The sequence below is a fragment of the Delphinus delphis genome, chromosome 3 (assembly GCF_949987515.2).
Source record: "Delphinus delphis chromosome 3, mDelDel1.2, whole genome shotgun sequence".
Lineage (NCBI taxonomy): Eukaryota > Metazoa > Chordata > Mammalia > Artiodactyla > Delphinidae > Delphinus > Delphinus delphis.
In genome coordinates this window covers 93,391,399-93,535,577 of record NC_082685.1, presented here as the reverse complement: position 1 = coordinate 93,535,577, position 144,179 = coordinate 93,391,399, and the positions used below count along the sequence as shown (strand labels likewise).

Genomic DNA, 144,179 nt, shown 5'->3' with positions numbered 1-144,179 from the left:
ATCTAATAGCTGTTGGTCGTTTATTATGTCTCAGACACCATGCAGGCACCTTGTAAACTCCATGAGATCTGAGAAGACTGAGGGGAGAGGTTGAGTTGTTAGACCGTGATCACCAAGCAGTGGGGGGTGGAGCTTTCATTAGCATCCACACTCACTGGAACCAGAAAGCCCACACTTGCCAGTGAGATGATGCTCGAGCCCAATAATGTTTTACTGTTGCTGTATGGTTTACATTAAATTATAGTACTTGCTTGAAAGGAAATGCTAAAAAAGTCTGATTAAATAGCCTATTAAACAAACCTTCTTTTATGAATAGTAAATACTACAAATTACCATTTTAATTGTTTGCTAACAAGACATCTAAAATATTTGAGAATATTGTCATAAGAAAGTAAATAGTACATCTGTAATCTTACTTAAACACTTTGCTTAATTATTAATTAAGCAATAATTAATTAATTATTACAAAAAGGAAGTTTATCATCCTTGTTTGAATCAGTGGGGTCAAAAATTAAAGAATGTTTAGTCTGTTTTATGTGTAAATACCTATATAAATACATATGCATGTGTATAACATTGATAAAACCTTACATAAGTTTCAACATTACTAATAATCACCTGACAAAAAGGTGCCAAAACTTGTCAACTCATCAGAACCACATTCTCTGGCAATCATGGGGTAGGATTATGAATTCAATTTATAAAATAACTTACTGACATTGAAGAGGAATCTTAATGAGTAGGAAAATTGGACTGAGTGTAGTATAAAAGGGAAGAGTTATTCATTTAACAAACATATACTGAGTATCTACTAAGTTCAAAACATTGTTGAATGCTAGAGATTCAAGTCCGAATAGTCATATTTCCTTACCTAGAGGAACTTACAGTTTAGCAAAAAGGAATATTATGTTCAACCCTCAGTGCTCAACTTTGTTTGTATAATTCCATTTATATGAAATGGCTAGAACAGACAAATTTATAGAGACAGAAAGTAGGTTAGTGGTAGCCTAGGGCTGAGGGAATAGAAGAAAGGTGGGTGACAGCTAAAAAATATGGGCTTTATTTCGGGAGTAGTGAAAATATTACAAAATTGATTGTGGTGATGGTTTCACAATGCTGTGAAGAGAAAAAAAAACCTTTCAATTGTATACTTTAAATGGACGAGTTGTATTACATGTGAATAAGATTGTTAACAAAAAACCTACATAACCCAACATTTATTATCTCATATTGTCTGTGGACCAGGAGTCTAGGCATGGCTTAATTGGGTACTTTGCTTAGGACCTCACAAAGCTGCAATGAAGGTGTTGGACAGGGCTGTGATCATATCACTCAGGGCTCAACTTTAAATGAAATGTTTTTAAATGGACTAATATGTATTTCATATATCAAGTGTAACTTATTTCTATAATATCAATCCACAATTTCAATACAGTAAAGTACTTTCTCTCATGGTTCTACAGATTGGCTGGGCTCAGCTGGGTGGTTCTTCCCTGGGATCTCCCATGCAGTGGTGGTTAGCAGTCTTCAAGGATGCAGTGATCCGAAAGTTCAGTTGGCCTGGACATCCAAGATGGCGCGCTCAACTGGCTGACAGTCAGAGGTGACTGTTCGCTGGGAGGTAAGCTGGGCTAGACACTAGAATCCCTGCACGTGGCTTTCCATGTGACTTTGACTTGGGCTTTTCATACATAGCATGGCAGCTCTAAGAGGGAGCACATGGAGAGTAAGCATGATGCAAAAGCAGTTAAGATAAATCAAACACTTTTAAGGGCTACACCAGGAACTAGCACAGCGTCACTTCCACTGTATTTCATAAGTCAAAGCAGTCACAGGGCTTATCCAAACTTAGGAACATAGAGAAATAAACTCTATCTCTTGATGAGGGAGTATCAAGACCACATTGTAGAATAATGTGGGATTAGAGTTATCATTAGATATCTTTGGAAAACATCATCTGCCACAGATAGAAAAGTCATTGTTTTGAGCAATGTTTCATTTCAATTTTTTTTTTTTTAATTTTTATTTGGCTGCACCACATGGCACGTGCGATCTTAGTTCCCTGACCAAGGATCGAACCTGTGTCCTCTGCATTGGGAGCACAGAGTCTTAACCACTGGACTACCAGGGAAGTCCTAAATTATGTTAACCTAGCATTAAAACTTTCAAATGCAGTAAATCATTATCTGTCTGACAAGCAAGGTTGTTCCCATCTACACGTACCTAAGGGAAAGAAGGAAATGCCACACATGGGGAAAGAACTTCCCTCCAATGGTGAGACAAGTACTAGTGCAGGTCTAACATGCACACCCACACCCCAAGTAGCACAGAAACAAGTCTTTAATATCCAGGGCAAGATAATACATCCAGACAGTCTTCGGTGATAATAAATCTAAATGCTTATCTATGAGTGTCATGTCCTTTCAGCTCTTCATCAATTCAAACAGAAATTAATCTATTGAAATCAACTATATGATACTGTTAAGTGTTTTAGACTGTATAAAAGCTTATAATCCAGAAACCGTGTCTTCTTGTCATTTACAACTTATGCCAAAGGGCAGAAAAATATTGTCTCTTCTTCATGATTGGTCTCAGCAGTGGTTGATGTGTCCCTTATTTTTGAGTGTTATTGGGTTTTGGCCTTTTTCCCCCAAATGGCTACCAGAATAAGTTGCACAAAATTCAGAATTAATTTTGCGTAGGCTGCCTTTTAACCTGCATTAATTTAGAAACATGTTCAAGCATTTCTTGTTTACCATCAGTAGAGATAAGATTGTGATAAGTCTCAACATTTTTCCATAGTGCTGCATATAAAAGAGAAATATGAACAATTTTCACAGTAACTGACATAAATTAATTTTTTTAAACTATTAACTCTTCATGTTTGAATATGGTCATTAGATAGGCTTGGAAAACCCCAAAATGTTCTCCCAATGCTTAAAAATTTCTATGTCCCTGCATCTTTTAGTCTTCTTAAAAAGAAAATGTGGGCTTCCCTGGTGGCGCAGTGGTTGAGAGTCCGCCTGCCGATGCAGGGGACGCAGGTTCGTGCCCCCGTCCGGGAGGATCCCACATGCCGCGGAGCGGCTGGGCCCGTGAGCCATGGCCGCTGAGCCTGCGCGTCCGGAGCCTGTGCCCTGCAACGGGAGAGGCCACAGCAGTGAGAAGCCCGCATACCGCAAAAAAAAAAAAAAAAAGAAAGAAAATGTACCTAAGTGGGGACCTAGAAAATCCCAGATGGTTGATACACAGGTTCTGTCATGGCAGGAAGAGAGATAAAGGTATTAGAAAGTTGCGTTTTTTCCTGACAAGATATTCCTCCTGTCTCACTTTTTGGTACGATGGAGAGCAAAGATTCAGTCCTTTACTAGGTCCCATTCCCAGCATGAGCCTTGCCGCCGTTTATCAGTAGGGACAGTCCTGATAGCCCCCAAGCTCTCTGATGAGGTTACAAAGAAAGTAGCAAGAGGCTGGTTCACTGGAGGGCACTTTTAATCGATTGTGAACGTGTGTTGTGTATGTAGGTCAATGAATTTCTGGAAGTGTGCCCAGGTGGCTCAATGAAGGTTACTTCCTTGGGCTACCTTTGACCTCAATTTAAGCAATTTATTTATAGTTGGGACAATGTTGTTTTAACATGACCTTAAAGTAAATTGAACAAGCCAATCCCCAGTGCAATGATCGGCCACTATGAAGCCCTTTTTTTACAGGAAAGAGATGCATTTAGATCTTTGGGAAGAACTGGATAGGGACCAAGGTGGTGGAAGTGTGGGAAGAAACTTCAGAAACAAAGATAAATGGTTTGTTTTTTAGAGGAATAAATGGGTCAGTGTTCCAAACACTCCATTTCATTAATCAAGTTGGCAACAGTATCAACAAACTCAATTGCTAGCAAATGATTATCTGATTAAAATGGCAAGAAGAATATGTCCAAATAGGTAGAGAGTGTGGACTAAATTTTATAAGATTTAAAATACCCTTAGTGCATTCGTTTCGACTGTATCAGTAGTACACGGGGTACCATTTCGTCCGAAAAAAATCTCAAGGATTTGCTTATTCTTTACAGACTATGCATCCCTTGTTCTCTTGAGAATCTTACTCCACTTCTCAAGTTTACTGAACTACACTGATCCACTTAAAAAACTAAACTGACCTCAGTTATCTTTGTTCATGCTGCTAAAATTGAACTCCTTAAGGTCATGTTGTGTTATGTGGTCCATGCATTTTGTTGTACCATTCCCAAATATTTCTAGGTACCTAAAAATGTTTAGGGTAGACAATAAAGTCACTAAATGAAAATTGGATACAACTTGCCCAAATTTCAAAAAAGAGAGGAATGTTCTTTTCACTCCACCTATGGAGTATGAAAATGACAGAAAGAGGCATTGACTAACCCCCAAACTCTTGCCCCAAGGGCAGGCCAACAATGTTGCAGATAGGTGCAGACGGGTATCTAGGACATTCAAGCTCCAAGCCCTGGGCCTTCAATGCCTCTGTCTCCTTCATTTGGATGATTCAGTGCTACAGCCTGGTTTTTCTGGTCCCCATTCACCTGCAGCTCTTGCTTAACCAATCTATTGTGTATAAGAAGGTGACTTTCCCACCAACACTTCTGCAATCTCTTTCTCATGAAATGCTTTGCAAGACAGCGCTCCCTTTGACACCTTATACTTATACTGTATCCTGTGTAGATTAATAATGTTTTTGTCCCAAGATCAGTTATCTAGAAAACTCAGCTATCCAGAACACAGCCAAGAGTAAAGAGGAAGATAAAAAGTCATCTGAGCCACTAAAGGAAACTTAGAGAATATGTACACAAAATCTTGCTCATTTTACTCAGAGAAGAATCTCAAGCCATCGCTCAGGGCTTATTTACTTCTATTTTACGTGCAATTCGTACATGATAATCAACCAACTTGTTATTCAACATCACAAGAAAACCAACAAATATTCAGAAGGAAGAAAGAAGGCTGGTAGAAGCAGGCACACTAGCAATAACCAAAATAAACCTGACAACTGCTTTGGATGAGAAAGAGAACTTCAAAATGTACATCAGAATAAAAGATACATCATTCTAAATCAGTGCGTGGGAGTATCGCAACATCGCCTGAGGCCATCACTGATGTTCAGTACAGTGGAACTGAGTCATCAAGAAAAGGTTAAATTATATTTTGAATTCCAGTAAGAAGGCAGAATGTGTATTGCCCATTACATAAAGTTTTTCAATAAAAATGGCTGAAATAAAGGATTTCAGGTCATTCATTTATTAAATAGACATCGAGTGCTTACTATGTGCTGAGCTCGACTTCCATTCCCTGCCTTTTGTTTTTAATTTTAGATAACTGAGGCCTGGAAGATAAGCTATCTGCTCATTCCTAACAATTTTCTCAAAATTGCTGAGACTAAGTCGGGCCATAAAGATAGCAGCACATCACTGCCCTGGTGCTCTCCCTTCTGCAGGTTTGCTGCAGCCTCAGACTGCTGTCAGTGGATTGCTTGATGTGTCTGAATGGAGTGATGAGACACAGCTCAGTTAAAACCTATTGCTTTATTAACTGTGAGAAACTTAGTGCAAATAATAGATATTAGGACCTGGGGATGCAGTCTCTCTGTTCTTAATATAAGGAATAAGGCTATCTCTTGTTAAGTTATGGGCTCTATTAGGCAGATAACTGACTGCCTTGCCTTGGTACCAGAAAGCGCAAGCTAAGACAGTGACCCACTTCTCACTATTGAAGGGATTTCATGGGTGTTATGTTGTGCACTGCGTTTTGTTTCCATACCTTTTGTTTTCCATTTGCCTCATCCTTTTCACTTATTTTGAATGTATATCTTTTTGCTCTATAGTTTGTTTATTGAAAACTTGTATGGAAGTTGTCATGCGCTAGATGCCGTTCTAAGCCCTTTACAAATATTAACTCATTTATTTCTCATAATTATGCTATGTGATATCCATTTATAGATCATTAAAAACTGACACTGAGAGATTCGTTATCATATGTATCTTTTAATCTACACAAAGTCTTTTTGGAAAATAAGAGAATATATTGCAATTCATAAACAATTAGCTAATAAAATTAACTGGAAAATTTACTTAAATGTATCCTTATTTCCCAGCAGTGTCAAATATACCAGAGGTGTATGATATAGATAGAGGTGTATGCTTACATTCAAGTGATGTTAAAGTGTTTATTGTATTCTTGAGATCCTTAAGACACACCGTGATCTAATCAGGCAGCTAACAGCTAATCAGACACCTGGGTGGGGAAACGCTGCAGTGATTTGATGCTCCCTGGCACACTTCCTCCTGGCCTTCTGAGGGATGTGTTTCCCACCTCTTTATAGGACATGCAAGCCCTTAGTGAATGGCCTCAGTCGTTCATCTTATCTTACGGTTAATAGTGCTGTTAGCTGCCTGAGAATAAGTAACCCAAGTCTCCAGAAATCCTGAGAGTGGAGGAACAGATTTTCCATGATTGTTTCAAGGATTCTTTTGGAGATTTTTAGTGCAGCAGGCTGTAAATTGTTTCTTGAATTATTGAAAATCACGGACATCTGGGTTGATTAGCTGAGTAAACTTGAATGAGTTCTTTACTCCCAAGTGCTGTGCTCCTCTCCTCCTGGGTTGATATTACACCCTTGTGTCTGGGTCTGGACAATTCAGAGGCTGAAAGAGGCATTATCATATCAGACAAGACTAATCTCATTACCAGGTACAAAATGGCAAAAAAAAAAAAAATCTTTTTGCCTGTTATCCACTTTAAAATCAGCCCAAAAATGAGAACAGAAAAGAAACAGAAACTCAGTTTTTGATGATACTAAAATAAATCCATATTTCCTAAACCCGGTGTAAGTCAGAAGTGAATAGGGGAACGGTCACTCATCTACCAGAGTGAAGAAACACCCAATGCAGATAAAGGTAAAGGTAGATACCAGTGGGAAGCAAGTCAGTTTGCCCGGCAGCTCTTCTAAAAGGCTCAGGAATGGGAGAAACCAGGTACCAAGAAAGGCCTGGGTGATTCCAAGTTGTTCCTCTGAGCCAGTTTTTGAGTGGAGACCTGGGGTCTTATTGGTTCATATGTAATTATCTGAGTTCATTATCTTCAGATTGTTAAAGTTCTACTTCTCTGAAACACAGTACAGCTGTTAGCATATATTTTATAAATTTGAAATGTAATATTAATCATAATTTTTGCTAAAATCTCATTATGTTTTAATGATTTCTAAACGTTTAGAGGCTGTACATGTGCTATTTGGACTATTTGATCAAGAAACTCTTGCTTGATATTCAACTAAACTGAAATATTATCTCAATGCTCATGGTGCTTTCAAGTCAATTAAGTATCATCACTTAAATCTGTTAAACTTTCATTCTTCATTGCTATCATTCTAATTCAAAGGAAGTATATCCATAGCTTAAAAATAGTTCTTTAAAGATTAAAAGGAGTGATAGTGGAGTGGTAGGAGTGGTAGTATAAATACTGCAACTAAGAATAAAAGTGGAGGGCTTCCCTGGTGGCACAGTTGTTGAGAGTCCGCCTGCTGATGCAGGGGACACGGGTTCGTGCCCTGGTCCGGGAAGATCCCACATGCCGCGGAGCTGCTGGGCCCGTGAGCCATGGCCGCTGAGCCTGCGTGTCTGGAGCCTGTGCTCCGCAACAGGAGAGGCCACAGCAGTGAGAGGCCCGCATACTGCAAAAAAACAAAACAACAACAACAACAAAAAAGAATAAAAGTGGAAATATAGATAGGGAGCAGAACTCCAGGGTGAATATAGAATGTGAATCTTCATAAGCTAGAGCAAGGAAAATTAAACTTGTAATGATTTTGCACAAGCAGCCAATAAGAAAAGTGTGATTACGTACGATGGTGAATATAAGATAAATGAACTTTATTGGAAAATTGATCCACTGCCACCAGTCCCAGTGCATTATCTGTTAAAACACTTGTCTGTAGTGGCATATAGCTGTAGGGGATTTCTTGCATAGTGACTAGTCTTGTAAAATCAATCACAGTTTTACAAAACTATGCAAAATAATGCTATTCATTACATAACTGCTGAAATTTTTTCTGAAGGCAGGCAAATGACCAATATCACAGACTGATATTTATTCATATTTATATACCTCCTACTCTTTATTGCTGTGAAGACTAAAACCAAAAAAGGTCAATACTGTATGCTTTATTAGAGAGAAAGCAGAATAATTCGGAAGAAAAACATGTCCAAACAGCATGATTACCAGCTATCTATAACTATATAACACCATAACAATTAAAACAGTGTGAAACTACCTCAGAATGAGAAAAACAAGCTAGGAAAACAGAATAGAGGTCAGAAGTTGACCCGAGCATAAATAGGAACTTGATATATAATGGAATTGATCATTCAAATCAGTGAGAAAAGAATGAAGTATTTAATAAAGTGTGCTTGAACTGTTGCTTATTCACATGCAAAAATTGGCATTGCATCCTTACCTCACTCTAGATGAAAATAAATTCCAGATGATTTAAAGACATAAATGTTAAAAGAAAAACCTTTTTAAATTTGAGAAGAAAATATAGATTGATTGATTGATTCATGACCTTAAATTAAGTAAGAATTTCTTAAACCATATACTAAAAGCACAAGAAGCAAACTACATGAAAAAAGATTGATACATCTGCAATATTTAACTTTGACACAAAATTTTAGGACATATTATTTCGTTATGTGAACAAAAATATTAAAAAGTGAATCATTGTCAACTTGGGAGAGGCATGAAGGGAAAGATTCTGGGAAGGTATCCAGGAGATTTCAATTATATCTATAATTTATCTCTCAACAATATGTATAACAAGCATATATGGCAAAATGCTATGGTCTGACGAAGTTGACTTACTGGTGTGGGTTGTATTGTCTTCTGTAACTTCTCTATTTTATGCTTAAAATAGTTTATAGTAAAAAAAAATTAAAGAATGCTTAAGAGGCATGCTGATAGAATGTGAGGTCCGTCATATGTAAAACACAGGTTCCAGAGGGAATGTTAGAGCGAATGGAAGAGTGGTATATTCAAAGAGATAATGCCTGAATATTTTCTAAAATTGATGAAAGACATGAATCAAGATATAAATATACACACACCCTCTCATGAATTCTTATGAATACACACTTTTTTTAAAGAGAAATTGAGTTTGAGCTGAGATCTTTTCGGCTACAATTTGTACCAAGAGAATAAAAGTGTCTGGGATGGGACGTAACAAATGTATTATGAAACTTGAATACCAACAATTAAATATTCTCATGTGCCTGCCAATGAACGGCTACTGGTAAAATTCCTTATTCAAATGACACTGTTAGTTGTTATATAAAATGAATGGCACATAATGTGGATGAGCAATCATTTTCCTCTGGGTGCTAGCAGATCATTTACTTCATTGTTAATCACCAGTGGTCAAAGTATGGTTCAGATTTCAGCATCTATGCGAAACTTATAAGGTAGAAGTATGTGATGATTTACTGTTTATTTGCTTTTTACTGAAAACCCAGGCTACGTAAGAACAGACTTTTCATTTTGTTAACCGGTTTCTTTTTGAGCCATGATATGGGCCAGGGGTTAGCAAACTATAGCCCACAGGCCAAATCTGACTCACCACCTATTAGCCTACCAGCTAGCAGTAGCTTTTATATTATTAAATGGGAAAAAAAAATTTAAGAGTAAATTTCCTGATATGTGAAAATTATGTGAAATTAAAATTTCAGTGTTCATAAGTACAGTTTTTTTTTTAACACAAGCGCTTTCATCTTTATATTGTCTATGCTACTTTGATGCTACATTTAGGCCTGCAAAACCTAAAATATTAACTCTCTGGACATTTACAGAGGGTTTGCTGACCCTCTGATATAGAATATAAATGCAGCTCAAAACACTCCAGCTGATATGCAGGAAGGAAGAGACGTAAATTGCAAATAATTTATACATTAATGCGAATTTACACACTGCTTTATTTACAGAGAACAGTTATGTAGAATATATGACATTCAATCATGATTTGCCACTAAATGAAGTTGTGAAAATTATTAATATAATTAAATTGTTGTGATGACTGTAGCTGCTTTTCCTCATGTTATGTGAAGAAATAATACGTAAATGATTCTGCTTTTACATATCACAGTAAACTGGCTTTTGAAGGGAAAGTTGCTCTCATGAGTTTGTAAAAGGAAAGATGAAATAAGACAGTTCATCATGACAATGAAAATGCCAGTGAAGACAGTATTTTTACTTTCATATTGTTATTATTCTAGTGATTAGCCAGAATCTAATAATTCAAGACCAAAATTCCACAAGGCTTATGTTTGAAAATAAGAATTTGACTGAAAATAATGTTGAAGATAAATTCTCCTAAGAAGACAAAATTTGGGTTCAAATCACTGCATTGCTGAGTTTGACTGTTTACAAGCACTTGATGTTTTTTCATCCTTCAGAGAATGAAATCAATGATATATTACAGTACAAACCTTGTCTCTACTTAAATGCTAAAACAGAGCATGAAGAAATGTTCCACAGCTAAACGAAACCTATAAGTTCAACTTTATATGTTGAAGCAATCAACTTTATAGGTTTTTATTGTTGCTGGTGTTGTTTTCAGTGTAATAACTCATCTACACAGTGTCCAGCAAATTGATGAAAGTTATTTTCAGTGAGCAATCTAACTTCAATGTTATGTACAATACAAACATGGAAAACTGATTATCAAAATATTTCTCCCATTCTTAATGATACACAAATGTGATTTTCTGATCCAGTTAAAATAGAGATCAAAATAAGAAATACCCCAGATGTGGAACCTCATTACGCTACCTTCATGAAGACTGCACACACTGTCATTCTTCTCCATGGTTTGAAACAAAGATCATTCATATTTTAAGTATTGTTCCCCTTTTGTAAATTGTGATGAATTCTTGTTTTTTGATCTGCCTAAAAATTAGCGGCTAAACTTTGGCTATAAAGTGGCCCACAGCCACTGTTAGTTTACATAAAATGTTCAAAATGTAATAAGTATCTTTTTTTTTTAAGAAGTAAATGGTGAAAATGCCACAAAGAAAATAGGAAATAAAGTGGGAATTGAAGGACAAGTAAGACTTTGCTAATAGATATATTTCAGGACCCAGAAATGTACATGCAAAGGTACAGAAGCGTGAAAACTGAGGTAAGTTTGGGGGTGGTGAGTAGACCAGTGCCTGAGGGTGAAGAAGTAGTATATAGGAGATGGAAAACAACTGCAAAGGTTATTCAAAGGGCAATTCTTTGTTTCCTCAGTGATGACTTATAAAACTTCCATTTACTTTATTTTTGAAACTTTTGAGCTCTTTTTTTTTTTTTCCAAAGCTTGTTCAAAGGTGGAAGCATATATGATCTTAAAGAATTTGCAGATCAGATTGTGAGTGTCTGGCACAATGAATGATTCAAGAGGAGGAGAAGAAGATGTTACAATATGGACAAGGATTGGAAAGCAACATGTTCTCCTAAACCACTGGTTTGAAAAAAGAAAAAATGATTTCCAACCTAGATTTTTAAAGGCTTCTCTATTATCAATTAAGTTGCAGATCTGAAAAAAAAAAAAAAGATATTTTTAGAAATACACTTTCAAAAACCTAATTCCTATTCATCCTTTCTCAGAATGCTACTGGAGAATATGTTCCACCAGGATAAGGGGATAAACCCAGGAGGAACTAGAGGATCCAGGAACCAGGGGATCCATCGCAGGAAGGAAGCCGACGGAATTCCTAAATAAGGCCATGGTCATGCAGCAGGCTAGAGGCAGCCCCATCCCAAATAGGAAAGGTTGGAAGACTTTGGAAGAGACTTCTTCAAGAAGATGAAATTGAAACCTAACATGTCTGAACATATTAACTGAAGACATACAATTCAGGGGGAGTTTGGAACTGAGTTGAGTACACAGAAAACTATTAAAAATTCCAAGGAAAATGAAATGTTGTGCAGGCAAGACAGAGTAATCACAGTGCACTGAGTATGTGGCTCAGGTGCAGATAGTGTTTAACATGACCCTCATAATGTGGAAACTGAATGGGTTTCCTGCTAAAGTTGCATCTATACAGGGAAGACTGGAGCATGGGAACTCTATGGGGTGCAGATGGAGGTGAAATTGAACTCAATCCTCATCTTTCATAATGGAAAGTTATAATAGTTAATGCCTAAAACTGTAAGACAGAAAAGCAGCAATACCCACATTGTATTTTGGTATATGTCAGTTACAATCATAAGACGGGGCAAGAGCGTTAAAAAGGGAGGTAAACAATGCTGTGGTGAGGTGATTAAGACCCAGGACTGTTCTTTTTCATAAAAGCTTTGTGGAGGTATCTCTATCTTTATATCATGAGTATTTTTAATTTCAATAAAAAGTATATTTCAAACAGTTAAAATGCAGAATACAAAAGCATATCTATGATGATAAGAACAAGAATTAGAAGAAGGTATAGACTAATAAGCACATTGATTTGGAGAAAGAAATTTCTTCATTGGACCTTAAAATAATATGTTACTTAGATTAAAATCAGATTTTGGGGCATGCGTACTTCTCAGTTTTCATCACATGTTCTCAACTCAATTGATTTCAAAAGTCCGGAAGTGAGAGAAGTTCTGTGTTTTTATTTTGTTTTAAGTTAGTTAGGACAATAATCTTCCAACTGAAGCACATGAAGACTTTCTAAGGCATATGTGCATGTGATTTCCAGATCCTCTTGTTTCATAGGTAATATTTCTTAGAACTGTTCTGCCTGAAGCCATCCCTGAAGTTGAAGATCATGCTGTTTTCCTTGCCTGGTCCCTCTTCATAACCAGCCTTCTCCCAATTAACACCTGAAATGCATATCCCTCAACCATCCCTAGTCTTCCCATGGAACAATGCTTTGATTTGAAAAACCTCTGGAGCATCAAGCCAGGGGACAATTCAAAATATTGCTTAAGCAAGTGAATGACTCTAATGAATGGGTAACAATCATTATGCAAATCAAATAGTTTTCAATTATTTCTTAGCACAAAATAGGAAGATCTAATCCAGTCGTCAACTATTAGATCATTAAAACATTTCTGATGATCAATCACTATGTGACTTTCAGCATGTAACCTGGGAGGGGTTCAAATAACTTTGTGACATTGCCTGAACAAAACTCCTTCCATTTCCTTCTACTTATTGATATGATCGAGTTTGTCAGCATAATAAAAATAAAACTGATGCTGAATCCTGTCTTATTCTAAAATAAATATATCCTCATTCACCTCATTAATATCTACATTTAAAATACAATTTTACTTTTTAGGTTTAATAATTCTATATCAATGTTTATAATACATGTATGCTATTGTGATTAATTGTATATTAGTAATATCTGTAATAATTATGGTCACTTGAAGTTTTTAAAAACTATATTTCGATTTATGTATGTATTTTTGTTGCAGGAAAGTGTGAGGGTGATCCACAAAAACCCTACAAGTATATGTGATGTAATGAAAGTGGAATTTATATACAAGTTAAGAAGAAAATAGAAAAATGCAAATTTTCCAATTGCTTAAGAAAGCTTTTTCCATGTATATTTTTTAGGGGTTAAAAAACAAGAGATTGTTTAATTAGTAAAATACAAGGATGAGGCCAGGTAGGGCAGGGGTAGGGGGGAACCACCTGGGGTCCTCCCTCCACTACATCCACCATTTTATTTTTGAACGGATGGTGATGGGTATCAAGTTGGCCATAGTATTTAGTTTCCTTTGGATATATGGAAAAGGTGATATAAATATTTCAAAATATACCAGAAATGATATCCTTTATTATAACATACAAAAATTATGTCCTTATTTTGAAATTTTTTAGATATGACTTAAACTTTTTGGAGGGATTCATAATTTTAAAAATTATTTTTAAGAATCTCAGAGCAAAAATTTTGCGGAACACCTGTCTTTTCTATGGTTCCTTTTAATGGGTGGATTCATACTGCCCTCTGGTGGTTACAGAGGTTGGAACACATGAAGTACAGATTTGGACCTGTGGCATTTTGGAAACAGAATTCCATTTCCTTTTTGCTGCATTGAAAAAATAGCAATTTGTTGTAGAGATGACTACATTTCACACATAATCACAGTTTTTATGAAATGTAGATATAGTGACAGGATTTTGAAATTTAGGATTTGACATCCAATGGATCAAAAAAATCAGCTTGTCCACCTTTAATAACTGTAATTTGGCATTGACCAAGCAAGCAGATTTTTGCTTTCCAGAGATATCCAGACAGTACTCAAGAGTCCCCAGACATGGGGACTTCCCTGGTGACACAGTGGTTAAGAATCCGCCTGCCAATGCAGGGGACACGGGTTCGAGCCCTGGTCCAGGAAGTTTCCCACATGCCACGGAACAACTAAGCCCGTGTGCCACAGCTACCGAGCCTGAGCTCTAGAGCCTACGAGCCACAACTACTGAAGCCCGCGCGCCTAGAGCCCGTGCTCCGCAACAAGAGAAGCCACCGCAAAGAGAAGCCTGTGCACCGCAACGAAGAGTAGCCCCCGCTCGCCGCAACTAGAGAAAGCCCGCGCACAGCAACGAAGACCCAACGCAGCCAAAAATAAATAGATAGATAGATAAATTTATTATTTAAAAAAAAGGGAAAAAAAGAGTCTCTAGACATGATACAGACACTCCATCAGCTGAGTGTAAAATCGGCGTTTAGATTCGGGTTTTTCTCCGTGCAATCGTGGAGCTTTACCTTCGTTTAGCTCTCCCTGTAGCATCCTCCCTCCTTGCCCTTCTCTGCCCCCAGGGACTCCATGCCTTGAGGATGTCAGTAACTGGGATGAACATAATGGAGAAAGTGTGGCATAGTGGAAAGAGTGGGGCATAATGAAATTTGAAAGAACTATATCTGAATTTTATCCCCAGCCATCACTAGCTGTGATCTTGGGAGAATTAACTTCTCTTGATCAGTTTCCACAACAGGAAAACAGTGAAACTACCGGCCTCGTAGGTGCCATGGAAAACTAAAAACACATAGGTAAGGTGCTCAATAAGAGCAACCAACTGAACTTATTCCTATTTTATACATTTGAAAGATAAGCAGGTTTGACCATTTGAGGGATAAGAAATATAGTCACAGGGAGTCACTTGTTGGGGTATCTTGGTCATTTTTATTTAATTAGTTACAGCAGTGCCATTATATGTATCTTGCTTAAATGTTTCTTTCCCTTTAAGAGAAATAATTCACCATTTTTCATCTTTATTAAACTTCCTCTCCCTTCTCCATTTCTCAGATGATTAAACTTGGTTTATACTGAGAAAATAGATAGAACCTCTAAAATTACCAGCCTGTGAGCAATCACACCCATGTGCCACTCACAGTTCTTTTACTATGGACAGTAACTCCTTCCCCTGTGCTCTGAAACTCTCTCTTCATAAACTCCCACCTTTATAAAGGCTTGATCCTTGCAATTATCCCCTCTCCTCTGCATCATGTTTTTTTCTTTCTACTGGGTCATTTCCACAAATGAAAAATATCCTCAAGTATCTCCTTCTCTTTCAAACAACCTCCGCCCCTAAAAAATCTTCCTCGATTCCACATAACCCTGTAGATAATGACCTATTTCTCTGTTCCCCTTCACCACTGAACTTCTTGAAAATGTCTGTGCGTCAGTTTCTATTTCCCCACCTCACATGCTTTCTTCAATCTACTTCACTTGCAGTAATATCCTTCCACTTAGCTGAGACTTGTCAAGGTCAGAAATTTAATTCTCTGTTACCAAATCCAGTTAAAAAAAAAAACCTCTCTGTTCTTATCTTAAGTGACTCAACAACTTTTGACCGTTGACCACATGAATGAGAAAAAATATGGTATGTGAAAATGGCATTGTAGGGATGACTTTGTGGTAAAGAATATAAACTCAGTCAAAGTAACTTAAATAGAAAAAAATTTTTTTGGAAAAAATCTAATATTATCTCACACAATAAGAGGAGGAAGTACAGCCAAGCCCCATAAGATAATTCACTAGGCTGCTCTGAATGTGCATGGTCTCTTGTTTTTGCTTCTCTCTGCATGTCTGCTTCGTGCTTATGCTCCTTTAAAGATGACTGATATATACACCTTTCTAGGTCAAGGGATCAACAAAGACCCACAAGAGTCCCTAAGTCCCTCATAATAAATTCCAATGAGAGAAGCTTGACTAGTCCTGCTTAAAGTGTGCATCTTTTCCCAATTAGCCATGGCCAAGGAGTGGCAGGGTCATGGTGATGGTTAATTTTATGCATCAACTTTGCTAGGCTACAGTACACAGTTGTTTGCTCAAACATCAGTCTAGACGTTGCTGTGAAGGTATTTTTTAGATGTTACTAACATTTAAATCAGTAGCCTTTGAGTAAAGCCGATGACCCTCCCTCCCCACCCCCATTATGTGGGTGGGCTCATTCAATCTGCTGTAGGCCTTAAGAGCAAAGCCTGAGGTTTTGAAAAAAAAAAAAAAAAAACGGCTTTTGCCTCCAGACTCTGCAACATAGAAACGCTGACTCACTTTCCAGGCTGTGGGCTTGCCATAAGAATTTTAGACTCACCATGCCCTGCATTCACATGAGCCAATGCCTTAAACTAAATCGATCTCTGAGAGAGAGAGAAAAATCTATCGTGTTTCTCTGGAAAACCCTGACTGACACAGTCACAAAGAACAAGCTTGGCCATAAGGGTCTCCCCTATGGCTGGCGAGCAGGTTTAGAGCACAAGGTATGGGCAGAAGTGACCCAGATGTATTATATTTAGGATTACCAGAGAATCTCAAACTTATAAGCAGTTATGCATGCTCAAGTAGAGATTGGCCAACAATAATATTAAAATATTAGCATGTGTTCATTACTATTTATTGTGTCATCAATTCAAATAAATACAATTAATATTATTAGTTACATAATTTAATTTCAATCTCTTCTATCATTATTGACATTTTATAGCTAGAATTAAAGTAGGAAAGATACTTTGGAACCCTCTGCATTCTTGGAGTAAGAGAAGAGGTGACAGTTTCAAAAGATACCCTATGTATAAGAAAGGTTCGTTGTAACGGAGCAAAGAGATGAGAAGCCCAAGGAAAAGAGTAGGAAGGAATCTGACCTCACTTTCTGACAGCAACTAGTCACTAGTAAACCTTTCTCTTGCCCCCTTCTTTCCAGGATAGCAAAAGACTATCTTGAATTCCATTCTAAATATAAAATACTTATCCAAATGCTACAATGACTGAAGAAATATAGATGAGGTGGTGTTTTGTTTTTGTCTGTGTGTCTTATTTTCACATCATTTATAGTTAGAGTAGATCCATAATTTAACTAGAATTCTACTGACTAGAAAGTAAGTTATGCAGGAACTGAGGTGTGGAGACACAGTGTGAGGAAGGAAAATGTGATGCTAAATTAAACAGTTCAGGGTGCTAGAAGACACCTGTTATGACCCTCCCAAGTCAGCTCCCTACAAGGGGTCTTTCTGCCCATTGTTGCTCCTGTCAACAGAACGAGATCCAGTTCAGTTCAGAAGTAAAGGAAAGCTTTCTGCTTTGGTCAAAGAACAAGCAATCTCTCTAGCACACGTGCTCTCCAAAGCCCGTGGGCGGGGCTGCTCTGTAGGGTTCTGGTCCACAGCAAAAGGGGCACAGCTGTGAAGGAGCTGCTTCACTGGGATCTCCTCAGCGGGGATGGGCGGAGTTCTCGAGGGCTGGGGGCAGCAGAGCTGCTCTGGCTCCTGGTGGCAGAGGCCTGTGCCCGCGCTCCGCTGAGCTGAGGTGTCAGGCACAGCCATTTCGCACTAGGAGCTCCAGTCTGAAGCTGCGGGTAGGAGGCTCTGCAAACGCCATCCTTTGAGCAAGTGAAATTATATGACGCACGAAGGAAAAAGAAGAAAAAAAGGTTAGACTTTATTTTATTACCCAGACTCCATGTTTATTTCCTGGGAATTGTTAACGGGCTTTGCTGATGACAAATCCGTCCTCTGTCTTTTGTCCTGCTCCTCTTTCTTGAGGGGCGCTGAGGGGTGCAGCTCCATCTTCTGAAACTGCTTCTTGCTGAGTCTGTGTGTTGTCATAACCCTGGGTGGAGGAGAAGAGCTTCTCCCCGGTGCCTTTAGATGCGTTTGATGGTCACCAGACCCTAGCCCTGACTGTTTGCATTCCTGAGTGACCAGGATTTGGAGTTTTATAGATTCTGTTACTGAACCAAACTTGGGTCTACCGCTCGCCCTTGTGAAGTAAAGCTAGACTACCCACCTCGAGTTGTGGTGAAGAAAAGCGCAGTGTTTATTGCAAGGCCAAGCAAGTACTGGTGGCTCATGGTAAAAAGACCTGAACTCCCTGATGGCTTTCAGGTGTCCTTAGTTTTTAAAGACAGGGTGAGGGAGAAGGTTGCACGGTGCACGATCAGCTCATAGATGTTCTTCTGATTGGTTGGTGGTGAGGTAACAGGATGTTATTTTGGGAATCAACATCATCAACCTGCTGGTTCCAACTGGTCTGGGGCCTACGTGCTTGTGGGCGGTATGCAGTTAACATCTTCCACCTGATCGGGCTTTTACTATCTGTGAAACGGCTCAAGGAATTGGCTCAGAATGTTACCTATGGCCCTTGAGGAGGAACTAAGTGTCCTTGACTTTGTTTAATGGCTAAAATGTTATTATTTTGTCTTGCTTGACTCTTTTCCTTTGTTTCTGTATTTTCTCACTTCTCTGATTAAATTTATTCTTTGGAACTCAGGGAAGGCCTAGGAGGCTAAAGATTTTCTACAAACAAGAGGCAGGTGAAGGACATGGGGCAGAGGGGGTGTCTGTCCCAGAAAGTCCCCATAGGCTTCTGCTCCCTTTCATAAAACTTTTGAAGATGAAGGACACCAGACAATTTAGGATGCATGGCCCAAGTATTAGCAAGAGAATCATGGTCATTAGGGGCCCAGGAAAAGTAAAAACCAAATGATGCCAGGGAGGACCTGTTTTACGTTGCTCCACATTTGTTTGGCCAAATTCAGCTGACTCGTTTCTGCTAGTCAAGCTGCTTTTTCCAGTAGTCTGAAATACCTGACAGTAAAATCAATCTGCCAGTCTTCCCCAGGGTATGCCACTCTGGCTGAAAGGGCCGTATCTGGGAGCCTCCTCGGGGGGGAAGGGGGAAGGCGGTCTGGTATTTGTGTTGTTTACTGTGCATATGGGACATGTCTCGACTATTCGACTGATTATACTTTTCATGCCAGGAGTTACCATGAGCTCCACTAATCAATTATATAGGGCTTCCCTCCCATAGTCAGTTCTTTGATGAGCCTCCCTGATGGCTTGACAAGCTGCCGTTTGGAAGAAGTATTGCTCGTGATCATTAACTAGCCACACATGGCTTCCTAGATGTCTGTTGAAGCCCCATTAACGGGCTTTGTCTAATTCTTCCTTTGTGTAGATTGGGGAGTAATTGGATGGATCTGGCCTTCGAGGTATAAAAGGTAGTTGCCAAGTTAGTGGTTCTAGGGCCACCCTTTTGGCAGTTGCGTCCACTTTTTTGTTTCCCTTTCTTGTCTCTGCATCTCCTTTTGGTGACCCCTACAATGAATCACTGCCACCTTTTTTGGAAGCTGTACTGCATCTAGGAGTCTCAATATGTTTAACCCATGTTTCACCTGCTTATTCTATGCAGTAAGCACACCCCCCTTTTTAAAAAAAATAGCTCTGTGTGCATGTAGGATGGCATATGTCTTCCGGGAATCTGTAAACATTTAAGATCTTCCCTGTCCCGAGCTCTACGGCCCAGGTGAGGGCTATCAGCTCAGCCTTTGGGCAGAAGTCCCTGGGGGTGGGCTTCTTGCCTCTATGACTTGAGCCTGGGAGGTCACTGTGTATCCCACCAACCTTTCTCTCTCTCTCATAAAATCACTCCTGTCTGTGAACCATTCCTCTTCAGTGTTTAGGAGAGGCTCACTTCCTAACATTCTAGGTTGGGGTGACTACAATAGATTGTGTCTATGGTTTCTATACAGTCATGCTCCAGGGACCCCGTTTCTGTGGGTAGCAGGCTGGCAGATTTTAGCGTGTGACAAGTTTCTATGCTAGCCACTGGGTTGTCTAAAAGCATAGCCTGAACTTGAATTGACCTTACAGGGCATAGCCCCTCTGTTCCCTTAGAATTTACTAAAGCCTGAATGTGGTGTGGGGTCCATAGAGTGACTGGCTGGCCAAACGTTAACTTTTCAGCCTCCTTTAGCCGGGTTGTAGGAGCTGCTACTGCCCCTAGGCAAGGAGGCCATCCCTCAGCAGTTTGATCTAACTGTTTAGAGGAATAAGCAATCACCTGAGCAAGGGGTCCCAGTTTTTGAGCTGATGCCCAAAGGGCGATTCCCCATCTCTCATGAAGGGTTTAGTTAAGGTCAAAGGGTTTAGTTAAATCTGGGAGGGCCAGGGCAGGGGTCTCTAGTAATTGCTTTTTCTTTTTCTTATTGTTTTTTTCCTCTGACATCTTGCACTTTGTTTTTTAATTTTTTTATTTTATATTGGAATATAGTTGATTTACAGTGTTGTGTTGGTTTCAAATATACAGCAAAGTGATTCAGTTATACATATATATATATATTCTTTTTCAGATTTTTTTCCTATAAATATTATTACAGAATATTGAGTAGAGTTTTCTGTGCTATACAGTAAATCCTTGTTGATCATCTATTTTATATATAGTAGTGGGTATATGTTAATCCTAAACTCCTAATTTATCCTTCCCCTCTATGTTTCCCTTTTGGTAACCATAAGTTTGTTTTCTATATCTGTGAGTCTGTTTCTGTTTGGTAAATAAGTTCATTTGTATCATTTTTTTTAGATTCCACAGATAAGTGATGTCATATGATATTTGACTTTCTCTGATTTACTTCACTTAGTATGATAATCTCTAGGTCCATCCATGTTGCTGCCAATGGCATTATTTCATTTTTTATGGCTGAGTAATATTCTGTTGTATATACATACCACATCTGCTTTATCCATTCGTCTGTCAGTGGGTACTTATGTTGCTTCCATGTCTGGGCTATTGTAAACAGTACTGCAATGAACACTGGGGTACAGCTATCTTTTCAAATTATGGTTTTCTCCAGATATATGCCCAGGAGTGAGATTGCTGGATCATATGGTAGCTCTATTTTTAGGGTTTTTTTTTTCTTTTCTAATTATTTTTGGCTGTGCTGGGTCTTCATTGCTGCACATGGGCTTTCTCCAGTTGCGGTGACCGGGGCTACTCTTTGTCGCGGTGAACAGGCTTCTCATTGTGGTGGCTTCTCTTGTGGAGCAGGGCTCTAGGCACGCAGGCTTCAGTAGTTGGGGCTTGCAGGCTCAGTAGTTGTGGCGCCCAGGCTTAGTTGCTCTGCAGCATGAGGGATCCTCCTGGACCAGGGATCGAACCCATATCCTCTGCATTGGCAGGCAGATTCTTAACCACTGCGCCACCAGGGAAATCCAATATTTTTAGATTTTTAAGGAACCTCCAAAGTGTTCTCCATAGTGGTTGTACCAATTTACATTCCCACCAACAGTGTAGGAGGGTTCCCTTTTCTCCACACCTTCTCCAGTATTTATTGTTTGTAGACTTTTTTTGATGATGGTCATTCTGACTGGCATGAGGGGATACATCATTGTAGTTTTGAGTTGCATTTCTCTAATAATTAGTGGTGGTGAGCATATTTTCATGTGCTTTTTGGCTATCTGTATGTCTTCTTTGGAGAAACATCTATTTAGATCTTCTGCCTGTTTGATGGGTTCTGTTTTTTTTTGAGATTGAGCTACATGAGCTGTTTGTATACTTTGGAGATTAATCCCTTGTCAGTAGCATCCTTTGCAAATATTTTCTCCCATTCTCTGTGTTGTCTTTTCATTTTGTTTATGTTTTCCTTGGCTGTGCAAAGATTTTAAGTTTAATTAGTCCCAATTTATTTTTGTTTTTATTTTCATTACTCTAGGTGGATCTAAAAAGATATTGCTGCAATTTATGTCAAAGAGCGTTCTGCCCATGTTTTCCTTTAAGAGTTTTATAGTATCCAGTCTTACATTTAGGTCTTTAATCCATTTTGAGTTTATTTTTGTGTATGGTGTTAGAGAATATTCTAATTTCATTCTATTACATGTAGCTGTTCAGTTTTCCCAGCATCACTTTTTGAAGAGACTGTCTTTTCTCCATTGTATACTCTTGACTTTTTTGTCATAGATTAATTGACCATAGGTGTGTGGGTTTATTTCTGGGCTTTCTTTCCTGTTTCATCGATGTACAAGTCTGTCTTTGTGCCAGTATCATACTGTTTTGATTACTGTAGCTTTATACTATAGTTTGAAGTCAGGGAGTCTGATTCCTCCAGCTCCGTTTTTCTTTCTCAAGACTGATTTGGCTATTTGGGGTCTTTTATGTTCCATAAAAATTACAAAATGTGTTGTTCTAGTCTGTGAAAAATGTCATTAGTAATTTGATAGTGATTGAATTGAATCTGTAGATTGCCTTGGGTAGTATAGTCATTTTGACAATATTGATTCTTCCAATCCAAGAATATGGTATATCTTTCTATCTGTTTGTGTCACCTTCAGTTTCTTTCATCAGCATCATATAGCTTTCAGGTCTTTTGTTTCCTTAGGTAGGTTTATTCCTAGGTATTTTGTTCTTTTTGATGCGATGGTAAATGGGATTGTTTAATTTCTCTTTCTGATCTTTTGTTGTTAGTGTATTTGAATGGAAGAGATTTCTGTGTATTAATGTTTTTATCCTGCAATTTTACCAAATTCATTAACTAGCTCCAGTAGTTTTCTGGTGGAATCTTTAGGATTTTCTATGTATAGTATCATGTCATCTGTGAACAGTAACAGTTTTACTTCTTCTTTTCCAATTTATATTTCTTTTATTTCTTTTTCTTCTCTGATTGCCATGTCTAGGACTTCCAAAACTATGTTGAATAGAAGTGGAGAGAGTGGACATCCTTGTCTTGTTCCTGATCTTAGAGGAAATGGTTTCAGCTTTTTCACCATTGAGTATGATGTCAGCTGTGGTTTATCATATATGGCCTTTGTTACATTGAGGTAGTTTCCCTCTATGCCCACTTTCTGGAGAGGTTTTATCATAAATTGGTGTTGAATTTTGTCAGAAGCTTTTTCTGCATCTATTGAGATGATCATATGTTTTCTATTCTTCAACTTGTTAATGTGGTGCATCACACTGATTTGCGGATATTGAAAAATCCTTGCATCCCTGGGATAAATCTTACTTGACCATGGTGTATGACCCTTTTAATGTATTGTTGGATTCGGTTTGCTAGTGTTTTGTTGAGGATTTTTGCATCTATTTTCATCAGTGATATTGGCCTGTAATTTTCTTTTTCTGTGGTATCTTTGTCAGGCACAGGTGTGCTGCTCCCAGCACTCCAGATCAAAATGCCAGGTTCTTCACACAGTAAGCTGCTGCCATCTTGAAGTGTCCTGTGCAGTGCTTGTGCACATGGCCCACTGAGCTGAAATGCATGTAACCATTTTGCACTAGAAACTCCAGTCTGAAGCACTGAGTGCAAAGCTTCTACATACAGCACCCTATGAGCAAGTGAAACTAGACTAAGTGCAGATTCTATTTTCATTTCCCAGGAACTGTTAATGGGCTTTGTTGGTGACATAGCTAGATGAAAATATCCCATGGGCTTCTAAAAACAGCACTCTAGAGTTTGGGAGAGGTCACCATTACAATGCTGTGGAAACCATGCTCTGAAACATAGTACTTAAAGATAGAAAAGTCGATGGGATTGCCAAGGGAGAATGTGTCAAGAGAAAAAGGAGAGCTTTGTACATTTTTATGGATTTCAAACAAGGAAAGAGGTCTGAGATAAGGGAGATAAACATGCACTATGTAGCAGGCACTATTGTTTGCCTCTCAGGCACATTTTTCCTCTTTCATTTTTGCTGTCCAAGTCCCAGTTTATTCCATGTTGCCGTACTTCACTCAGGGAATGGTGAGCTACTGCCAGCTCCAGGGCTAAATTCTAAGTGATCTATGCTGATCATCATGCTCCATTCCTCTTGCCATAGATTGATTTAGGCACATACACATACATATATACACATACACATACATGTATACATACACACAAGCCTGGCCAATGCATTATGAGGGGAAACCTGCTGTGGAGACTGCCAGGAAAGATATATTTGCTACCAATAAAAAACAGATGTGAAGAGGAGGTCCTCTTCTCCTGTGGTTGTTGTGCCTCTTGAACTGCTGCAACAACCTTGTAGCAATGAAGGAAACTAGCTCAAGGATGGCAGAGTAGAAAGTGGAAGGAATCTTGGCTCTTGATCACGTCACTGAATTGTTGTTTACCCTAGAGACAAAATATTTCAGAACTATGGGAGGTAACTTCTCCCCAGCGTTTTTAAATCAGTTGAGTAAGATTTTCTGTTATTGTATTTGCAGCCAAAAGCGCAAATTAATACATGAATTAAAGTCAGAGACTTCGAGTCAAGGTGAGTAAGGATCAACTGTGTCAAATGTTTCTGATAATTCAAGAATAAGGGAAAAAAGTCATTGGTCTAGTTTCAAACCCAAAACGAAAATCTAATTTTGTAAAATATACATGTGCTGTATTAAATGAATGCAGGTTAGAAGTACATTTTAATCATACTTGTGTGAATAAATGAAAAATATATGTCAGAGTTTAATTAGAAAAGAAGAATGACTAGGAGGTAGATGATGGATGGATGCATGCATGATGAATAGGTAGGTAGATAGATAAAATAAGGGGATTTGGGGCTTCCCTGGTGGTGCAGTGGTTGAGAGTCCGCCTGCCGATGCAGGGGACACGGGTTCGTGCCCCGGTCCGGGAGGATCCCACATGCCGCGGAGCGGCTGGGCCCGTGAGCCATGGCCGCTGAGCCTGCGCGTCCGGAGCCTGTGCTCCGCAACGGGAGAGGCCACAACAGTGAGAGGCCCGCGTACCGCAAAAAAAAAAAAAAAAAAAGGGGGGGGGGGATTTGGTACAAGGATTTGACCTTATTGATTGTGAGAGCTGGTTAAGTAGTCTCTATAAGGTTGTTGACTTTGCATCTGATGCTGTAGCTTGAAGTCCACATAGCAGACAGTTGGGAAGGGAAAATGAATATAAAATGAGGAAGAGCAAAAACAATCTCAAACTCACAAGCATGAGCTAGAGCCCATGAGAACAGTCTGACAAATGTGTCCGTTCTTGTTGCCTCTCACCTTAATGGAATGAGTGTCCTGTGGGAACCAGGGCCCTTCATCAAGTCAAGGAGACAGAGACACTAACTCCAGGGGTGGCAGACTCCAGGGGTGCAGTCCTGGCCACTTCCTCACCCTAGGTGAGCCAGCAGATAAGCAACAAGATGTCTAACACACATATGGCTGCTTCTTCACCTCTGCTCTCCAAATCCCCCACAGAAATATCCCTTGTGGCCCACCCTAACTGGCAACAAACAGGTAAAGGAATTTAGGGGAATGTAATGTAGCCTAGCCAAGGTGACACATTACAAAGTCATCAAAACTTGCCTGTCTCTTATGAAAGAAAGAGTCAATAATATCATTGTGTTACTTTTTGTAATCTAATAAGATGGCCTTTGGAAAGAACATTTAAATATTAATATGCATCCTTACCAGAGCCGTTTAGTAGCATCTGTTTTGAAAAATACTTGCACCTGCTCAGGCATCCTACTATTTCAATTAGAAGTTATAAATAAGAGAGCATATCACCACTAAACTTGGTGAATATGCAGATAGTAAGAATATATATTCTGAAAGCACTTGCTTTTACAGACATAAATTCCTTGTTCTGATGGCAAGAAACTTCTACCAAACTTCCATCCTCTAGTTTTAATTTTGCCCAAATTTATCAAAAGTACTGTTGTCCCCACACAGAAGATTTAACCCCATAATGAAGGTCATGTGGGAACAAAGTAAATGTAAAAAAGATATTATTTAATATCTGAAAAACCTATTTTGCCAAACATGTTTTTCTATGTTATAGTCAAACTAAAGTCTCAGTGGCAAATAAATCATAGATATGTTCAGAACTATATAAAAGGCAAAGTCAAGAAGTATGTGTTTACTACTGATTTCACAATTAATTAGCCTGTATCCACTTGGGCAGGTCAGTTGACCTCTTTGCGTCTCTCTTATTTATTAATTGAAACACATGAAGCAAATTCTAAGATTAATCTCTGATTCTATATAAATAAAAACCTTTAGATGTATCCATATATTTCATTCCAAAATATTTAGGGAGTATAGAATAAAACAATTTAAAACATAAAAATACTTCTACTAACTCCTCTCACACTGGCATAAATATAGTGTAAGCATATCATTAAAAGAGGTATTAACTATTGTTTTATTTGCATAGACCAAAAAACATAAATCCAGCCAGAGGAATTTTGCATCAATTGTATCACACATCTTTCCTTACACATTTTTATTTGTACAAATTAATTAGAAACATTTAGTCCCAAATAAACAGACAATATGCAAAGAAAATATATATTGCTTAAAGATACATGTGACCACATCCGCTTTGAGAACAGCAAAGAGGGTAGATTTGCCCTACTACATAATAACACTTCTGTGATATAATAATAAAGTGGTCAGACAAGTGGATGATGCAAAAAAAATAGGAAGCACAAACTTAGACTCATGCCATGTATATGTAGGAACTTGGTATATCGCAAAGTTTACACCACGGATCAATGGGAATAGGAAGGACTGTTACCTAATAGTGTTAGAGGAACTGGTTCACAATAATGGAGAAAAGTAAACCTATATTCTCACCTAAAACTATGAACAAAGTAGCTTCTAAATGAATTAAAACTTAAATGTGAAATCTAAAACTATAAAAAGTGAATAGATGATAATGTAGGAAAACATTTTGTGACCAATGTGCAGATAAAGGACTTTTGTACCAAAAGTATAAACCATAAGGCAAGGAAAAGATAATGGACTTGATTATCATTAAGAATTTTTATTCAATAAAAAATACCATGAAAAAGTTAATGATAATAAACTGGGAGGTGATATTTACAATATTTTAAACCAATAAGGGACTAATTTTCTGGCATCCCAAAGGAATTAAGAATCAACAAGAGAAAAGAAAAGCAATAGAAAAAATGGTTAAAATATATGATCAGGCAATTCACAGAAGAAACATAAATGAATATGAGATATATGAAGATATGTTAAGAGGATGCTCAAATTCACTGCTAATCCAGAGAAATGCAAAACAAAAATGAGAATTAAAAAAATAACATATGGAAAGACGTTCATCATCATGTATCATTAAGGAATTGCAAATGAAAATAATGATGAGATATTACTACACACTTATTAGCGTGACCAAAATCCAAAACACTGACACCGCCAAATGCTGGAAAGGATGTAAAGCAGCAGGAACTCTCATTCATTGCTGCTGAGAATACAAAATGGTAGCCACTTTGGAAGACCGTCTGGTAGTTTCTTACAAAGCTAAACATACTCTTCCTATACAATCTCTTTGGTATTCACTCAAATGAGTTGAAACTTAGGTCCACACCAAAACCTGCACATGAATGTTTATGTGAATGCTTCATTCATAATTGCCCAAACTTGGAAGCAATCAAGATGTCCTTCGATCTATCAAGGGATAAGTAAACTGTTACATCTAGAAAATGGATTATACTTCAGTACTAAAAACAAACAAACAAACAAAAAATTATCAAGTCATGAAAAGATGGAGGAAACTTAAATGTATATTACAAAGTGAAAGAAGCCAATGTGAAAAGTCTACATCCATAAGATTCCACCTGTATAATACTCTAGAGATGGCGAAATTAAGGAGAGAGTAAAAGGATCTGTGGTTGCCAGGGGCTGCGGGGAGGAAGGGATGAGTAGGCAGAGCATAGGGTATTTTTAGGGCAGTGAAACTATTCTGTATATTATAATGGTGGATACATTTTATTATACATTTGTCAAAACCCATAGAATGTAAACAACCAAGAGTGAACCCTAATGTGAACTATGGACCTTGGGTGATAACAGATGTGTCAATATAAGTTCATTGAGTATAACAAATTTACCACTCTGGTGAGGGATTTTGGTAGTAGGGGAGACTGCATATGTAGGGGTAGGGAGTATATGGGAAATCTCTATACCCTCCAATCAGTTTTGCTGTGAAACTAAAATGGCTCTATAAAACAAAATCTATTTTTTTAAAGACAGAAGCAATAAAATAAAAAAATCAATAAAACCAAAAGCTGATTTTTGTTTTTTAAAGAGCAACAAAAATGGTAAACCTCTAGCTAGACTGAAGAAGAAAAGAAGCTACAATGTTCCTGATTAATATCAGGAACAAAAGAAAAGGAAAACATTACTGCAGATCCTACAGACATTTAAAAGATAATAACTATAGGCCAAAAAATTTACAACTTAGAGAAAATGTACAAATTCCTTGAAAGACACAAATTGTCAAAACTGAAAAAGCAGAAAATCTGAATAGTCCTATATCTACTAAAACCAGTCCATATGGCTTCACTGGTAAAGTTCTATCAAACATTTAAAGAAGAAATAATATGCCTACACAAACTGTTTTAGAAAACAGAGAAAAGGCACAGCAAAAGAAACCATCAACAAAATGAAAATACAACCTACTGAATGGGAGAAAATATTTGCAAATGATATGACTGGTAAGGGATTAATATCCAGCATATATCAACAGCTCATACAACTCGACATCAAAAAAACAAACAACCCAATTAAAAATTGGGCAGAAGAATTGAATAGACATTTTTCTAAAGAGGAAATGCAGATGGCCAACAGGCACATGAAAAGTTGCTCAACGTTGCTAATCATCAGGGAAATGCAAATCAAAATCACACTGAGATACCACCTCACATCTGTCAGAATGGCTATCATCAAAAAGAACACAAACAGCAAATGTTGGTGAGAACGTGGAGAAAAGGGAACCCTTGTACACTATAGATGGGAATGTAAATTGGTGCAGCCACTGTGGAAAACAGTATGAAGATTTCTCAAAAAACTAAAGATAGAACTACTATATAACCCAGCAATTCCACTCCTGGGTATAGATCTGAAAAAAAACAAAGACATTAATTTGAAAAGATATGTATACCCCAATGCTCATAGCGACAATATTTGTAAACTGTAATTGCCAAGATATAGATGCAACCTAAGTGTCCATCAACAGATGAATGGATAAAGAGGTTGTGGTGTATATATATGGTTGGACTTGGGGTGCATTATGCTAAGTGAAATAAGTCAGAGAAAGACAAATACTGTATGATATCACTTATATGTGGAATCTAAAAAATACAACAAACTAGTGAATAAAACAAAAAAGAAGCAGATTCACAGATACAGGGAACAAACTAGTGGTTACCAGTGGGAAGAGGGAGGGGCAATACAGGGGTAAAGGATTAAGAGGTACAAACTATTAGATGTGAAATAAGCTACAAGGATACATTGTATAACACAAGGAATATAACCCATATTAACTATAAACGGTGTATAACCTTTAAAATTTTAAATCACTATATTGTACACCTGTAACTTATACAATATTGTACAGCAACTATAATTCAATTTTGAAAAAACTAAAAATTACACAACACCATAAACAAAATGACAAACGGTTAATACCCCTAATATGTAAGATCCTTTATAAACCTGTAAGAAAATGACAAAATATTCAAAATCAAAATGGACAATTAAAAAATTAGCCAACATATTTTTAAAAATTTTCACCTCCACTATTTTCAGTCATCAAAAAAGGAAACAGGGATCTGCTGGTGGGATTGGAAAATGATCTCTCAGAAAGGCAATTTGGAAATATTTGCCCCAAATCTTAAGACCCACAAATTCCACTTCTAAAAAGTTATAGTAAGGAAATAGTGATGTGCCAGGTATATTTCTTAAAGTTTTATTTATAATAAGGAAAAATAGAGTCTATATGCCCAACAGTGGGGATTGGTTAAACAAATTTGTGTTATGCAGTTATTAAAAAATATATAAAACCCATTTTATATCATATTGCTGTTATATCACATTGTAATATCACATTATTAAGTGAAAAGCAGGCTATAAATTAATACACATACACACATCAAACATATAAATACACATACATGTGTGACCACAATATTTTAAACATTATATTTAAAATATTTTAAAAAATATTAACAGTGTGGGCTTCCCTGGTGGTGCAGTGGTTGAGAGTCCGCCTGCCGATTCAGGGGACGCGGGTCCGTGCCCTGGTCCGAGGGGATCCTACATGCCGCGGAGCTGCTGGGCCCGTGAGCCATGGCCGCTGGGCCTGCGCGTCCGGAGCCTGTGCTCCGCAACGGGAGAGGCCACAACAGTGAGAGGCCCGCGTACTGCAAAAAAAAAAAAAATTAACAGTGGTTACCTACAGACACTGGGGACAGTGCTGGAATTTTTTTTACTCTTCTTTGTATTTTCCACATTTTCCAGATTTTCTACCATGGGAAAAGATACTTTTTTTCTGGGAGTCTGAACTTTGTCATTTTCACTATGTCTTATTTTCACAATTTTTGCCCTTTATTTTTGATACCAAATAAACATTAATAGCTCAAAAAAAAAAAAAAGAGAGAAAAGGAATATACTTGTCACCTCAACCTACAAGATCAGCGTTATCCTACTCAAACTAGAAAAAAAAAGTTATAAAATAATACAACAAAACTACTGACAAATAGCACCATGAATATAGATGTAAAATTTTAAACAAAATATTAGCAAGTTGAATCCAACAGTATATGGAGAAGGGAAATACACCTTGATAAAATAAGGCTTATCTGAGGAATGCCAGGTTGGTCTGACATTTAAAAACCAATGTACTTCATATTAATAAGAAAGAACAAAGAACACATCTCAACAGACATTTATGATAAAATGTCTCCACAAACCAAGAAGAGGTTAACTTACTAAGCCTGATAAAAGGCATCTATGAAAAACTTACAGCTATGATCATACTTAACAGAGCAAGACAAATGCTGAGATAAGGGATAAGCCAAGGATGTCCACTCCCAACCCCTCTCCCATATCAACACTGTACTGGTGGTAAGGAAAGGAAAAAAGTATACAGTTAGGAATGAAGGAATTAAAGCTCTTTTTATTTGCAAACAGGATCATGTACATAGAAAGACCTAAGGAAATTATCCTCCCCCTCCCTTGCAATCTACTGGAATTAATAGTTTAGCACATTGGCAGGATGCAAGGTCAACACAAAAATCAACAGTATAACTATACACTAGAATCAAAAAATTGGTAATTGAAATAAAGTACTTACAATAGCATCCAAAATACTAAATTTGGGACTTCCCTGCTGGTCCAATGGTAAAGAATCTGCCTTACAATGCAGGGGATGTGGGTTCCATCCCTGGTCAGGGAACTAAGAACCCACATGCTGCGGGGCAACTAAGCCCGCGCACGGCAACTACTGAGCTCAGGCGCACCTCAACTAGAGCCCGCATGCCGCAAACTACAGAGCCCACGTGCCCTGGAGCCTGTGCGCCGCAACTAGAGAAGAGAAAACCCACACGCCACAACTAGAGAGAAGCCTGCACACCTCAACGAAGATACCGCGTGCTGCAAGTAAGATCTGACGCAGCCAAAAAAAAAAAAAAAAAAAACTATCAAAAGTCATCTAAAAAAAATACTAAATTTGTAGAGATAACTTTAACAAAGTAAGTGTAAATCCAATTCACTGACAACTGAAAAAACACTGCTGACAGAAATTAAATACATAAATAATTGGAGAGATAAAGCATGTTTGTAAACTAGAAGATTCAGTGTTTTATTAAGATGCCAAGTCTCTCCAAATTTATCTGTAGATTCAACACAATTTCAATAAAATCCTAAGAAGATTTTTTTGGTAGAAATTTACAAGCTGACTAAATGTATAAAGAAATACAAAGGACCTAGAGTAGCCAAAACAATTTGGAAAATGTACAAAGTTGGAGTACTACTCTTAGTACCTGACTTCAAGAATTATTTATAAAGCTACAGTAATCAAGATCATTTTATTTTGGCCCAGGGATATTAGATATAGATAATAGAAAAGAAGAGAATGTCCAGAAATAGACACACATGTGGTCAATTTTTTTTTTTTTTAATAAAGGAGTCAAAAAATTCAATGAGGAAAGGTTACTCTTTTCAATAAATGATGCTACAGAAACTGGACATCCATATGGAGGGAAAAAAATGAATCTCAACTCTTCACATTGCACAGAAAAAATTAACTTGAACTGAAACAATGATCTAATAGAACAGCGAAAACTCTTCTAGAAAAAAAAAAGCTTTGAGATTTTAGGTTAGACAAAGATTTCTTACATGGGATACAAAATGTATAAAATATTAAGGAAAAAAATTAGAAAATGGACTTCGTAAAGATTTAAAACTTCTTTGCAAATTACTGTTAGGGAAAAAAAAGGCAGACCATAGATTTGGAGGAAATATTTACAATATACATATCTGATAAAGAACTGGTGTTCATAATATATATTAAAAGTGCTTATGGAGGATGTTGATAATGGGAGACACTATACATGTGTGGGAGCAGAAGGTATATGGGAAATCTCTATAGCTTCTGCTCCATTTTGTTAACACTGCTCTAAAAAATAAAATGTCTTTAAAACTACAACAGATAAAAAAGCTTACAGTTCACTAGCAAGAAAACAAACAACAAAATAGGCAAAAGATTTGGCAGGTACTTTACATAAGACATACAAATGGCCAAAAAGCACATGAAAAGAGATCAATATCATCAGTTATCAATAAAATGCAAATTAAAACCATAATATGACTGCATTACACAACTATTACAATAGCTTAAAAAAACTTGACAGTAGCTCATGCTGACAAGGATGCAAAACAACTGGAACTTTCATACATTGCAAAGTGACACAGCTGTTTTATGTAACAGTTTGGTAGTTTCTCTAAAAGCTAATTAAGTACTTACCATATGACTTACCAACTCTTTTCCAAGGTATTTACCCAAGAAATAAAAACATGCAAAAAACAACTTGTAAAGGAATGTTCAAAGAAGTTTTATTCATATTAGCTAAACACTGGAAACCCATTTGTGAGGTGAGCAGTATATCCATACAATGGAATTTTACAAAGTCATAAAAAGGAACGAACCACGGATATATGCAACAACATGAACTAATCTCAAAAACACTATGTGGAGGAAAAGACAAAGTGCATACACTGTATGATTTTTATTAATTTACGTATTAAACTTGTTAGACAAATCTAATATGTAGTATTTTAAAGCAGACCAGTAAGTAGTTTCCTGGGCTACCGTTTAAGTATGGAGATTGACTGGAAAGGGGCAATGAAAACTTTTGGAGTGACGAAAATATTCTATGTCATGAGTATGTTATATATTTCTCAAACCTCACCGAACTGTGCACTTACAGAGCAACAGAGCACTTACAGAACTGTGCACTTACAGAGCAACTTATTGTACATATATTACACCCCAGTAAAGTTGACTTAAAAAAACCTCTCATTTGAGAGTTTCTCTTCTCAGGATGTAAATAGCTCCAAGAGAACATTCCTCCTGTTCTAACAAGAAAAAAGATGGTTAATCTAAAAAAAAAAAAAAAACAACAGTTTTTCTTGAACCCATTAGAGAGCAGAGGTCACCAGGCAACCAAGTGAGCCGAATCATAAAGAATGGCAAGACTCTCCAAGAGGAGCTAATATACATTAACTGTATACTATATTTGACATATTATGACAGGAAGAGAGTGTTTTATAAAGCAGGTAGGAAGAAATCAGTTCAGTTTGAATGAATTCTTAAAGACTGTGTGTGGGCTACTGCTGTGGTTTGCAAATGCAGCAAAAACACAGGGACGCTTCAGGAAATTTTAAATTTTCAAGGGAAACACAGTGACAAATATCTATTGGCCCAAAACAACATTAACTACCAGCTTGAGATGGTTCAGTTTCATCATTATATCCCATTACATTGCAAAGCTGTTTTTTGATGGTTTCTTTGATAAACAAGTACTGGGAGAAAATCAGTATGAAACAGGTGATAAGGGTGGCTGTCTCCAATCTGATTCCATGATCTGAGAAGTTGTACAACAGGTGCACATATCCCATGAAAAAGTACATAAGGTTATTTTAAGAATAAAAAACAAATATTTTTCTTTTAATACTCCAAAAACTAAGATTAGAAGGGAACTTCCTTAACATGACAAAGGTCATATACAAAAAAACCTATGGCTCATACCATACTCAGCGGTGAAAGACTGAATTCTTACCTTTTCCAACCCAGATGGGAATAAGGTAAAGATGCCCATTTTTACCAACATTATACTAGAGGTCATTGAAAGGACATTAAGGGAAGAAGAAAAGGCATCAAGATTGTGAAGATACAATTTTTGTCTTTTCACAGAAGATGTGTTTTTCTACGTAGAAAATCTCAAAGAATCTGGAATTAGAACTAATTAGTGAGTATAGCAAGGTCACAAAATAAAGGTCAAATCCAAAAAACAATGAACACCTAAAAATTGAAATTTAAAAAAACATAATAGTAGAAAAATATGAACTACTAAGGGGTAAATTTAACAATATATGTGTAACATTCGTACACTGAAAAACCACAGCATGTGATGAAATTAAAGACCTAACAATGGACATATATACTGGGTTCATAAGTCAGAAGTCTCAATATTGTTAAATTGTCAATATTCTCCAAATTGATTATAGATTTAATATAATCTCAATAAAGATCCCAGCAGGCTTTTTGGTAGAAATTGAGAAGTTAATCCTAAAATATATGTGAAAAAGCAAAGGAATTTAGAATGCCAAAACAATCTTGAAAAGGAACAAAATTTAGAAATCATACCACTTGATTTCATGATTTACTATAAAGTACAGTAATCAAGATAGTGTGGTGTTAGCATAAGGGCAGAAATATAAATAGGCCAGAATAGGGAGCCCAGAAACAGACCCAAACGTATATGGACATCTGATTTTCAACAAGGTGAAATAAAAATTCAGTGGAAGAGGACAGTCTTTTCAATAAATGGTGCTGGAAAAATGGGATATACATATTCCAAAAACAAAATATGAAAACCCCACTCCAACATGCAGTTTTGATCCATATCTCATACTACATACAAAAATCAACTTGAAATGAATCACAGACTTAAAAGCAGTTCCTAAAAGTATAATCCTTCTAGAAGAAATCATAGGAGAAAAAAATCTTTGTGACCTCACGTTAGGCAAAGATTTCTACACACAAAGAATGAATCGTAAGAGAAAAAAATGGATAAACTGGACTTTATCAAAAATTTTTAAATTCTGCATTTCAAAAGACTGTTAAGAAAATGAAAACACAAGCCATAGAGTAGGAGAAAATCTTTGCAGCTTATCTGATAGATGACTTGTATCAACAATCCTGTTTTATAAAGTTGGAAAAAATGTGAACAGATACTTTACCAAAGAGATAAGGATGGCAAATAAATACACTAAAAGATGTTATCACTGGTCACTAGGGAAACGCAAATTAAGTTACCACTGCACGCTTATCAGAATGGCTAAAATGCTAAATGCTCACATGAGTAGAGTAATAAGAACTCTCATCTATATCTGGTGGGAACATAAAATGGTACATCCACTTTGGAAAATGGTTTGGCAGTTTTTTATAAAGTAAAACATGATTTACCATACCACCCAGCAATCCCACTCCAAGGTATTTACCAGAGAAAAATGAGAATATGTCTATCCAGAGACCCTTACATGAAATGTTTGTGGCATCTTTATTCATAACTCAAAGACTGGAAACCCAGTTGGTGAATGGTTAGAAACAAACTGTAGTACATCCAATACGAGAAATGCTACTCAGTAATAAAAAGGAGGGGATTTTTGCTATTTCACTTGAGAAATATTGCAAATGCAACCTATTTCTCTTGCATTATAGTGTCTTCACAAGTCATGTTCTTTACTTGTGAGGAGGAAAAGATAGTGGCATGCCATCTAAAAACATATTTCCTCTCAAAAGATAAAATAGACAAATCAAAATGTTTTATATTTTCCTACTACATACCACATCTCTGAATATCTTTTCACAAAGTATCATTAAATTTCTTAAGTAGCCATAAATAACAGAAACCAATTTTTCATTTATATGTAAGCACATGCATATTATTTATAACAGTGGAGTTAACCTCTATTATTCAAGTCAATAAATATTAAAATCCCTAAAAATATTACTTGGGCCCTTCTCTGCCAAGTTTAATTTATGGAAATGACACTTAGTTGTTTCTCTATTTCTCAAGTGTCTCAGGTGATTTGTCAGGTTTAAAAACTGGAAGATAGTAAACAGACTCTAGTAATAGAGATGCTGATAAGGCATACAAAAGTTTCCAATAATACTAACAGATCACGTAACAATGACAAGAAAGAAAAGTTTGGTAATACTAGCCATTTATGGAACATAGCATTTCTGGGAGACATCAAAATAATGAAAAAAACAGATATGTGAGGCACTGTTTTAGGTGCTGGGGATACATCAATGAACAAAATAAAGGCCCTGCCCTACTGGAACTACATTCTAGTGAAGAGACAATGACAAATGAAAATAATAATAATAAAGTCAAGTAATGGTTAAGCATTAGAAGAGAAAGCAAGATAAGGAATGTAAAAATAAGAGCAGAATACTAATTTGGAGACCTGAGATGACATTTGAGCTGAGATCTGAATTAGGTGAGGAACAAGTTTTCTGCAAATCAGGGATAAAAATATTCTTAATAGAGGAAACAACAATCCAAAGACCCAGGAGTATTCTCGGGTGTATTCTAAAAACAATGGAAGTAACGTGAGTGAGGCAAAACAAACAAATAGCTAGGGGGAAAGTGTCAAAGATTACTGAGCTGTGAATGCCGGTCCATTTATCAAAAATTATGGAACATTTGGAAGTTGGTTTTTTTCTTTTTTTTTTTTTTAACTGTCAGTGATGGAGAAGAGTTGAATCAAGTTTTATTTAAAAAAAATTTTTTTTTACGGTATGAGGGCCTCTCACTGTTGTGGCCTCTCCCGTTGCAGAGCACAGGCTCCAGACGCGCAGGCTCAGCAGTCATGGCTCACAGGCCCAGCCGCTCCGCGGCATGTGGGATCTTCCCGGACCGGGACATGAACCTGTGTCCCCTGCATCGGCAGGCGGACTCTCAACCACTGCGCCACCAGGGAAGCCCAAGTTTTATTATTTTAAAATTAGGTATCTATTAGATATCTAAGTGGAGATGACTTCATGGGGAGTGGTTGAAGCTGAAGATACTCAGCACAGAAATGGAAGGAGAAGGAAAAACAGTAAAGCTGTTGAGACAGAGAAAAGAAATTCAAAGGTCGTACGCTAGCAATACCATAGGAATTCCAAAAAGTAAAAAGAACTGGGCAAGAGGCAAGACGTGAGCAAATAAATAATAAAACCACACCTAGACTTAGCACAGTGAAACTGCACAACACCAGAGACAAAGCAAAGGTTTTGAAAGTAAAAAGAGAATAAAGCAATAAGTGCCAATTCAATTCCATAGCTCATTCTATAGACTGGAAACCTAATGGCAGCCTACAATAATGAAATTACAATGCAACCCACATTTGTGCATGTGAAGTATGTATGTCATCAATACAATCGATTATCCTTAGCTCATTTAATAGAATCATTATAAGCTAGGGAGCTTCTTGAAACTGTTTATACCTCTTCAATTTAATATTTAGATCAAAACGCAAATGTAGAATAGAATTTGGAATTAAATTAGGCATCTCCTTCATTTGGGAGTTTGAACTACCAATCCCATTTCAAGTAAAGGTTGGGTTTTCTGGGTTTTTTTTTAACTGAAGGACAAGATGGCTAATGGCCTTTTACAATAGAAAATCTGGCACATGAAGCCCCACTGGAGAACTTGTATAGATACTTGAAAAAAATCTGAAAAGTATTTTTTAAATTCTACTTTACCAAGTAATCTCATCTTTCATTATTTAACATAGGTACTATTTCCTAAATGTAGGTCTTTCTTTGTAAAGAATCCAAAGATTTTCTGTAATAAAATCTACCTATTAGGTAGGTGCTAAAAAAAAGAAAAAAGAAACAAAATTAGCGTAAAGCATTCTGCAAAATCACTATAAATATATAGTCATTTCCAGGAGAAAATGTAATTTCAGTTGAATTATTTTCTTTTAAATGTCTAAAGTAAATGCCTTAAGAATTTAACACAGAAGTTTTGACACTGTCTCGATATTTTTGTTGTGGCACTACTGCCTAGTTGCTTCCTTTTAAACATGTTCCATCCATCAATCTTGCATAAAGTGCTGCAATAATATGTAATAGGTTTTGTTTGTATTTTTGAATTGAGTCTTGAATGTAAATAATCTTGTTTGATACAGGTATCTATGTTAATATGCTTGAATGTATCAATTCAGAAACATTTAAAAATTTTTTTTTGCATTATTTGCTAAGTAATGAACTACTCAAAATTTTAACAGTTAAGCCCCATTAAGCAGTTTACATTTAACTTTCAGATGAAGCTGGGAAATTCTAGGGAAAAAATCCTATGTTTTAATGATTAGTTGCTTTTTCAAATTCCCCCACCTTAAAAACCCTCATAGAGTTATCTATAGTCCAATGATCATTTTCTAGTCAGAAACAGTAATGTGGTGCAAAGACAGAATTATGCCATTTACCCTTTGTGCATACTCTTGATAAATTTCAAGGAAATGAAATCTGTGTAAACCAGCCTATAATCTACACAAAACTTTCATTACTTAACCTCAAAAACAGATCACAAAAGGGAAATTACATATGTAATCTATGTTTTACGCAACTTTAAGGTTCTAATTTTATTAAGCCCACTCACTGTGAAGTTAATGAATGAATCATTCACCCTCATTTTCCACAGCTTTCCAGTCTGAAAATTATCTTCTAACATACCCTAAGCAAAGAATATTTTCTTTATACGCAAACAAGCCATTGCTTTTAGTAAGAATCATTTATTGTATATTATTAAGGTGGAGGGTTAATTGGTACAGTACTATGCATAATCTCTCATTCTCGAAAAATTAAACACAAATGGATAAAAATGGCAGATCAGAATGAGCATGTAAAAAGACAAAAATTAAGCATATTTTATAGAGAATTTTTCCTGTTATATCTATGTACTAATGTTCTTCTTCATGTGTCTTAAAAAATTTATGCCTTGTTCCTTTTCTACATAATTGCTGATTCTTAAAAATAATGAACATATTTTTCATCAATTAATAAATGTTACATACAGTTTTAGATTTTTCATTCAACTCAGCTATTAGTTGACTGAAATATTCAACTAAACGTAGCATTATTAAGAAAGTTAGAGCCCATTCCATTGTCTCAAAAATGTAATACTGTTTTATGAAATTTTCACAATAGGATATAATGCAAATGTCCCAGCTACAAAGTGATGAATTAAAAATGCCAACCCTGATCTGTTTGCTATGTTAATATTATGATTTTATTAAGCATTATAATTTTTTATTAATGCGATCTTATAGAATAAAGTAATCATTTATACTAATAGTGGAAAAAAGTGAAAAAGCTTAAAAAATGTGTACCAGCACTAAACTGTTTTATCACTTTTATATTTAATTATAATCAGATGTTTTAAAATTTGAGTTATTTCTCTTGTTACCTGACATACCAGGAAAAGACATTCAGGGTAACTCTGGGGCGGGGGGGATAAAGAAGCTCTGTTTTGTACACGTAGTGTAAATTTTAGACCTAATTGCATAAAAGGAAAATATTAAAAAATATATCTATGGACAAATTTCTGTACATCACTCCCACAGCTAATCAATAGATACATTTAAGAATATTATAGGAATATATCAATACACTTATATTTGTCAGTTAAGGTTCAAATTTGTTAGATCACAGCACACATCCAAGAATGTACGCCACATGATTAAAAAATTCCCACTGAATATAACAAAATAAAAAAATCTGTAAATAAATATAAGGCATTCTAAAATAATATCTGCAGAAAATCGAGTCCAACAGATTTCTATGATCTAAATTTTACTTCATAGATTCATATATTCTTCAAAATAGATTTAATTATAGTGCTACACATTAACAATATTCAACTGCTTATCAAAATATCCTTTTCTATAAGCTAAATGTTACTACTTAAAAAAAAAAGTTAAGTGCTTGAGGGAATAAGAATGCAGCAGAAAATTACAGGAGCCCACATATCCTTTTTCTTAAATTTAATTTGTCATATATAAGGTTTTTATATACAATCAGTGTGCATTGTAACAGTTTTTATTAAAAGTCAATCAAGTTTATCTAAAATGTTACCTGGCTGCATAGCACATTTGACATTATTGCCCACATGAAAAGGAAAACAAATGGATTTACAATAACTTTTGGCCATTTGGATTCTGAAAGTGTTCATACACCTACCCTTTTAAACCAAATGCATCTGAAAAAACTGTTTCCAGAGCATGCAGTTTAGATTTTACATTATCATCTCACCATTTTGTTACACAATATTGACTAAAAAAGGGAAAGGAAAGAAATAACATGTATCTAATAAAATAGTCAATATAAAAAGGACTAATGGAATTAAGTGGCCCCTTTCCCCATTTTTTTACATTCTAAACAATGATTCCATCAAGACAAATCATTAAAAAGTGTTATTACACTGATATATATATTTTTAAATGATAAGAAGGCCTGAGTTGGTAGGGAAAGGAACAGTCAAAAAAAGCCTGAGAAGGGGAAGGAAGTAAGGAAAGCTCATTTAATACATTTACAGTAATTTACAGCCATTGTTTGTGTGTGTAAAAAGGCATAATAATAGATCACAAACAGGAAATTCCTGGCTATTTTACAGATATAAGTACAGAATTTAAATATTCAAGCTTGTGATGAAAAGCGGCAAGGTGGTCGCAGTGTACATGTAAACAAGTAGCTTTGGAAAGTGAATAAAGTCCTTGAGTGTGTTTTCTTTATTAAGAAAAGAACTCTCTTTCATTCCTTCCTGAAACAAGATCACAGGTCAGAGTAAAGTTCATATACAAACATAATTTAAATGGATGTCAGTCTAAAACCACTGACTTAAAAACAGTTTTATCCAGCCTATATGGAAGGGCAGTGTTGAGGTCCCTGTAATAGTAAACATTTTCCATTTCTTTAAAAAAGAAAAGAAAAAGTACTACAATATTTGTAGTACAGTGCAGCATAATCCTTAAATATAAAAATAGTTTCTCTTCTGTTGGGATAATAGACCTTGCATCCTGGAAAGAAGTAACAATACTGCTACTGATAGAAGATCTGTTTATATCTTTCAAGTCATGTAAGGCAATTACTGTGTTGGTTTATGATATATGGCTAAAAGAAAAGTCCAGAAAGACACTATCAGTTTTTGTTATGTTTTCCGACTACTCCAGGTATGCTCAGGTGTACTTCTGTGTTCAATTGAGTGTTCAAATGGAGATCTGGAGCCATAAGGAGACCTCTGATCTAGTGGTGATCTAGAGCCACTACTGGAAGCTCTATGGTCCAACTGCCAATCTGAGTGATACCTATAATCCCTGGAAGATTTATGGTGTGTATATTCAGAACTTGACCGATGGTCTGAATGCAACCGATGATCTGAATGAGAACGATGATCAGAATGAGTTCTGTCTTTTAAACTTCCTTCCAAATTTGACCTGTGGTCTCTACTCCTGTGATCATCCAGTTTTCTGTGTTTCTCTCTATCACTATAGTATCTAACAAAAGAGAAATTAGGAATTTTAGTTAAATTAATAATGCTAATTAAATGTTTCCAAATAAAATCTTATTAAAAATGAAACAAAATTGCTTTAAAGCATACTTTTAATTGTATACAAATTCAGTGTTTCATCACAAAACTTTGTAAGTGAGCTTAAAAATCACTGGAAATATCTCTGCCTGCCTTTGGAAAAACTATTCCATTCATTAAACTAAAGTGAAACCATACAAAGCACTTCAGGTAGCATCTAATTTCTCATGCTCATTTTAGATTGGTTGCTACTTTTTATTCTATGCATCATTTGTCTTAATACATCTTAACTATCTGAAAGTTGGAATTAAGGTAACTACATGAATCTAAAATACCCCTGAAATCAGAGCCTTTTATGAACCTGTAAGCAGGAAAAAAAGTAAAAACCTCTAAAACAGTCTATGAAATAAATTTGTAAAAGAGAACTTTTATTGGTTGGTGATGCCTATTAAAAGCTTCCTTAATTTGATTACTTATATAGTAAGACTTGATATATGTCATTGTGAAATTTACTCCATACATAAATGCAGCAGTTGGCTAAAAAAAATTATGGCAGTTTAATGAAAAGTAATCTCTAAAATGTTTGCCTTTTCAAATAAAATACACCAAACATAATTTAATGGTTTTTGGTTCACAAAAGGTCCTTATTATAAACAATATAAATTGTTATATAAGTCTGTGAAATTACAAACATTTACCACAACAAATATGGCTTTTCCTTTTCATTGTGTGCCTTTTTCCAATTTTAAGAGCCATTATACAATTGACATGTTTATAATGTGGCTGTGTGTCTCAGAAATTACTGCAGTGAGCACAACTAAAATACAAAAAAACCTACTCATTTCCTTATTTCTGATCTTTACTTTTACTCTTCTCAGTATTTTTGTTTGGCTTACAGTAATGATCACTATAATGAAAATATTCCCTTACCAACAAAGGAGTAAAATATATTGTTATTATATTCCAGTTATTTACTACTTAAAGGCTTCAAAAATATAATAATATATGGAGAAAACTTCCTGATTTCAGGACTATCTCAGATTGCTTTAAGTTTAACCTCAATGAATTGTTTTCACATAAATTAATTATTCACATAAATATTAGTTTTTTTTAATGGAATAGAATGTAGAATTCACTACCACCTCACTTCAGCCACAGTCCATCAATCTTTTATTTTACCTTACTTACTACATTTTGAAGAGTATTTGAGCCAATATTCTCCCAAACCAGAATAATGAATCCCATGACTTACAGAACTCCCTACACTAAACTTTTTCTTATTGTATACTTTGATCTTAAATTTATAATTAAAAATCCATTTTTATAGAGAAATTCAGCTCTTAACCAAAAGAACTATATTTCAGTTTTTCTTATTTACAAACAAAACCTTTACCTTACATAAGACTTATTTTGATTACCTGAAGACTGAATTGGCTGATAAAGTCAAATACAACAAATAAAATAAAGAAGACATCAATAAGCAAAATTTTAAAACTGTTAAGTTTACCTGCTGTCTTGCTTGTAGTGATCCCAATCACGATGATCTTTACCATTACTAAAAGAAGAATAGGGTCTTTTCCTAGAGTCACTCTTTTTATAAGAATCTCCCTGATGTCGGTCTTTATGATGATCATGATATTGAGATAAGTGCCTATCAGATGAGTAACTGTCCCTGCTGCTATCATCATGATTTGTATTCTCTTTTAATCTTTCCACATCTGTTAGATAGAAGTGTCCAACTTTTGTTAATGACTTAAAAAAATACATGGTAAACAAAAGTAACTTCACTGCTAGATTATAAGAACTTTTCAACTCCAACTAACAAAACCAGTTCTCAAATACAGGCAGTTACAGCATTTAGAAATGGCTTTACAAAAGCCACACTAAGGCTTACAAATAGGTTACTTTAATCTGAAATGTGAACAATCACAACCGAAAAGTATAAGGCCCTTTTCCTTCTCAGACTATACTTTTGTGACTCTTACACAGAAAGAATACTATTATTCCAAATAATGTTTTTTTAAAAATATGTTCATTTCAACAATTATTCTATAATTTTCTAGAAACTGGTAATAGGTTGATTTATGGGAAAGTTAATAATAAGCTAAAAAGGATTATTAAGATACTAGATACAATATAATAACATGGGTATATATCATCTAAAACACCCCCCGCCAAAAAAAAACCCCCCAATTTTAAAATTTACTTTCCAAAACAATTAGCAAGACTTACTTACCTGGATTTCTAATCACTTGAGTATTCAAGTTGCTGTTCTGGTCATTATTTTGCTAAAATAAATGCACATAGGTAAGAATCTTTTAAGTGGCTTCAAACACCCTTATAAAAATCAGGATACAGAAAACCCTTATGCTAAAAGAAGTTCTCACTTAAGATATTAGAATGTATAAATGTAATATTTGCAGATATTTTTTAAAAGTATAAACTATTTGTCCCATGACTTTTTAAAAAGTTTGACTTTGAAATAATTTTAGACTTACAGAAAAGATGCAGAAATAGTACTGAGGGTCCCCATATGCTTTTTATCAGATTCTCCTACTGTTAATATCTTATATAACCATGGTATAATGATCAAAACTAAATAATTAATACTGGCACAATACTATTAACTGAACTACAGACTATTCAGATTTCACATTTTTCCACTGAGATCCTTTTCCTCCAGAATCCAATCTGGTACTCCATTACACTCAGTTTTCATGTCTTCTTAGTTTCCTCCAAACTGGGACAGCTCTTTAGGTTTTTCTTGTCTTCCATGACCTTGACACTTTTGAAGAATACTAGATAGCTATTTTATAGAGTATTTCTCAATTGGGGTTTATCTGATATTTTCTCATGATTGGATTGAAGTGATGTTTTTTTGCCAGGAATTCCACAGAAGTGATGTACCTTTTTCAGTACACAGTGCAGGGGGTTCATGATGTCAGTATGTCTTATTACTGGTGACATTAACTTTGATTGCTTGTTTAAGGTGGTGTGAGGCAGGTTTCTCCTCTACAGAGCTATTATTTTTCTCTTTGTAATCAATAAACATCTTGGAGGAGATACTTTTAGACTATGCCAATATCTTGTTTTCTTGCCCACTCATTTTAGCTTCCCTTGGAGGATCTTACCTGCAACAAATTTTATTGTGAGATTTTCTATTTCCTTTATTCCTTCTACATTTATTAACTGAATTCTTCTGTAAGGAAAAATGTTTCAGTAACATAAAGAAAAAATAATGCATTCATTTACCTGAGATTCCTGCCGTTTTTTAATAGCATGCTTATATAATTTATGTAATTTTCTTGCATCAAACTCAGTAAACTTAGATACAAAAATCCACAGGTTTCTAGAAGAAGAAAAGGCAAGTTAGTCTGGTGGAAAATATTTAGCTTTTTAATGAAATCCCTTCCCTCTACACAGAAATACACACATCTTAGCCCTCTATGGAACAAGGTTTCAGGAGATTATTTCTAGCACTTTTTTAAAAACTTCATATATGGATAAGATTCCAAATAAAAGTGGACATTGTTAACTTTTACTTCTTTTTCAAATTCCTTCATTTTACAATCTTTGGATTTGAAAAGTAGTAATCAATCCTAATTTGAAACCAAAGGGAAGTAAACTTACTTACAAATCAGGAAGGGACTCATACTGTGGTTCAGATTAGATACAAAAGGAATAAACTATGTTAATAGTTTGAGTAAAGATACCATCAGATAATATGGATTAAGCCTGTGAATTAAAGGTCCTGAATAATGCATTAAAAAGCAACTGTCATTTTATAATTGTGATGTAATCGTCATGAGAGTAACATGATCAGACACTGTAAACCAAGGACAGTATTGTATCTTTAGGTCTCTCTTCCCATCCCAAGGCTGGGATCAGTAATTGATCATGGTACTCCTTCATGATAAATTCAGATGCAGTCTCTGAATCCTTAACACAGCTTCTTCAGAGGCACTAATAATCAGTGACACTAGAATTGAAGTTTATCTGCCATCACTGAAAAAGTAACAGCTTCATATATTTACAATTTTTTCTTGAACCACTAGCTTTACAGTAGGTATGTTAAAGATTTTGAATCTTGCTTATATAAACAGAGGAAAGAAATTACTAATTAGCCAGTGATGGAGGTTTAGTGGACTACCCAGTATCAACATCTTTGCTGAGTCAAGCAATAGATTTTTTTTTTTTGCGATACACAGGCCTCTCACTGCTGTGGCCTCTCCCGTTGCGGAGCACAGGCTCCGGACGTGCAGGCTCAGCAGCCATGGCTCACGGGCCCAGCTGCTCTGTGGCATGTGGGATCTTCCCAGGCCGGGGCACGAACTGGTGTCCCCTGCATCGGCAGGTGGACTCTCAACCACTGCGCCACCAGGGGAGCCCCAAGCAATCAATTTTAAGTGATTTTTAAAAAATAATAAACTCTGTGTTGTGTGAATAATGACTTCCCAAAAGAAAGCCATCTCTCAGGATATTAATGGAAGGAAGAAGGCCTAAGGAAGCAAAAATTCTTAGCTAGAAAATAACTATTCTCATCCTTTTTTATGGGAGAAATAAAGTTATACAGAAGCACTTAATTGGGGGATTTTTTTTTTTAAGATTTATTTGTTTATGGTTGCGTCAGGTCTTAGTTGCGGCATGTGGGATCTTTCGTTGCGGCGTGTGAGTTTTCTCTTCTCTAGTTGTGGTGTGCAGGCTCCAGGGTGCATGGGCTCTGTAGTTGCAGTGCACGGGTTCCAGAGAGCGTGGGCTCTGTAGTTTGCGGCATGCAGGCTGTCTAGTTGAGGTGCGCGAGCTCAGTAGTTGTGGTGTGCGGGCTTAGTTGCCCCACAGCATATGGGATCTTAGTTCCCTGACCAGGGATCGAACCTGCATCCCCTGCATTGTAAGGCGGATTCTTTACCACTGGACCACCAGGGAAGTACCAATTTGGGGATTTCTAAACAGCTGAGACATATTTCTCTCAAATACCAAGCATCAATTGCCTATGACTACAAAACATACATTGTTACAAAGGCTTGAATGAGATAACTGTATAAAGTATCTAACCTGTGTCTGGCTAGGTACTTTATACAGTTTTTATATTTTCAAAGCTCTTTTCTATTACTTAATTCCACAAATAACCAGGCTTTAGGTAGGCACAGTCAATGTAGCAGACAATTTTTCAAATAAATGAACAAATGGGGTAATGAGGCTAAGTGACTTGCCTAAACTCATATAGCTAGGTAAGGCTAGAAGGCAGGGCTCTGGCTCCTAATTCTCTTTCCACTAAGATGAGTAATTCCCAGCCTTTTGATTTTGGACATTGATATGTGTTAAGAGCTGCTTGCTAGTAAACTCCTAAGTGTTAGTAAATTTTGAAAATCAGAAATCTGTGAGTCATACAAAAATTGCAAAATTATCCCAGCATGTGTGCATACAGAGATGGATATCTGGTGATTTTCTAAAAGAATTCTTACCAGTGTTGTTAAGACAGTTGTGGCTTTCTCAAGTGTTTTCTTTCCTTTTTGTTTTATTAATTATAAATTACCATTTATAATTTAGTTTGTGACAGCTCTTTGCTTAACTGTGTATATGATGATACCTATTCCTCATCAATATTTTGATCTATAATTTTACAAAAACTAGACTATAAAATTGTACTGCAGTTTAAAGAGCAGTCACCCAAACCCTTATATTTAATGTGCATATGTGTGTGTAATACTCTCAAAATTTGCTTCTATAGTGATACTTCATATAGCCTGTAACACTGGGCTATTTAAATAAATTATGGCATATTAACAGGCATATCAAGTTATAAAGACTAATATTAGCAGGCTATTTTAAACTAATGGGACATTTTCACAATACATATGCACAGACTATTTTGTTTCTTAATTTTCAACATCATGAAAATTTTCATACAGCAAAGATAAAAGAACTTTACAATGATCAACCATATACCTAATACCTAGATTCTCTTATTAGCATTTTACTGTGCTTGCTTTATCACATATGATTCCATTATGTCCATCCCTCTGTCAATCCCTCTAGTTTTTGTTTGATACATTTCAAAGAAAAACAGGTATTAGTATATCTCCTCCCTAAATACTTCAGCATGCATATCATTAACTGGAGTCAATATTATTTAGTTTTTTCTTTTGAAACACTCTTTAGATTATACTACTCTCGGTAATCAATTATCAGTGAAATCAAAGAATGAAGAAATAGCTAATACTGAGTCATGAAAGCTAATTCTTTCAACAAATTTGATAAAAGTTTATCAGATAGCAGTTGGGAAAATTAAATAATTCCTAAATATAGTAAAATCCTTGTAATTTACATCTAACTTAATTAGCCAAATCCTATTATTATCCATTGTTTGACATTAAATTAGAATAGCTTATTTAAAAAAGTATCAAAACGCTGATTAAAAATGGGCAGAGGACCTGAGTAGGTATTTTTCTAAAGAAGACACACAGATGGCTGACAGGCACATGGAAAGATGCTCAACATCAGGGAAATGCAAATCAGAACCAAAATGAGATATATCACTTCACACCTGTCAGAATGGCTATCATAAAAAAGGAAAAACAAGTGTTGACCAGGATGTGGAGGACATGGAGCCCTCATGCACTGTTGCTGGAAATGTAAATTGGTGCAGCCACTATGGAAAACAGCATGGAGGTTCCTCAAAAAATTAAAAATAGAGCTACCATATGATCCAGCAATTCCACTCCTCCGTACTTTTCTGAAGGAAATAAAAACACTAATTCGGAAAGATATATGCACCCCCATGTTCACTGTAGCATTATTTTTACAATAGCCAAGACATGGAAGCAACCTAAGTGTCCAACCATAGATGAATGGATAAAGAAGTCGATCTCTCTCATTCTCTCTCCCTCTCTCTCTCTCTCTCTCTCTCACACACACACACAAATATTACACTGCCATAAAAAAGAATAAAATCTCGCCATTTGCAACAACATGGATGGACCCAGAGGGTATTATGCTAAATGAAATATGCCAGACAAATACTATATATTTCACTTATAGGTGGAATCTAAAAAAACAAAACAAATGAACACATAACAAACAGAAATAGACTCACGGATACAGAGAACAAACTAGTGCTTGCCAGAGGGAAGGTGCATAGGTGCATGGGCAAAATAGGTAAAGGGGATTAAGAGGTATAAAATACCAGTAAGAAAATAAATAAGTCACAGTGATGTAACGTACATCACAGGGAATATAGTCAATAAATACAACAACTCTGTATATTTACAAATCACTAGGTCATACACCTGAAATTAATAGTGTAAGTCAACTATATTTTAATAACAATAAAGTAAAATGCAAATTTGGTCCCGTTTAAAAATAAATGAAGTTAAAATTATGACTAATGTTCATGAGGTTCTATTAATTTATAAAATACTTGAGTTATTTATTAAAGATAAATGAGTGTAATCTGGTTTTCATTTTGTTACTACAACAAAAGGCTAAAAAAATCAGTATGTCTTTAAATTGTTAAGAATACTGTGTTAGGGCAGTGGTCACCAGATGATATTAAAACTTTCACTATTGGTATGACATTAACCTTGAAATAAAATTTATAAGCAAACTTAGAGAAAATTAATTAAATGATACCTGAGTGAAGTGAAATCCACAGCAGCTGAGAAAATTCATCGCCTTTAAATGAATTTATAGACTATCTCTAGACTATCTACATTCTACAGTTAACTCAAAAGAGTAAAGAGGTAGGAATTAATAAACTGTGTTTTTATTAGTAATTAAATTTCTTTTTAAGAATACTTTTTTCCCTAGAAAAAACCTAGTTGAAATTAGATTCTGGTCCTAATTATATCACCTGCTGAATTGTGTGATCTTGGGCAAAACTCCAGACCTGGAACTAGCGTAAGAGTGAGCGCCTTGTTGTTAAAGTTCATGCCCTATGCGCCTCCTTGGCCATTACCCCAGTCCCAGCCCTACAAAGCTGTTCACCTGAGTCCATTTTTTTCTTCTGTAAAAATGGAAGTATTAACTATTAAGATTTCCTAAATACAGCATTTTTAAAAGGATCAATTAGAATGACGCATATGAAAGTACTTTGATATACAAACGAAACACAAATATACATTATTATGGTTATCACTTGATTGTAAGTAATTTTTAAATAAAAACTAGTGTTGCATTTCTTCACCATTTGGCCAAAATATTTATATATAAACATCTATAAGCAAGAAATAAAGCAGATAATTATGGTTACTGTAAAAATTTGCTTAACGTCAACTGCTGTATAATTATGGGTGAAGTCCCTATCTTTAAAATTACAGGTAAGGTCTTGATCTTCCTTCCTTTTGTAGAATCAGTAATTGTAGCTGTGTTCTGTGGGTTGGAGTGGAATAGAGCAGGGTGGTCGGAAGTTCAACCTTAACACAAGGGACTCTCCCTTCTACATTTTTCCCCAATCTTTCTCTAAAGACAGCACTCAGATCAGAGCAAAAACTAATTTGCTTTTGAAATATTTTTCAATTGGGGTCTTTCTGTTCTTTCCCATTTAAAGGAATCTGGTATAACCAGAGACAGTGGCAGCAGGAATAAGTACCAAGGAATATGAAATCAAGGTAGATTGGGAGAAAAACAAAAGCTAATTTGCCCAGCTGGGTAAAAAGAGGAATAAAACCTTGGGAGAGGGCTTCCCTGGTGGCGCAGTGGTTGAGAGTCTGCCTGCCGATGCAGGGGACACGGGTTCGTGCCCCGGTCCGGGAAGATGGCACATGCCGTGGAGTGGCTAGGCCCGTGAGCCATGGCCGCTGAGCCTGTGCGTCCGGAGCCTGTGCTCCACAACGGGAGAGGCCCGCGTACCGCAAAAAAAAAAAAAAAAAAAAAAAACCTTGGGAGGTAAGGGCGAACACAAAGAAAAATGTCTCCTGGCTATTTGGTCTCTCTTCTTTTAAAGGTTTTTTTACCCCCCTCCCCCATTTCCTAATAACAACCTAAACCTGAAATAACATCCACTTGTATTAGTCGACATGTAATTTCAACGAGATGCTGCTTATTTCTAATCTAGAAAGCAGGTAAAATAGATATTCTGCCTTCTTCACAACATCAAAAATCTAAACTCTAACTATATTAAGGTTTAAAAACTGGTATGTAGTACACAAGTTTTGTCAGAGAGAAAATAAGCTCCTTTACACTAAAAAGTAGAAAATAACTTTAATATAATCCTTTAAATTAACTAAATTTAGCTTTAAAAATAACTCACTGCATTTCCTTTTTCCCTAATTTTATCACAGACAAGCAACAATCAAGAATATGTCTGGGAGCCACTGACAGAGAACATTTATTTAACTTTGGATCTTGAATATAAAAAGATAGAGGAATTCCGCTATCTTCTCATTTAATCCTAGTATATATAATTAAACTCTACTGTATTCATGTCCATGTCCTGTGATTCTGTACTTTAGGGGTCCCTGTATGAGTTGATAAGAGCTTGAGAAGGATGGAGTAATTCTATTTTATGGTATTTAAGGAAAGCATTAAGCTCCGGTGTATATATATTCCAACCATAAATAAAAGATTCAACTAGACACTATGAATAGTACTTGAGAATTATTGCCTCTCATTCTGCATAATATATCTTATCATTATCCTTCAATAACTGAAAAATATGCAGTGCCTTATCATTTTACAGATGATAATACTGGGGGGCTCATAGATATTGGTAACTGTTTAAGGTCACAAAGCCAAAAATTAGCCAGGATGGAACTAAGCATGCATGTCTTGTGATGCCAACTCCAGTGATCATTCCATGTCATTATAGGCACATGACTTTAGGCTCTTCTTCATGTCTGTGAATGGTTTCAGTTTCTTTAGACATGAGCTCAGTTTCACTTGTTTTCAAAAGCCTAGTGATCACGATCAACTTCTATCTCCTCTTTCTAAAATGGGGGTCCTGGTTGAATTTAAGAAGAAAAGGGACAAGGATAGAAATTTTTTTTTTACCTTTTGTGTAATCATCATGCCTCCTCCAGAAATGTGTCATTAAATTTTTTGTTTTGATGTATAGCTGCACTACATGTAGCAAAGTAATCAGAAGGCTAATAAACAGATATCAATGACTGGTTTATGCTCATTTTATTTTTTTCCTATCCTGTCCAGTAGTCTGGCTTAACAGTGTCCTGGATTTGGTAATCATTAAGTGATTAGTATCATATCATAGCAGTTCAGATTTATAATTTTAAAACCAACTGTAACTTTAAAATCAATCAAATTGCTGCCACTTCTAAGATGAAGAGGAAACAGAAGTCTGCATTTTACATTGCTTGAGGACATTGAGTTTTACAAGGCTTTAGTCATACTTAGAAGATGAATTGCTAAATTTATGTAACAAATTGGTATACCAACCTCTGAAGATATTACTGAGAATAATTTGGTAAATTGTGGAGATTTTTAAAAATAAAATGCAATTTGAATTTTAATGAAATGCCTTTCACTATTTATTTAAAGGCAGAGATGCTACCTGTGGTTTATCATGATGCACAATTAAGTAATCACTTATTTATAAAAAGCTTTAAAGTTAAAGGAAAAAGTGAAAGCAATCATCCTCAGGTTACCTTTTTAAACTTTTTGTTACCTAAACTTCAGAAGTAGAAAAAAAATTGAAATACAAGAGACAAATAGATGGTTACAAAATTACAAATTTAACACTTCCTGAAAAATACATCACTTACTTTCTCCACTGCTTGATTTGTTCAGGATTTGTATACTCTTTCAGACATTCCGTGATATGGTCTCCAATTTTTATTAAGCACTGTCTAGTATGTTCCAGTTGTTCTCTTTCTGAAAGGCCTTTCTCGGGCCTATCAAGTTGCTTCAAAGCTGCTTTGACAGGCCTCATTCTTTCTTTACACTTTAAAACAGGAAAATAAGAACACAAATACATGTATTAAAACCATGAATTCAACAAAGATCTACTTCTTTCAATCATACTTACCTGAGTAAATATAGCATTGTCTAATGCTAAAACGAGCATTAAATCTCACCTCACAGCTCTTAAACATCAAGCATTTCTCCTTCAGACTTTATTCAGAAAGCAAGGCTTTCCATTATCATTTAAAATCAGTCTTTGCCTAAGTAAAAGCCTTGGATTTTACTTACTTTTTATAAAAATGGTTACTTTTTACACTGTAGAACACCATTCTAAACAGACTTAACGTTAAAAGATAACAAAATATTTCAGAGTATAACAATATTATGTATTGACTATAATATAGAATAAAATGTAAAAAAAGATCTTTATATATTGGCAAAGCTATTTTTATATATAAATACATAAATAATAATCTTTATATAATATATTGGCAAAGCTATTAACATCAATATAGCTAAAAGTATAAACTGTCTATTCTTGGGGCCGAAGTAGCTAATGATGAATTTTGCTTCTATCGTATTTGGGCAGTCAGGGACGTGGGGGTAGTTGATGGAAACCAACCTCTTCCTTGGCCTACAGAGCACTAGCATGCTAGTAAAAGGACAACACACCCAAACTGTACCATTCAGTAAAGTCCAATTTGTGTAATAAAAACTGTTAACCTTATACCAAAACCAGAATTAAAATATTACTAAAAAAGCAAACTGCAGATAAATTTTATTGTATACAAATGCAAAAACTACTTTATAGTAATTATATCCATGAGTAGCAAGTTGAGTTAGTTTGGGGAATGTAAGGATGGATCAACTACAGACAATATATTTAGTTGACCCAATGCCACCATTTATTTACATCACTGCTGTGAAGGGCCTTTCTTATTATCAATTAAGTGTCTATATTATATGTGCAAATTTGTTTATGAGTACTTTATTCTGTTTTATTGACCTATTTCTCCAAATCAGTTGGGAAACTTTCCATTTTGTCAGGAATAGTTTAACACTGGAATCATTTATTCTTTAGTTAAAATTAGAACTCAGCCAAGCCTAATGTCTTCTTTAAAAAAGGGAAAATTTAAATTTCCTTTCTAATTTTTAGTGTTACTCATATTTGTTCTCTACATTTTCTGTTTCTTGTTCAATTTTCTAGTTTATATTCTGCTAGAAAATTATTTATTCAACGTATGTAGGCTGGATACATACTATATTCTAGGCGTTGTTCTAGACCCAGAAAACAGAGTGGTAAATAAAACAGAGACCCTGCTTTTATGGAACCTGTAGTCTAGTAGGAGAATAGAGCCAATAAGTAAACAAGACATAGTGTTTAAGATGGTGACAACCATGATAAAAAAATAAATAAAGCAAGAAAGAACAGGGAGCTTTCTACCTTACTTAAGCTTTCAGAGAAGGGTGATGCTTGAGCAGGTATCTAAAGAAAATGAAGGAGTAAGCCATTTCAAGCAGAGGGAAGAGCAAGTAAAAATGTCCTATAACTTGTCTGACATGTTCAAGGGAACAGTATGAATTCCAGTGTCGCTGGAACCAAGTGAGTCAGGCAAACAGCAGGAGATGATGGGAGTAAACCATATGCTGTATCTTTTAGACTATTGTTATGAATCTTTTATCCTGAACGAGAGGGAAAGCCATTCAAGGGTTTTAAACAGAAAAGTAACAAGGGGTGACTTTATTATCCCTTTAACAGTTATTGTCAGTCTGGGCTGCTGTGTGGAGTACAAACTGGGGTATGAAAAGGGTATAGGGTGAGATGCGAAGGGTGAAAGCAGTGAGAACAGCTATGAAGCTATTGAAATAATCTAGGAAAGAGATGGCTGTGGCTTGAACCAGTGTGTGAGAGCCAATATGATTTACTCATTGAATGTGAGTGGAGGAAAAAGAGAGGAATTGATGACTAAAATCTATGCTAAGGTCAAGGCCTAAAGATGGGAACTGGAGCAATGATAACTAATGTTTATAAAGCACTTATTAGGTACCAGAGGCTGTGTGTTCATTGCTTTAAATTTGATTCTGACAATAGACCTTTACAATACCATTCACTCTATTTTATAGAAAAAGAAATTGAAGCTTAGAATGAAATGACATCTGTGAAACCCAGTTTTGACCTCAAACACTTTCTTGACTGCTAAATTATACTGCTATCTAGGAAGACAGATCAATAAGACACAAGAAAATCAAGAGATGCTAAATGAGGCAAAGATGTCAAGGAAAATGAAGACTGGGAAAAGACCAGTGAATTTCTTAATAATCAGAGCTATTCCCGAATACAATAAAATGTATATACCAAGAAATTTTTTTTTTTTTGCCGTACGCAGGCATCTCACTGCCGTGGCCTCTCCCGCTGCAGAGCACAGGCTCTGGACGTGCAGGCTCAGCGGCCATGGCCCACGGGCCCAGCTGCTCCGCGGCATGTGGGATCCTCCCAGGCCGGGGCACGAACCCGCGTCCCCTGCATTGGCAGGCGGAATCTCAACCACTATGCCACCAGGGAAGCCCCCAAGAAAATCTTAATCATACAAGCTCAGAAAATCTGGAGTCCATGTTTAAAACTATTCCATTATTCCTTTACATAATACAAGAGATTTTAAATCATTTATGAAGGTTAATGAAGAAGAAATTCATGCACTGGGCACAAAAGAAAACTTTCCATTTCATCGGTTACATGAACAAGTCAGATGGCTAAGGAGGAAATGTGGGCAAAGAAGAGGCAAGAGGTGCAATTTCACTTACCTCAGTAATGGAGCACATAGTGTAGGGGAAGCAGTTCAGAAGAGTTCAGTGTTTTCACCTCAGAAAAGCAAAAGCACACCATCACCCATTCCCACCCAATACAGAGGGGGTAAAAAACAAAAACAATAGAAAATGGATAGAGAGGCTAGATTAAGATCTAGGCCATAAATAGAAAGGTTAGCCTTAAAAGTTGCTAACGAATCACAACATGTGAACCTGGAGAAAAGATAAAAATGAAAGTCAAGAGATAAGATATATGTTCATTCAAGTAAGTAAGATGGAAGACAGGAGCTGCAACAGCTTACTTGGGAATGTCCCCAATATTCTCAGAGATTAGAGGGATGTAAACAGCCAAAAGTGAGGAGGACAAGAAAACTGTGGCAGGAACTATGTTATTTAAAGAGCATATCTGGAACTATATTAGGGCATGTAATGGAATCAGTAAGAAATGAATAAATGCGTTCTCAGTCTTAATATCATCTAGTCAGAGTACACAATAGGAGAAAATGGGACATGAAGATGAGCTGGGGATCTAAAAGGACGTAGTAGGTCGAACACAAATATAATTTTAGAAGGTGAAAATTTCCATCTTTCAAGTATAGCATTTGATTAGTATCAGTGATAAAACTGACTTAAGATTACACCCATAAGATTATTTGCGTTCCTGAATATATACAGCAAATAAACCCTTTGGAGAAAGGCCAAGATAGATTCTCCCTGACTCTGATGAATATAAAAGCATGGTAGCATGTAAAACCAGTAATATTTTAGACCAATGTTCCTCAAAGTGTGGTCTATGAACCTGTGTTAGTCCAAAGCAGGATAGGTACAGAAATTTTAGAAACCTTTGTATCAGTTTGACAGTGCAAATTTATACCTACTGAATCTAGTAATACAACACCAGGGCTTATATTTTATATTCTTTTCTTCCTAATTTCATTTTTATTTTATTTTCTAAAAACACTGGTCTGTAGAAGATTAGAAAAGAAGGGTCCTTCACTGTAGATAAAAAGCACTGTTATATGGATAATAGGCTCAGGAATTGAAAAGTTTAAAATTCTAAAGTTGGAGGAAAAAAAGTTTATTCCCTAAATACCTCTTCTTAAAATCTTTAATTTATGAAGAAGTTTTTCTAGGTTGATTCTAAATTTAGGATACCTTTCAAAATTTAAACCTATTGCTTTTGTCAGCTTGAACTGCAATGCTATCAAATTCAAACACATTTCTAAAGTTAAAGTTTTAAAAGATGAATATAAATTAAATAAAATGCTATATGAATTATTCCTAATAACCAGAAACTTTACTACTTACTATGCTGAATGTCTTCTGATCTAGCTCTTCAGATTCTTCAGATATGGGAACTGGTTCACCACTTGCAGTGATATGAACTGGAGCATCCGACACTGAAGATTTCTTAGATCTTTCCTTGCTATCAGACTTGGATTCACTCAACTGATGAAAAAAAAACACAACAACAAAGGCAAAAATGATTAACACTTCCAGAAGAATTACGGTCCCATTTTATTCTATAAAGTTTACTCACATTTAACATTCTTATCTATTTGATCTTTCCCCCATTTTATTTGGGGAAACCAAAAATAAAGCTATTCTGTAACATTATTTATTAGGTAAGGCATCAAAAAGGATTCAAACCTGTTCTTCTCCTCTACTAGATACCCATATGCATTTTTAAAGAACTCAGTTATTGAGACTAATTGGGCTGACAGACAATTTATTCTCCTAAACTGTAAATATGCTGTTGTGTCACTTTCTAAGTTTTATATTATGATTTGCATACCTTTTCTTCCTTTATGTCTTTTTCTTTCTGTATAGCTTCTTTTACTTTGTTTTCTCTTTTCTCTTTAAAATCTTTTTCCTTTATATCTTTCTTATCCTCTTTTTCTTTTATCTCCCTTTTAAGTTCTCTTTTATTTTCCTTTTCTTTCGCTTCCCTCTTTTCTTCTGGTTCCTTCTTTATACAAACATCTGGCTCAGGTTTTTCTTCACTGTCTCTTTCTGTTTTAACTTTTTTATTTGGATGTTTCACAGAAGTGATCTCATCCTGAAAAGTGCAAGTATGGCCAATGTATTACTAACCAAATCTTGACAAAGACTAATTTCTTTTCTTTGCATGACTACGTATTGCGTGTATGTGGATTCTGAGAGAAGTAACTCAGAATCCCATTAGTAATGATACATGCAATATTTACCTTCCTATAAAAATTAAGGTAAGCCAATCCCATTCAAAATTCATAACAAAATTAAAGGAGACAGAATGTCTTCAAATGGCAAATGTTTGAAAAGGAAGGACCTTTGCTCTATCCCTGTAGTGAAATATAATATTCTATTGGATGGGTAGAAATTCTGTTCTGTAAATGAGACTACATAGCAAACTATAAAAAAGAACTTCAGTATCTAAAAGTAAAATTTCAAGCCTTACTTCAAACTTCAAATGTAAAGCATACTAAAAATATGCCATGTTCCCTTTCTATATAACAGGTTGCTTTTCTAAAACACATTCTTACCTTATCATCATCTTCATCAGACTTTTCTGAGGGCAGGGGAGAAGAATCGCTCTTTACTTCCTCTTTCATTTTTATAGACTTCATTGCTTTATTCTTCTTAGCTCTTACTTTCCTCCTTTTTGAACCTCCCTAAAAATAATTATTTTTATTCTAACCAACCCCACAGATTCCATTAAAAAAAAATCTTAAATACCACATCTATAAAGCTAAAGAACACACACTCCAACTCAATCCTTAATCTGCTGGCACTAAGCTACACCAATCTTAGAAAGTTATTATCAACAAAAGTGATATAACTTAATGAATCAAGTACAAATTAATGTGAATAAATGCTAACCAACTGTAATTATTTCTTAAAAAAAAAAAGAGAGAAATAGGAGGGTTGTTCACCTTCCTAAATTATTATTATCTTCAACTAAATCCAATGTCACCAGAGATAGCCTTAGAAATTTTTTGTTTGTTTGTTTGTTTTGCGGTACGCGGGCCTCTCACTGTTGTGGCCTCTCCCGTTGCGGAGCACAGGCTCCAGACGCACAGGCTCAGCGGCCATGGCTCATGGGCCTAGCCACTCCGCGGCATGTGGGATCTTCCCGGACGGGGACACAAACCCGTGTCCCCTGAATCAGCAGGCGGACTCTCAACCACTGCACCACCAGGGAAGCCCAGAAATTATTTTTAATAATACACAGGTAGTTATTGACACTGTGGTCACAGGTAAACTTTCAAGGGTTGCTTTAGTTTCCAATCACCTCTGTTTTAGTGTCTTTTTCCTTCTTTTGTGAAACGCCCTCATAAATAAGCTTGGTGATCTTTAATGCTATTCCTTAAGCTGCCCAATGTCTCCAAATGAAACAATAATGGAAGCCTGTCCTCTCAAAAAGCACTCCACTCTACTCCAAAAGTTGCTCCCACTCTCTTTCTAAATACTAGGAAAATACAGATCCCATTCTGAAAGATAGGACTCACTAGAGGTTTAACATGAATGCTGAGATCATTTAAGGCAAAATATTACCATATTCAAATAAAGCTAAATTACAGATAAACATACTGATGAGCCCATGCTAACCACGGGTGTCTAGGGTGATCAGAAAACTAGATTTATCTTATTCAAAAGTAAATGCTCTTAAGCATATGTTAACTTACTGCACCAGAAAGCCTCTGAGCTTCTTTTCTTGCAAGATCTTTACTAAGTAATTTGATGAGGTAGTCCGCACGTGTCTGTAACTGTTTTGCTTGTGGTTTTTTATCAGGATCATCTGGAAGAATCTGAAAAGCAATTAATTTTTTCATCTTGTCTTTAATAAATAACATGAGAAATAATAATCATTGTTTAAAAAAGGGTTACTCATTTAAAAACTATGTATAATTCACTAACAAGTTACAACTCTTAAAATCTGTAGGAATAAACAGCTTAAAATGCAAAATACATTTTTTATAGCTATGCCACAAAGATTCAATTTATCTGGGAATGAATTCTAAATACATGAGAAAAATATCCCTCTATTCAAAATGAGACTACACAGTATGAGGTTAGAAATTTCTTTCAAATATATAATGGTGTATTGGCATTCAGTGTTATTAAACATCATAGTATTCTTAGATTTCCTTCCTTCTCAACAGTATATTTTAAGTATAAAGTATACAAAAATTCCTAGAATATAAAGTATCATCTATCAGAACTTCTAGGGTAGCGCAGTGGTTAAAAATCCGCCTGCCAGTGCAGGGGACATAGGTTTTCATCCCTGGTCCAGGAAGATCCCACATGCTGCGGAGCAACTAAGCTCGTGCACCGCAACTATTGAGCCTGTGTACCACAACTACTGAAGCCTGTGTGCCTAGAACCCGTGCTCCGCAACAAGAGAAGCCACCACAATGAGAAGCCCGCGCACCACAATGAAGAGTAGCCCCCGCTCGCTGCAACTAGAGAAAACCCGTGCGCAGCAACGAAGACCCAACACAGCCAAAAATAAAAAATTAATTAAAAAAAAAAGTATCATTCATGTAGAAGATGACCCAAAGCATGTACTGTGAGGAAACTCTTACAATGAAAACATAAACTAATTTTGTTTTACAGTAGCAAATGACAAATATCTGAAGGTTCCCACTTGTCCATGAAGTAAAATATAAAAAGATAAATGATAAGCATAGGGCAATGCTTCCAATGTTTTCCATTCTAGGCAAAGAAATGATTATAATAACTAGTGTGGTGGCATCAAATCACCAAAACACCTAAACACTGTTTGTTATTTTAAAAAAATATATAAACACACACACATAAAAAACAATCCTCTTTTGCTTTTGAATAACATAACTGAATGACAGGTTTACTTTTAACCTGATACTATGAAGAAAAATATACCTATGCCTTAATAACAAAAATGTAATTTCAGAGGTAAAGCAGAATCTAGAGATCATTTAAATTCAATCCCTTCATGAAAACCAGATTCCAAAGAAGCGAAGGTCACACAGCTAACTAGAGCCATGGTTTCCTGACTCCCAGTTGAGCTTATTTCTAACATAATTTGAAAGCAAAAAATTCAATTTAACATCAGCGGTCAACAGAATCAAGAAATATTTAAGTACCTTGTGTGTCAGACTGAGGTCAGGATCCATTTTAATCATTTCCCAGCTTCCATATCCATATTCGTAGATACCAATTAACAAATTGGAATCATCTTCTTTGCCCCAGTCTATATCAAAATGAGCTGCCTTCGTGTGGCATGGGATGATATACCTATCATTAAAGTTAACAGCCACTGTCAAGTTATAATTGCCTTATTAAAAATTAATTTTGAAAAACATACATGAGTCATTACAACTTCTAAATACTATGCTTTATTTTAGTTTTAAAAACATTTTATTCAAATTGGCCAATGGCATAAAAAACATTTTTAACATACATTCATATCCAAATTATTGAATAACAACAAATATTTTACAATGGTAAAGTAAAAAACTCACTGCTTTCTTTCTTCTGGGTCTGAAGGAATGGATTTGTGCAACGGTATTAATTCTTCTTCATGGGAGATGACTAGCTTGGCATTCACTTGTACTCCTGATATTCGGAATGTTGGACCCTTTACTTTTCCAAGTCTACCACCTTATTTGGAAAAGAATATTAAAAAGTATAAAATATATACTACGAAACGCAAAGCAAAATATGTTATTACTTATATAAATAAGTACTATTTACCTATATTTTATTTTATTTATTTATTTTTTGCAGTATGCGGGCCTCTCACTGTTGTGGCCTCTCCCGTTGCGGAGCACAGGCTCCGGACGCGCAGGCTCAGTGGCCATGGCTCATGGGCCTAGCCGCTCCGCAGCATGTGGGATCTTCCCGGACCGGGGCACGAATCCGTGTGCCCTGCATCAGCAGGCGGACTCTCAACCACTGTGCCACCAGGGAAGCCCCTACCTATATTTTAAAGTATTACTTATTCGTGTTAAGGGGAGGCTTGCTGGCAAACCCTAAATTTCACTCGAGATTTTTCAGTACATACTACTGATTATAATATAGCACATGAAGATTCACAAAAAGCATTTCATGTACTTTAGCAAATGCATAAGATATATCAATCTATTAATATGTCAGCCTTTCTAAATAAGAGTTCCAGAATGATTTTTTTCAGTACATATAATTACTGAATCTTATCTATTTTTATTTAGATAGATGAATTACAAAATAAGTATAAAGTAACTGGGCTAAAACCATTATCACATGTGTATACTTATAATATCTCATCTATACTAAAAATATAGTACAACTAACAATAATTCCTGATGTTACCTCCCAGCCAGAAAATATACCAGGCAGATGGATTCTACTGCCTTCAATGATATAATTCTGCTGCCCATTTTCTCTTACCCAGAAATGGCCTTGCTTTGTTTTATAAAGCATCTTTTAAGACTAATGAATAGGTAACTTAAGATATAATACCTAACTAACTCAATAAAAGCATATTTTGAAACTTCCATTTACCTCTCTTTAAATCACTTTCATTTTAGTATTACCTGTTCGTTCTGTTCCTGAAGAATTGTCCTTTAAAGCTTTAATGCAACCATTATGTACCAATTCTCCTAGTCGTCTTAGGTCTGTCTCTGACTTATCAACTAATTCAGCATCTCGAGCAATTGCATCTAATCTATAATAAAATAATACAATTTTCAGGTAAATATGCAGAATAAAATGGAGCCATTTAAGACAGATATTATAAGAGTAAAGTTCTATAATTTTTTAATTTCTATACACTGAGAAAATATGAATAATAAATGTTCAAAACATCTTTTTCATCATCTAAAATAATTATGTAAGTATTTCATTGTAACTTCATGCAAGTCATCTCAAAATAAAACAGAAAATATCTCTATTTTAAGATGGAGTTTTGGGGAGAAAAATAGAATTAAACCAATCTGAGTCTCTGCCACTCTATAATTAAGATAGTGGTTATAGCGGTTATTGAGAATAACCGTTAAACAAAATTGGTCTTTAAGTCAGAGGCTAGGTTAGCAACTTAGCTTCTCTACAGATGAATCTGCTATTTTATAAGCTTGTGATGAAAAGGTAAGAAAAAGCATTTGAAAAGTAGCTTACAATTATAAAAATGCAAATGTTTTACAGGCCATGTATTTTATAGAAAACTTCATTTGTAGATAAAACTTTAGACACTAGAAAGGATTAAGGATAGTACAAAAAGCTTCCAAAAATCTATCTGAAATTTGCTTTCTACAGGTTAACTTTATAAAAACCTTTTACAGCAAATTTAACAATAGTATAAATAAAGCTGACAGCATGTGATACATTCTATAATTCTACTGAGAATGACAGATGTATTTACCTTTCCAGAGGGCCACCAAATTTCTTGTAACTCTTGATAAACCTAACAGAAAATAATTGTTTGATTTAAATGTGGGCTTCACTATTCGTTAAAAAATAGATATAAATATATAGAAATAATACTTGTTAGTGTAGAAATTCAAGGCACTGTTACTAACAAAAATGAATAAACTATGCTAGAATCAAAACATTAAGATAAACCAAGTAAGACAAGATATATTTTTTAACACCCAGGATGATGTTTAGAAACTAATATAAATAAAACAGAAGCTAAATTTTATTTTAGAAATTATTTTTTCCACAAGACAAAAAAGGTTCAAGGCTACCAGAGGAAGTGTCTCCAGAATTATCAATTACATTACACCTCCTCACATTTCAAGTGTAGATAAAAGTTTACTGAATATAGCTTTAATTCAGATGTATGGTATTATACCAACAATGGAAAAATAAATATTACTTAAGCACAAAGCTACCCAAGTGGTTGATGGATGAGGGAAAATATCCAGGAGAAGTAGAAGTTGAAATGCCTCTTCAACTAGAGACAGAAAGTCCAACAAATCAGGTGGTCATAAAAGTACCCTAAACAAAATCTAACAATATATTTAGTTTTCTGGTAGAAAAAAATGAGGAAGAACTTTATTAGTCAGGTCTATGATTTAAAAGAAAAGAGTTACAGTGGCTTGAAAGAAACAACAAACTCTCAAAATACAACAACGAACAACCTTTCACAAATTTCATATGCAAAAATATTACATAAACAAAGTAAGCTGCTATCCCATTCCCCTTAAATAAATTTGTATATATGAACAAACATATTTTGAAAGAAAACTACAATTTATCCTGCCTGGCCAATCTTACCTCAACTCCTATTTGGACATATCAGAAACACTTTTAACATGGTGAGTTTCAAAAAACCAATCACCTCTGTGTAAAAAACTAGAAAAATATGGAACTAAATTACTCCCATGTAAAGAGTAATGTTGGGAGTCATAAATACAGTCAGAATTTTTAATAAATAATCTAATGTACTGAAATATACATTCATTATTCAAAAGGGCCACTATTCTGAACCACATTAATAAAACCAAAATAATTTAGCAGTCTAAATAGAGTACCAATAAATAACACAGCAAAGATTAATGCCAAACTCATTTTTTACCCATAGTTATAAAGAACAACCAAAAGCAGAACCACCCAATCCCTACACAATTATCATATATTTGCCTCCTCTAAAACTTTCATCTTAATCTTTAAAATTTATGGAATTTGTTTTAATTTCACCCCCTACTAAAAGCAAGTTGAAGTAAAAATGGTCTTATGTCATCTTACCGCCGAATTTCTGCATCACTAAATCCTTTAATATTTTCCCGAGGGATAGTTCGTGGTCTTCCACGTTTCTTTGGCCTTTTCCGTTCTGAGACTGAATCACTATCAGATCCAGAGTATCTCCTACTTCTACTGCGCCTCCCTTCACTTCCATTGAAACTAATCTGGAATTTGAAAATAAAATTTTGCCCAAGTTTCGGTAAAGCAGGCTTCTATGTTAAGGGCAAAGAAAACATTATAAAAGATTGACAAAATTAACAAATATGTATCAAAAATATTCTATAAACAAAATTAAAAAGCAAACAAAACAGACAAAATAGCACATTAATGACAAAGAGTTATTAAGAGCCTTAACACTTAAAACATTCTCATAAATCAGGAAAATATCCATTGTCCTTTTGTAAAAATATATGAAAGGTTATTAAAAAGCAATCAAATAACATAAACACAGAATTATACAACCTCACTGGTATATTTCTTAAAATGTGAATTAAAGTTACAATGAAATGTAATTCTTTCTTTAATCCATCAACTTGACCAATACTAACTAAGCAATAATAGCCAATACTGGTACTGGTATAGAATAACAGTCAAACATCTCTGGTGTGTATTTAAACTGGGACAGAGGGCAGTTTGGCAATATTGTATCAAACGTCTTAAAATTTATCATTCTGCTGACCCAGCAACATCCCTATTAGGCATTTTTCTTGATATCAGAAATGTAAGCGAACACTGGCCAAGTCATTTTTATCATATAAAAAAAATTGCAATCTAAATGTTCATCAAAAAAATATCAGACAAATAATCTATACAATAGAAAGCTGAGAAGCCATTAAAAATTTTGTAGAATGACTAACATTCATTATATACTGTCAAAAGGAAGAAAGCAGGTCCCAAATTAATGACTCCAATTAAACCTGGCAAATCATATGTATGAAAAAAATACTAGAATTATGTATACTATATACTATAATAATATTATTACTATGATATCTCTGAGTGGACAGACACTCTTCCTGCAAGTCTTTGGAGTTCCTCCAAAGCCTCAGTACATATTCTGAATCCCTAATATGCTGAAAACTAATTGAAAGTCAATGATGGTATTTAGTTCTTATTTGTTCTAACCTTCTCCCATCCTTTCACTAGATCTAATATAATGCTGTGCTTCCCTTGCACTATAAAAAGAAACCACTAAGGGGTTTGCAGAAATAAACACAAACAAGAAACTACACAAACAATTACTCTCAGGCCAAACACAAATTACTGGGCTCCATTTCTGCCTGGGATGTAAAAGTTGGTATGCTGCTCCTGCCCTAACAACAAATCTAATCTACAAAATCATAACTTTTTTTTTTTTTTTTTTTTTTTGCTGTTCGCGGGCCTCTCACTGTTGGGGCCTCTCCCGTTGCGGAGCACAGGCTCAGCGGCCATGGCTCACGGGCCCAGCCGCTCCGCAGCATGTGGGATCTTCCCGAACCGGGGCACGAACCCGTGTCCCCTGTATCGGCAGGCGGACTCTCAACCACTGCGCCACCAGGGAAGCCCCAAAATCATAACTTTTATTACACGCATCAAAATCACAAGGCAATCTAGTAGTCTAAAATATAAGGAAATAAAGCAGATTATAAGAAGAGATGGAACTTGGACACTGGCTCACTTGTGAAGAGCATGAATGGCAGACATCAAGTACCATTCAAGCAGGAAAGAGGAAAGTCAGCTAACATTTGCTAAAGACTGAGTGTGAGCTACCATGAGAGCAGAAGATCCCTGGGAACCAAAGACACAGGGAGAACCTGTACCCACTCTCAGGCGCTTCTCCACAAACCTCCACCAGCTGCTCATGAGACAAACTGGAAACAGGGCTGGAGATTACAGAAACTTTCCTTCACGGTGAAGGCCTAGAGAAAGAGAGTAGTCACCTTTGAGGGGACAGGCAGAAAGCCTGGCCAGACCCTTCTCACCTACTGAACCAAGGACACAGAAGAAGACCTAATATGGTTGTAGGAAAAGAAAACGAAAACAAAAAACTAGCAGGGCAAGGATTAGGGTAGGGTGGGTTCCTCATTTCCCTCAGACTCAAAATTTAAGGAGATACCAAAAAATTCAGTAATCAGGACAAACCATCTTGTAGTGCAACAGTAGTCTAAAAACAGAAGTTAACGCAAAGAGCTCTAACATTAAAGTTTTTCCTTTTGCCACAGGACCCAATATAGCTTGGCATGGCGCTGCTACCATTATTTAAAAATCTACCATTTTGTTCATTTAGGCCATAAAATAAACACCAACAAATTTCTAAAAATTCAAATCACACAAGGTATGCTCTCTGACCATAAAAGAATTAAACTAGAAATCAATAGCAAAGATACTTGACAAATCTCCCAAATATTTGAAAATTAAACAACACACTTCTAAAAAAAACCCTGTGGGTCACAGAGGAAGTCACAGAAGATATCGGAAAATATTTTGAAATAAATGAAAATGAGAATACAACAAAAATCAGAATTTAGGAGATTCAGAAAAGGCAGTGCTTAGTGGGAAACTTGCAGCATTAAATGCTAATATTAGAAAAGGAAAGTCTTGATTTAATGATCCAAGCTTACACCTTTAGACACTTAAAGGCCTAGATGGCTTCCCTAACGCTGCCTAACATTTAACGAGAAAATAATAACCTATCCTACACAAACTCTTCCCAAAAATAGAAGAGGAGGGAACACTTTCCAACTCACTTTATGAGACAGGCATTATTAAATCAGATGAAATCATTACTAGGAAAAAAAAAAAAGCTAAGAATCAATATTTCTCTAAACAAAAAAGACAGTCCAGATGTAAATACTCTTACAATACAGAAATATCTTTTAAATTAAAAAGTCACCTGTTTTGCACAGTTTCTCATTCTGGGGAGCATATAAATTTCTTCAAGTTCCTTTTGTCTTTCTTCCTCTTCTAATCGTCTTCTTTGATCTTCAGGAATGATTTCTTCCCAATTCTTTGAATTTCTTTCAGGTTCCAACTCAATGTCATCCTCATCCATATTTGAAAAGTTGGCAACCTGATAAATTCCAGAATTTTAGCAGAATAAGATTAAAGAAGAACTCATCCTTAAATTATATTTTTCTTTTTTAGCGGGAAGGAAGAGGTACACCAGAATAAGATAATATAACTTAAATAGCCTCAGGATAATGAATATGACTATGGGTTAAACCAAATATGACTGCTAAGTTTATTTCTTCATGAGGTCAAAGTAGATCAAACCAAATGACTTCTAAGATTTCTCTTCCAGGAATGATTCTCTTTTGCCTTGCTTATCAACAAAACTATTACCAATAACAGAACTAGAGGAAGTTAACAGAGTAACAACAAAGTAATTTATAGAGTAATATGCTAAATCACCTTCTGCAGAAATTACCACACCAGTCCATTAACTACAAAGTGCTATAGAACAACCCGAAATTCTTATTTTTATTGATCATAAACGAAGTACCTAAAGAGCTAATGACAAGACACAAGGAGCTCTGAGACCATAGATAAATTTATTTAGGTTCCCTAAGCCCTAGTTTATTCAACTCTGAAAACAGAGGGCTAGTAAGAGCTCACTAACTTTTGTGAGGATTAAGTAAGATAATGCATTTAAAGAACTGTGCAGAGTCTGGTACACAGAAAGCACTCATTAAAGCTAACTGCCAATACTAGTACATTAAAGCTTACAGATAACGGAAAAGACAAGAAAACTATGCTCATGCTATACAAGGAATGGGGCTGAAAATATAGTGCTTATTCTCTCATGTATGCTATCTAAATGTTAATGACAGCCTTAAAGCCAGCTGTGTATGAGTGGCAACTCACTGGTATAAACATAATCTGTATTTATTCAAGTTAACGTATCAGTGACTTTTTCAAATTGCCAATTAGTCAAATTAAAAGCAAATAGTATAACAATGTTTAAAAAAACAAAAGTTCATTAGACAATACCCAGAGTGAGTGCCGGTTCCAGAAAACTTTACCTCTCACCAGGATTACTGAAATAGTCTTCTAACTTTTCTTCCTGCTTAAATTCTTGCCCACTACAGTAAATCCTCTGCACTGCAGCCAGAATGATCCTCTGCACTGCAGGCAGGGTGATCCATTAAAATTGCAAAAGTTTCTATTCACTGCTGTGTCTGTGTGTGGCACATTGCAGGTGCACAATAAATATGTGTGAAATGAATGAATGACATTAATTGACCCTTAAAAACCTCAGGTTGTAGGAAATGGCTAGGATATAGAGGAAGCTGCTTCTTTATGCTAAACAACTGGCACACACTTTATGAAGCTGGTTGACTTTAGGACTCCTTGCAACCTTTTAGCCCTCACCTAACCAGGGGTATTTGTCAGTGTTACTGCTTACTTTGCTTACTTTGCCTGACTGATTTGAGTCAAACTTGAAAACTTGAGTTTTCTTAGTTGTGATAATGCTTAAACTAATCTGATGTCAAAAACTGCTCCAATAAAGATTAGCTAAAGTCTTCAGTCATGAAAACGTAACTGTTCATAAATGATTTGGTCCCTTTCAAATCAGGTCACTACTGGTTTGTCAGAATAAGAAAGAAAAATTTTTATACACCATAGCAAATTTTAAGACAAAGATGTTTTTAACATTTTTTAGATTATCATGCTGATCCTGCTTAAAGAAAGAAAAGATGAATAAAACACTAAATGACAAAAAAAAACATCCCTTATCAATTTATATAATTATAAAGAAAAATTAAAAAAGAAAACTACCTTGAACTGAGAAAGTAATTCATCTCCTACAGTTAAAGGTCCTGGTTCATTTTCATGAGTTTCAGCCCTCTTCAAGATTTCATCTATATCCATTTCCTAAAATAAGAAAGAAATCTTTATTTTAAATATGCTTTATGTTTTAAAATAAATATACTTTACATTTATAGCTTAAAAAATGACACATTTTGAGACAAGTTTGTTTTACCTGGGGCTCTTGTTCTTCTCCCTCGGGCTCCTTAAAAAGTTCCTCAGCACCAAACTTTAAAATGGCTGATAACTCTTCTTTATTGAAAGGAGTAGAACTAAAATCAGGACAAACAAAAATACTTAACACTAACAGTCACAAATTTAACATTTACATAGCACTTCTATGAGTTATTGACATAGTCACCTTTACAACAGTTAATATGACATAGATAAGTGAAGCATTACTAGTATACTTATTTTAAAACTAAAGAACTTGAAGCTTAGGGTTTTCCCCCAAGATTACAAAACTAGAGTGGTGAAACCATGTACTGAATGTATGCCATTGACTAGAAATTAGCTCAGTGCTTTAAAAAATAACACTAAATATAGTACTTCAATGACCTGTTTACACTATGTAACATTTCAGAAAAATGAGTATAGTATGATTCTAAAAGGACTTTTTTTTTTAAGTAAAGTAACTACCTTGAGGGAGCAGAACCCGTGTGTAATACTGTCTTCCCAGTTGTGTCCATTCGTTGAATCACAAGATGATCTAAAACCATCTTCTTTTTGGCCCTTTCAAGAATATCCTCTTCAACTGATCCCTTTGTAACTAGACGATAAATGTTCACCTGTAAAGATACACACGATGAAACTTAAAGTGCAGTAAAAAGGATTCGTTTTGCTAATGTTAAATGCCCAAATATCGGTACACAGACTGATGTTCATCTGACGTAGAATTTTCACTGGTCAAAAGCAATATGAAAATTAAAAAATATAAAACTAAGTTTCTTCAGTTTAAAGACTGAGAGTATGTCCTTCCTTCTTACATTTTGGTTAATAGACTTTATTTGCTTCATTTTCTTTTTATAAAGGAATGACAGTAATTTTTAAATTATCTTTTAGCTGGGAAGGAGGGGGAATGGTAATAAACTTATGACAACCTTATACCAGTTCCCTTAATTCTGATTAATGTTTCATCATTCCAATAATCCAAAATTCCACAAATCACCTGCCAAGTTAATGATGAAGCCCTGCCATTGAAAAAAAAGAAAAAGTTTTCCAAAATAGACAAAAATTGATGTGTAGTAATTCTGCCCTACTTCTCAAAGTCAGTGGTTCTATATCAAACAATACCACCATATAGGGATATTATGAAAATTTATGGAAACATTTTTAGTTTTCAGTGATTAGGTGGGCTTACCAGCATTTAGAGCATAGGGACCTGGGATACCAGGCATTCTTCATTAAACTGGACATTTTGGCTCAATGAAAAATTATACTGTGCCTTTTGAGTCTTCCAAATGATTTTTAAAAACTGTTCTAAATTATCATGAGTCTAAATTATAACTGTTTTAATATAAACATGAAGCGTTTTTACAAAGTTACGATACACACTAATTTTTTCAGGATTGGAACTACTGTATAAATCAGTAGATAACTGGATATTGTATTATTTGCATCTTTATCAAAAGTTATTTCTAAACATTTATAGTATTGGGTCACCAATAAAACTCATCTGTATTAGTAACCTACAAGTACTCAGTTTGTAGTTGCTGCATGCAAATATTTAAAAGGAGGTCTTAGACTCCTTTGATCAGATTTAGAACCAACTACTACTAAAATAGCAAGTACATGAAGCACAGGAATCTTATATGTCACCAATAATGAAATAGTAAAGAATTTATCTCTTTAATAATAAAAATATATTTCATATGTATACCTATGTTTAAAAATTTTTGTTAACACAATGGTAAGAAATCTGTATTGCATTATTTTGTGATCTTATTTAGGTATTCATCCCAGAGTTCTACCACACAGCTTTCTATAGTATCTTGTCTTACTGGTTCTTTTCCTAATATGTATCCTCTATTTTCTATCCTGTATTAGAAAACGTGGTAGCCAAGGTCTTTAAGTAGTATAAGTGGAATGTTTAGTCTAGCCATGTGTTGAGGATTTCAATATAGGAGGTATCTTGTTCAGTGCAATTAATCACTTTTCTCCATCTCATTCATAATACAGGAATATGCTGTCTTTTCACATATACATTAGGCCCAGCTCACCTGTGAGAATATCCTATTTCCTCACTTTCTCATCTTTGACAGTCTATAATTTGTCTTGGCATGTTGTTATCCCTACTTCAAGTTTCCCTCTCTTTTATAAGAATTATATGAGTAAAACATTTTTTTCCTTTTATATTATGGATTTATTTTTCAGTAGAAAATATGAATGTTTAAAAGTAAATAAAACGTGCCTTTTTGTGCTACTTGCTCATATCTCCTACTTTGAAGAAGTCTGAGAACACTACTGTAGATGGAGGTAAATGAATTAAAAGTACAAGGACCAAGACATCAAAAGGATGACAGATGGTTTTTCTCAAGGGCTATTACAACTGTGCAAGACAGTTGTACAAAACTTATGAGAATGGCTTTTTTGCATGGAGAATCTTGTGAGCACATGGATAAAACACAGCCTAACAAAAAGGAAGCAATGTACTAAGCAAAACTCTTTCAATAGTTAAAATAAGTATATGAAGACATTTTAAAGTTTATATACTGAATGAAGAACATTGTATTCTATAGCTGTAAACTGAATTATGATCAAAAGAGAGTGCACGATCTTATTTAGGCATAGTTTTCTCAGTTCTGTCAGAATTTCCAGGTGATTCTGGTAAATCTGAGTTCCTCAGTACGCTATCTGTTCAATAGCAATATGACTGTTCCAACAATCTTACCAGAAGGATAAACCAAAATCACTTCTAAACACTGATCATAAAAAAGATTCTAAAAGAGTAAAATAGGGCTTCCCTGATGGTGCTAGAATCCACCTGCCACCGCAGGGGAAATGGGTTCAATCGCTGGTCCGGGAAGATCCCACATGCCACGGAGCAACTAAGACCATGCATCACAACTACCGAGCCTGTGCTCTAGAGCCTGCGAGCCACAACTACTGAAGCCCGTGTGCCTAGAGCCTGTGCTCTGCAGCAAGAGAAGCCACCGCAATGAGAAGCCTGCGCACCGCAATGAAGTGTAGCCCCCACTTGCCACAACTAGAGAAAGCCTGTGTGCAGCAACGAAGACCCAACACAGCCAAAAGTAAATAAATAAAATAAATTTATTTTTTAAAAACTTTAAAAAAATAAAAATAAAAGAGTAAAATAAGGAGAATAAAAAAATACCTGTTTCTTTTGCCCAATTCGATGAGCTCTAGCCTGTGCCTGAAGATCATTTTGTGGATTCCAATCAGAATCAAATATAACAACAGTGTCAGCTGAGGCTAAGTTAATTCCTAAACCTCCAGCTCTTGTGGAAAGCAAAAAGCAGAAATCCTGTAAGGAATTACAAATAGGCACAATTTTAAATTTTTCTAAACTGGGACTGTGAATAATCAATGTGAGACTTTTACAATTGAATTTCTGAATTTAAAAAGTATTTTACCAATAAAACTGAAAGGTAGTTTTAAAAATTACTAATAAAATATATAAACATCTAGCAAAACCAATCAACAAGACTCCAAAATACAAATATATATATATGGGAATAATAAACAATTCATAAAGAATTCTAAATCAAAGTGGGCTAATTTATTTGGAAGCAAATCTAACTGTCCTATATTGTAATAGTATTGATACAAAAGGGTAAAATTTCTCAGATTTAACACAGAATACTGATTTAAAAAGCTCACTTGCAAATCGAAACTGGCTACCACCAATAAAAAACTACAAGTTATGTATGACTAAAATAATGACTAAAACAATTTATTTACAATTTTGAAAGCATTCATACCTCTGATCCTTCAGCATTAAAATGATCTAGAGCTTGTTTCCTCAGCTCTCCTTTTATTGATCCATCTAATCTCTGGAATAAAACATTAAAATACTGCATTGTAACAGAATCAAAACTTTAAAAAGGAATTAAAATCAATTATGAAATTAAGTATGAAAATGCAGCATCGCTTTTGCTAACACTAGAAGGTACTTATAGGTAGGAAAGCAATGCCCAGGAATTCTATCTCCAGAATCTGTGCTCTTAACCACTGGAACTACTTTCGCTAAGAGTAAATAATAGCACTGGCTGTCATTTTACCTGAGACCCACCATAAGAATACATTTTACATGTGAATGAAGTATACAGCTATATGCCCAAAGCAAGTTTCATGACACAATGTACTGTGATATACCCTCATTATTTTATGATTAAAAAAAAAAAAGTTGGTACAACCCATTAAACTGATTCCCAGATCCATTAATGGGTTACAGCCCACAGTTTAAAAAACAGTCCAGTGTGGTTATGGACCAACACATTGACGTCGCCTGAGAACTTAGAAATGCAAATTACTGAGACCCATTTCAGACCTACTGAATCAAAAACTGTGAGAGAGGGATCCAACAAAAGCCCTCTGTTTTAAAGTATGAGAATCACTGATTTGGGGCACCATGGCTCTAGATGAATAGCCCACATTTGAGTATACTGAGTATTCATGGGTGCCTTGGGCAAGTAATTTGCCTTTTTCTCCTTGTAAGTTTCCTTCTCACTAAATGGACATAGGAAGTAGTGTACTTCCTTCATACAGAGGATTCAGTTAGAGAACATAGTAAAACACTTAGCACAGTGTCTGACATATTGAGTGTTTACTAAATATTACCTAAACAAGAATGTCCAAAATCAAAAAAGTTTTTAAAGTATTATGTTTCTTTTTCACTAAAAATTACAATTAGTAAAACCTTTCACTCTTTCTACTTTTTCCCCTAAATGACTACATGTATCTCAATCAAGTTTATATCACCCAACACCTGCTCTTCATAGCACTTACCAGAGTTGTAACATTACATTTGTAATTACCTACTTAATGGCTATCTCCCACACCAGATTGTAAGCTCCAACAGAGCAGGGATTATGTGTATTGAGGTTCATCATTATAATTCTACTTCTATTTTACTGCCTGTACTAAATATACATCATTTATTAGCTGTATATGCTATGTGTTCGCTATGTTCCAGGTACTGTTCATAAAATTGCTCTAAGGACTAAAGTAAAGTGCTAAGACTGACTCTAATATTAAACACTCATTCATATTAGCTGTAATTATATTGAATGAATTTCAAAATAAATATTGAATAGACGAAATATAAGCCCATTTTGGTCTTTGGTATATTTTCTAAAGTCATGTAAGTTTTACTCAGCAAACTATGCATTAGAATAACTATGAGCTCATAATCTTCAGAATCTGCAACAGTCCTGGCAACATTCACAAGAACTGCTCTCTCTTATCCTTCCTAAGACTAAAGCCTAATACATAAGGCTGCCCCTTAGGATTTGAACACAGGAGAGGAATACAAACTTAAAAGAAAGACTGCTTTGCTATAAGGTCAAGAAGAAAAAAAAAAAGAATGACAAAAATTTTTTTAACAGATCTATTTTCTTAAACAGAGTATGATTTATATAAAATCTATTCTTCATTTACAAAAGAATTTCAAAGGTAATTTTGTAGAACACGCCCAGGAATTAGATGAAATTTAAATCAACCAAAAAGACAAAATGAAATGCTTACTTGAAAGGGGAATTGACGATACTTCAAATATTCTGCAAGTATATCTAACATCCGCACCATTTGAGAAAAAATAAGAACTCTATTGCCTCGCTCTCTTAGGCGAATTAACAGTTTGTCAAGAAGAATTAATTTTCCGCTACTACGGATTAAGTGCTATAAGGAAACAATAAATTACAACTGTTATGACGCGTTAAAAGAACTATATCAAATGAAATAAATGCCCAACAACACCTGTTTCTTTAATTATTTTAAATTGAGATTTTAAATTTTCATAATGTTGGAAAGTTTATTTCAGTTTTTGAAATTTTCTAGAAGCTTTATCAATTTGCTCTATGTCTTAAGCTAAATTTTCCTTGCCATTTAGCACCTAGGTTTTTGCTGTATTTTCTGGAGACAAAAAAACAAAAGCACTGTTTCACTCTATTTGCCAGTTATTACACCATTTCTCCAAAAATCTTAGCTGAAAAACAATACACTGAAAGAAGCAACAACTAAGTAATCAAAGGTCTTGAAAGAGTGCGAAAATGTATTCTAATTTATATGTATAAGTCACTGATAGCACTTCAAAGCACTACTATGGCTGGATGACAATTGTGCCTTCTTCACACTCTTCATTTGTCTTCCAGAAGTGATAGGAAATGTAAGATCTAAGGTCCAGATGCCCTTCTTAAGACTACCATTTGCCATGTCACGAATTCAGCACAATCACTATTAGTGAATTTTTTCCACAATGAAAAATACACTAAGGGGTTTTTGCTGGATAAAGTGCGACAGTCCATGGTTAGAGAGATTTGTTTTTAGAAAAATGATCAAAATGATTAAATGGATAAATTATAATTTTAAAATCTTTTTATAAAGACTAAAAAATAAGCAGCACCATTATTTAAATATACCATTAACCAAAGAGAACTTCTAGCCAATATATTAAAGCACTGTGCCATTTTCAGTTAAAACTGAAATAAACCTTTCTAGAATTTTGCTTTACCACAAAGTTATAAAATTTTTAAATTCTTACTTGTAAGGCCTCCTGTTTATTATAGAATTCATTATTATCTGGTGGTTTAATGAGGTAGCAATGGTTACAACATTTCTTTAGCTCCATCATAATATTCAAAAAGCCTGAGGTACTGCCCTTGGAACCTTTGCTGAGGGCTTTGTAATTCCTAGTTAATATCCATCTGTTTAGAAAAATGATTATGAAAATGATGTAGCAGAACAATTATCAGGATGAATTCTAAAACCATAAAAAATCAATTAAGTACCAAAGCAAAACTGCACCATTAAGAAGTTCAACTGCATATACAATGGACCAAACTCTGTTCACAAGACTACTGAACCTCATTCATAAGACTCATGAGAACACATAACTTCTTATCCGAACCATTAACTATACAAAGTAAAGGCTTAACATAACATAGTGAATATAGTATATTAATCCCTTACCCCAAAAATTTATTTTTAAAATGGTCAACTGTATTATCTATCTTAACCTTCCTACAAATTTCACTATCCTGGGTACCTAATACGTCATGAGGATATCTGGTTTAGCCCCACTGCCTTCTCTAAATTACAGTTACACAATACACATGCGACTTAGAGAAAAATTGTGATTACTTTATTACTGCAAATTATACATAACATTTCCTCTCACCATGATCTAACTTGACTAATATCTTTTATTTTCTTCCTTTTTACAAAGTTAGTCTTCGAAGGGACTTGAAACAATTATATCTGATTTGCCTCAAAATGACAGGAAATAGGGGAAGTGGGGGTGGCTAGAGATAAAATAAGACTGGCTATGAGCTGAAAACCAAGCTGAGTGATGGAGTTTAATATATTACCCTATTCTGCATATGTTTGAAATTTTCCATAATAAAAATGTGAAATTTATATAATAAGTGTATTTTTTAAGTGGATGACACAGATTTGTCATAAAATATGTTTCTGAGAATTCAAATGCATGTAGCAGTGCATTTTATGCAATTAAATGTTTAAACAGATATTAGGACACATATTTCTTTTTGATTCTTTGAAGTGTTACTATATAGATCCAACATACATAATTTATACAAAATATGATTATTAACATTCTTCAAAAAGCAGGGGAAGCCTAAAATTTTGTTCTAAGTTTGTTTTTCTGGCTTCTACTTCTATCTGTCAATTATATAATCATCATAATTACATAATAATGCCTTGGTATCATGGCAATCCTAACACTTAAAAAGAAACCCTCCATAATGTAACAGTATGAAATAGAGAAAAACAATTAATGATGTGTTATAAGATGCATTATTTAGTCTTATGTCACCCATGATCTTGGACATGCCATTAAATCTCTCTGCCTCAATCAATATTCCAATGAATAAACCCATTCTAAAATTCAAGAATTGTTACTGCTCTAAGACCCAAATGGGGCTGGGGGGCACCTGGATGAGAAAAGGACAGGGATTATATACAATTAAATGTTCAGAACATGTGCTCTGTTTACAGCTTACTTGTAATATTGTTTCTGTAAAGCACTCATTTCCATTCTTAAAATCTGTTCAACCTTGGCAGGAAGAGATTTTTCCACATCTTTCTTAACCCTGCGTAACAGAAATGGCTCAAGCTCCTTGTGGAGGCTTGCATAACCATATTCTCTGCCTTTGCCATGTTCTTCTTCAAAATCTTCCCAGGAAGAAAACCTTAAAAATTTAAGCAAATGGAAGAATCACTAAAAGAAGTCAAATTGCATTTGAGATTTTTCAGGATAGTCAGATGTAAACAAAGTACAGATTTTTAGGAAAAAAAAAATTAGCTAAAATGAATCACTTCTAATAACTATCTTTCCAAGAAATCTATTGTATATCTATATAGAGGTAAAATATAAGTTGTTTTATAAATAATTTTTGACTTTCCTTGAGTTAAATAAAGGTGAAATATTTTCAAATACGGGAGTAATTATCAGTAAAATATTTCTCAAAGAAAGTTCTGAATCTATTCAAAGAAAATATGTATGTGAACTTGGACGAGTTGTTTACCCTTACTTATTCTGGTCTCCCTCATTTAGAAAATGGAATTTTCTAAGAGCACCTTGTTACTGTTGTTACTGCTACTGTTAAGTACTAAGAATGATACTATTTCCATTTTTTAAGCAAGGTATATTTTGAACCCAGGCAAAATCAACTGTTGTAATTTATGTGGCTCAAGCTTATTTACAAAATTGGAAAATTAAAGTATTATTTCAAACATGAAATATTCCATCCCATTTCCATTTCTTTTCTTCTTAATAATCCCTGGTCCAATGTTTGGGACAATAAAACCTCCTTCTGACCTTATTACCTACACTAATTATTTTCCTGCTAAACTTAGCATACAAAACTAACAGTAACATTGTATATCTCAATTTATCTTACTTTTCTGGCATAATGAAATGTAGCAAAGACCAGAGCTCTTTGAGGGAGTTTTGCAGAGGAGTTCCAGTGATAAGGAGACGGTGATTGGACTTAAAATCTATTAAAGTTTTATACAGAAGAGAATCATCATTCTTTAATCGATGTGCTTCATCTACACCTATAAATGCCCAATTTAGGCCTCCAAGGAATGCCTTAAAATGAACAGAAAAACATAGTTAATATTTCGAGAGAAACATTAAAATGGGGCAAATTTAAAAACAAACCTATATCTAATATTCAGATAAAAATTATGTATTATTCTAAGATTTATTGGAATCCTCAAATCAAGTAACTCAACATGCAAAATAAAGTTCCTTCCATGACTAACTGAGCCATTAGAAAAACAAAGTATAATATAATAAAATGAAAGTTTTTTTTACCAGCTTACATATTGAAAATAAAACTATAGTATCATTTAAAAATTTTACAGAAGATTTTTAAGCCTAAGCCCAGTAGAAACCTCTATTAATGTTAATTTGGAGAAAATATATTTGGAACAGTGTCTTACTCCAAGTGTAGTTATAATTTACTGTATAATTTTTATGAATTGTATATCTCCAATAATATAAACGTGGGTCTCTGACTTAAAACAGAGACAAACCTGATTCTGCTACTTAATAGTTGCATGACCTTAGGCAAGTTCATTAACTTCCTTGAGAATTGACTTTTCTTCACAATAGGGACAGCAATATATTATAAAATAATTATGAAGAATTAAATAATAGGTATAAAGCATTTACCCAGTGGTAGCATAATCCTGTTAAGTATCTTCCTCCTCTTTAAAGACTTCACAAATCAACAGACACTACACCAAACTAGTTTCATATTCTTTGGCTTGTTTTTACAACACTTTAAAAATGTAAAAATCATTCTTACTTCAAGGATCATAAAAAAAATAAACAGATAAGCAGATTTGACTCACAGGCTTTAATTTGCTGACCCTTGATTTAAGTTATCTTCTCATCCTATCCACAACATATGGTAAAGGAAAAACTGATGTATACCAAACAGAGAAACACAGATAATACACACCTTATCCTTCAATAAGATTTCATAAGTTGTTAACAGTATATTAAACTTTAACCGTTTGGTCTGGGGATGCATCCATTCATGAGTTCTTATCTATCAAGAAATTTCAAAGACAATTTTAAGACAAACGGTAAAAAAAAAGTATACTGTTACTTGAATATCTAAAATAAAATCCATTCAAAATACACAAAAAACTATGTCTATATGTTTAGGTAATAAAATAATTTTAACCATTCTTTATATAGTCCAACAAGCTACATTGATCTTATCATAAATAAAATATAAATACTCCAGCATATCAAAACCTTCTATAAAAAAAGACACATTTTTAATATACACTTTTTACTGAAGGAAGTTCTCATTTGACGAAACACAAATGATTTTTTTTTTTTGAGGATGAAATATTATGTCTGGGGTTTGCTTCACAATAACTGGGGGGAAAGTACCATGTAGAGGTACAGATGAAACAAAACTGGCAGGAGTTAAAATTGTGAAGTTGGACCTATGCACATGGTAATTTATTATACTCTTCTGTAGGCTTTCATGTATATTTGAAACTTTCAATAAGGCAGGAAAAAATAAATATAAAGTAACACTAAACCAAAAATTAATTTTTATTAAGCCAGTCAAACACGTATTGAATCTTACTGTGTGGCAAGCTTAATGCTAGAAACTAAGACTTTATAAAGACAAATCAAGATGTGTCCTAAAGACACGTTTGTCTAAATTTCTAAATTTGTGACGAACAACTTACCATGTTTCTGCTGTTGATGTCACCTAAATAAACCACAGCATTCATTTGAGAAGCCCATGTTTGAATCTCCCTTTGCCAGGAAGTGAGAGTGGAGAGTGGTACTACTAATAGAAAAGGTCCATATAATTGGTGTTCATGAAACAAATAGTTCAGAAATGAGATCGTCTGTATTGTTTTTCCAAGGCCCATTTCATCAGCGAGTATGCAACTATTTCCTCTACAAAGTTAAAAACAAAAATCATGTATGCAATAGATTCAAATTTACAAGAAACCTTTTTACATAATCCATGTACAAGTTTATATGAAGTTAAATAAGATGAATCTGATAGTATTATGTATAATATGCCACTTATATTAACTATAAATAATAAATGTCAAGGCCATTATAATAGTGTAAGAGAAGAGTTTATCATTTTAGACCAGAAGCAGCTAAAAGATTAACAGCATTACCTATAATCAGATATGTAGACAAGAACACAACCCATCACAAGTGGTAGAGCCCAGATAAACTACAGCTATGGTAGTTTTTTTAAAAAATTGCACCTCAGTCACCTCTATTGCCAAGAACAGAGTAGGGGACATAGGAGAGAGGAAAGAAAAATAGAGGCCTAAATGGATATTAGAAATAACTGGAAGAGAAATAGTCCAGAACTACTGTGAAACAGAATGTATACATATTCTGATTTCAATTTCAATAAAAATTTATTTAAATACTGCAACGATCAAAAGGTTCTTTCTTCTTAATATGTAATAAGTACTGTTTATATAATTGGAAATTCAAAGACCTGCATATAAACACCAAAGGGTCTTATTCTTTACATTGGTAGAAATCTTTTCCAAACCCTGTATTTGTAAAACTTTTACCCTCTATAATAGACAATTCAAAATATACTTACTTGACCCAAGAGTGAGCAAGCCAATTTAAACCATTCAGTTGATAATCTCTTAATTCTAATCCCTCATGTCCTCCAATATAGGATGGCTGCTTCTTCAGGGCTACAAATCTTGGCCTTTGTTTTAAAACCTTTAGTAGAAATAAATGTTAATATGAAGAATTCTTAAACATAAGAAATCATATTAAAAGATGAAGATCTTTTATCTTTTACCATAAATTTTAAAATTTCATTTCAAATCATCAAGCCCAGAAATTCCATGACTCAAAATATATCTGAGGATTCAGTCAAAGAAGACTGTTTTCTATTACTGTAACAATGTAAAGTAAAATATTTTGCTCTCTTTTGTGAATAAAATGATAGATAAGTTCTTACTGAAATACTTGGGTCTCACATGTTTCACAAGCAAAAGCTATGTTAAACTCATTCATTTAACCATTGCTCCAGCACTGACCTAGAAATAAACCATAAAACTGGTTTAACTTCCCATTTGATTTCTGATTTCTAAATTACCATTATGAATTTAATTCCATCTTGTAATAAGAAAACAAATTCTAGTAGTACAGACCCCAAACTATTACTAATAGTAATTTTAAGTACAAAGATATTATATTAGGCAAGGTAGTCCTGGATACTTTCTTATGGGGACATCCCTCTTTTCCTACCATCACGGAAAATATTCACTACTTTTTAATAAATAAATAAATAAACAAACAAATAAATTTATTTATTTATTTATTTATGGCTGCATTGGGCCTTCATTGCTGTGTGTGGGCTTTCTCTACTTGTGGCAAGCGGGGGCTACTCTTCATTGCGGTGCACGGGCTTCTCATTGTGGTGGCTTCTCTTGTTGTGGAGCGCGGGCTCTAGGCACACAGACTTCAGTAGTTGTGGCAGGTGGGCTCAGTAGTTGTGGCTCACGGGCTCTAGAGCACAGGCTCAGTAGTTGTGGCGCATGGGCTTAGCTGCTCCGTGGCCTGTGGGATCTTCCTGGTCCAGGGCTCGAACCTGTGTCCCCTGCATTGGCAGGCGGATTCTTAACCACTGCGCCACCAGGGAAGTCCTTCACTACCTTTTAAATCAAGCATATACATCTAGTTTCCAAGGAATTTTCCCTTTTTGATCTCCCTAACCCACTCCCCACAACTACCACCACCAATTTATTATCTTTCTGATACAGATTCACTCAACAAGGCTAAAAGTGCCACATGTAAGATGGAATAGCAATTACAGGAACATCATTTCCTGTAAGACCTACCATCCAAGCAGTTCTCTCCTTTAGCCTATGTGAAATCAGGATCCAACTCTCTATGTAGGCTTGTAATATTTATGATGCATAAATATATTTTCAATAATTAAAAATGGCAAACAATACTTACTTTGCAGTCTTTAAAAGGAGTAGTTTTTGACTGATTCCTGCTGAAATACTCATCTATGCACGCCTGAAACTTTTTGGAAATGAGAGCTCCATCTTCCCAGCTGCACTCTGAGTACGGAAGGCCCTGCCATTTGCAATAATAATCAGGATAGCCAGCAGCTGACTTTTGATTTGAATGAGCTGTGAGATAAATCAGGTATTTATTTTACTTTTTACACTGAATCTTATCCAAGGAATAATTCTTGGTTAAAAGCTATACAAGTAAAAATTAGCCAGCTGATTTACAATGCTCTATTATTATTATTTTTATTTTTTTTGTGGTATGCGGGCCTCTCACTGTTGTGGCCCCTCCCGTTGCGCAGGCTCAGCGGCCATGGCTCACGGGCCCAGCCACTCCGCGGCATGTGGGATCTTCCCGGACCGGGGCACGAACCCGTGTCCCCTGCATTGGCAGGCGGACTCTCAACCACTGCACCACCAGGGAAGCCCCTATTATTACAGTAAGAGCAAGCTACTGTATTTGATGTGTAAGCAGTAAATTTAAGATTTTTTTCAGATGACTTCAAGCATGGAAAGATAAATGTTTAATTAGAATCATTTATTACTAACCAATTATTCGCTCCACTATTTGATACTGCTTATGGAGATCATCTGTAAGTTCTTGCTGGCAATTATAATATTCCACATCTTCTGGAGAAGCATTTTTCAACCTGAAAGATTATTAATCCAAGAACAGACTTAAAAATCTCCCCCAATAACCCATCCCCCAAACACCATCTGTAGCACAAAATCTCCCATTTTGCCACTCATCATGTGAATCAGTTTGAATAATGAAGAAACTGAAAAAGAAATAAAGTTAAGCATCATTAATTTTTAACTCTAATATAAAACATACCATCTTTTTGTTTCCTGATCTTTTTTCTTATAATTATCTAATTTTTTCATTCCTCTAACATTCTGCTGCTTAAGGGTTTCTTCTGTCTCCCAAGTATTGTGGATATGTGACCATCCTTTCCATTTAATTAAATACTGGATCTCTCCTGGTTCCTTGTTTTTTTCAAATCCTGCATTTGGGTCACCATCTGCTTCAACTGCATAGATGGTTGTAGTAGCACCAGTAGCTGAAAAAAAAAGCACAAATACATTCCATATAATTCTGTTATAGAAGCATTTCAACTCAAAAATTCAAGAATATAAATAGAAAAATATATGCTCTTTTAAATAAAAAACAGGGTGTAAGAATTTATGGGAAATTATATTACACATTTATAAAAGAAACTCTGAATTCTAGAACAGAAAGATTATCTAATTTAATTCCCTCGGTTTTAAAATTAGAAAAAAAAGGTCAGAAGGACAGCAGCTCACATGAGATCATACAGCAATATATGATAACTGACGACTGAAACATTAATAATTGGAAATTAAAATAACTAAAAATCATCTTTGAAAACTACATTTCCAAAATCACTATGTGGAAAAGATATCTGCACCCCCATGTTCACTGTAGCATTACTTATAATAGCTAAGACACTTTGGAAAGAGCGTAAGTGTCCCTTGACAAATAACTGGATTTAAAAAAACGTGATACATACATATACATATACATGTACATATACATATATTATTATATACATATATTACATATATACATATACATATAATACATATATTACATATACATATATTAAGACATATTTTATATATACATATATTAAGACATATTTTAATATATGTCTTAATATATTAAGACATATATTTTATGTCTTAAAAAAACTGAAAGGAAAAAAATGTACGTCAAGGTAATTAAAAAGTAACTTACATATTTGAGATAGAAGAAAGAAGTTTTAAACCAAACCATATGTCAAATTGAAAATACTTTAAAAACAACCATTTATTTAGGCATGGTAACAGAAAAACTCAAACGCACAGGTTAAAAATTCCCTAATATCCGCAACGTATGATGAGATCAAATGGATACTTCCTGGGAAGAAAATATTCAGGCTAAGCAAAGTATATTTTATAGCAAATAAGAAAAAAATCCACCCTCTTGGCTTTCAAAGTTGAAAAACCTTCAAGAAATACTTTACTCTAATAAATATTACTGAAACAACCAAAAAATAAATGTTTTTTAAAAAACTACCTCCTTTTCTCCCAATCCGACAATCCATAAACCGTTCTATTGTTTCAAATTCCTCTTCCTCGGGTTGAGGAACATCCTCTCCACAGACTTCAAGTAGGTCATCAGAATCTGTTTTCATTTCTTCGTCTTCCTTATAGCTAATATTGACAGTTGCTTGTCGACGAGAGCTTCTTTTATCATTATCATAGTCTTCTTCATCCTCCTCCTCCTCCTCAGATGAATCAATCTGTCTCTTTTTTTGTCCAATAATCTTTTTTCCATTTTTTGACTTAGATCTAGTGAAGACCAGGGGAGAGAGGTGTTTTACAGAAATACTGGCATAAAAACAAGATTTGAGAAACTGTGAGAAAAAGAACGAATACCTTCTATAACCAACAATTTTCAGAATCAAACCAAGAACATACTATGCTTACCTATTTTGAGGTTTTCTACTTCTAACTTTGTTTTTTGGCTCATAATCAGATTCTGTTTCATCACAACTACTTTTATCTCTTTCTTCTTCAGATTCTGAATCTGAACCAGACTGAGATGGAGATCCTGACCCAGACATCTGCCAATCTTCACTGTATGTAAAATATATAAAGGATGTTATTCATACTTATCATATTGCAAATTATGTCTGATAAGATATAAAAATAATCAGGCTAAATTACATTCCAGCTGATATCAAAAATATTGCTTTCACCATTATAAAAATATTCAAATGTCTATAGAATAAGAAAAATGTTAGAAAATATTCTTCATAGGTTTCTCCAACTCCATAGTTTTCTGTTAATTATTTAGTTATACCTCAATGAAAGGCAAATTAAGTGGATCTATTTTGATTATTAGTATAGATGAAAACACAGTATGCTAATTTGAAGAGTCACAGTGTTTAATTTTGAAAACCTTGTATAATTATTATACTTGCCATTTCAAAAAGAGATTCTAATCCCTTTAATTTTCTGGAGATTGTGACTTTTAAAAACATACTCTTCAAAAATGGTTTTTAAAATACAACACATTCATCAAGAAGCTTAAAATAAGGTATCAGAAAATGCAAAAACAAACAAAAAATTCCATCTTAACCAACATTCAATTATTACCTTAACTTTATTACTATTTTTAGTCTATTTAATTCCAATTTACATGTAAAGAAAAAAATATTGGATGCACTATTAATATTCTGCTATAATATAAACTTCAAATGAAAGATACACATTAAGTTCTTACATATACACTACATCCTGTCTCACAGCTGCTGTGCTACTCCATTGCTCTGCATGGCTTGCATCAATTATGACTGTGTTAGGGGTTACAAAAGCAAGCACACATGATAAAATTTGGTTTATGATAAAAAACATAATAGAGAAGCTAATTTTTTTATCTTGAGATTTTTTTTCAGAGTTTGCACATTAGACAATAGCAACAGCCAGCATATATGAAAGTCTCCGTTTTACATTTTTATAATAAATATTATGATTTTTATATCCAACCAAATCTATCCATCATCCCAAATTACTTTTGTTTTAAAATATTCTTGCTTGCACCCATGCTAAGTTCAGAAATTACTAACTCAGTGGAAGAGTTACAGTTGATGAGACACAGTAGTTGAAAATACACTTAGTAAAACAGAAGACAGATATGAAGAAATCAGCCAGAATGTAGCATAGCAATAAAAGGATAAAAAACATGATACAGTAAGATTCATGGATAGGATGGATGATCCAACAAATATATACAATAGATATGATCCAGTAAGACAGATACAATATATATCTATTAACTGTAGTAACAGAGAAGATTTACAGAATGGGAAAGAGAAAATGCCTAGAGATACAATGACTGAATTTTCAGAAACTAGTAAAACTCATGAATCTTCACATTAAAGAAGCATAAAATAAAGTGCATAAAGTGGGATAAATAACAAATCCAAAGCTGGATGCACCAAAGTGAAAGTGCAGAATACCCAAGACAAAGAGAAAAATAAGAGACAAGACAATGGAACAATGAGAAACAAGAGGAAAAAAAACTCAGACCATCTAAAATATCGGAACTGAGATCTGAGGTACTCTTAACACTTCCTGGGTCAAGATCTTTAAGAAATTACAGTGAGTTTCTAAATGAGTTCTACAGAAGAAGTAAATTTCATGTGCAGATAAATAGTAAGGATAGCTATTAACATCAGAATCACCTAAAATCTATCATCTGTTGGTCCCTACACTCCTATATAGGTTTCTCAAGTTATCAAGATTTTCTGATATTGTGACTAAGAAGATCTTTGAAGTTTAAAAATATATAGAGGAGAGGGGTTATAGGAGATAAACAAATGGTACAAAAAACTCAGGTTGTCACAGAAAGATAAAAGTTAAAAATTAATGGTTTAAATTAACCTAATAAAATGCCATGAACCAAGAAGTTCACTTTTGGCAACAATTGTTCATAAAGGAAGAAATACAAAATCATTAGGATTTTCTTGATATAAAAGTAATCAGTTGAACAAAACGGCATACTCTTTATGCTTTTTCCTTTTGACCTCACTCGATGAGTCATCAGAATCTTCACTGCTAGAAGAATCCTGTAGAGAAAAATATATAAAGTTAATGTTATTAATGATTAGAATTTAACCATAATACATTTTTATTACTTTTATTAACTTTTTATTACTTTACTACTTTTTATTAACATTCACTTTAATAATAAAGGCTCTTTTTTCATGTTATGTTTATACCATTAATTAGCACATAAAGTAATTAATAACATTTTTATTGCAAATATGTAACAGCCAGTGAAATTAGGTAAACATCACAATGCCAGCATTTTGTATAAAATCTTATAATCTATTGGCTCTGAAGACTATTACTGTTGCCTAGTATGGCCTCAAAAAGGAATCCTAATTGTTGGTATGTCAAATTTTCATTTAATATTTTTCTTCCTCATCAGGCAGTTTTTGATATACAAATATTCCCCACTCTTTGAAAGTTCAATTTCTACCACTTCACTTTTACAAAAAACCTTCATTGGTACCTGTTTTCACTAACTGAAAAAAATCCAAAGAGAATTTTTACTTTTACAAAAACCGGCAAAAAGCAAAAACAGCATTCAGCATTTGTTTTGCAGAGAGCTGTTATAGAGGCATCAAGGATGTGGAGCAGCAAGAACAGCACCTCCAAGCTCCTTCCCTGGGAACTACACTCTGCATCTCAGCACTAGCTGCCATAATTCTGAACTGTGTCTGTGAGCATCTGTGCTTTATCTCCGTTTATTCTGCACAACAGTTAGCAAGATGTGTCCTAAGGAAACAGCTTCTTTGCTTTATACCATTTGGATTAGGAAAGGAACACTCTACTTTCGGATAGTTGGGGAAACCTACAGTTCTTCCTGAATGTCTTTGTGCAAACATACCTGCATGTGTGCTCATGTGCACACAGGAACTACATTGTTTACAGTTGCAGCCTATTCTTTTAAAAACATGTTGAGAATTCTCTTATTAATGTTCTGTACAAATATGATCTAACAGTATGGTATTTCTTCATATATGTGAGTGCATACATGTGTGTGTTTGCGTATGTGTATTTTCCTAGTATTCATATTTAGTTTATTCTAGTTTTGCTGTGATAAGCAAATGCACACAAATTTCTGTTGTTTGTTTTAGAAACAAGAGGAAATTTGGATAAAAATATGTCTACATTTCAAGGCTATTGATACACATATTTAAATTTAGTTATTTTCCTATCCTTTTAAAACCCTTACTGTTTCTAGTAATTTCATAAATAGCTACCTAAATGATTACATATCATGTCTACTTTTCAGATAAGAGTTTTCACAATGAAAACTCACCTCTTCTGATCCACTATTAGATGAAGCTTGATGTTGCTGCTGCTGCTGCTTCTTGAGCATTGCAGATCTCTGAACAGCCAGAATACTAGGGCTAGATTTCCAAAACTATAATAGAAATATAAACAAGTGAAGAACAAAGTTTTGAGAAAACTGGAAAAAGGTTAATTTATTGAAAAGTAGTACCAACATTTTCACTGCCTCCAAATAATAAATTAAGACTATTTTTCTTACATTATACATAATACAATATTACTGCAATATAATTAAAATAAAATGCTGAGCTTTAGTTGTATATGAATAATTTATGGTGTTTTGAGTTTCACAGACAATCAATCAATATGTTCTTTGGTATTAAGATTATTATTTTCAAAAAAGATGTGATAATATACGACACCAGTGCTACTCAAAGTGCGGCTGCTATTTTTTTTAATTGGTGTGAGGTGAAGATGAAGAGCTTGAGTCAGAATGCAAATCAACTAAGCACAGTTTTAGTTCAACTGACTTTTTGTTTTTGTTTGTTTTTGGTAGCAAGACTTCCTGAATGCAGGAAGATGTATGTATATTCTGGCCCAAGCATCTTATCATGACTGGTATTTTACGTAACACTACTGTACACTATTCTGAGGTATAGACAAGTTTTAGTAAATCTTGTAATAGCCTTTTTTAAACAGAATGGCCCTTAGCCGATTCTACCATGTATCTTCAAGGAAGCAGAGTTCTATTAAAGTCTCCTATTTGCAATAAAGTATCTCCTCTGAAGATCTTGAAAGTAGAGATCACACTGTAAGATTAACAAAAAGACCTCACAAAGCCTTACATTTTTATCCATGAGACAATGAATGTTTATGCAACAATTTCTGCCTCAAAAAGAGAAAGTTTTGTATGTGTTCATTTTTATATGTGTTACAAAGTTTTGTATAGTTACAAAGTTTTGTATGTGTTCATATAGTTACAGACTGCTTCTCTTCCAAGCCAATCAGTCCACAGATACTGAACCACAAGCCTGAGAATCACTTAAAGTGTATTTTAATATGTGAAATCAACATTTTCTAAAAGCTAGATTAAGAATGCTCTAAACTAAAGCTATAAATTTTCCCAAAGTAATACAAGAAATCTACCTTTCATTGGATAGTTTATTTATTACCTCAGCTCCATCAACTTTCGGTGGTTTTGCTTGAACTTTATTTTCTCGGGAATTGTCTGACTCAGACTCTGACTGACTGCCCGATTCAGATCCAGAGTCAGAGTCACTGCTACCTGACTGGCTACTGCTTCCATCACTACTGCTTCCAGAACTTGAACCAGATCCAGAGCCTGACGCTGACCCAGAATCATCATCCGACTGGCTACAATTAGAAAATAAACAGATTTCAAACAAAATTCATTAAAAAATTTAGTTTTTCTTAACTCAGCAAAAAGCCCCAAATCATTAAACCTTGTTTAGTTCATATGTCAACTGTCTATAACCAAACAAATAGAAAAGGAATTAATGTTAATCTCTGGTAATAACTGACATACTAGATAGATCTAGTACAGTTTGGGATAAAATACAAGCAATCAGATCACAATCTTCCTCCAAGATAATGAACAAAACCTACCAAGTACAGAATCCTGGGCTAGAAAGTTGGGAAAACAAAAAGTTTAAGCCGCAGTCCCTATCTTTAAAAGGCTATTTGATGTAGTAAACATAAAGAAATGAATTCTGTGAAGAAAAGGTTAAATGTGTTAAAAATTCTCATAGCAAAAGGTAGAAAACAAATTAATTTACAGTTTCAACTTGTTTTCAGGTTTACACTTTATGTTCTATCATCTCAGGGGAATGTAAATTATTACCACTAACCTATGATAAAATACAATTTACTAAAAAGTAAGATCAGTAATTGCTTCTCTGAGAAAATTATTGAATCTTTTATGGTTCCTTAGTAATAAATCTGAAATAGAAAATTCTCAAATCTTTCCTAGCCTCTATACACACACATGTGAAAGCAATTAATAGTTCAATGAGAATATCTCATTCTCCAGTACTTATTTTCAGTCCAAAGTAGTCTAGAGATGGTCTGTACTAAATAAATGATTGTATAAATTACTATTATCCAAAAGGCCATTTGTTCACTTGGTGTTTCCATTTGAATTGTTGAAAACCAGGGCATTAAATTTTTGAAATACATGGTAGACTCAGCTTTTGATGTAATTTCATCTGGCTTCATGAGAAACAACCGGTAATATAATATACACCAACACACAGCAAAACTCAAGCTTCATGTTCTCTTGCTGTAATTTTCAGAAATACCACCAGATGGAGGTATTACTCTAAGAAAATCCTGCAATATCAAAAAGTAATCCCTTCCTAAAAGTAATTTCTCCTTTTCGAGAGCGAGAAGTTTCTACATGGAAACACAGACATAAAAGTTTTCAAGAAGACTTTTGATTCCAAAAGTTAGATATAAATTAAAATGCTTAAGGTGTGAACAAACATATGCCTATTTTTAAAATCTGGGAATCTAGTGGAATATATGTTTTTCTACACTTCTGCCACAATTTCTACCCTCTAGACACCTGGTTCAAGAACAGCATAGTGTCTTAATTAAAAAACAAAAACAAAATTTACCATACTGTATTTTACTTGGATCCCTTGAAATTTCAACAAGAATATCAGAGAAGATATTTTTCCTGACACAATTTTATTTTTCCTTTAACCCACTAGGCAAGAGACATTTTTCATTTATTCAATAAACCTTACTGAGAACTTTCATTCGTTAGGCACTGGGAAGACTGAGATGAGACAAAGTCCTTACCATTAAAAGAACTTCTAACCTGTTATGGAGAGACAGTCATGTCAACCAATAAATACCACACTGGGCATATTTAAGATAACTGAACTAGGAGTATGCACAACACTGAAGATACAAACAAGTCAGGTACAGTAATCGGGGAACATTTAAAGAAAGTGAAGATGAACTAATCCCTTAGGAAAGAAGAATTAAGCAGAGGGGTATCATTTTAACTGCTTACAAGCTTCTTGAGGGTACTGTTTATTTTTCCCAGCATACCTTACACAGGTGGGCGCTCAGTAAATACCTGAAAAGTAAATGGACGGATGATTGAATTTGGGAACTATCATGAGCCTATATTATTAATTATATCTTGATTAGTCATGAAGTAGCTAGTCAAAATTCCCTGTTAATAAATCAAAATTCTTAAGTGAATGTAGGAATCTTCCTTTCATACTCTCTAGGCAAAAGTTGGCTGGAGATAAGCTAACAGCCTGAGCCTAGACTACTCTAAAGGCATATGTTTATTATTAGAATGTCTTCACCTTAGGTATTAAAAGTATAAAGTATTTATTTTATTTAGTTGTTTATAGCAGGATTAAGAATAGACAAAGAATTAGTAAGGAATGTTTTACATACTTCCATAGAATGAACTACAGGATATATAGTTAGGTAAAAAGAGCAAGATACAAAAGTGTTTATAGTATGCTTCCTTTGTATATGAAGGGGGAAATGTTTACACATAGTTGCTTATGCTTCTGAAAAAAGCAATAATGACAGCATAAAACAATTAAATTAAAAATGGTTACCTACAAAGGGAGGGGAAGAAGAAAGCAGAGGGAACAAGGATTGAAATGAGTTGTCAGTTTCTGAACCATGTAAATGCTTTACATAATTTATTTTAAAAGGAAATCCTAACAATTGAGAGAAAATATATATAGGTTCGGGGGCGGGGGGAGAATCTATATTCAGACATAAAATTCTGAGCGAAAATAGGTGAAAAGCCTCTCCCTAATGAAGTAATTCTATTTCAGCCCACTGCTGCATATGCTCTTTCTAGACAGCCACTGCTCATAATGCTCTTTCTAGAATAAAAATTAAACATGGCCTAACTTGAGAAGTTTTCAGTGTTTCTGTAACAAAGGTCAAACACCTATGAGGTGCAGGAATTTGTCTCTGCCAACCTATCTCCAGCCACTTTCCCACATAAACCCTTAGTTTTAGTGATAGCAAACTACTTGTAATTCTCTGAGAGCGAGTTTCTCTTCCCACTTCCTGCTTTTGCATAATTACTTCCCTTTTTTTTTCCCCACTATATCATTTCTACTTGAGCCTCATTTCATGGGTACTTCTCCAACAAATCTCTCTTGACTCCAACATTAAATCACCTGAACATTAAATCAGGCTTACCTCAGCATTCCCACAGCATCCTGTACCTATTACTATCTTGCCACACAGCATATAATAATCACTGTAGTTTTCTTTTGTTTTTTGGTATCCTACCTTTGGTATTCTACCATATGTTCCTGGAATTCTTACTTGTTCTTTGTATGCTGAGCACTAAATGAAGGGCTCAATATATGTTTGGTGGGTGGATAAATGTATACATAAGCAAACAAATCAAAGATATATATGGATACAACGTCTTACATAAAATTCACAAATTGAGTTTGACTATAAAAAATATTTCTAAGCTCCAATTAACATTTTATTTATTTAGGTAGTAATCAATAGCACTGATTTTTTAATACAACATAAGTATCTGTATACCATTTAAGAGTTATTACTTATATTAAATCTCACTAGCCCAACAGTAATAAGGTGGTAGATTATTAAAAAAATAAAAACACTGAATTCTTTTCCTCATCTTTCTCAATTTACCAAAAAAAAAAAAAACCCACCATCATGTTTATGGGTACTTTGATAAAATTATAGTTTTCTTAGGGTAAATTAAGTAGAAATACAACATTTAAACATAAAATAGCAATTCAAATTAAAGTTTCTTTTCAAGCTTGTTTCTATGCTCAATTTCAAATATAAACAAGAGTAATATAATGAATTACCATTTATCTAACAACCAGCTTCACAATTAACAACTCATACCAATCTTGTTTCAAATAATCCAGCTTCCCACAAACACACAATCTCAAACATGTTAAAATTTCATCCATAAATACTTTAGTACTCATATGTAAAAACAAACAACAAAAAAACTCCTATTTTTAAACACCCACAAAATGAGTATCATTTTTAAAACAAAATCACTTATTCCTTAATGTTAAATATGATATTATTATTAAATAGTATTAAATATCCAGTTTAGTTTATCTCTTTAGTTGATTTTGTTTCTTCATGGACTGGAAATCCAAACACAGTTCATATACTGCAACTGAATCACATATTTCTTAAGTCTCTTTCATTAACCTGACAGTTCCCTCTCCTTTTTTTTTCCCCTTGCAATTTATTTTGTAGAATAAGTTAGGCAGTTTTTCCTGCAGACATTTCCTGCTTTCCAGATTTTACTGACTGCATCTCTGTGGTATTATTTCACAGATTTTTCTGTCCCTTGTATTTCTTGTAAACTGTTCGATCTAGAGGCTCAGATTTAAATTCAGTTCTTCTTGACAAGAATGTATTTTAAGAGTTGTTGTGGACTTCTATTAGAAAAAACAATGTTTGGTTGTCTCTTTTTGTATGAGGTTGTTTGATCTGTGTGTGCAGGTTATTTTCAGCCTTATCCTTCCATTATACAGTTCCTCATAACCCCTACAGGGAATTCATCCACTATTTATTTAGAGGCAGTAAAATGGTGATATTATATCATTCTTTATTTACCCATTACATCATTTCTTCACTAGTAGGTGGAATACTTCTTCTATAAGGAGAAAATTTCCCTCACCATATTTGTTAACTTTGAGGTACAGTTCATATAGGAAATGCACTTACATTTCTTTTCCTTCTTTTCCAGCTTTCAAAATGAGTTAAATTGCTAGCATCCTTTCAAAGTAAGTAGACCAGTAATTTTCTAAGTCTCATTATGAACTCATGGATTTGAAGTTATTTGATGAGTTTTAACAATCCATTATCATTGTTAATGCCCAAATTGTCCCCTCTTTAGCGAACAGGAAACCCTTTACTACTTCCTGAATCCTTTTCACAAGACCTCAAGTCGTCTTTGATAGCTTCCTCACTTTCTGGTCTGATGAGATGAACCACGCTCATCTTATATATTTCTTGCCTCAGACTGTAACTCAGGCATTTCATCAAAAAGCCCTGCTTCTGTTTAAGCTGGAAATTAAATTGCAATCTGAGTACTAGGTGAGCCTATTACTACTGGATTGGTCATTGTTTTTAAGATATTTTTTTTAATAAGATGAGCTAGGATACGTGTATTTTTAGAGACAATGAATTAAGAATTTACACTGTAATTCCAAGTCAAATTTGTAGGTTTTTTACTTCTCTGATTTTATATTTATACCATCACTTGGGTTGAGTTTCTTGGTTCCAAATGACACTAATAAAATTATTTATTTGCTTTATCTTAGAATATACATAACAGTTTCAAAATAGCAATAACATTGATTAACAATGTTAATTAAAAGTTAAGATGTCTTAATTAAAAGTTAAGATTTCTTCACAATTCTCCTTGGCCTTCAGGGAATACTCACCCCTACTATCAAATTACTGCTTTGAAGCCAACTAAAATAGTGATATTTTATTAGTGATATTAGTTTTGATCACCAAACTTCTGTATGGTCACTAATTTTGTTTAATTAGGGTCATCTGCTTTTTTTTCATTTTTAGGAACTGCTTTTTATTCACTTTGACCTAATGTTGCTTTATTATTTACTTGGATCCAACCTGAGCTACCAAAGTTATCATCAAAATCCAGCTTCCATCCTTGTCTCCTCTACACCATGACCTCTCTCCCCCTTCAGAAATTATTTTTTTAAGTTTTTCACTTATTTTCCCTTTTTCAATATAAGCAAATTATGAGTAAGAGTATATGTATATTCCCTTTTCACAAATGATCATTAACATATTTAGAATCTTATATAAATGTCATATTATACACACATTGTATCCTGGAGGTCATTCCATAGCAGTGTAGGGATACAGTCCCCTTTCCTTCATGCAACTGCATATACTCCATTTTGTAGATACACCATAGTTTCAACCTGTCCCTCAAAGATGAACCAGTCTTTTGATACCACAAACAATGATACAAAAAAATGACCCTCTGCGTATCTTTTTTGTATTTATGGCAGTGTATCTTCTTATTTGCTATTTATCAACCAGTGTAAATATATCCCCTTTGAAATTTTAAATTTACAATCACCTAGCACCCAGGTCTTGATTCCTAAATACAAATCCACACTTAAGTAAACTAGAAGTCCTTTGAGAAATGGCAGATTCTAAGGCTGGGACAGGGAAGGCACCAGATGAACCTAAACAAGCTTGCTGTGCCAAAAAGCAAAATACTAAAGAGAAAAGAAGAAAAAACAGGATATGGGAGCCAACTTGAAGGAGCTTCCATCAGCTCAATCTGATTTGAGCATCAAAACAGACAGTAAAGGATTATTACCTAGTAAATAAAACAGGAATCCTCAAGTCCATGCTTATGATAGGTAGGTAGGTAGAAAGACAGACAGACAGATGGCAGATGACAGGCTGAAAGAATTCTGAATGCCAACTGGTAAATGTGGACAGAGTGGCAGTGTTAGAAAATTACCATTTTGCAATCATCATAGAAAACACTGGTTCAGGCAAAAATCATCAAAAGATGCTAAATCTAGGGGGAGAGTTTGATGAGTAAGATATTTACACAGTCTCAAAGTATCTTCTCACAAATTGCTTATTAGCTGTATTAATGGATAAATTAGAAACTACAGTGGAAAAACCAGATATCACCCTGTCCTGGTGATCAAAACTAATATCACCAATAGGGACAGACAGACATTATGAGCCTCCAGATTTGATACCTTTGTGAAAGACATATCATCACTCACACCGTCCTCCAGCCAGGGGATGCAGAGTGCAGGGGATATATAAATTGCATCAAATCATAAGTAAACATAAGACAAACCTAAATTGAGAAATATATTCTATAAAATAACTAGCCTATAGCCTTCAAAATGCTAATGTCATGAAAGACAAAGAAAGAGGAATTGTTTCAGATTAAAGGAGATTAAAGAGACATGACAGCCAAATCCAATTTTAGACTGAACCCTGTACTGAAAGATGACTGGGATGATTGACCAAACTGGAATACAGAATAAAGATTAAAGTATTATATTAACGTAAATTTTCCTGAATATAATAACTATACAGGGCTTATATAAGGGAATTCCTTGGTTCTTAAAAATATATATACTGAAGTTTTAAAAGCATAAATGGATATGATTTTTGCAACCTACTCTCAAATTATTCAGGAAAAATAAATACATATTACATAAATATCATGTATATAAACATATATGTATAAAAAGAAAGAATAAAAGGGAAATGTGGCAAAAAGCTAAAAATCAGTGCATCCAGGCAGAAGCATATTACAGGAACTATTCTTGCAACTTTTCTGTAATTTGAAATTCTTACAACTTTTCTGTAATTTGAAATTAATTCAAAATTGAAATGTTAATAAACAAATATAACTTTTTCCAATACCACAAGATTGTGTCACTAATATTCAATATTGTGGTATCTCATATTCAAGTAGTAAAAGGTACAAAGATGAGGAAATTTTAAAGCTGCAGAAGTCAAATGCATATGAAACAGGCAAGTAAGTAAACATTCAGTGGCATGAAAAATAAAATATCTAATATTCAGCCAATAAAATGGCCAAGCTGAATAGGTAAAAATATAAGAACTGCATAAAGCTTTTCCTTAAGAGATATGGAAAGATAAAAACACTAAGGAAGGGAAATTAAAGACCAGCTGTATGTAACAGCTGCCTCAGAAACTGCTGGTCACCCAACTCAGTATGTCTTCTTTTCCTTAGTAACAGAAATCCCAATGTTATGGTCTACAAAGTATAAAAAAGTGTACAGCAAAAACTCCTTGCAGCTAAAGTATGGCTATTAGCTAAAAGTTCTGACAAATGAAACATAAGCAGAAATGTTGGGTTGTACTTCCCAGAAGGCTACTCAACCAGGCTGACTCAGCCAGGAGATGCTCCCTTTTTTGGCCCTTCTGATTTGCCTTCAAAATTTCCAGCTGTCTGACAGTAGGAAAAGTACTCAAAATTCACATTTGCAAGGTTCTTTTAGTATAAAAGCCAATATTCTTTTCCAGTATTCCCAAGGTTATGGTAAGTGAATGTTCTTAATAACCTGAGTGACCATGAAAAATTAATATTCTGTTCAGTAAGACATTAAATCCATTTTTAAATTATTTTATTCAAGTTAAGTTTTTAGGAGCTTTAGTGCAGCTATCATCAATGGTTTACTTCCTCATGAGTTCCACATAACTAAAATGTTATGATTCTCTGTATGTATGGATTGGCTCTGAGAAATGCTTTTCAAATTCTAACAAACATCAAGATGACCATCCCTCTCCAAGTTTTCAATTACATATGCCTTGGGCCCATCTCATAGCCTCTGGTGAAGCTAGTACCTTGAGGAGTTTTAATGACTCACTTTTGTTCTTGGGATAAAATGACTAAAATCTGATCTCTGCCTACCTCTCCAATTTATCTTAAATGTCTCTATTCTGCACCCTAGTCTCACTAACCTCCTTTAGCCCTTGAATTTGCCATGCTTTCTCACCTCATAGCCTTGGTATGAAGCAATTCTCCCTACCTGGAAAACTTGTTAATCTTCATCCCACCTTCTTCCCTAGTTCTAGACCTCTTCCCCCAGACTACATTAGACATCTAGCATGGTATCTGGCACTTAGTGTATGCTTAACATAAACTAGTATGAGCACAGGGGTGTTTTACTTAACAACTGTATCCCTACTTTCTAGCACTCTACCTGACATATTCTGAAAATATATTTGTGAATTAATAAATGGCTAATACTACCTCCTCATTACTTTTATTCAAAAACACCATAAGCCTAAATCTTCCACAGAAATTTTCTTGTTCTTACTCCTGGTTTCTCTGCCTCTACTTTTCTCTTTTGGGTTTTTTCTTCCTCCAAGTCATCTAACTTAAAACTCTTTTGGAGAAAATAATTTTAAGAAGAAATTTTTTCTTCCTTTTTTTTTATTTTGAAGAATCAGACGATCTGAAAACACCAGGTCCACTTCCCACATGGTCACAATTGTCTATATCTAAGTAGCACTGGTTCCTTTTGATGAAGGATATGACCTCCAATTCACCAGTCGCCTCCCCTAAACAAATGTCTTATACCTGGACAGCTTCATTCATTTATGTTATCCGTTTGGCCCTTATGGCTCCTTTTCTCATTTATACTCCAATTAAGACAAAATTTTTAATATCTCTTTATAGCTTTCAAAATATTTTGGTAAAACGAATTCCATTTTATCCTCACCACCAAAAAATGTCCTTGAAGGCACATATAGGGAGACTTCATAAACTGTCTTCAGAGAAGACAACCCTTCTAAGGTCCCAGCTTTAAGGAGACTTAATTCTGTAGTCAAATACTAAGTTCCAGTCCCAATCCCAGCACCCTGTCCAGAGGGCCCCTTCCAAATATCCTACGTTGCCCTGTCTGCTCAGAGCTTACTGCTCTGACTTTGAGTTCTGTTCTGTTCCTGGCACATCAAAGTTTTCTCTAAAGTTCAGCTGCACATCTACTTTTTTTTCCTTTGCTCTATATTATTTAGCATTTTCACGTGTTTGTGGGTAGGAAGTGCTTCAGAGTGAGAGTCTATGTTAGCTCAGCCCAGCCTATAACAGAATTGCAAGACCTCCTTTCTCTATACTCAACTTTCCACTCTTATCAGTCCTTTGAACTAAAGAAAACACTACTATCTATACTGAGTACTTGAAAATGATGTACTCTCAAGTGAATAAACAAAGATTCTTCTACGTTACAGGAAAAACATGCTTTTTTTAATCACAGGAATTGGAAACTAGCCTGCAATGGAACATAAAGAAAGAATGAATAAAATAATGACCTTCTAAGAAAGTGGTAGCAACGGACAGCTGCTTTCCTTACCACCAGATCGCCAACAGAAGAAACTGGCCCTGATAAATCTTGGAATAGATTGAAAAGTCAAAAGAAAGTAATACTGAAGTGGGTGTAGAAGTACTGAGGAGGAATGAAAGGAACATCTCAAAACAGTAGCACTAACGAAGAAGAAAAAAACACTGTGTATTTAAACATCATATGTAAGTTAGACTACCTTTATCAAAGGCTTAAATCAACGATTTCATTTTAAAAACATATCCATTTGTTTACTTCTTTACTTCCTAATATGTAAAGATTTTCTTTCTAATATATCACATTTCCGTAATTTTTCTTTCCTTTTTTTAAACTGGTAGAATTTAGATGAATTAGACTCTGGAGAGGAGGAGGGGAAGAGAAGTTATAGAGTACATTGATAAAAGGTAAGCTGATTTTATTATAATAGAGGCTTGTGTGCCTGATAATTACAGTAATAATTTATTTATTATATTACAATAAATAGAACTGTATTTGCAATCAAAGAACTGTATTTACTGTTCTAAAGAACAAGCATATTGCACTAAATTCTCACTTTACGCCTTGCTCCCTTCCTCCTTAACTACTGCTTAATTGTCAATGCCATTCAAAAGGACTTCTTTGAGGGAGTTTTTGAAAGAATTTTTTGACAGACATTTGTGGGGAAATTCGGGACTAACTTGATGGTGTTCTGAAATTCAACTGACTTATTTTCTCCTCGCCTCCTAGCCCTTTTGTCTCATTATATGTATATATTTACACCCATTAGATAAGCCTCAGGTTTCTACCACATGGAAATAATAAACATACTTAAGGATTACTGTGAAGATTTAAAAAAATGTAAAGCATATTATCTGACATATACTAGGAGCTCAATATTAATAGCTATTAGAATTTTAAAAACTGATTTTTTTCTCCTGAGTTCAAGATCAGAATCATTACTTCAAAATTTGTGTTAGGTGTTCTTTGGACTGTCATAAGTATAAATATATAAAATGTCTCTGAATAAAACCTGTAGAAATACTAACATTTTCAAAACAAACTAATAAAAAAAAGGAAGACATGGTGATTACTAACAGGTGCTATGTGCCAAACACTGGGTTCTCATCTAATCCTTTCATTTTCATATAATAAATAAACAAACTGAGGTTCAGAGAAGGCTAAGTGAAGAAAACAAACACTAATATTATGAAGAATTGAAAGAAAATTCAGAAAAATGAAAGCCACTAATTTCTTAGGATGATAGGAGTGATTTATTTTTAATTTCCCTTGATGTTGTGCCATATGAATGTTGTCTACTTGCCCCTCCCCACTCACCCAGTATCCACTGTGCTTGCCCTTTGGTATTACATAAGTGGCACTCCAGTTTTAAATGGCACATGCCAACCCAGCTAAAGATTAGATTTCCCAGCATCTCTTTCAGCTAGGTGTGGCCATGTGAACAGGTTTTGGCCAATGGATTATGGCTAGAAGTGATGTGAAATTTCTACATCTTCGTCTTAAACATTAACTGGCTTGCCTTAAATCCTCCCCATTTCCATTTTCTTCCTGTTGACTGAAGATGGCAACCACTGGAGCAATAGAAGCCACATGTTACAGATAACAAAGCTGTCCTACTAGCCAGAGTACCTGGATAACCTCAAGAGGTAGAGCTCACTTACCTGATAATGAAATGAAGTAATTATTTTTGAGACCCTGTGTTTTGAGGACTCTAGTATATATGGCACCTTAATTGGTTCTCTAACTGATATGCTATAATAATGTTTTTGCAATAAACACTTTTGAAATAACAAGTTTTATACATATGTAATTTGAATTTGTTTGCTCATCTCTTCAACTAACAAGTATTGAACAAGAGTTTCTAGCAGGGACAAAATGCCATGGGAAAAGTAAAACTTGTGAGAATCAAAGATATAAGGATGATGATTAAAAAAAAGGAAAAAAAGACATAAGGATGGATCTGCTGTTGATTGAGGAACCGGAGGTAGGGCAAATGAAATTAGGCACAAGGCTTCATGGAGGGAGTAATTTTAGAGCTGGGTATTGGTGTATTCCCCACACTTTCCCTCTAGAAAACACTTCTTCTCTGAGGCAACTGATAAAACTTCTCACTCTTTAAGATTACTCAAAAATATCCTATCCTTCATGTAACTTTCCCCAGTTTCTCTAGGGACAGGTCATTGTTCCAGCCCATGTGTTCACAATATTTTGCTCATATGTTACTAATAATTCCTTCACAATATTACAAATTATGCTTATACATGTATCTCTCTTCTAACTACATCCTGGAATTCATTAACTTGGGGCCTTTAGTTATTTTTATAGACCATTATCCACTTCAACAGGGCTAGAGAAACAATATGGAAATTAGCAGGTACTGAGTACTTACAATTAAAAAAAAATACAAATTAGTGGTCAAAGGCAATGGCTTTTAAACTTTTTGGATGACTTAAATAATAAATACATTTTATATCATGATGTAGTATACACATGCACACATGTAACAAAAGTTTGATGAAGTAATACTCTACAAAAGGAACACTATTAGTTTACATTATTCTCTTTCATTAAAAAAAATTCAGTTATGGTCCTCTAAGGTGTTGCAACTCACTATTTAAAATATATTAGCATAGAAGCAGTCACTTAGAAAATGAGAAGGGTTCAGCTAGATGATAACTAAGATCAGATCACCTTCAAATTCTATAAAATTACACTGTATTAAAATTTGTTATCCTTATCTTTCACTACAGGCTATAAAATAACTATCAAAGGTTTGAGAAAATCTGGAAAGTATTCATCCTCATGGGTCTGAAAACCAGTTACTGCCTTTGTTAGGAACTAAAGAACACACACAGCAGCTCCTTCTAGCATTCTAAATTACCAATCCAATGCAAAATTCTATCATAAACTCTTCTTAAAGTACAGTATTATTCTTAAAGTCTCTAACTGAATAAATGAGAATAAAACTGCTAGAAATAGATGCTAAGAAAGGTAACATTTAGCAAGACTAATTTCAAAGATGACTGGGTTTAGTCATGCTGAATCTGAGGCAAAGGCAGTAAACTCAAAAGTTTCTCTAATAAGCATTCAGGGAATCAGATGAGAAATAAGGACTATGTATACATACACTTCAAAGTCACTTAACAAGTTTCATAAAACATGTATGAAATTTGTTATAATATCTATGATATGATAAAACCCTCTAATTCTATTATTTATAATTATAACAAGTAGGCAAAACTTAACGTTTATATTTTTTCCCCATTAGTGTTACCTATCATGCGAAGTCTAACACATGTAGAAATTATATAATGTTTCAAAACAATCCACAAAGTAATTGAGGGGAGGAGTAGTAGGTAGGATTTACAGATTAAACTAGATTGACCATGAGATGAAATATGTTGAAACTAGATGACATATACACGAGGGTTCACTTTATTATCGTCACTACTTTTGCATATGTTTGAAATTATCCACAATTTTAAAATTAGCACAAAGAATAAAATAAATGTCTACATTTAAAAGTTCAATCTTTAAAAGATTAATCATTTGATTAATTTGCTTTTTTAAAAAGGTTTTAAAAATACTTATATACTTTTAAATTACTTTAATGAATACTCTAACAAGAAAACAAAGTTCCCAGCGCTATATATTTTACTTTCTAACAAAATTATTTGTAATTTGGTATTCATCACAGTCTGCAGATACCCATGAGAGTGTGCTGCACATAAGAACCTGCATCTACCGTGTCATTTAGTGAAAAAAAAAGTGAAATGATCAATGTAGTACAGTATGACTGAGATAAACTACTGCACACTAGGTCAAACCTTTGGTATAAAATACATGCTAAAACTGGAATAAGGAGATTATTTACATTTTCAGCTCTCATGTACCCCTAATTGTAATTCTTTTCTTATAAAATTTCCTTTCAGATCAAACTGCTTCCTTTTATTAATGTAATTCAGGATTTAGTAATTTAGAACTGGAAATACTATAGTATTTGCATCAGATGGCAATCATCATATTATAATCTACCTCAAGCACAAAAACAAGAACAGCCTTCTTTGAGGGAATTTAGACTAACTCCACTCTTCCAATGGCCCCAATCCTTTACATATAAACTCTTCAGCATAATGTATTGCCTTCTAACCTCATTTTTCCTCAGTATAAAAAATTATTCTTTGCTTTTTGCCTAAGCCTGTCAAAACACCTCACCACCATAAAAGCCACATTACAAGGACTTTTAACATGCATAAAATTTAAGGCTACCAGAGGTTTTAAATGATCTTGCAAAAACAAACAAAAAAAGCACAAAATTTCATTCTGATATTGGGTTTGATACAGAAATTAACCATCTGTCTTATGATCAAACTTCCTTGTCTCCTACCTTTGAACTGCTGCAGACTGTATCTCTCTGTATTTACCATACCCACCTGATACTCAGACATTAAAGGTTTAGGTCTCTTTCTTGATTTTAAGTTTTAGAGAATAATCTCAAATTTTAGCATCTTATGATATTCATTACATAGTAGTTGCTCAATCATCTAAATAACTATCTGAGAACAGAGAAATGTATTTCTAAAAGCAGTGAGATGTGAAACAGCTAATGAAAATGGTTTTCATTGAGAAAAGTGCTCCCCACTATTTTTGTGCCTTATGCCACAGCTCTGATAGATACTGTAGACAGTGGATCCCATAAGCCAGTACTGTTTAGCCAGAACTTTGTGGGTCTCTGTATTTTAACCTCAATAACTGAAATCTCAATCTATCCACACCAAAGCAACTTTCAAATTCAGTTTAACATTTATTTAAAGTTGACTTCTTAGCAGTCACCTCATATCACAGTGACAGATAATATACTAATTATAAACAGCAATTTTCTCAGTCATTAATACACAAGAACTTGATTCTGGTACAAGAGATTCCTAGAGTCTCTCTCTGAAACCAGTGGGTCTGACCAGTCCATTCACATGGGTAATATACTCTCCCATTAGTATCTCTTAATACACGTAGTGTTTATTCAGCTATGCTTCCTTTTTTCCTCCTTCCTCCACCTGGGACTAAACCATCCAAAATTTCAGTATGACACTAAACAAACCTCAGGGTAAAGAACTGCAAAACTAAGATGTCCAACACATTCTCTGCACTAGGGAACTTGTACTTCTTTTACTGGGGGACTATGAATCCTGTGAAAACCTTCCTCTCCATCATGTTTCTCAATATACACCATTTGTTCTTCTTTTCTTTCCAAACCACATCATTTCTGATCAATAAGATTACAAAGTTCAAAAACTCCATGAAGACTTCCCATATAGCCCATTACCTCACTCCAGTAATTTGCCCAATTCCATTTTCTTTCACCTCACCTGAATGCCTATATGGCCCCATGAGTTTGAGCATAGTCACTTGATTGTGTACTTAAACTTGGCTATTCCATTATCACCTCTAGATCAAAATAATCTTTCTGCAACTTAATTTATAATTTCAAAACATGGCAAGATACCGAATGACTCCAGGTAAATAGTTTCATATATATTCATATAAATTTAATATGCCTATACATTTCCGTGGGAATTTTGTTAAAATGAAAATTCTGATTCAGTAGATCTGGGACACAGAGGGCAACTTTTAGGGTAAAGGAATCATTCTGTACAGTACTGGGGTGGAGGATAAATGATTCTATGCATTTGTCAAAACCCATGAAACTGTATATCACAGAGTAAATGTAATATATGCAAGTTTAAAACATAAACCCATGTGACTGAGGATCCCAGGATAGAATGCAAACTGATATATGAATCTAACTATTACAAACTTATGACATAACCACACTGAAGGGGATGAGGGGAAGAAAGCTACCTCAAGTAACTTTGGAAATCAGTGTTCTGACTAGAAAATATAAGGCTAAATATAATAGGAACTGTACACTGTACATAAACACTGTATTTTAGTTGGTAAATCTGTTTCTTCTGGGAGTATAGTCTAAAAATTCTGAAACTACTTTACTTGTATACTGAGGTTGGAGTGCATGCATGGTGGATGGCAGATGGTGGGAGCCAAGTTTCTCTCTACTAGAGATGGAAGTTATGAAGGTACAAGAAAGGAAGATTAGGATGAATCCTGTAGTATAGGATTAGAATTGGAGACAACAGTACTAATTCATGTTTACCCTAATATGCACACAGATGGGGGCTTCCCTGGTGGCACAGTGGTTAAGAATCCGCCTGCCAATGCGGGGGACATGGGTTCGAGCCCTGGTCCGGGAAGATCCCACATGCCACGGAGCAACTAAGCCCGTGAGCCATAACTACTGAGCCTGTGCTGTAGAGCCCACGAGCCACAACTACTGAGCCTATGCGCCGCAACTACTGAAGCCCACGTGCCTAGAGCCCGTACACCACAATGAGAAGCCCGCGCACCACAACGAAGAGTAGCCCCTGCTCACCGCAGCTAAAGAGAACCCACGCACAGCAACGAGGACCCAACGCAGCCAAAAATAAACAAATAAATAAATAAAATTTTTAAAAATGCACACAGATGGACAGACACAGAAACAACTATAGATACACATGGTTTAGTATATATAAACATCTATAGATTGATATAACTCTGTCTGCTCTGTCTACTGAGAGGACTTGAAGCAGTGACACCTGAGTAGCAACCCAGCACCCAAATCTTGGTTTCTAATTACCCTTTTCTCCAATAAAAGAAACCAGCCAGGGCTCTTTGGAGAAATGGTTGATTCTAGGGCAAAAGAATGGGACACAGAAGCCAACTTGAAGGCGTTCCCAATGGGCAAGGCTAAAACAATTTGAACAATAAAATTAACCTACTGGATTATAACCCAAAGAATAAAATATACATAATAAGTCCGTGCTTATATAAGTGAATGACAGAATTAATGAGGGAGAAATTATTTCTTTATAGAAGAATTCCATTTAATATTATGTAGTTACTCCCTCCCAGCAGGAGACAGAACTTAATTCCCACCCATGCCACCACTCACATCCCTTGAGAGTGGGCTAGACATAGTGACTTACTTCCAAAGAATACACTATGGAAAGAGAAAAACAGTAACTTTATAGTGGAGAAACCTGGCAAATACTACCTTGGTCAAATGATAAAGGTTAACATCATCAGTAATGTCAAGTGGATATTCTGCTCCCCATATGATGTGACCAGTAGAGCACTTCATCTCTGTGATACTCTTTCTAAAAACTGGTAACTGATAACCCTAGTTTATCCTAGCAAAAAAAATCAGACAAATCCAAATTGGGTGATGTTTTATAGGATACCTGGCCAGTACTTCTCAAGACTGTTAAAGAAATTAAGGAAAGACTTAGAAACTCTCACAGATCAGAGGACACTGGGGAGAGTTAACAACTGAATGCAACATGGTACCCTGGACTGAATCCTGGAATAGAAAGAGGGCATTAATGGAAAAACAATAAAATCCAAGTAAAATCTGAAGTTTGGTTAATAGTTGTTTGGTATTTTTTAAGACGTTTAAAAAGGCTATAAATCTGGTTTCCCCTTCTGGAGAATGGTAAACATAGTACTAAATACATCACAGGAATTTTGGAAGGAATAGCTACAATAAATTAATGTAATGCACCATGTACACCATGGCTCAGTCAGAGTAAGAGCTCAATAATTACTGGTTGCCATTATTACTGAGAAATGAAATGTACCCAACTTCTTCCTTGCATGGCCTATGACACAGTTCTCTGAGGGGTTCCCAGAAAATAAAAAGCATGTATAATGATATCAATAACAACAAGTAGCAAGGTGGTGAATGACTCCATGCAAACAGCTTCATATATAATGCATATGAACTTATTATGAATACATATCACTTGGGAATCTTGTTAGAAAGAAGATTCTGAGTCAGGGGGTCTGGGGTGAGGTCCAAGGTTGAACATTACAAACAAGCTCCCAGGTGATGCCAATGCTGCTACACCAAGTACCACAACTGGAGCTATAACTTTTCTATTTCTGTAATGTTTTAAAATTTTTCATAAAAAATACAAAAAAAAGTTTTCGCCACCAAACTTTATGTCTTCGCCACAAATACTTGTATTTTTAAACACAGAACTGTACCAGCTATAACCCGCAAGTCATCAATATCTTAAATAAGCAATGACTTAACCAGTATAAAAAAGGGGCAACTACACATTAATATTTGCCCCATTATCTCACGCCTGTGAAGATAAAAATAATGTCTTTGAAAGTCAAATCACATACAATTCTCTTATCTTTACCAATTAAAAATTAGTCTAAATACATTGCAGTAATCTAGATTAACCACAATTTTCAGAAGTCCCGGGAAAATTTTAATTCCGTGAATTCGGTTTGGAGAGAGTAACCTATTACCAAAGCTCCTGATTAACAGTTTATTGAGTTTTCAAAGCATAAAAAATGATCTTAATAAATGATCTGAGATTCAGCAGCATGTACAAGATATTTGAGGAAAGAGAAAACTAGTAGGAAAAGATGAAGAAAGTACATACTGAATCAAAAAATAGGGATTAACAAAAAAATGAGATGTAAAACAGTCATACTTTCCTACAATTAATGACATCACAGTTAATTTTAAAAACCAGTTTCTTTAACTCAATGATTTCTAGCCATTCTGGCTTTGTGATTTCACATTTTCCTGTCTTCCTTAAAATGCTTCTTCGCAAAAACTTTTGAAATTTAAGAATTGAACCTTTTAAAAAACACTCTGAGGACTTCCCTGGTGGCGCAGTGGTTAAGAATCCGCCTGCCAATGCACAGGACATGGGTTCGATCCCTGGTCTGGGAAGATCCCACGTGCCACAGAGCAACTAAGCCCGTGCACCACAACTGTTGAGTCTGCACTCTAGAGCCCGCGCACCACAACTACTGAGCCCATGCGCCACAACTACTGAGCCCATGCGCCACAACTACTGAGCCCATGCGCCACAACTACTGAAGCCCGCACACCTATAGCCTGTGCTCCGCAACAAGAGAAGACACCGCAATGAGAAGCCCGCGCACCACAATGAAGAGTAGCCCCCCGCTCACCACAACTAGAGAAAGCCCGTGCGCAGCAACGAAGACCCAATGCAGCCAAAAATAAAAATTAATTAATTAATTTAAAAAACTCTGAGATAACATCAAAGTAAGCTCAGGAAATACCATTCTATTGCCTTTAAAAAATGTTCAAATTCATTTATTGAAAGAAACTGATTTTGATGGCAAGAAATCTTGCTGGTATGTGTATACATAAAAGCAATGTTTCCAAAAACGGTATACCATAGAAGTCTTTGATAGGATACTAACAGATACATGGTGAAATACGCAGCCCTGTCTTCAAATTAACTTTGACTTGGTGTTCCTTAAATTTAACAGGTCATTTCGACTATCTGGCTTTTTTCTCAAAGCCTTTAAAAAGTGTTTAAGTGACTCTGAATTTCTAAAAATGAGATTTTCATTTAGAACATTTCCATTGATATTTCCTACTCACTGCCTACTCAAAACACTTCCAAAGTTGAGACCCAAAGATTCTTGAAGCTTAAAACAATTAAAATATTTTCAGTAAGCCAAGGAAATTTAATTTCAACAGAGTTCCTCTAAGTAAATATAAAATTTACACACATATATATTTAAAACATATTTATAAGTATGTTAGGTCAAGCACTGTTAATGCTATAAAAAGCTATAATATATCAAGGAAAAGAATTCTTTTAGGGACTTCCCTGGTGGTCCAGTGGTTAACAGTCCACCTTCCAGTGCAGGGGACATGGGTTCGATATGTGTCAGGGAATTAGGGTCCCACATGCTGCAGGGCAACTAAGCCTGTGTGCCACAACTACTGAGCCCGTGCACCACAACTAGAGAGCCTGTGTCAGAACTACTGAGTCCATGCACTCTAGAGCCCACATGTCACAACCAGAGAAGCCCTCGCGCCGCAATGAAGATCCCGCGTACCGCAACTGAGACCCAATGCAGCCAAATAAATAAATAAATAATTTTAAAAAAAAATTCTTTTAGAATCAGGTCAACATAGCTCAGTTGCCAGCTCTAGATCAATTCTAAGTAGGTAAGACTGTTATAACACATCACCAAAGTTTCCTTCACTCTGTGATAATTTTTCATAAGCATACTATATAGACTAAACAATTAAAATAAATTCTCAAATTTACGTGGGCAAATTTACATTATTGAAAATTTAATCTACAGGCAAGCAGAGAAATTACTTCTGAGTATTAAGCATTTATCAATTGTCCAAAAATTAGTAAAATGTAACCATGTATTTATGGTCTTTACCCACAAATCTATTTCTGGAGCAAATCATCATTCAAGTTAACTTTAAAATAAAAAATGTCTAACCAGGCTTTGAAAAACTTCATTACAATTAACAACAGAAATCTAGAGAGTTGGGAACTGATGCTTTGAAATCTTCCAATAGTATCTTCAGAAAGCTTAACTTCAGTTATATAATAAACTTTGTGCTAACTTGAAACTGAGGTACAGGTGCATCCTGACACACGTTTCTTAGTAAATAAGTTTCAAAATTGTCAGTTATAACATAGCCAAAGAAACGTTCTCCTGTGTATTCTTCTTCCTTTCTGTCAATGGTTATGGAAAGGTTTTCACATCAAAAGAAGCAAAACAGACACTTTTGAGTAGAAAGCTAATCATACCAACTAAAAATGCCAAATGACTTCTTGCTTAATTCTACTTCGTTTCATAAATTTCCATGAAGGAAAAAAAGGAAATCTGAAGCAAAAATACATGTAAAAATTCTAGCCAATAACAATCAAATTCTACAGCATATATCAATTTTAAAAACAAGCATAGGGCTTCCCTAGGGGCCCAGTGGTTAAGAATCCACCTGCCAATGCAGGGGACACGGGTTCAATCCCTGGCCCAAGAAGATCCCATATGCCACGGAGCAACTAAGCCTGTGCACCGCAACTACTGAGCCCGCGCTCTAGAGAACGCTAGCCACAACTACTGAGCCCACGTGCCACAACTACTGAAGCCCTGGCGCCTGGAGCCTGTGCTCTGCAACAAGAGAAGTCACCACTGTGAGAAGCCTGCGCACTGCAAGGAAGAATAGCCCCCGCTTGCTGCAACTAGAGAAAGCCAACAAAGACTCAACACAGCCAAAAAAAAAAAAAAATTAATCAATTAAAAAAAAGATGTGTGCTTTATTTTTTAAAAAAAGCATATTTCTCCCCTCATCACTCTATATTAATATTCATAGTTATGGTGACTTTTGGTTTTTGCAAGAAAATCCCTGTATCTATAAAGTTCACCTCACTCTTTTTAACTAGGCACAATCTCCCTTCTCTGTACTGCCTTGTTATGAAAGCTTCTGGTATGGGGGCACTGAGGCTTAGTAACTACGGTAGAGCAAACGAAAAGGACAGCGTAACAGCAGAAAGGAAGAAAATGAAAGGAAAACAGAAGCAGGTCTCCCTTCTTCAGATAAACACCAAGGCAGTTGCAAGAACTAGATAACCTGACAGCCACGATTCTAAGAAGTACATAAAACCTATATGGTAGAAATCATGACTCAGAATAATTAGAGAATATACATTGCATTTACTTAAAATGAGTATGCATTGTAAAAGATTCAAGTAAACTTGATTTCACAGGGTTTAATTTTTTTTCATCTCTACTATATCAAATTTGATTTAAGACTCCCTCTTTGCTTTACATATGGCAGCAAAATACATAAAAGATTACTGGAAAAGGTAAGGGGTCAGAATATAACAGCATGTGATCTCTCTACATGCTCAACCAGAAGATTTACTCTCAAGAGTCTTATTTCCTATTTCGTGGGTAGTTAGGCTCCTGCGTTTCCCCTAGATATTTCTACCTATTAACCATTTCATTGTTCACCAACGAACAAGAGAATGTGGACAATGTGACTCTCCTATTAACTTACTCCAGTCAATATACCTGTAGAGATTGGAATCAAAGCTGAAACTCAAAGGTCTTCTAGTTTAGCCCTTCAACTTTGGCGTTTCCAGTTAAACTCTGTTGTTAAATACTTTGTATATTAAGTAGTAGGATGAAACTTCAAAATCATTTAGTTCAACTCTCCTTATTTTACAGTTCAGAAGTCATTCAGAGAACGAGTTAGTGCAGAGACAGGTCAACTCAGGTTTTGTAACTCCTAGACCAAACTTGTTCTACTAAATCATTCTGCTTCCCATAACTACTCCTTGTTTTCTATGATGTTCTTGTTATCCAAACATTCTGCCTGTGAAACTGATAAAGTATACCTAGCATAACCAGAAAATCCCAAGCCTCAGGTCAAATACATATCCCACTGCTTCATTTTCTATCCAACATTTTCCTGAAGCCCTTTTAACTGCCAAAACTTTCCTGTTCCTTGTCCTTCACATTTCTCCATCACTGTAATTAATGTTTCAGTTATGTAATATTCTATGTTATATAAAATATGATGCTAATTATAATAATATAGAGTGCTCATTATAGCAGGAACTATTTTAAGACCTTTACAGGTAGCATTTCATTTAATCCTCAACTTTAAATAAGATAAATAATACTATAATCCCCATTTTATAAATACAAAACTCTAAGTCTCAGAGGCTAAAAAATCTGCCCTAATTCACACAGCTAATAAGTACAACTGGGTAAGTAATCAGGCAGTCTGACCCCAGTGTCCATATTCCTGACCTCTCTATATGATAAGCATATATGATAAACATATGTAACTACATGGGATTGCATTATTAACGTGGCTGGTAACTTAAAACTGGGGGGCTACAGAAGAATTTAAAAGTCTTTGTATTTGAAGAGGTTTCTTACACATTAAAATAGCTTAACATGGCTTACTCCCATAAACCATATCTTCTTTGCAAAGACATGGCCCACGTAAGAACTCTTAACTCAGTCATATATAATTAAAACTCAAATTTGAAAAGGTAATGGGGGAAAAAAGTGTTGCAGCAATACTCTAACAAATGTCCAGATCAGCAGTGTCCAAAAGAACTTTTGCCATGATAGAAATGTTTTCAATTTTTCTCTATTCATCACGGTAGCCACTAGCTACATGTGACTATTCGGCACTTGAAATGTGTCTAATGTGACTAAGTACTGAATTTTGAATATTTTGTAATTTTAACTAATTTAAATTTAAATAGCCACATGTGGCTACTGACTACTACACTGGACAGCACAGGTATAGAAGACAAAATGCCAGAAAAAAATGAGTAAAGAAATTCTTATGGCCTTTATTTGGAGAGTGCAATAACAGTCAAATCAATTTAAATGTCTTCCTTTACTTGCTCTAGTTTCAATTATTAACCCAAACAATATAGACCTCCAAAGAGATTTAAGTATCCCAAACTTTCTATATTTAAATTTCTCTTTGTGCATCTCAATGGAAAAAAATAATTAAACTCTGTATTTTCAACAAAGCTTTATTTATTAGAAACTTTTTAATGTTTGGAGAGCTAACAGTGAATCTGAAAACTCTGCCACCTATTAGAAAAACTAAAAAGAGTCACATAAGTTTTCAACTGTTTTCATAATAAAAACTTGATAATAAAGTACTTACCTTGACTCTCCACTACTGTTTCTAACACTTTCTTCATCACTGTGTCCATTCATTGTAAATATCAAGAAGTTTTAAAATAAAATATAAATCTTCCCAGTTTAAAAGACGAATATAAATACTGACTCCTCTTTGAATATCAAAAATTCACAGATGAATTTTCTTCAACATTCACAGGTTTCCTGGGACCCTCTGACTCACCTAAAAAAAAAAAAATTAAGAAAGTGAGAAAATTTCCTGTAGACAAAAAGATAAATAAGTCTATTTGGAACTTATACAAATCTATCTAGGCCAACTAGATTAGAGGTGGTAAGGAAGGGGTAGGGGGTCTTTTTCTCAAAATACCTAGGCTTCTATTAACTACATTCTTGACTACTTACTAGAATTTAGCACACCACTGCTTATTTTTGACAGAAAAAATTAAAATATTTGTGGAGCGATAGAACTTTTAGACTAATTGCAACCGTGTGTATATACCACACATTATAGACAAAAAACTAAAGCAAAATGGTAGTATATAACATATACATACGTTCCAAGAATAGAAAATAGTCTTATTAGATACTTGACCAAACAAATGAAATAAGGGGGAAAAAGGTTACCTTAACCAAGCACTAATTCCTATCACGAAGGACTTCGTATACCAGAGCGAGGGGAAGTGTTGAAAATGCTCACATGAGAACAGGAGAGTAAAAGTGTATCATGTAATCTTAGCCAAAATAATGTACAGGTCAAAATAAATGTATCCTTTCACAGGTAAACCGATAGCGCAGTTTTAAGTTTAAATAATACAGTATATATATCCAGTTTGGACATGCAGAGATTCCTCCGGGGGAAAAAGGTAACAGAATATACACTATGATCTTTTAAGTAGGGGGTTTGGGGCAGAAATCATGGACCAAGATACAGCATTTCCACCTTTCAACATATCAGCACAACACTGGAGAGTCACCTACAAGCCACCCACTAATAAACAAAGGAGATCTCTGGCAGGGGAGGGAGAGGAAGAAGCGGGGGAAGGAGACGTCAGATCCTTCCCCAGCCAGAAAGTACCGAGACAGACGACTGAGAGCAGAGCTGTCCTCCGACCTCAGCAAAGAGAATTTACTCCTACGATTATTTCCATTCCACAAAAAAAGAGGGGGGAAATAGGCTGCTGCCAACTTAATCATAGCAAACTCTGCATCTAGATCGGGATTTTAATAATCCAGAAACTACAGTCCAGTAGACTTAGCAAGAATTGTTATCTAAAAATTATTTCACGCAACATTTATTCCTAATGTTAAATATTAATTCCAACTAGCCAAAGAGATTAACTATTAAACAATTAGATCTTAAAAATCTAGGTACTCTAACAAACTGCCTCTCCCGAAAGTCTCTCTTCATTGAGAAAGTTCACTCCTCTTTTCGTTCTTTCTTTTTCACCTCCCTTTCGCCCCTCAAAATGGCTTTCTCTGTACTTTGTAACTTCCTTTCTCCTCCTCATTTTCCTTCTCAGAGTTAAGTCCTCTTTCTGAGCCCCTTCTTACAACCGTAAGTTCTGAAGCTCCAAGCACCCGCAGCTCTCTCCTGCCTTTCACTCGTCTTAACAATGATTCTTCCCTAAATCGTTAAACCTCTTCAATTCGCCTTTTCTTTGCCCCGTCTTTTATCAGTTGCTTTCCTCCTGCTAAGTTTTCAAGCGGTTCTCGAAAGGAGGTTGGAAACCTTCCTCCCCCGTCCGTCGCAGCTTCGCTCCAATCAGCCGGCCACCCGGACGCACCCCCCCCCCCACTCCCATCCCTCCCAGGGCCTCCATCTCGGTCCCGGAGTCTCCCTTCCCGCCTCAAACTTCCTACAGACCCACCCCGCGCCCTCCTGGGCTCGCCCGGGCTGCTGCCCCCTCCCCCTTCCCGCCGCTCCCCACGTGCTGGGAGCCCGGGTGGCGGCGGGACCCACGCACCGGCCAAGCGCACAGCTAGCTTCTCGCAGCTTTCCCCTCGCGGCCCGGCCTGCCCCAGGCCGAGGAAGCCCGGTCTCGACCGCCAGCTGCACGCCCGTCCGGAGAGAGGATGCGGTCTTCGGCGCCGGCCTGCTCTCGCCACTCACACGCCCCCTGAGCCGCGAGTCCATCCGCCGCCGCCGGCCCTCTCAGACCGCCCCGGCCTATGCCCGGCGCCCGGCCGCTGGGCCGCCGCCCGGACACCGCGCCGCCCCCGCCCTCCGCCTGGCCAGCTCCCGTCCTCCCCGCCACATCCAGACCCGCCCGCCGACCCCCTTCTTACCGGCGGGCGTGCAGGCTTCGCGGGGCGGAGAGAGCCAACTCGATCGGCGGCCTCCCCTGTGCCCGGGCCCGCGGTCTCCGCCACCAAGAGTCCTCGGGCTCCGGGGGTTTCGGGGTAAGCAGGAGTCCGTGAGGGCGAGAGGGAAGGGGAAGGACGCGCAGGAGAAGGGGAAGCCCCGGCCCGCGGCTCCAACGCGCTATCCCCTGCGGAGCGGATCCAACAATCAATTCATTATTAAAGCACCAACGGCGAGGTCAGCAAAAGCAAGAAGTAACGAGTCGTCGTCTTCACCGCGGCCGCGCGCGCGCCCCCGCTCCCGCCGCTTATCGGCTCCCGGCAGCCGCCATGACGCCGAGAGAGCTAGCGCAACCGTCTCCGTCGTAGGCGCCTCCGCCGCCGCCGCCGCCGCCGCCACAGAGGTAGCCGTTGCCTCCGCCTCCCGCGCGACGTAAGCTTCTCGGCTCACTCCCCTTCCCCACTGGGCGCGAGGCGGGCAAGCGGGCGCGCGCACGCCGAACTCCACCAACTGGCGCGCGGACAGTGGGAGGGGCTACGTTTTGGAGTCGTGGGGCGTAGGAAGAAGACGATTGGTGCTGTGTCGGGGCGGAGGGCGAGTGCGCGCACGCGCACTGATGGGAACGCGCACGCCGGCCGCGCAGAGGCTGCTGGACTCTGGCTACCGTGGTGGGCTGTTGAGCCTTCCCCGGGTTCACTCCCTTAGCGGCCCGGAGTTGAATTCCGGGAAGTGGGAGCTGCAGGCTCGCTCCTTGCGGGTATGGAGGCTACTGTCACTCGGGGCGGTTGCGTAAGGACGTCACAACCGAGAGCCCGAGAAGGAACTAGGGAAACAGAGGGGTGGGGAGATATTGAAGACTGATGGGGCTTGGGGAGCCGCGGAAGGGCTGTGTTGGATAAGCCGAGGGGGCGGGGTCGAACGTGCGGTCGGTAGCCCAGGCCTCGGCCCCGCGCCGGGTCTGAGCGCCTGTCTGGAGAGGCGGGGAGGGGAATGCTGCGTCACACCAGGCAGCCTGGGAACCCAACTGTTGGGCCACTGTGGTCACCTCCCGCCGCCTCCTACGCTTAGGCGACCTGAGACAAAGGCTCCCTAAGGGAGGTGCGAGCCGGGCACCTGAGGAGGCGGAGAGAAAACAGAGACCGAGTTGTTGACACCCTGTGACCCTTCTTGACTCATTTGTGGGTAGCCCGTGCCCGGTTCAGGAATAAAACGTGTAGAACGTTTCCAGGTCGCTTCCTGAAGGGCTGGTGGAGGGTGCGGTGCCAAATCACTACAAAAAATGCAACGCGAGAGACGTTAGTAACTGTCGCAGGTTAGCGTACTGCAACTTAGTTGACGGTTTCTTTCATAACTGTAACTGAGGGCCTCAGTTACAACCTTTTAGATCTGTCCAAAGAAACACTACCTTTTCAAGCACGGGAGTGTTCCGCTTCTCTAAACCATTTTTTTAAGTCAGAATTATTTTACACTTCCATTATTTTTCTCGTCCACAGATCAGTCTTGAGTCAGCCCAGGTTAATGATAATTTCTGAAACTTTCTAATCCCATTCTTCAGTTATTTGATCTGATGTAAAGGACTGCCTTCCAAGTCAAATGAGTTTGAATGCGGTAGCTTCATTCCCAAAATAATTATTTTCACATGTGGGAAATATTCAAGTTTTAGTCTACTGTCTGTTTAAACAGTTTGTTCCGAGCCCTCAAAAAGATCTCCAAACATAACACCAAATATGTATTTATTATATGGAAAGGTATACTCACCCTTGGGGAGTAGGGGAAGGCAAACAGGTAGACACAGTCTCTCGAAAAAAATGAGTATGTCTGTGGTCAATGAATAGTGAAACAAAATGAAACACCACCATAGTTTGCAAAATGATCTATGCGCGGCTTCTTTTTTTATCCTAGTTATTAAATAGCTATAATTCTGGGTTGTGAGGAATAAAAAGATCTTTCAAATATTCATCTCTGAAGTCCTTAGAAACTAAGTGCTAATTTTTAATACTGTGCTTTATAAAATTATGATAAGGTGCCTTGATAATAGGAACTTCCTGTTCCTCGGACTAATTTATTTCTTGGATTACTAGAGTGGTAAGTAAAAAATAAAAACCCGAGAAAAATATGGCAGGTAAAGAATTTTGTAATCAGAAGTGTGATTCAGATAATAAAGTCTTCAATTATAACCATATTGCATTTTGTTACCTCACCAAAAAATGCTTACTGTATTGACTTAATCTGTTTTATATGTTTTTTGAAAGCACCTTTTTAAACTGAGTTGGTGTTTGGATGTGATATGCTACGTATAATTTTGAGACACTTGTTTTGCAGACAAAAGAAAAAACCTTGCCAAATTTTTAATAATATATTGAACCTTGGTAAAATTATAATATACTTTATGACGTCACAGGATTTTAGAATGACTATTGAGACTGTGGAGAAATACAAGGTAAGTGGAAAATTGAAAAATCTTACCAGTTCAGTTTTTTAAAAGTCAGTTGATAAATAAGACAAAAATATTTTTTGACCATATTTTATCTGCATAGTTAAATTCTCAGTTTCACTTTGTTTAAACAAACTGTATGTCTACTTTTTGAAAAGTCTACTGAAAACAATAGACAAACAGTAAATAATCTGAACACATGAATAGCAAAAATCCCTGAAAATTAACATCAACCAGGAGGTCTTTATTACTATCTGATTTTCCATTTGGGAAATTTCATATTCTTTAGAAAGAATATTACTTTTACAAAATCTGGGACAGCGCTTTATAGGTTCTTAATTCTGACATGCTCTACTAGGACTAGTTACCAATGGGTATCCTTAGGTGGGAATAGATTGAAAACCACTTACCCAGAATTGTGAGATGTGCAGCATAAAGACAGTAACAACTCTTGCTTTTCTGTTAACATTTTGGATGCCAAGATAGTATTTTAATTCCATAATTATGTTCTTGTTGCCTAGAGGATTTGTATACAAAAAGCTGCTAAAACAATCAGGACAATATTAAAATACTCTAGAATCTCAATCTATGACATCATTTCCCGGGTTTTTGCCAAACAGAGAAAGTGTCCTCCAAATATGATACTTAAATTTACAAAGTCTGCTATAAATAGAACCCATGAAATCCCAAGTCACCTTATAGTGAAAATTTACTGTACATTTTCTATTTTCTTGATCTTAAAAATTATAGGAGAGTAGCTGTGGTTCCCAGTGTTGGGCAGGGACAGGAGTCAGTCACCTTGGAAAGTTTTTCCTAATTACACATGCTGAACACTCCCTTTCTGAAATGCACAATTTCTAGGTTCTAAGCAGTGTTTGGAAAAACTAGATTGTTCTGATAACCACCAACAGCTCATCCACCTTGTTTATGGCCACTGTATTTGGAGATTTTTAGTGATAAATTCTTAAATCATAGTAAGTAAAATTTCAAATGTAACGCTCTTAGAGATGATACTAAGAAGCAACTGTGTATAAAATCTAATAGGTATTGAAGTGGATACAAAGATTTCACTTAAAAATTAAGTGTGCAGATGGGGAAAAGTGTTGTTTAAGTAGCTAACCTCAAAATATCAGATTGGTGCCTTGATGCTGTATCATTCCTTCCTCTACCCCAAATCCTTTGTTTACTGTCCATTTTACCTCATGTATGTTGTCTTCAGCCTTTCTCCTTAATCCCCACTACTTTGTTTACTTAGGTTCTATTCCCTACACCTTTCCCTCCAGGTCACCCTATAGGCTTCCTTCAGATTTGAAATCTAGTGATATCACTCCCCTGCTTCAAATACATATGTTTAAGTGTACCACATATATTTGCATACGTAATATTTTAATTACTTTGTTCACAATATGATTCCAGCATTGCATCCCATCATTCCTAGCAGACACTTGACACTCCAGCCATACATTTCTCCAGGTCTTTGGGAATGTATCAGTATCACTGTAAATGGATATAGTCCATCTGTCTTATGAATCATTTTATTTTAGATGTAAGTAAATCAATAGCTGTTGAGTACACTGACAAATTGTGCCAAAACCCTACGAGACATGTCATGTAGCTCTCTCATTTCCCTTTTAGGAAATTTTGTATTCTGCAAATACAGCATATCGTTATATTGTAATAAAGCATTTGTTTCCATATTACATTGTGAGCTCCTTGAGCAGACTCTGTTTCCCATTGCATTATATCCACATTTATTCAATACATTGCATACCAGGCATTCTACAGGGGTGGGGGAGGGAGGGTTATAATAGAGCAAACACAGACACTTTCAAGAGTTAAAGTCTAGTGCAAGAAACAAACACACTTGGAAATCATAACTGAGAAAAATGGTATGAAGAAACATAGTGCCGTGAGAATTCATAGTTCAGAACCCTAGTCCCAAAAGTCTCCCTAAAGGAAGTGACATCTGAGAACTGAGAATTTTTTTTTGAATTTTATTTTTTTATACAGCAGGTTCTTATTATCTATTTTATCCACATCAGTGTATACATGTCAATCCCAATCTCCCAATTCATCCCACCGCACCCCCCACCCCCGCTTGCCTCCCTTGGTGTCCATACGTTTGTACGCTACATCTGTGTCTCTATTTCTGCCTTGCAAACCATGAGAACTAAGAATTTAATGTGGATTAGATAAAAGGAAAGTGAAGAGCTTCGTAACAGGTAAACGGTAACAACATGGCAAAAATTCGGGGGCCAGAAAGATAATATCAACTTACATCCCAGTTTGCCAAGGATAGGCCTTTTTTTACTTTCAGAAGTGTTCTGGTTTGGATAAGTTACATTGTCACTCTATAAGGGACTAAAAGAAGTACAGTACTGCTGGAGCAACAACTGAGGATGATGAAGCTGCATGGTGGCCAGACCATTCAGGGCCCAAAGGCCAGGTTAAGAAGTAGGTTCTTTGCCTGGAATAAAGGGAAACCTTTGACAGATTTTAAATTGGGTGGTAATGATAAGATTTACAAATTGAAAATTTTAACTGTAAATTCCAAAAATGGATTAAAGGTGGGTCAAAGTCGACACAAAATTCTTGAATTAGGAGGCTAAAAGATTAGAAATAACTTTAATGAAGCAGGGTAGTAGTATGGAAGTAGAGAGAGTAGATTTGGAAGGAAATGTCCATAGGATTTGTTGATGCAGTTGGATTCAGGGTTAGGAGAAGGAGGGAAGCTGTACATACAATGGAATGGAACTGAATGGTAATATGTTTGGAAATGGGTAGGTGTGAAGATGATAGATTTAGTTTAGAATTTAGTTTAGAGTTTCTCGTGTCATTGAGTCATCCAAGAAGCTTTTGGATAGAAGTCTGGACCTGAGAAGGGAGATCTAAACTGAAAATAAAAACTGTTAAGTGTGTAGGGGGAAATTAACATCTTTAGTGTATGTGAAATAGGCTTGGAAGACAGCCTAGGACTGTACAGTGAAGAACTTCAATTAATTTTTGGCTAGGTAGAGGAAGATTAGCTGGATAAGGAGTTGCAATGTCAGAAGGGTGTTGTGCAATAGAGGACAAAGGTCTGAGTGCTTCAAGGAAGGAGTGGTGAATAGTGTCCAGTGCTATGGTGAAATAAGGCCTGAATAATAGTCACTGGATTAAGTAACATGATGGTCATCAGTTACCTTAGCAAGAACTATTTTGTTGGAATAATAGGGCTAGAAGCCAGACTGGAGTAGAACGTGATAAATGAAAAAGTGGAATCTGAGTCTGAATTTCTCATTTAGGTGATTTAACTTTGACTTGGGAGGGAATATGAGTTTTTTTTTTTTTTTTTTTTGCTGGCTTTTGTGGATTTTTATTTAGGTGAAAGATTTAGAGTGTTTCAAAGACAATGGAAAATGTCATTATGAGAGAGAGAGTGAATATGAGTTAGCTACAAGAATTAGCTGGAAAGATTACCACATAATAATCATTCAAAAAGAAAATACATGAACATTTCAAAGTAATTTGGGGAAAAAATAGAATTTTTTTTTTCAATCAGGAACTGAATACTAGATAACCAGTGTTTATAGTTATGGACTATAGGTGGCCATTTAATTGCTGTGATTTGAGAGTTTCTGTGAGCCTTCTACTCCCCAAATACATGCCTTGTGCTCTACTAATGTTTGAAAAGTTTTTGGTAGAAATCTGTTTTAAAGCATATATTCATGGGAAAAGTAATCTGTTAAGAAAGTAGTTCTGAACTGTGCCAAAATTTAGAAATACCTGAGGAACTTCACGATAAAAATGCTGAAGCCCTACTTCAAGGAATTCCATTCCATTGTTCTGAGAAGGGACCTGGGCATATGCATTCTTTAAACGCTTTTTAAATGATGATTCTAATGTGCCACTGACGTTTAAAAACTATGGACATCATCATGTTAACACTGCATTGACTCAACATTTAGTTTAGATGAAGTAGGGAGAGGCCAGGTCACTTATTTTGAAAACGGTGGTTATTAACGGGGAGATTTTGCCTCTCAGGACATTTGACAAAATATGGAAACATTTTTGGTAGTCACAATGAATGGGAAAGGGGGTTGGAGCTGCTGACATATAGTGGGTAAAGGCCAGGGGTACTGCTAAAGATACTACAATGCACTGGACAACCCCCCACATCAAAGAATTATCTGGCCCAAAATTACAATAATGTCATTGTTGAGAAACCCTGCTATAAAATAGGATGGCAAGCTAAGTAGTATTTTTTTTTTTTGCAGTACGCGGGCCTCTCACTGCTGTGGCCTCTCCCGTTGCGGAGCACAGGCTCTGGACGCGCAGGCTCAGTGGCCAAGGCCCACGGGCCCAGCCACTCCACGGCATGCGGGATGTGGGATCCTCCTAGACCGGGGCATGAACCCGCGTCCCCTGCATCATCGGCAGGTGGACTCCCAACCACTGCGCCACCAGGGAAGCCCTAAGTAGTATTTTTTAGTAAAGTCTTAACGGGTGGGGCTTACAGTTTAGTAAGAGTGCTAATGAATGAGGATCTACCTAACAACTTAGCTCCACCTAACAACTTAGCCTTGCTTATAACCAGCAACAAGAGAACCTCAAATAAAATAAATTTGTAGAACTATGAAGTGTGACTAGCTCAATAGACTGGTTACATTATTTTCCTAGTTTAAAAAATATAGTGCAACTGAAACTCTTATTGCTGGTGGGGGTATACTTTGATTGCAGTCACTTTGGGAAATGGATAGACAGTATCCATTACAGCTGAATTTAGGCCTGTAATTCAGCAGTTTCTCTCCTGAGTGTATATCCAAGAAATTGAGTGCAGGTGTCTTCTAAAAGTCTTGTATACAAATATCCATAGTAGTTTGATTCATTATGGCCTCAAATAGGAACAAAGTGAAATATATTCGTACAATGGAATATTACCCAGCGATAAAAATGAATAAACTGCTACACATAATAATATGGATGGATCTCATAGGTATTTGTTGAGTGAAATAGACAAAAACCAATTCATATTGTATTGGGTAGGCCAAAAAGTTTGTTTGGGTTTTTCCATAAGATGTGATGGAACTCGAACAAACTTTTTGGCCAACCCAATATTATTCCATTTATATGAAATTCAAGAAAAAAAGTAATTCATGTTGATAGAAGTCAAGATAGTAGTTACCTCTCTGGGCATGGGTATTGACTTAGAAGGGGCAAAAGGGAGCCTTATGAAATGATGGAAATGTTTTGGATCTTGATCTCATTGGTTGTTATATGAATGCATACATATGAAAAAGTTCATCAAGCTGGACATTTAAATTTTGTGAACTTTACATATGCCGTACCCCAATTTTTAAAAATTAAAAATTATGAAAAAAAATCAGGAAACCTAATTTTGAACTACTTGAAATCTTGTATCTTAAGGACTTGGTTAAATAAAGGGTTGGCTACCTAACATGTTCTCAACAGATAAAAGCAACTCTAGTGCATTGTATAGTGAAAGTAAATTTTGGATTTGGAGTCAGACCTAGTTTTGAACCACACCTTCATCCATTATTACTGTATGACTTTGGGCAAGTTCTTACATTGGGACCTTATCTTTGTGATTATGGAAGAATAGAAGATCAGTGAGTTGGGAGAAGTATAAAAAAATTCTTAAAAAAAAAAATTCAGCCTTGATTCATGATCCCCTACCACTGAGGAATATCCAGAGACGTTTAGGGTGGGCCTCAGCAGCTATATATGTATAGGTATCCCCTTTTCAAAAGTTCACTTTATGCCACTTCACTTTTATGAAAAACATACCTTAGTACCTGTTTTCACTAAACAAAAGAAATCCGAAGAGGACTTTTGCTTTTACAAAATAAGATGAAAAGCGAAAATAGCATTCAGCATTTGTTTTGCAGTGAGCCGTTGTACCAGGTGGCATGCGCCCTGAGCAGCAAGAGTGGCACTTCCAAGCTCCTTCCCTGGGAACTACACTCAGCCTCTCAGCATCAAGCCATCATGCTTTGAACTGTGTCTGTGAGCATCAATGCTTTATCTCCATTTATTTTGTGCATCCATTAGCAAGATGTGTCCTAAGGTAATTGCTTCTTTGCTTTACCTCATTTAGGTTTGCGAAAGGTTTCATAGGAACACTATCCTAGCTTTAGCCAGGATGAACAACTGAACCCTATCTGGACCAATCAGATTGTTCTGATAATTTAAAATTGGAAAGTTCATCAGACAGCTGATCTTTTCCTGAGAAACGTAAAGTTAGGCCAGGGTACTTTGTTTGGAAGCAGCACATGGAAAGTCAGAGTTGTGTTGCAAAAACAAGAATAATCTCAGATTACTTACTGTATCACTTGGTGTTATAAATGTTATAACTATGAGATTGGTACTGTTATCTACAGGTAAGGAAACTGAGAAGCTTGACTAAAAATACGTGCTGAAGCGCTGAAGCTAAAATATTTTTCTTTTCTTTCTCTCTTTCTTTTTGGAAGCTAAAATAAAACCTGGGCAGTTTGAATCCAGTCTGTGTTTTCATGAAGTGCTGACATATCAGACACATGTATAATAGCTGCCTTGGTTCCTGATAGCTTTCCAGTTCCTGAGCTCAGTCCCTTGAGAAGGGTAGTCTGCTCCCTATCTTTGAATTATTTATCATAATTTATCCTTATAATAAAATTTCATGTCTTTGCCTAAGTGGATCAGCCAATTGCAACTGAAAGTGTCCTGCTCTAGTTTGACTATGAATGGGAACGCAAATAACAAAGCTCAGAGAAACTAAAACTGACTGAATCGAGGTGGGGCTGCAGGTAATAAAGACTTTCCTACCTTAAGATGGGAACCTGTTAGCTTCTGTTGTGCAATAGTGAATCTTTTACCCAGGCTTTCTCCAATATTGTCTCAGAACTCAGACTAATGTAGTCACTGAGGTAGGGCCCAGAGATCTTGGTAGCCAAATATAAAAAATATTGAGTGCATTGGTTTCTATGTGTGGAGTTTTGAAAAGTATGTTGGAAAAGAGAGGAATTCTGAACAGAGTTCCTAGGTGAAAGTAGATTGGAACGGGTTGTGTGAAATTTAGCAAATTTGATTTAGCAATTATTGGAAGCCAATTTGCCTTTGGGCTGAGAATGTACAACTAGATCAAGAGATTACTCAAGGGGCTCATTGAATGGCAACATAATTTTTTTTTTCCACCTGTTTCTAACACTAAAGTTTTGACATTGAATACCAGAAAGTGAAATTTTAGTAATAGGAATAGGACTTTCAAGGAAGAACAAATGATATTAAGGACTCTAATTCCTCAGCTCCTTCCAAAACATTTTCCACTTCCCATCCCCTCTCATGCTTCACAAAAGTGTGATGATCCTTCACATTGTTTATCAATAGCCACTAGGATTGGAATGCAGTATGTGTCTGGGAATATTACTAAATGACAAACTGCAAACTGCCTTGCCTACTTTTTCTCTTGTTTGCTTTGAGGCTAAAGCAGAGAACAACGGGGATGGACAGAGTCTCAACTGTTGCTAAGAAACAAGTCCAGATTGACAACTTAAGGAGAAACCAGACTCACTAAAGTCTTCAGCATTAGCTAAATGGAAAAGGAATCTGCCTAAAAGAAAATTAGCAGGCTCTCCTCCACAGTAGAGCAGTTGCATGCCGTAAAATCCCAAAGTAGACTCAGACCACAGACTATCTCAATCCCTCAAGCACCTCCTGTTTTCAAGTACAAAAGAATCTGCACCAGGTAGAAGTGGGTATCCTTTCCCGAAATGAAGAACCTTAGTGTCCCTTGTCAAGAGTAGCCCTGGAGGACCCTGAACAAGAGAATCCAAACTGGATATAGACAGATTTTCTAATAACTGACTAGGAATGTGGTCAGTTAACCTATGCCTTATGAGATTTCAAGGGCCATTATTTACTATCCCACTCCTGCTGGGTACAATGTATACTTTAGCGAGCTAGTTAAATTTATATTTAGTCCACAGATTGCAGAATTAATCCAAGTATTTCTTGTATGGGCTTTATATACCTATCCTAGGGCTAGTTACATTCAAAATAGTGTTAAGATGGACAAGGGTTTTTCTTACTTGGAATTGACATTCTAGTTTGGGGAAGGAGGAGAAGAGAGGTTAATGAGGAAATAAGCTTACAAGCTGGGATGGGCTCTATAAAGGAGAGATAGATAGTGTAATGTCAGAGAGAGTAGAGAGAGACATACTCAGATGGGAAGAGCAGTGGGGTGGTCAGAGGAGGCCTCTTTGAGCTGTAACTGGAAGAGTGAGGTAGAGCCTACTGTGGCAAGAACCACAAGAAGAGTAGTAAGGAGAACAAGTGCAAAGACCCTAAGGTATGAAAGGGTTTGTGACGTGTGAAGAACTGAAGGCGACAAATATAGCTGAAGCATAGCGAGGGGGAAGCTGGGTTGACATGAGATTGAAGAGATGGCCAAGGAACCTCCTTTGATCTAGAGCCTTGAGGGCTATGGAAAGCATTTGGGGTTTAATTCCAAACACAGCAGGATGCCATTGGAAGTTTTTACACCAGAGAATTGCATTATCTGATTTGCCTTCCGTAAGATTGTTCTAGCTGCTGTGTAGAAAATGGATAATAGTAGTAGCAAGAGTGGCTCTCCACTCTCTAGCTCTCCACTTAGGGACCTACTTTAGTGTATAATGGCCTGTTAGGATTAGAGGAGTAGCTTTAGAGATGTAGACAAGATGGAATCAAGATAAATTGGGGATGGTAAAGTAACAACATTTGAGTTGAGGTCCTCATTTGCCATTCATTAGTATCTAAATACGTTAATTGATAAAAAGCAATACAAACATATTATTTGGAAATGTGGAGACATATCAAAGAGCTAGAAATGCTGAAGATAGTTGGGAGTGGAGAGGGGTGGGGGAGAGAATGCTACTTTTTGTTATAAATATTCAAGATCATTTTCTTATAAAAATTGTATATATATATGTGTAAATGTGTTTATGTGTAACGTTTGCTGTGAAAAGTTCAGAGAGGTGTAGTGATAGATGGAGGAAGTCAGAGGATTTTTAAGTAGGAAATACTAATGTATGTGGGAAGAATAATAACTAATGTATGTTGCATGAATAGTAAGTAGAGAATGAAAATGTGATGAAGTGCAGTAGACAAATGGAGTAACTGAAGAAGCAAAATACTGAGAAGAAAAGAAACTGTAGGTGTTAAGAGTTAGAGTTGCCCATGATAGGAAAAATGACACTCTTTCAATTTTTTACAGAAAAGAGGCTGAGAAGGTGAGTACAGATGCAGAGAGGTGTGAATATTTGTTGGAATGAAAATGAAGTAAATCCTCTCTGATGGTTTCTGTATTCACAATGAATTATGGAGTAGGATCACCAGCTGAAAATGGGTAGAGTGAAGGAGTTTGACAAAGCAGGAAAAAAATAACACATTTTTACCTCAGGGAATGTGAACATGAACTTCCTAGGGAAGCATAGTAGGACTGCTAGGTTGTCTTGAGTGTTCATTTGCAGTCTGTGGTCATGAATTTCAAAAAAAAAATCAGTCAGCTAATTGTATTGTTTCTTTATTAAGTTGCTTGGTTCTCTGCGCAAGGAACCAAACTGAGTTCAAGCAGTTCTGGGATTCTGTTAAGTGAGTTCAACAGAGAGAGTTGGTGATTGTGCTTAAAAAGGAATGAATATAATGATGAACCTTGAAATTCAAGCTGGGTAAATGTGGGAGTAAATACAGATAATTAAAAAGCAGTGGGGTAAGGGTGGGAGGTGGGGGTCAATGGACTGGACATCTCTAAGAGGCCAAACACTTATTGCCAACCTAAAGTGATGGTGGGCTGAATAAGATGCCCAAAATTGACATTTCACAGGTAGTGCAGTTATTAGGGCTTACGTGGTCTGGGGTTAGTCTAAGATATGAGTTTAGGTTGTGTAATAGTCTTTGGAGGTGATAAAGTTAGAGAATTAAGTTGTTTCTGGTTCGGCGTGTAAGGAGCTTACAAGTTTCCGCTCCATCCTAACTGAGTGAAAAATCAACAACTCTTTTTGGATCCGTAAGATGGGGGAGGACACAGGACAAACCTCTGTCCCCGAGATTGGAGAGACAGGAGAATATTGGGAGTCACAGTTTACCTAAGCAGAGGTGAGCATAAACTACTGTGGGAATCAGTCCAGGGTAAGAAAATCTGAACTATAATTATGAATTGCTGGAAGCCCAGTGCAGACAACTCTAAGAGTTAAAAACTTCAGGGGACTCAGTCATGGGCGGGTAGGGAGGACAAAATCATAACGTTTACCTCTAGGAGTTCGACTAGGTTCCCACAGTACATATCTGACAAAAAATCTTCTTGGGCTTCCAGCAGGAGGAAGGGAAAAGGACCCATTTTGAAATATCTAAGAGCACTCTGTTCTAAAGAAAGCCTGCTCTCGGGGGGGACCTAGTTAACCAGAGCCCAATCTGCTGGGATATTATCAGAGCCTAACTGACCTAGGGGAAGGGAAATACCCAACTCCAGCCCACTCTAGCCATCCTGTCCCACCCAAGAGGGCAGAAAGAAAACTGAGGAACACTTGTGAAGTACACAGTCCATAGGCATAGGCTCACTAAAAGACTGAGACCTAATCATAGGACTAGAGAATGCTTCCTCTGTCCCCACACATCACTGCTGCGTTGCTGAAGACCATTTCCAGCAGTTTCTTTTACCCGATACAACATATCTAGATATCAATAAAAAAAAATTACCAGTTATATCAAGAGGCAAAAAACATAATTTGAAGAGAAAGAGAAAGCATCAGACCCAGACACGGCAAGAATATTGGAATTATCAGACTGGGAATTTAAAACAATTATTATTAGTATCCTAAAGGCTCTAATGGATAAAGTAGACATCATGGAAGATAATGTAAGCAGAGAGATGGAAAACCTAAGAAAACCAAAAAGAAGTGCTAGGGATAAACAGCCAAACCAAAAAAACAAATAAACAGTGAAACAGAAAAGAATTAAGGGCTTCCCTGGTGGTGCAGTGGTTAAGAATCCGCCTGCCAATGCAGGGGACACTGGTTCAAGCCCTGGTCCGGGAAGATCCCACATACCGCAGAGCAACTAAGCCCGTGTGCCACAACTGCTGAAGCCCGTGAGCCACAACTACTGAAGCCCGTGCGCCTAGAGCCCGTGCTCCGCAACAAGAGAAGCCACCGCAATGAGAAGCCTGCTCACCGCAACTAGAGAAAGCCCGCACGCAGCAACGAAGACCCAGTGCAGCCAAAAATAATAAATTTTTTAAAAAAGAAAAGAATTAAGAGACTGTGCTGTTGGATGGGCCATCTACATATATTTTTGAAAGTCACTGGGAATGACTGTATATAGTCTTTTTTTTTTTAAGATGTTGGGGGTAGGAGTTTATTTATTTATTTTTGCTGTGTTGCGTCTTCCTTTCTGTGCGAGGGCTTTCTCTGGTTGTGGCAAGGGGGGCCACTGTTCATCGTGGTGCGCGGGCCTCTCACTGTGGTGGCCTCTCTTGTTGCGGAGCACAGGCTCCGGACGCGCAGGCTCAGTAGTTGTGGCTCACAGGCCTAGTTGCTCCGCGCCATGTGGGATCTTCCCAGACCAAGGCTCAAACCTGTGTCCCCTGCATTAGCAGGTAGATTCTCAACCACTGCGCCACCAGGGAAACTCTGTATGTAGTCTTGAAAAGGGAAAATATGATAGTAAACCAGGAACTAAAGTTGATAATAAATAAGAGAGTAACCAGAATGGACAGCTACAGAGGACTGATCAGTGGTAGAGCTGATAACATTAGCTTCAAGGGAGCATATATTCTTGGAGAAAGGAGAATAGTGGCCCCAGATCCTAATCCTGAGATTCATAATACAGGAGCAAAGAAAGTCTTCATTTGAAAAGGATATAGTTGAATCATGAGTTTAAGACAGCCTAGACTCAGTTAATGTTAAGAATATAGGTCTTAATTTGAAAAGGACACACTATTATTCAACAAGTATGTGTTGAACATCTGTGTATTGTGCTTTTTGTTTTAAGTGTTTGAGATACAGCAATCAACAACAACCAAAAGTAGTCCCTGCATTGTTTGGGGCTTATATTCCTGTGAGGGGAGCCAGAAAATAAACATATGTTATACCTAATAGTGGTAAGTGCTATGAAGAAAAGAAATGAAATGTGTATATATATATATATATATATATATATATATATATATATACACACACACATATACATATACACACACATACATATATATATAGAGAGAGAGAGAGAGAGAGATAGGGATGGTATTTTAAACAGAATCACAGAGAGCTTCCCTGAAAAGGTAATAGATATGTGAGCCAACACCTGCATAAAGTAAAGAAGAGAGACTTGCAGATATATTTCAGGGGCAAGGGCAGGGGCATTCCACCATGTAGAATAGTGAGAGAAAGCCATAGACTAGAGTGGGCTTATTATGTTTATGGAACAGCAAGGAATCTAATGTGATTTCAGTAGCATGAGCACTCACATACTAATTTTTAAAAATTGTTTGTTTGCATTTATACTAATTTTTGTGTTAAGACAAATTTCAGGAAGTAAGAATGCTTATTTAGCTAGAAGCTTCTCCATAGATTTTAATTTTTCAACCTGAAATTTGAAGTATTTGGAAACTTCGTATAACAGTTATAATAAAGCATAAATGCTTTATTTTTTAAAAAAATAGAAATCAATTTGATTCTATGGTTTCTTAGTATTATTTGTAACTATGGATCACCTATTTTTTCCTCTGTTCAGTTAATATCACTATAATTAGAGAAATGTAAGTAAAAATTACATGAAACTATCAATTCATATGTATCACAAGCAAAACTTTCAGAGGAAGTGAGCCTACGTGATTCATCTGAAATAATTAGCCAAGACAAATAGACATATTTGAACGGAAGGAAAAATAAATGTGAGTACCTTGTTTAAGTTTGATGTCCTATGGGTCTTCATAGTTAAAATTAACATTTAATTTAAAGTGACAATACATTATTAAATAAAGCTGATTAGACATTTTCAAAACTGTTCAAAACCATAATTCAAAAAGAGTCATGTACCACAATGTTCATTGCAGCTCTGTTTACAATAGCCAGGACATGAAAGCAACCTAAGTGTCCATCGACAGATGAATGGATAAAGAAGATGTGGCACATATATACAATGGAATATTACTCAGCCTTAAAAAGAAACGAAATTGGGTTATTTGTAGTGAGGTGGATGGACCTAGAGGCTGTCATACAGAGTGAAGTAAGTCAGAAAGAGAAAAATAAATACTGTATGCTAACACATATATATGGAATCTAAAAAAAAAAAAAGTTCTGAAGAACCTAGGGGCAGGACGGGAATAAAGGTTCAGATGTAGAGAATGGACTTGAGGACATGGGGAGGGGGAAGGGTAAGCTGTGACAAAGTGAGAGAGTGGCATGGACTTATATACACTACCAAACGTAAAATAGTGGGAAGCAGCCGTATAGCACAGGGAGATCAGCTCGGTGCTTTGTGACCACCTAGAGGGGTAGGAGAGGGAGGGTGGGAGGGAGATGCAAGAAGGAGGAGATATGGGGATATATGTATATTTATAGCTGATTCACTTTGTTATAAAGCAGAAACTAACACACCATTGTAAAGCAATTATACTCCAATAAAGACGTTAAAAAAAAAACCTCTTTTTTAAAAACTGCCTTTATAGGACAAAATGTACAGTCCAGTAGAATTGCTATGAGGAAGAGAGTGGCGGTAGTACCCTGCTTGATTTTCATACTTCCATTTCTGCCTTACCCTGCCCCCTACCTTCCATCCACTCTCAACATAGAAACCAGAGGGGTCTTTTAAAAACATAAAGCAAATCATATCACTCTACTGTTTAACACCCTTTCAGAAAAAGCCAAACTCCTTTCCATGGTCTTCCAAGAGCCTGCATGATCTCACTTCAGTCTAGCTCTCCAAAGTCTTAACCCCATCATTCTCCCCCCTACTCATTATGTTCCAGCTACTTGGCCTCCTTTCTATCCTCATGCCTTACAAATTGTTTTCCACTCACTGGCTTTCGCTTTGGTTGTTTCTAGGTGTGGAATGCTTCTTTCAGCTCTTCTCATGCAGGCTATTCGTTATCCTTTGGGTCGCAGGCCAGATGTCACTTCCTTACAGAGGTCTTCTAAACAACATACTCTAAAGGGGGCTTCGTCAGTGACTTTTCTAGTTACTTTGTTTTCTTCATAGTAATGATCATGATTTACAATGACTTCATTTTACTTGTCTTACTTGCCCATTGCTTTCTCCCCTTCTTACCAAGAAGGTGAGCTCCTTGATAGACTGCTACAGTGAAACATTTGGAAAAGTAAAGGATATGTGGAAAGTAAATTTTGTAGGATTTTTTTAAAAAAAGTAATTAAAAAGTTACAGGTAAAGTGTAAAAGTTCTACAGAAAGGAAATAAAATCCTAGTACCCTATGGCCATCTTTTCCATGATCATGATAAAGTTAACACTGTTACTGTTTCAGATAAATATGATGATGTAATTCTCTCAGTGTGGTTGGGGTGGGAGGGGTGTGTGAGTGCTAGATGCCCACAGTGGAAGTCAGCATTGCCATTCAGCATCCCTTCCACCTTTCCCCCCTGCATAGTGGCCATGTACTTCAGCTTTAGAAGTGGGCCTGATTAATCCTAATTGACTCATGTAATCCAATACCCCATGCCACTCTAATAAATTTATAGGTGGGCAGGTGTAAGCCAAAAAATTCATGACATTCCTTAGGCCATAGGGGATAATTCAGGAATGAGCTGTGACCCAGTTTGTAGTATAAAGCTGTCTAGGAATTCAGAAAAAAAGAGATTTCCTTATTCCAATGTGAAAGATCAGAGAATGAACCTCTTTCTTCCTCTGGATTTTGGGTGTGTCAGTGTGAAACCAGGAGGTGTTATAGGTCTTTGCCCTCACAGGAGAAGCAGTCTAAGGATGGGATGTCACCCAGAGGAGAATAGAACTGAGGAAATGACAGAGAACTGGAGCTAGAGCCACTGCATGAAGCTGACTCAGGTTCATTGCACACTCTGGGCTTCTAATTGTGGAAATCAGTGCATTTCTTAATTTCTTAAACCAGGTGGGATTGGGATTACTAGAAATTGAGGCATCCTAACTGACAAAATCCAACTCTCTCTTAACAAGTCAAGAGATATTTAAAATATGTAAATTATATGTATATATGTTAATATGCATTATTTAGAAAAGTGGAGCTTGCTAACAGAAGAAATAGCTTTAAATAGTTTAAGTGTTTTCTTTTTGGAAACAGGGCCGAGAGATGGAAGGAAGGGAGATGAGCCCCAGGCTATTCTTTTTCATTGTTCGCCTTACAAAACTATTTGATTTCTTAAACATGTACCTTAATTATTTAGATTTTTCAAAAAGAACCTAATGAAGTTTAGAATTTTAAATTGAGTCCATTTAAAAAATTATTTAATTACTTTTTTTTTTTTTTTGGTCCTGCCGCGTGGCTTGTGGGATCTAGTCAGGGAACTAGGGACTGAACCCAGGCCCTTGGCAGTGAAAGTGTGGAGTCCTAACCACTGGACCACCAGAGAATTCCCTTTAATAAGGCAGTTTAAAGATTAAAATATTTGGTGTTCGAGATCTAAAAAGAATAAAGAAGTTTGAAGATGTCTTTATTTAAGTGTCTAATGGCCAGTATCTTTAAATGTATGCACTATGCTGCGAAAGTGTTGAACCGAAAAAGTACTGAATGCTTGTTTATTAAGACGGATTTCTTAAAATGAAATGGACATTTTATATATATGGTTATCATAGCCTGTTTCTGACTGGTAAGAATATCAGCTTTTCTTTTTCTTAGGGTGATATTGTTAATACACTTTCCCTACATAATATTATGGCCCATGTTCCTCTTGTAAAAAACTTTTTCTATGTAAAGCAAATTTATTACTCCCCAGTAGATGGTCACAGTGCTCTCGTGTTCACTCTACATAAAATTTCAGATGTTTGATACTTTCCTACTCCTACTACAAATTCACTTTGTGTCTTTTCTCATCCAGATTTCAAGTGTCATCTGACATATATTTTAGTGGAGTGTTTCAGTATCTTCCACAACCACTTAATTTTTATACAGTCTAAATAGTTGGAGACACATTGAGTAATTTTTTTGAGTACACACAGAAGTGTCCACATGAGGGGAAAGCGGTGGCTGAAATCCAGCCTGTGTCCACACACTGTGTAGTCTGGATTTTGCTTCCAGGAAGAAAGGGCACATTTTGTCATTCACACCAAGTTTCTCTATGTATTAGTGGTGAACAAGGTTGGAGAGGGAAATAAAAACAGCAATAGGAGAAGGTCATAGAATATATAATCAATTTCACCTAAGCTTTTTGGAGCACAAGCTGAGTGTTAGGCACTGAGATCACATTAATGAAGCAATTGGTGGGCCCATAATGAGTAGGGGAACCATAGACCTGTCTGCATAGGGCTACCCCAGTTCATACCTGTTTTCTCAATGTCCCATCTGATTAATGTCCCCTTTCACTCTCAAATGTGTACCAGTTTGGACAGTAAATTATGTAAGTCACCCTAAAAAGAAGGAAAAAAGTCATTCTAGACTGAGCAGCAAAGTCATGAGTAAGTGAAAAAGCATGATCTTCTCTGGTTTGGCATGACAGGGAGGTTGGTGGGGGGAAATGGCATGAGGTAGAAATATGACTGAAATGATAGGGAGTCTGAGCCGGTGATGGGCCTGATACACTACTTTTAAGGAGTTTATTTTTCTGGAAGGCATTGGGGACTGATGGTGGTTTGGAAGCAGGCAAATGATAAGATCAGATCTTTTTAGCATTGAAAAAGAGCAAAAGTACATTCGCCTACCACTATCCTCCATGCTCCTCCCACACACATGGGGGGAGGGAAAAAGAGATGAGAATCATGTCCTTTCTGAATGTAAACACACTCATAACTGAGCTCCACTTAATCTTTAAATCTACTCTAACTCCTTGGAATGAATAACAGATCCTCTCCTTTCCATCTGTAAAACACACTGCTGTCACTGGAATGCTGAATTTCTAAATGCTTACAGGTGGTAAACTACTCTAGTACCACACACACATTTCTGCTCCTATATGTTGAATTGTGTATTTTAAGAGATTATGTTTTTGTTCTTAAGCCTATTTTTGCTACTTATACTTGTTATTGCAATTATGTAATTGAAAAATTTATGTAAACTGATGAACTAAGAAGGCAAACGGTTCTTTCCATGAAATTTTTGTGGAATGCTTTTTAAAAACCAAAGGCAACTGACTAAAAATATTCAGATAAGTGAGGTGTGGATGAAACAACTGTAAAAACAACAACAAAAACAGGAAAATAGCATAAACATTCAGAACGTTCTGTGCTCAGTTTGCTTTTTCACATACTGTATACCTGAAGCCATGTTAATATGCTTGAGTAAAGACAATTCAAGGCTGTCACCTACAATTAGGGCTGCTACTTGGTTGGGCTTGCTGTTGTCTATGGTCATTCTCCAGGATTCATCCAGTTTTTGTAGGAGACAGACAGGTGAATTAAATAGAGAGATGATAGGGACTTCCCTGCTGGCACAGTGGTTAAGAACCCACCTGCCAATGCAGGGTACACGGGTTTGAGAGCCGTGGTCCGGGAATATTCCACATGCCGCGGAGCAACAAAGCCCGTACACCACAACTACTGAGCCTGCGCTCTAGAGCCACGAGCCACACCTACTGAAGCCTGTGCGCCTAGAACCCATGCTCTGCAACAAGAGAAGCCACCGCAATGAGAAGCCCGCACACCGCAACGAAGAGTAGCCCCACTCGCCGCAACTAGAGAAAGCCTGCACGCAGCAACAAAGACCCAACGTAGCCAAAAATAAATTTATTAAAAACAAATAGAGATATGATAGGGACCATATTAGTCAGGAATCTCCAGAGAAACAGAAACAATAGGATATCTATAAATAGAGATTTATTGTAAGGAATTGGCTCACGCAATTGTATAGCCTGAGGTGTCCCAAGATCTGCAGTTGGCAAGCTGGAGACCCAGGAGAGCCCGTGGTATAGTTCCAGTCCAAGTCCCAAGATCTGAGAACCAGGAGCGCTGATGGTGTAAGTTCTAGTTAGAGTCTGAGTCTGAAGGCAGGAGAAGACTGATGTCCCAGTTCAAAGACAGTCTGGCAGAGAGAGCAAATTCTCCCTTACTCAGCCTTTTTGCTCTATTCAGGCCTTCAACAGATTGCATAAGGCTCACCCACACTGGGGAGGGCATTTTGCTCAGTCAAACAATTCAAATGTTAATCTCATTCAGAAACACCCTCATAAACACACCCAGAATGTTTAACCAAATATTTGGCACCCTGTGACCCACTCAAGTTGACACATAAAATTAACCATCTCAGACGACCCTTGTGAGTTTTGAGTGGCACTGATCTCCACCATCCTCACCTAAAATATATGTTGCTTTTGGTTTATTTTGTCTGAAGTGGGCTGGGTATAAGTTTCCCAGACTTCTGCTTGGCCTTCCCCACTATGATAGCTCTTACTTCAGGAGCTAAAACCCAGTGTGGGGATTACTCCAACTGCCAAGTGTGTCAATCACAATTGTAACCTTCAGAGACTGAGGAAATGACCACTAGCTGTTTTGATGGACCCAGTACCCACTGTGAGCCAGGATTTAGCCAGGACTACATTTATTACCTGGCCTCTGAATGTTTCTACCCTTAATGGGGAGGCCAAGATGATGATACTCCAGATCTCTAAGTATCAATGTCAACTCAGACCCTGTGTCTGATTTTCCATGAACTGTCTGGATATTCCCTGTTTCTTAGTATGGTATGCAGTCACCTGAGAAAATGGCCTAGATGCCTTTAGGGAAGGACTAGAAGAATTATTACAATATACACTTGCTGTAGTGTTGTGGGGTACTTTCCTCCAGGACCTGGCCACTTCTACAGTCAGCACGTTCTGGGTTGGCTCAGATCTGGGAACTAGGCAAGAGATAATGACATTCTCTTATTGTAGTAACTACCCTCAGTCTCCTCATCCAGTCTTGCTTTCTTTGGTTATGAATGGTAGGCGGTACTCTTGTTGCCTGCCCATCAGTTTTTCTCCTTGTAACACTGGGTTCTATAAAACACCTCAACTAGTTCCAGGTCAAGCTCCCTTAACTGTCAGTCCAGTTTTGCTAGTCATTATGATAATTCTGACTGTCCTGATGTTTGGCATTAAGTTCTGCCTCCTGGATCTACTATGCTTCTAGGCCCCATCATTTCCATTGCAATTTAATACACCAAGCCTGTGATAGCATTTCCTACTGTGAGCCTTGACCCTCAGAGGTGAGCTGTCACTGAGCTTCTTAGGGTAGTTATCTCTCTTAGCAGGGCACTCCTGATGACCTTGGTGAAGTGTGTACCCTCTGGCCCCTCCCATGGAACATAACCTTCCCTGTGGGCTTCTGGCCTCCCATAATATATTCAGTCCAGCCTGCCCACTTCTCTCAGCTTTTTAATCCCACTCTCCACTGTCTGCGATTCGAACATTTCAGCATCTCAGCACAGACTATTACTTTGTGCAGACTTTTAGGAATCATCCTAACAGGAAGTTGGCACCATCCCCTAGTGTCAAGGTATTAAATCCCATATTCCAAAAATGCCTCCAACTCAATAAGTTCACCCTTATACAGTCTCACCTTCTAGCTCTCTTGATCAAGCACCCTCAAAATCCAGTCCCAAATACTCCCCTGTTTCCTGCCAGTATATGCTGACTAATTCTTGCTGTTTCTTTGGGGTATAGATCAGACCTAGCACATTCCCATGTGGGTTATGCTGTGATTTGCCACTAGTTGTTGGTGTGGCAGCCCTGAGAGGAGGTGGGGTAGTTTTTTGAGAGGGCTTCTGTTGTCTTGCTCAGAAGCACTCACTGCAGTGGCTTTTCTGCTTAGGGGGAGTGCTAGCTTTTAATAAGGAAGGTGGGTGACCTCTGCAGGCTCCGAGTGTTCAGAGGAGTCTCAGGACCCAGAATCTTTGGGGGCATCCACCCAGCTGTCCCCATTCTGTGTGTCAGGGTACCAAGTCTTTCAACAAGTTATCTCTCCTTGGCTTTAATGACCTTTAAAGCATCTTGACGATTAAGTTCTAAGTTTGGTGTTCAATTTTCTGTTTTTCCAGAGATAAGGCCTTCTTTGGAAGCTACTAAAGAAGCCATCTGGCAATGAGTTTTCACTTGTTTGTTAACTGCTTTCAGGTTTTTTATTAACTTCCTGTAGGCCTCAATGCAAGTTAATAATGGCTAGCCAACAATAGCCTGTATCCATTGTTCCATACACATACATAAAGTTTTGAACTGCCTGCATTTTTCCCCAGCCAGGGCATTCCTCCATATCAGAATGATCTTCCAAGTCATAACTGGTGAGAGTTTTAGTAATCAGGCCACCACATTCTGCCAGGGACTATCTGTGCCCCAAACACCATATGGAATTAGGTTCATTGATAGTGGGACAGTTCTGATCTAGCCCAACCCCTATCTTACTGCCTGCTTTCCTGGACTACTCCTTTTACCCACTGTGTCACTCTGGGTGTTCCAAGAAATAGAAGATGACATGAAGTTAGGTGTGCAAGAAGTCTACTGTAAAAAAGAAAAAGAGGGAGAAGGCAGGAATGGGAAACATCTTCAGATTGTGCTACAGATAAGACAAAAGCTCAGTCAACACAATGTGGAGCTCTGGAGCAAATATTGCCTGTCATGGAAATCCTACAGTGGGCAGAAATGGCTCGACCCTAGTACCATCACATGCTCAGTCACTGGCTGAGGGCTGCTAGGGAAGAGATGGCCTCAACTGGAAGTCTGTAGCATATCTTAAAATTGCTGCAGATGGAGGCAGTTAGCTTATTAGCATTCATGGCAGCTGAATGGCAAAGTTATATCTTGAAGGGAGATCGACGAAGTGCACTTTCATGGCTGCCCTATTGATCTAGCCCGAGAAGGTTCAGGGGGAACCAGCAACTGGAGCAGGAGAACGTGATCGGGGGAATGGACCTTCATGAAGGCTGGTTGAAAGCTGCTGAAGAAACAATGAGAATGCTAGATGTCCCCAACTTCTTATCACTGGGCAAAGGCCAACTGCAAACTGAAGTTTCGTTGGAACATAGCCATGCCCTTCTATTTACATATTGTTTATGGCTGCTTTCTTGCTACGACACAGAGTTGAGCAAATCGAAAACACTTAGTACCTGGCCATATACAGAAAAGTTTGCTGACTCCTGACCTCTGTTAAGTTTTTTACATCTGCATTATTTCTGTGGTAGAAATACTATAAAATGCTGTGCTGCTGCCTATCTCTTCCCAACTCTGCACTCAGAGGAATCACATTGGTAGCCTGACGTTGGCTGAAATAGGAGACTTATTGCCAAAGAAATAAGTAAATGCTAAAATTCAGGATATTTTCTTTTTGGAGAGCCAATTATTAAACATTTACCAGCAGCATTTATTGGTGCATGGTGAGCACTGTGGACTGAATTGTGTCTTCTCAAAATTCATTTATTGAATCATAACCCCCAGGACCTCAGAATGTGACTGCATTTGGAGATAAGGTCTTTAAAGAGGTAGTTCAGTTAAAATGAGATCATTAGGGTAGGCCCTACTCCAATATAACTGGTGTCCTTATAAGAAGAAATTTGGAAACAGGTACAGAGGCAAGACCACGTGAAGAGTTGGGGAGAAGACGGCCATCAGCAAGCCTAGGAGAGAGGCTTCAGAAGTCTACCCTGCTGACACCCTGATCTCAGGCTTCTAGCATCACAGGACGCTGAGAAAATAAATTTCCTTTGTCTAAGCCACCCAGTCTGTGGCACTTAGTAATGGCAACCCTAGAATATAGTGAGTGACCCAAGAAAGCATTAAAGTTTCTACAGAAGTAAATTTATTGAGATGAGTTTCAAAGAGCTTTGATCTAGTGAGTGTCTACACCCCACTCTTTTTACTCCAACACATTTTGGTGACACTTAGTACACATGTTGGGTACTCCAGGTGCCAAGTCAGACTTTCATACTCCTTGAAGGCCAGTTGCCTTAGGAAATAAACAAATACTTGCTATCCTAGTAGTAGAACTATGCTAGTACTAGAATATGTATTTGAATAGACTTTTTAGCAAAGCATCTTTATTACTTCTTTAGGCATAATTTGACTTCAAACACTTTATAAATACTTTGTTTTTAAAAATGAAGTACTCTAGGGAAGATACTATTCTATTTTCAATTCAGATTAATATTACAGACACTATAGTCAGAAATACATTTTTGAATGTGAATAGATTTGCATTCAGTTAATAAATATAGTCATCTACCTGTGTGTGGGTTTTTTGTTGTTGTTTTTTTTTCTCTGTAATTTCAGAACCTGAACTTGAGGTCAGTAAATGAAAAATGCTTTCTTCAGGGGGCTTTCAAACATGGACAATATATTTTAAAAAATCTTCTTGCATGAAAAAAGAGCAATTCCTAAAACATATACCACGTACTAAGAAACCAGTTTAGTGTTTAGGTGGTGTTGAGCAATTTTCTAGGCAGGATATTTAAACTGTGGGTGCAGTACCAGGTATGTACCTCCTCTGGACACTGTGGAGTAGTTTAGCAAATGCCAAAATTTTTAAATGTGTTTTTTTTAGCAGTGAAGCTGTTTTAAAACAAAAGCTTGCTTAGAATCTTATGAAGTCAAAGCTGTTCGAGTAAGTTAGGGAGAGATGCAGAGGCTCTTCTACTTAGCCACCCCTCCATCATCCTAGAAGCCCTGTAGGTTTCTCCAAGAATCCTGGGTCCCTGAGAAATATAGTTTGCAAACTATTCTAGAGGAACAAGCATTAGGTAAGAATCTGAAAGCATTAGGTAAGAATTGAGCTGAACACTAACTCTCTTATGGTCTTTGCTTTCCTGATCTGTACAGTGGAGATATAGGATATAAATTATCTCTAAGGCATCACCCTGTTCTAAAATTCTATGATCTCCTGTTCTACCTGGTGACAAATCATTCCTCACCTGTTCAGCTAATACCAGAGATTTAGTCTATGCTCACGAGCAGGCCAGGCTATGCAAAGGGGAAACAGTTCTTGACTCTGCACATTGTATTGTTTTTAACTTTGGAAGCTTATTCTATTTTTCACATTGGCTAAATTCGTCTCTGGTCAGGAACCAATGATTATTCCAACATTGCCTGGTTTATCTGGCATAGCTATGAAATGTTCATATTGTAATTAGAAAATTCTGACTTCTAGTACATGAATATCAAATTGAACAGAAACCTAGTACATAGTAGGCCTTCAATAAATAGTTGCTGTCTCTTGTGGCTAAAAACCACTGAATTGTACACTTTTAAAGAGTGAATTTTATGATATGTGAGTTATACCTCAATTTTTTTTAAAGTTGTTGAATGAATAAAATAGTTGTGTTTTGAATGTAGAAGTAAGATAATTCATTGCAGTTTTAAAATGCTGATTTCTAATGCTTGGAATAAAATGATAGCAACAACCAAAACAAAAAAACAAATAAATAACACAAGATAAAAATGAAGGAAATTTAAATCAAATATCTAAACAGCACAATTAGTTGTCAGGAGACATTAAAGATACGTGGGATACATCCTTGAACTTTGAGATTTGGCAAGCATATATAAAATAGAAATTTCTTTGCTGCCTTTTGAGAGGCAAAATTGTGACTAGATCAACTCTGCTCCTTTTTTGGCATAAAAACATTTTTATGCTTTGTAAGTATTACACATATTTAATGACATGAATTCATGATGCCTAACAATATTATTTTCTTGGGTAAATTTCTTAATGCAATGATAGCCATGGGCTTTCTCATTCACTGTAAAATTTTACAATCAAACCCACATGAATGTAGTGTTTTAACATATTTCCTCTTTTCTGAGTAAATGAGTATTTGTCAGGAGGGGTGGTAGGAATCTTATAAATTAGTTAAAAATAAAGCACTGTGTATTTGTTTTGTTATCTTCACCATATAATTAACAGAAGAGGGCAGTCATAGACTGCTTTCAAGAATTCTATAGCTTATATATATTTCAGAGGCAAAATCCTGTAATTCTGCTTTAAAAACTCTTGCTTCAGTAACAGGTGCTTCATGCTATCTAAACTCATTGCCGATGAATTGTTTATACATTGGTTGCCTTTCTTAGACATGAGCGGTCCTTAGTAATTGTCTAACTAACTCATTTTTTAAAATTGAAGTATAGGTGATTTACAATACTGTATCAGTTTCAGGTATACAGCAAAACAATTCAGTTATACACTCACACACACACACATATATATATTTTTTTCAGATTCTTTTTCATTATAGTCTATTACAAGAAATTGAATGTAGTTCCCTGTGCTCTACAGTAAATTCTTGTTGGTTATCTATTTTATATATAGTGGTATGCATGTATTAATCCCATACTTCTAAGTTATCCCTCCCACCCTGCCTATCCCACCCCCCACCACTATCCCATTTGGTAAACACAAATTTGTTTTCCATGTCTGTGAGTCTGCTTCTGTTCTGTAAATAAATTCATTTGTATTCTTTCTTAAATTCTACATGTAAGTGGTATCATATAAGATTTATCTTTCTCCGTCTGACTTACTTCACTCAGTGTGATAGTCTCTAGGTCTGTCCATGTTGCTGCAAATGGCAAAATTTCATTTTTTATGGCTGAGTAATATTCCATTATATATGTATAAATACATACCACGTCTTCTTTGTCCATTCGTCTGTTGATGGACACTTAGGTTGCTTCCATGTCTTGGCTATTGTAAATAGTGCTGCTATGAACACTGAGGTGCATGTATCTTTTCAAATGAGAGATTTTGTCTTTTCTGTATATATGTCTAGTAGTGGGATTGCTGGATCATATGATAGTTCTATTTTTATCTTTCTAAGGAACCTCCATACTGTTCTCTATAGTGGCTGCACCAATTTATATTCCCACCAACAGTGTAGGAGGGTTCCCTTTTCTCCACACCCTCTCCAGCATTTATTATTTGTAGACTTTTTTTTGGCTGTGCCACGCAGCATGCAGGATCTTAGTTCCCCAACCAGGGATCAAACCCGTGCCCCCTGCATTGGCAGGCAGGCTGTCAACCACTGCGCCACCAGGGAAGCCCCTATTTGTAGACTTTTTGATGATGGCAATTCTGACTGGTGTGAGGTGATACCTCATTGTGGTTTTGATTTGCATTTCTCTGATCATTAGTGATGTTGATGTACCTGTTGGCCTTTTCATGTACCTGTTGGCCTTCTATGTATCTTCTTCAGAAAAATGTCTATCAAGTCTTCTGCCCATTTTTTAATTGGGTTTTTTTTTTTTTGTTATTGAGTTGTATGAGCTGTTTATATATTTTTGATGTTAACCCCTTATCACTCAGATCATTTGCAAGTATTTTCTCCCATTCAGTAGGTTGACTTTTCATTTTGTCAGTGGTTTCCTTTGCTGAGCAGGAGCTTTTAAGTTTAATTAGGTCCCATTTATTTATTTTTGCTTTTGTTTCCTTTGCCTTAGGAGACAGTCAAAAAAAATATTGCTATGATATATGTCAAAGTGTGTCTGCCTATGTTCTCTTCTAGGATTTTTATGGTTTCCAGTCTTACATTTAGGTCTTTTATCCATTTTGAGCTTATTTTTGTATATGGTGTTAGGGTGTATTTCATTCTTTTATATGTAGCTGTCCAGTTTTCCCAGCACCACCTATTGAAGAGACTGTCTTTTCTGCATTGAATATCCTTGCCTCCTTTGTCATAGATTAGTTGACCATATGTGAGGGGCTTTATCTCTGGACTTTCTATCCTGTTGCATTGATCTATATTTCTGTTTTTGTGCCAGTACCATATTGTCTTGATTACTATAGCTTTGTAGTATAGTCTAAAGTCAGGGAACCTAATACCTTCAGCTCTGTTCTTCCTTTTCAAGATTATTTTGGCCATCTCTAACCGTTTTTCTGAGATCTAGATGAAAATTTCCAAAGATCTTTTTGACCTCTCAACTTGAATTTTCTACAGGCACTTCAAATTCATCATGTTCAAAATTAAACTCATAAAGGTACTGAGCTTATGGAGGAACAAAACTGCTCCCTCACAGAGTCTCCATCTCTTTTTATACAGTCACTACCTTCCCAGTTTCCCAAATAAATTACCTTAATCATTGTTATTCTTCCTTTATATCATACTAACAATTGGTCACCAAGTTTTTTTTTTAATTGAAGTACAGTTGTATGATATTATGTAAGTTACAGATGTACAAATATAGTGATTCACAATTTTTAAAGGTTTTACTCCATTTGTAGTTATTATAAAATTTTGGCTATATTCCCTGTATTGTACAGGTCACCAAGTCTTGAAAATTCTAATCAGAAGAGTATCTAAAATCTATTTTTCCCTCTGCTTTATTCAGGCCCTCACTATTTTTTCTTTTATTGCCCCAAACCATACCTACATATCTTATTTCTTTAATCATCCTCCATTTTCTCTTTCAACCTTGCATCTCTTAAGCAGTGTTACTCACCATGCCACTTACCTGTAGGCTATAAAAGAAACTACCCATTGGTGTTTGCAGAAACCATTCTGGCCTCTACTTCCTTGGTTCTGGTCCATTTCTTATACATATTGTGATCCCTCATTCCATCTCTTCTACTTCCTAACCTTGGCATTTATGTGTAAGTTCTGGCCCTTAAATCTTGAATTTGGGACTGTGCGTTGGCCTTCTCTATTCTGGACCTTTGCAGGTAATTTAGTCACCATAGTCATGCTCATGCCCAGTGGTCTGCAGCCCAGGCAAGCCTAATTCCCAGTCCCTGTGTGGAGACAATGGATATTTTGCTGCTAACTGTTGATTCTAGGAACATAGTCTTTT

At 36.0% G+C, this 144,179-nt stretch overlaps 1 protein-coding gene across 4 annotated transcripts; it reads right to left on the bottom strand.

Moving 5' to 3' along the window:
• Positions 1-36,933: 36,933 nt before the first annotated feature.
• Positions 36,934-119,283, bottom strand: CHD1 (chromodomain helicase DNA binding protein 1). Of its 4 annotated transcripts, XM_060009106.1 has the most exons (37): positions 114,841-119,282; positions 112,580-112,777; positions 89,281-89,482; positions 88,137-88,241; positions 86,810-86,874; positions 84,731-84,880; positions 84,318-84,592; positions 83,073-83,298; positions 82,787-82,887; positions 82,179-82,357; positions 80,803-80,930; positions 79,907-80,123; positions 79,156-79,245; positions 78,085-78,275; positions 77,185-77,373; positions 75,705-75,867; positions 74,690-74,842; positions 72,925-72,996; positions 72,318-72,467; positions 69,623-69,771; positions 69,159-69,255; positions 68,954-69,049; positions 67,068-67,244; positions 64,199-64,359; positions 62,871-62,912; positions 62,047-62,177; positions 60,994-61,132; positions 60,616-60,766; positions 59,176-59,298; positions 58,033-58,161; positions 57,306-57,569; positions 56,819-56,959; positions 52,567-52,745; positions 45,101-45,197; positions 44,085-44,136; positions 43,356-43,566; positions 36,935-41,816 (listed from the first exon to the last, which is right to left on the bottom strand). In XM_060009106.1, the coding sequence occupies exons 2-37, from the start codon at positions 112,630-112,632 to the stop codon at positions 41,471-41,473; spliced, it is 5,394 nt and encodes a 1,797-aa protein (XP_059865089.1). In that variant the 5' UTR covers positions 112,633-112,777; positions 114,841-119,282; the 3' UTR covers positions 36,935-41,470. The 4 variants fall into 4 exon arrangements, with proteins under 4 accessions (XP_059865091.1, XP_059865092.1, XP_059865089.1 ...); XM_060009108.1 differs by lacking the exon at positions 57,306-57,569 and having other exon boundaries at positions 36,934-41,816; positions 114,841-119,283; XM_060009107.1 differs by lacking the exon at positions 58,033-58,161.
• Between the last annotated feature and the right edge of the window lie 24,896 nt (positions 119,284-144,179).

What these genes read in the sequence shown, in the direction of transcription:
- CHD1 (XM_060009106.1), bottom strand. Translation starts at nt 112,632, where the DNA reads ATGAATGGACACAGTGATGAAGAAAGTGTTAGAAACAGTAGTGGAGAG. An exon ending in ATAAACAGGAGGCCTTACAA is followed by an intron (nt 74,843 to 75,704) that starts GTAAGAATTTAA and finishes GTTTCCTTATAG; the next exon opens with CACTTAATCCGTAGTAGCGG. An exon ending in AAAAACGGCAGGAATCTCAG is followed by an intron (nt 44,137 to 45,100) that starts GTAAATGAATGC and finishes CATTTATTTTAG; the next exon opens with CAAAATAATGACCAGAACAG.